The 144179-nt window shown below is 34.3% G+C and overlaps 8 protein-coding genes and 1 long non-coding RNA gene across 18 annotated transcripts in view; 4 read left to right on the top strand and 5 right to left on the bottom strand.

Annotated features, from left to right (window-relative positions):
• Positions 1 to 1832, bottom strand: part of LOC132750409 (solute carrier family 25 member 35-like) — a 3293-nt gene extending 1461 nt beyond the window's left edge. The window contains exons 1-4 of the mRNA XM_060740380.1: positions 1409 to 1832; positions 817 to 884; positions 387 to 630; positions 40 to 154 (exon numbers count right to left, since the gene is read on the bottom strand). Of these exons, the coding sequence (XP_060596363.1) occupies positions 40 to 154; positions 387 to 630; positions 817 to 884; positions 1409 to 1489 (508 nt within the window). The 5' untranslated portion in view covers positions 1490 to 1832. The remainder of the gene's footprint in view (positions 1 to 39; positions 155 to 386; positions 631 to 816; positions 885 to 1408) is intronic.
• An 8397-nt stretch (positions 1833 to 10229) lies between these two features.
• Positions 10230 to 32105, bottom strand: LOC132750420 (inverted formin-2-like). The gene is made up of 18 exons (XM_060740402.1): positions 31971 to 32105; positions 30953 to 31147; positions 30279 to 30471; positions 29544 to 29659; positions 28500 to 28659; positions 27302 to 27375; positions 21177 to 21278; positions 20745 to 20827; positions 19144 to 20198; positions 17955 to 18076; positions 17040 to 17204; positions 16382 to 16639; positions 15878 to 16056; positions 15186 to 15306; positions 14235 to 14399; positions 13712 to 13823; positions 12385 to 12621; positions 10230 to 11861 (listed from the first exon to the last, which is right to left on the bottom strand). The coding sequence occupies exons 2-18, from the start codon at positions 31139 to 31141 to the stop codon at positions 11002 to 11004; spliced, it is 4191 nt and encodes a 1396-aa protein (XP_060596385.1). The 5' UTR covers positions 31142 to 31147; positions 31971 to 32105; the 3' UTR covers positions 10230 to 11001.
• Positions 32106 to 37003: 4898 nt separating this feature from the next.
• LOC132750509 (tubulin beta-4B chain-like) lies at positions 37004 to 46925 on the top strand. 3 transcript variants are annotated; one of them, XM_060740509.1, is made up of 4 exons: positions 37004 to 37160; positions 38390 to 38498; positions 38982 to 39337; positions 39916 to 40870. In XM_060740509.1, the coding sequence occupies exons 1-4, from the start codon at positions 37104 to 37106 to the stop codon at positions 40741 to 40743; spliced, it is 1350 nt and encodes a 449-aa protein (XP_060596492.1). In that variant the 5' UTR covers positions 37004 to 37103; the 3' UTR covers positions 40744 to 40870. The 3 variants fall into 3 exon arrangements, with proteins under 3 accessions (XP_060596492.1, XP_060596502.1, XP_060596497.1); XM_060740519.1 differs by lacking the exons at positions 38390 to 38498; positions 38982 to 39337; positions 39916 to 40870 and adding exons at positions 45072 to 45180; positions 45387 to 45742; positions 45959 to 46925 and having other exon boundaries at positions 37010 to 37160; XM_060740514.1 differs by lacking the exons at positions 37004 to 37160; positions 38390 to 38498; positions 38982 to 39337; positions 39916 to 40870 and adding exons at positions 44313 to 44471; positions 45072 to 45180; positions 45387 to 45742; positions 45959 to 46925.
• Positions 46926 to 51533: 4608 nt separating this feature from the next.
• On the top strand, positions 51534 to 54292 carry LOC132750583 (tubulin beta-4B chain-like). Its single transcript, XM_060740593.1, has 4 exons — positions 51534 to 51684; positions 52595 to 52703; positions 53077 to 53432; positions 54215 to 54292. The coding sequence occupies exons 1-4, from the start codon at positions 51628 to 51630 to the stop codon at positions 54290 to 54292; spliced, it is 600 nt and encodes a 199-aa protein (XP_060596576.1). The 5' UTR covers positions 51534 to 51627.
• A 1818-nt stretch (positions 54293 to 56110) lies between these two features.
• On the top strand, positions 56111 to 97651 carry LOC132750530 (tubulin beta chain-like). Of its 3 annotated transcripts, none has more exons than XM_060740542.1 (4): positions 56111 to 56407; positions 94046 to 94154; positions 94459 to 94814; positions 96413 to 97650. In XM_060740542.1, the coding sequence occupies exons 1-4, from the start codon at positions 56351 to 56353 to the stop codon at positions 97232 to 97234; spliced, it is 1344 nt and encodes a 447-aa protein (XP_060596525.1). In that variant the 5' UTR covers positions 56111 to 56350; the 3' UTR covers positions 97235 to 97650. The 3 variants fall into 3 exon arrangements, with proteins under 3 accessions (XP_060596525.1, XP_060596512.1, XP_060596520.1); XM_060740529.1 differs by lacking the exons at positions 94046 to 94154; positions 94459 to 94814; positions 96413 to 97650 and adding exons at positions 58754 to 58862; positions 59144 to 59499; positions 60535 to 61497 and having other exon boundaries at positions 56191 to 56407; XM_060740537.1 differs by lacking the exon at positions 56111 to 56407 and adding an exon at positions 93408 to 93597 and having other exon boundaries at positions 96413 to 97651.
• Positions 70351 to 71890, top strand: LOC132750502 (uncharacterized). The gene is made up of 3 exons (XR_009628555.1): positions 70351 to 70434; positions 71037 to 71100; positions 71612 to 71890. It is a non-coding gene; the product is annotated as an uncharacterized LOC132750502 (long non-coding RNA).
• LOC132750486 (zinc finger protein 324A-like) lies at positions 72032 to 74216 on the bottom strand. 2 transcript variants are annotated; one of them, XM_060740484.1, is made up of 3 exons: positions 74136 to 74216; positions 73029 to 73174; positions 72032 to 72757 (listed from the first exon to the last, which is right to left on the bottom strand). In XM_060740484.1, exons 1-3 carry the CDS (start codon positions 74157 to 74159, stop codon positions 72481 to 72483), a joined length of 447 nt encoding a protein of 148 aa, XP_060596467.1. In that variant the 5' UTR covers positions 74160 to 74216; the 3' UTR covers positions 72032 to 72480. The 2 variants fall into 2 exon arrangements, with proteins under 2 accessions (XP_060596467.1, XP_060596475.1); XM_060740492.1 differs by having other exon boundaries at positions 73696 to 74210.
• LOC132750554 (tubulin beta-4B chain) lies at positions 81509 to 122083 on the bottom strand. Of its 5 annotated transcripts, none has more exons than XM_060740584.1 (5): positions 92444 to 92590; positions 90978 to 91201; positions 87918 to 88009; positions 84755 to 85110; positions 81509 to 82623 (listed from the first exon to the last, which is right to left on the bottom strand). In XM_060740584.1, the coding sequence occupies exons 4-5, from the start codon at positions 85058 to 85060 to the stop codon at positions 81805 to 81807; spliced, it is 1125 nt and encodes a 374-aa protein (XP_060596567.1). In that variant the 5' UTR covers positions 85061 to 85110; positions 87918 to 88009; positions 90978 to 91201; positions 92444 to 92590; the 3' UTR covers positions 81509 to 81804. The 5 variants fall into 5 exon arrangements, with proteins under 5 accessions (XP_060596567.1, XP_060596533.1, XP_060596541.1 ...); XM_060740550.1 differs by lacking the exon at positions 87918 to 88009 and adding an exon at positions 87751 to 87859; XM_060740558.1 differs by lacking the exons at positions 87918 to 88009; positions 90978 to 91201; positions 92444 to 92590 and adding exons at positions 87751 to 87859; positions 121913 to 122083.
• Positions 122084 to 129836: 7753 nt separating this feature from the next.
• On the bottom strand, positions 129837 to 142459 carry LOC132750476 (endonuclease 8-like 3). Its single transcript, XM_060740475.1, has 8 exons — positions 142252 to 142459; positions 138564 to 138682; positions 136906 to 137049; positions 136343 to 136520; positions 135527 to 135637; positions 134679 to 134845; positions 131620 to 132244; positions 129837 to 130235 (listed from the first exon to the last, which is right to left on the bottom strand). Exons 1-8 carry the CDS (start codon positions 142348 to 142350, stop codon positions 130074 to 130076), a joined length of 1605 nt encoding a protein of 534 aa, XP_060596458.1. The 5' UTR covers positions 142351 to 142459; the 3' UTR covers positions 129837 to 130073.
• Positions 142460 to 144179: the final 1720 nt, after the last annotated feature.

Genomic DNA, 144179 nt, shown 5'->3' with positions numbered 1-144179 from the left:
GGGTACACCATTCTTTAAATGCCCTTAAGTTCTATTTACCTTTTATTCCTTCTCGTTTAAGAATCTTTTTAAAACCTTTTGTCATAGAATCATGTTGATGTTGAGTACCAACTGCAATAGCACGATTTGCACGTGCTTGAAGATGAGTCTTGACCTAAGAAAAGGATAACAATACATAAAACCGCATATTAGTTTTATTATTATTATTATTATTATTATTTTTTTATTATTTTATTATTATTATTATTATTATTATGATGTATATAATCATTTTGAGACACGTGACTTAACTACATTGTTTATATTTATAAATGTGTGTATTATGCAATTTTTCGGAACTCTTCGGCATCAAAATGTACTTTATTATTATGGTATATCTAAGTCACCAGATAGAAGGGGCTTGCCACGGCTGCTCCGAACCCACCAGAGACAGCCCCGGCCAGCAAGTATCTTCCCCATTTCACGTTGCCTTCAGAATCTTTGGTGAACCCCGTATTGATGATGATTTGATATGACCCAAGCCGGGTACCATTATGTATGAGTTGGAACCAGAGCGCGGGAACTAGACCTTTCTGTAACGCAAGAAATCCGTCTGTGGTAACTATGGTGTAAAATGCATGGACGCAGTTTCTGTATAAGGAAATATAAAATTGTAAATTGTTAAGATTTCCCATTTCCTAAATTAAAACATAAACATATACAAATAGACTTAAATAACATTATTTTGCAGCATAGTTACTACATTTTTTGATTGTATAACAACTGAAATTTTTTTAAATAAAAAGTTTGATATTAAGAGACACAATAAGTATTTACCTATAATGTACAGTGTAGTGTCCTTTTCTAAGTAGTTCACCTTGAAGTTGCATTCGAATTTTTACAACCTACAAATCGTAGATGCATTAAGTGTAACTGCTTTAAAGATTTTCAACAAAACTATAACATATCAGTCGTATACTATTTGCGTATAAACCGGAAATTTGGAAATACATGTGTATTCTAACGGCAATTCGGAAATACGGAAAATGTGTATTTTAACGAGTTTGGAAAAAAAGGGTGTATTTCAACTGATGACTTAGAAAAAGGTCATAGCATTGTGTAACAAGTACAACTCAACAACTTACATTTTTTTCTCTCTATCATTTAAATCTGAAACTATGTCATATATTTTATTAGGTATAGATACTTTATCGTTGTTTAAATCAATGCAGAATGGTCCATATATAGGTACGAGACTGTTGCAATGTCGTATTTCACCAAGACATGAACATTGAATGCAGTTGCATGGACGCATACCACATTCATAAATTACTATTCATCACAGAGCGATAAATAAACTTGATTAAGACTTTCTGCAATAGTGTTTGCATATAATTACATATATTTATTGAATTGATTTCAAACTTACTTCTAACGGGGTCGTAAATATCCCGGCACCACACCCCGCCAAACCTGCACAAACAAACTCCATCATATGTGACGTCGTCATGCTGCTGCTGCTGAATTTATCTTCCAATATTCGTGATAAAGACGCGTTCTAAAGCTAGTTGCATCCTAATGATTCATGAGCTTTCAGAACACTATAGACGTCATATTGTGCTCAGTGGCAACACTGTCTTATTACAGATCCAAAGGCTGCAAGTTCGACCCAACACTTCTTAAAAACTACAATAACAGTGATCCTGTGTATTTGCACTATATGTGCACATCAATGCACGGTTACATTAGAAACAAATAAAGGATATGCTCTTACATTATTCCTTCAAAATTATAAAATGACTAACACTTTCCTGGAGGATGCATAGTGTTACAAGAGACAAATATGAATGTATGTAAAGGTATAGAAAAGGTTTATAAGTGGGTTAATTTACTCCATAACTTGTACAATATCATGACCGTGTATGATTATATGTAAATGATGAGTCTAGTAGGTCTATAGTTATCAAATTGTAAATACAGTTATCGCCGTGTAGTTACTATCTAACATTAAGTACAAAATAAGAGCTGTCACAGGAGACAGCGAAGCTCGACTAATAAAATACTGGTCGCAGTAAGGAGGACAAATAATAAGAAATATATATTTGAAGTTTGAAGTAGATACCTTAAAAAGTAAAGAAGTTATAATATTTCTTAAAGAAAATCCTAAGTTCAAAGAGTGATAAATCTGTAAATATTGCTTCAAAGTTATGAACATTGTCACATAAAATGTAATTGATGATAAGGAATAAGTATTTGAAGTTTGAGGTAGATACCTTTAAAACTAAAAAAGTTATAGTAAAAAATAACAGTTTTCTAATAGAAAAATCTAAGTTTATGGGGAGATATGGACCTTGTCACATAAGATGTGGATGATGATAAGGTACATATCTTTAGAGTATGAAGTTGATTAGAAATAAATAAAAGTAAAAAAAATAGTATTTTTGAGAAAAATTCTAAGTTCAAGGGGAGATAAATCTGTAAATGTTAAATGTAGAGCTATAAACCTTGTCACATAAGATGGGGATGATGATAAGGTACATATTCTTGAAGTATGAGGTTATTCCCTTAAGAAATAAAGAAGTAACAGTAAAAAATAGTATTTTTAAAGAAAATTCTAAGTTCAAGGGGAGATAAATCTGAAAATAGTTGTGCTAGAGGTATGAACCTTGTCACATAAGATGGGGATGATGATAAGGAACATATATTTGTAGTTTGAAATTGATACCTTAAGAAATGACAAAGTTATAGTGAAAAATAGTTTACTGGACCAATACTTTAAACTGAAATCAGGACGCGGACGCCGACGCGAGTAGGACACTCTCCATATACTTCGTATAGTCGAGCTAATAAGTTCATAACCTGGTACGTCTTAATATTGTCTTGAAATTATCTGGGTGACGTAAAGTTTATCTTACATCTAGTTTAATTGAACAAATCATACATAGTTGTATACAGATGTGGAGTTTGTATAAATATGTTGTATTTATCTAAAAAGTATTAATAGTTTGATAAGACTTTCCTTCAGCACCTGTTTTTGAATTTACAATTAAATTGCTTTGTTATTATTAACTCTTATCTTAACATTGTCTAACATTTTCATTTTTGCCTAGTGCTATTAGCAGTATGGGTTCTTTACTAAAAATGGCAAAATTATGAACTACAAAAGTCCAGCTCAACAATTGTTTACTGGTGGACCAAATGTGAGACTACCTTATAAAGTTAAGATGTTGTATTCTTTCCTCAAGCCCTGCTGATTGAAATTTAGTCACATCTCGCATTCTAGATTTCTTCTCTCAAAATATTGTCCAAGTCTTTTAGGCACATATGAAGGATTTAATGTCAGTCATCAAGACTAACCACTGATGTGATGAAATAATGCATGTTGCAGTTGCCAGATAAAATGATTACTCCATAGTAACGTCCCGGTCACTATTCAAGTTGTATACTCCTTGTACATGTATATTGTTCTACAGGTACGGAACGAGCTAAGATTCTCCTGGTATAGAAACCTTGACCTAAACAAGAATACCGGTAAAATCATTATAAATGTGTAAGCAAGGTTATCATTTTTCAAGAAAGACTACTCTGTCGCCCTTGTTTGATTTTAGTCTCAACGTTTTTTTGTATAATTATGTCCCTTTGAGCAGCCAGTCTCCATCTGAGGTCATTCTTGTGTTGATCATTTTGATAACTTATGTATTTTTACTAACTAAAAATATGTTAAGTAATAAATGATTGAGGAATTGTCATTTTAAGAGTACAGACAGCTTATATCAGAGTGTGAGTGACAGGGGTATTTACTGACCCATAATGGGCTTGATGTATTATGTTGAGATGTACTATATAGTTCTACTACAAATTAAATAAACGACGAAGCAGTAACCCTCAAGTTTTGTTCTTTATTATTAAAGGGAAAAAGACACTGGGGTCAGAAATGCACGAGTTAAACATTTCACGAAAACCAGTAGAACTCATCTCTTATCACCAGCAATGTAAAGAAAACATTCCCAAATAATCTTAATATCAAATATGTATAGGATATCGACCGAGTACGAGATCTTTCTGTTTAGGAAAGACCTGGTCACGAATTTCATGTGACACCGAGAGCGCGTAGCGCTCGAGGTGTTTCATGAAATTCGTGCCCAGGTCTTTCCTAAACAGAAAGATCGATGTACGAGGCCGATATCCAACTTACACACCGTTAAAACTATATTGGCTTGAGCAATGGCTGATCCGAAGCATTCAATGAATGGCACAAATATTATTTTAACACAATGCATATACAGGTAAGCTTTTATCAACGTTCTGCTTAAATACAATATATCCTTTGCTTACCCCTTTAAAATAAAAAAGCTAAATGTGCAATTTGTCAATAATAAAGTGAAAAGATCTGTAATAGAAGGTACGTTAAAGAATGAATAATTTTGTTCATAGTATGTCGTATCAGACAATGCAGATTCTAGGACATTTGCCCCCGGACAGTTGACCCCGGACGTATGTCCCCTTTTTGCCGTTGTGACTAGTGACTTGTCATCTCGTGTATAGATTTTATGTATGCCAATGGAAAAATTTTAGTTTTATTTATTTATGGATGCTATTTTCACTTTCACAAATTTGTGCGAGAGTTTTTGTGTATTTAAGTACAATGTAATTTCGACAATAGGCGATGAATTATGGTAGCAAACAATTCAACAATAAAATATTTTTTAAATCAGGGAGTGGGGGGACAAATGTTCGCCCCTTCCAAAGATATGAGGGGGCAAATGACCGCCATTGCAAAAAGGAGGCAAATTTCTGAGGGGGCAACTGTCCGAAGGGCAATATGTGGATACCAAGAAGACCAAGCATATTGTTGGCAAGTGTGAAATATATAAACCGAAACTATATTTTATATAGCAGATTATAAAGTGTTCTAGAATAAAATATGATCGTTCATCATAAAATGTTTTAAACTAAATCACTAATAACTTTATTTACATTTTAAAATCGTAACGAGTATGCTGTGATTTCTGCTATATAGTTTCATAGATATGAACTTAAAGCGTCCTTTTTGTTATATTATGAACTTAATGACAGAATTACTATTACTTTAAAAAATGACGCGATTAAATAAATGTTAAATGTGTCCTAACTTTGACATGCTATCCATTATTTTTACTGAAAGATTTAATATAGGGATGCTGGAATAATTGCTTAGTTAAAAAAGTTTTAATTTTTGATTGCATTTCATGTTTTCTTTGTCTGCGCATAGGCAGGTCTATTTTTTCACGTGTTTTTCATGACCGGGTCTTCTGACTAGAACAGACCTGTGCACGTGCAAAAGAAAGACCTCATAACGGACTTTCTTTTGTTTTAACAGGTCTATCCGAAAAATATAGACCTGACACAAACAATAGAGGTGTGTAATGTAGAGTAATTGCATTTTCAGCATTTTTTATTAATTATTGTGTAGATTTAAGTGGCACCAACAGTTCATAAAGGTCAGTCATAGTGGTTGTCTAGGAGACCAAAACTGCACAGTAAACATTAATGAAGGCACAAACCACCGACCATTTGTTAGAGAGGCTGAAATCTTCCTCGTATAAAACAATAAAATATCTCGGCCAGATTTTTTAAATATATTTTCATTTGAAAGGGATGTATAAATGACAACTAGAAATCAGCTACTAGCAAATTTATTTTCTAAAAAAAATAGCAAAAGACATGCCAGCAAGTAGCAGAGATCACACTTGTAAATGTTGTACATGTATATCATGTTATCATTATGGTACATACATGCTTAAAATCAGCGGGAAATTATCTATACCAAACATATCTGAGTCAATTAGTCAAAATACAATTTAAAGTTACATTAAATAAATATGTAAAAAAAATTTGCCGTCGGCCTAAAAAAACAAGCATTATACAGTTTCATTAATCTTTTTAATATTATTGTTGTAAATCTCATCAAATATTGTTCATAAATTAGGATTTTAAACGGAAAACCCCACGGTAACACTAAAGTTCGTATACGAATTTTAACATGCAAATGAAGACTATAATCAGCTTGTGTATGCGCTACGTCACATTGTTATAGTTGCTATCCGGAACACAGTAAATATGAGATTTTCTTGTGCAAACACACTTTAACCGTTTTAGCTTCACGGTGCACTAGGCCTGGGGTTCAGAAAAAAGTAATCATCTCATAAAAAGGATTAAATTTGTATGAAAACATCCGTTACAATGCGGACATAAACCGTTAAATTAGGACTGCTGCGTATAGTCATGTTTGTTGATTAAACATTGATGTACGGTAATATGAAGGCGGAGTTTCTCATGCAAACAGAAATTGTACTTTTGATTTCGCCACAATGAGGTTGCCCATTTTTATGCTTATAAAACTCATTTTGGTTGTCTTGACACCAAAATAAAATCTGGAGTCGATATGAAACCCAATTTATTAATGAAATGTCGCTATTTCTGTTTTTATGAAATTTATTTAATGTAGCTTTAATTAAAACTATCCAAAATCAAACAAAATATGTTTTTATCTCCCATAACAAAAAGCTTTATTTTTCATTCAACTGTCTGAATAATTCTTCAGATTTCCATTATGTAAAACTACATTGTAAAGTTTAATTACCGGTATTTGAAGCCTTCTATACGTGAATTTTGTTCCAACTGATTTATAAACAAATACGTAAACCACTTAATTTTTTTCAAAAAGTTATAATGATAGTTCACATAATGACGAATTATTGCTTATGATTATGAAAACAAATATAAAAACAATAATGAAGAAAATGCCCTAGTAAGCCAAAAAAAAGAACAGCTTGCAAATAACAATTTAAACCTTCACATCCATGTACATTAATTAATATTTCTTCTGATAATTACAGAACTTAATTGTTATATAAGTCGTACAAATCATCACATCATCAAAAGTTAATGATTTATTTAAATAATTATTTAAACGTTTTCAGACATTTCATTCAAATATAGTTCTAAGGTTTCCCGCTCATAAATCAGAACATTGGTGGCAAAAATAGTTGAAGATATTGCTGACAAATACAAAACTGTTTCAACAACTAAATACACCTAACATTTATAGTGACCCTTAATTAATGTTTACATTACAGCAGACGTCCCGAAATACGTCGGTCCGACGGACATGTCCGATAAATTTTGATCAGGTCCGACAATTTTTTATTCCGGATCGGTCCGACTGTCCGGCTTTTATCCAAGCCGCATGTATACAAAATGGCGTCGCTAAAGGTGCCAAACCTGGGAAAAAACGAAAATCTACGTCAGAAAAGTGCGCAGAACAGCAATAAAAGGATAAAAAGAATAGACCTGAGACAAAATTTAATGAAAAATGGAAGCAGAACCATGAATCATTGGTGTATGACAGGGAGGAGATGAAAATGCCCTGTACGGATTGTGCCGATTTTTACGGCAAAAAAATAAAAAACAAAAAGTGTCTTAGAAATACAAACGCAAGTTTTTCATTGATTTTGATCAATTTTATTTGGTCCGACAGATTTTGTTTCGGTCCGACAGATTTTCATGGTTTGTCAGACCGAATGTCTGACAGTTTTTTTCAACTTTCGGGAAGTCTGATTACAGAGAGCTGCCTCAACAAAAATGTATATAACTGTTAAATTAGATAAATATTTCACTGTAAACAGATTTGATTATAGAATATATGCACATAAAATATAGAATAGATGTCTAATAATTAGAGATAAATATACATACATGTTAAATATATCATATAGTCAACTGTTAACAATAAACTGCTTGATTTAAAACACAAAATAGTGATGACTATACACTTCAGGTAGATTATCAGGTGTATTTATATTGAACAATAATGAACTTAAACTATAATATTACAAAATGTAAATTTACATTAATAGTTTTATGATATAAATTAAAATACATTTACAATACAACACCAAAGATTGAATGACAATATAGTGACATAGTAAAAAGTTATATAACCTAACAAATCTGTATTTAATTTAGATAATTGTAAAATATTTTTACTACAAATTTCTGTATTAAAGTGTGGGTAATTGTAAACCAAAGCTATGTAGATGATTCCAGTTTATCTCCCCTTACATTTTAATTCTACTTCTTTCCGTTTACAGTTAAGCAATCAAAGAATTAAGTCAATTTCTAAACAAGCCAAACACATCTATGATAAAATATTTTAACCCTAATATTAATCAAGAGCTCAAAAAAACAAGAAAATTCCAAAAGCTGGTGAAGCATGAAAGATGAAACATAAAATGGTCAACTATCAATATTTTCATTAGAACCCCCGTTGTTACCTAAGCTAGCTTAATATCTTCATAACATGAAAAAATCCAAAGTCTCTGGCAGAATTTGAACCCAACAGTGGTAACAGGTTTAAAATAAACATCTTTTACATCTAGCAAAAATGCCCAAAATTAACAATATGGTTGATGGAAAAGTAAGCGGATACTTGTATTAAGAACATTATTGACAGAAAATCTAGAACAATTATTTATGAATAATAATTTATTTGTCTAACTCATGAGAGATTATCTACCCATTGTTACGACCAAATAAGGTTAATTTCTATTTGATCAAAGACAGCATTAATTCTTATTCACAGTAAATACTCACACAATGAAATAATCAAATTATCTGCTGAAAAACTGCAATAGACGAGTACATATTTATAGCTAATTCACACAAGGATAATCTATTTTTATCCAGATATATTTCCCCCAAACTTTCCCAGGTACTTTATTTCAAAAACAGGCAGAACAACTCGAGACAATCTTGCACAAAGACGCTGCATTTCTTTAAATATCAAACAAATGTGGCTCGCTATTCTGTCTTCTACCCTTAAAGGAATAACAGGCACATACATTTTGTCAAATTAAAACATTTACAGACAATTTGGTCAGAAATTTAGTAATATTGAACTTAATTTTGATTTTTACAAGGTAATGACACAAGTTGAAAATTTCTACATGACTTTATACAAAGAAATAAATAATATACATGTTCCTTATTTCATTCTAATCACATGATTCAACATTATACAACAAATAAATAGAGCAAAATGCACAATCAGTAAACTGTTTGTTTTTATTTGGTTTAAGGGCACACCTAAGTTGACCAACAAAATTTGGGCCAAAACAGGAAAGATGATTTTGGCTAACCTCACTGTTACAAACTTAAACAACACCAAAGGTCAAAACCACCACACCTGCTGGAGAGATACATAGACACCAGTAATTCTAACTAATTTTGTTGCCTGTAATGAACTAATGATCACACAGGAATAAACAGTGGCTGCAATTCTTATGCCTCAATCATTACCCCTCAGCCACAACTGCTACATCAACCAGAACAAAAATAAAAGTTGAAATCTTAAAACGGATGCTTTTATAATACAAATGGAATGCTGGGATATTTTGATGATATATATGTAAAAAAAGAAAAATATTGCAGATCAGCAAAAATAAAAGCCCTGTAAATCATAAATGACTAGCAATAAAAAAAAGTTGAGAAATATGACTTTGTTAAGGAATGCATTATTATACATATAGGAACTTACTTTTCAAAATGTACACTATAAAGTACCCTGTTATATCAAGCACATTACAGACAAGGAAATAAACAAATAAGACCTGTTCATACTAGTAATTATATAAACAAAAAAATGAACAAAATACATACATAGCTTTCCAGCCATAGAATAATTTATACGACTGTCAATCGTAAACAACCTTTATGGTATTGGAAAAAATAGGTACACTGTAAATTATTGTCAAATATTAAAACTATCAAATATTGAACACAAAATTGAACATTGAAACTTTCAAATAGCACAACTGACAAAAATCATCATGCAATCACAAACATCACGAACTATAAACATCATGAAATATAAACAATGATGGAATGCTAATAAAAATAGAAAAATGAAAAATATTTGTATAAAAATTCTCTATAAAACAAAACATGGTCATACACTGTAAAAATGTAACTTCATTAGCTCTGTGTAACTCAACTGTAGGCCCTAAAACTTGTTTACAACGAACATAAGCTTAGAAATGTACTTCAACTAAACGTACTGCCGAATTTATGATATTAATTCTGAATTAACCATGCCATAAGTTGATTCTGGCTAAATCAAGGGCAGTAACCCTACTTCAACTACATGAAACAACCAAATTTTAAAGAAAAACTGAATATTTATGCACAAGTATAATGTATCTATTGCAAAAAAAGGATGAACAATCATATAAATTTAAAATGAAAGGATATTGGACTCACTATTCTATACGAGCAAAGTAAAAGCAAAAGCTCTGACCCTTACCAATTTTTCTTGTTTGAAAGCAAAATCTAACAGGCTTTTTTATCAAAATATTTTATCAAAATGGAAAGAAAATCCAGCTATGAATTGACTGATTTCCTCAAAAGTTACAATATTTACTGTATTTGTAATAATTCTAAAGCAACATGCCTTCAGATGTATGCTATAATTTTATGAAATGTTTAAAATGTATTCAAAAGTAAAATATTGTCAAGTGAACCAAAAAATGTAATTTGCAAATGGCACTCAAAATTTACAAAAACTACCACCAATAGGTCAGAATATGTAAATATAGCCCTTACTCCTTTAATAACACTGTATAAATATGGTGATAGATACTGCAAAATCAGTCAATAATTGCACATAAGTTGAAAATTATTTCTTAAATTGTGGATATTTTTTCCTTCCTTAAATTCTTAGCGCATTTTTCTTAAGGTTGATTCTCCTGAAATATTTCTAAGCTCATCTGGAAACATGCAGCTTTAAAACTGATTTCTTTTTTTACTTAAATGACACATTTGTAAGAACTAATTTGCAAAAGGTTTATTTATAGAGGATACCCTATTATTCCATAAATTGCCAAAATAAAAATATATTCTATCAGAGACACTTAAAGTTCAATTCTTACAAGACATTTTCATAAACAGTAGTTTATAATACATAATCTTTGACACATGCAACCTTCACTGAAGTTGATTTTGATTTTTCTTTTTCATTTTTGATGATCTGTATAGACCACCACGCTGGAAGAATCTTGACACTTTATTACTGTTACCCTCAGCTTTATTCTTCTTTTCATTGGCTCCCTGCCTATCATCTGTTGCCATGGAAACAAGGTCAACATTTTCTTTATCTGAACTTACTGACTTCTTTCTTTCCTTTACTGGCTGAAAGCCGTACTCATCCCCATCTGAATAAACATTCCGTGGTTTAAGAACTGCCCGACCAATTTTACTGAAAAATCCCCCGACTCCGGATTTCTTCTCTCCTTTACGACCCTTAGCATCTGGCGCTCTCATGACTGGTCCATCTTCAACACTACATACATTTTTCACAGATTTCAGTGCAGCAACATCTCTATTGGTCACAAATTTTCCATGATTTTCTAGATTTAATATCGACAAATTGCACACACTTTCTGGCTCGGCTAGCGGGGCATTTCTGCCTCCCTGTTCTCGTGTTTTCTCGTACTCAATCCATTTATCGTTTCCACAAATAGAATCTATCATATCACTACGACTACGACGATGCATCGTCTTTCTGCTCGGCAGCTCTAATCTGGTTTTTCCGTCTGCTTTCTTATCAATTACCTCCCTTTCTTGATACTCTTCATTTCCATCAGTCAAGGGAAACAACTTCCTCTGAAGAGTTGCACTCTTTTTCCCAGCATGTTTTGGGTCTGCAGTGATTGGTGAAGGCATGTAGTTGGGTTTATTTGACTGGTTCACAGGTTTGACAGTCTGTGCTGTACATGTTGCGACTGGTCGTATTTTCTGAGTGCTACTTCTCATCAACAACTTTGGTTCAATTTCTGTGCCGTAACCTAGAAGAATAAAAATGTATTCATTATCATAATAGAAAAGCTACTTTTTACCTTTCTACCTTTTTAAATATCTTGGCTTCATTCATGTGTCTTTCAATGTACTGATTTACTTCTATTCTATAACACAAATTCACTTTACATCCTAGCTTATTTCAGATAATTGAGCATAGTTGATGCTAAGAATTGACAAGTGTATTGTAAGTCAAACAAAGTATTAATAAACTATGATCCATCTACAACAGAATATTTTTTTCCTTAAAACCTTTTGGTATCACATAATGTATACTTTTATAAAATGACAACTATCAATTAAATACAATTAAGGAATACAAGTGAGTGTTCCTTCACTCGAATCACTTATGCAATCTTATGTTCTATCTATGATGTAAGTTATCAAATACAAGCATATGATATTAGCCAATTTGTAGAATAAACTGTTGTTAATTTAGAAAATATATACTATAATTTTGATACTCTGGTATCATAACACAAGATATGACAAGATTATATACAGTAAACTTACTGGCACAGACAAGTTCTGGTGTATCAAGGAATACATTATCACTGGTGCCCTGTCCTCCTCTAGGCTGAGACGGGGAACCAACAAATGGTATACAACTCATCTCCAATGGATGTGCTTGTTCCCGGTCCGGTGTGGGCATTGTTGATTTAATGCAAGGGTTAAAGTTGCCTTGATGAAGCTGGGTAACAATCTTCTCTATAACTTTTGTTTTCTCCTCCATCATTGAAGAGCTGGCTCCTACAATAACAACATAAATGGTAGCTCAACTATTACTTTCTATGATTATGTTTCATGTCACACTAAGAGTATTATGTTTTTTTGTGACTTTACAATATTACAGGTATATGAAGAATCAGATGCCTGCCCATGCTTTATTTCAAGTACATGAGAAACCTGAGTAGAACCACTATAAGGTAGCTTGACAGCTTCTTCACGTGAAAGATTTCAGTCCCTATCAGGACTCAAACTTTTAAGGGGGAAGTTTTCCAAATCAGTAACCTTAGCCTCTCAGCCCAATACTGTAGCTTAATGCATGTTATACACATGTATTTTATAATTATATTTATATAATATATAGCAGGGTTAATAATGACATAAAAGAGTCTTGATCAAAGTAGTCTCCCTTTGACCATTTTACTAAATATTTATATTCAAAAGTTGTATAATCATACCAGACAAATTCATATGCAATACATATTTTTTTTCAAGTTACACTTTTTATGCTATACAATAGTACAGCAGATATATATATAATAAATATATTTAAAGATATACTATGCTCAAATATGATATTAGGAAATATTGATAATTCTTACACAGTCTCTGTAAATATAAAAAAAAACATGGTTTGACTTCATACAAAGTAAATATGATATGTTTATAGGTGGTCAAAATATGAATAAACATTCCTCATTAAAATAACTTGCAGTTTGGTTTTTTTTAACAAAAAATCAACTTTACTTGTCCTGTAATAGGGCTTCCAATTCAGAGTTGACATAGGAAGTTTATTCTTTTATTCAAATTAGACATAATTATTAAGTTAGAATTTCATAGATTTCAATAAATTTCTGTTATCACAATATTTTCCTCATGGATGAGCATAGTATATCTTATAATCCATCATTACAGATGTACCTATTAATTATATAAAAGATACCAATAAATTGCAAATGAAAAGATTTCATCAAAATTTGAAGCAGTCATTTACATTATATTCCTTTATAAAACTTACAAATAAAAGTATAAGTAAATTTTTCAAGACATGTTTTTACATTTATTATAGCATTTATAAAACAAGATCACTAGCTACAGAGATATCAGAAATTACCTGCATTCTGGCCAAACTCTAGTGACAACAATTTACTCTTGAGTTTCTTCTGCAGCAGATCTCCTGATCTTTTATTTTCTATTTGCTGACGACATTGTAAACTCATAGTCTCCTGAAATTTTATACAACCATTATACTTTCATCATAATTGTGTATGTTTGTTTCATGCTATAAATTGTGTAAGAAATACTGGAAATATATCCTTAAACATTTTTTTATGTATGTTATGTAAATTAACCAAGAACTGTTTGTTTACTTTTGATTTTGTAGAATTTTAAGTCTCATTTACACTGTAAAGATCATAAGACAACTTAATTGGTGCAGAAATACTTCAGGTGATCATTTGTGCATTAAGACTGGCACAAGCAGGTACTGGAGTAGAAACACTAACTTTCTGTATTCAAAAGTTCTTTACAAAACAACACCTAAGAGGGGCAAGTGATTTAAAAGCAACAACCTTAATCACTAAGCCACCAAGGCCCCTAATGCAGAATTCAGTTCACTAACTACTAGGTAAACTTACACTATGGCATTTCTGTATATCTTTACAGAAAGCTATGACACACTTAAAACAATCTTGTATATTAAATCTTGTTTCATCCTCACAAAAATACGCTGCCAGATCATCAGTCAGGGTCCGTAACTCTGTCGTAGCATTCTGTATGCTGCTAAACTCTTTCTTTAAATCCTGTACATGAAATAACAATATGCTGTTACAGTGGTACTATATGAATGCAAATCATTGGTTTTATTTTAAATCCTAACATTTTAAGTGGTTAATTGATGGCAATACATGTCTTAATCTTTGGCAGATAAAAATGATTTGATACAATGTAAACTATTAAAGTTTATCTTCAGAGAACTAATTTTAAAATGGCATTCAATCCAATCTATACACAGCACATATAGGCAGCTAAGTGGTACCTGCCATCTACATGTGCAACCAGGGATAGTACTAAAAAATAATGTCAAAATCTCGCCAGCAGTTTGACATGTTAAAGCTGGACAGATTTTTCTGTTTATAGCTCTGGTAGCCATTTTGTGCAGCAAAGCGGAACATGCCAGCGATATGCACAACTAGGGTTGGTACTGATTGATTCTGTGAAGTTTGGTTGAAATCCCCCAAGGAGTTTGACCTGTGAAAGCCGAACTAGCTTTAATAATGCGGACAGACATACAGGGAAGATAAAATCAATATGTAATTTTTGGGAGACATAATATCAGAAAATATACAAGTATGTGAAATTTAAGCTCTTACTCTGCAAGGGACCAGGTAGAAATATAAAGATATATATTAAGTCAAACTTTTGCACAAAACACATAAATCCTGAAACACAGATTAAATATACATTTAGACATGTTTTTATATCTGAAATACATTTATCTTTAAAGTTTAATTTTGTTCATTAGTTTTGACATACAGTTTACACAATTTTGTCATATAGTTTACATATTCACATACTTGACAACCTACCTCAATAAAGGGTTGGAACATTTTCTGTAGACTACCACTAGCCTGTGTTAGATTGTTCATGAAATATCTCAACTTGCCATTTAGTTTACTTATGTCAGCTTTCATTTCTTCCATACTGAAACTATAAAAAAGAAAACTCATTTTACCCTTACACTAGTAATATTCCAGAATGGCCTTGTCCTACTTTGAATTTGGAGCTCTTTTCACGGTGATTTCAGAATAAAATATAAAGCTAAATTGGGCTACCTGAAATTAGCAGAATATTTGAATCTTGATACCAATGTAACTAAATTGAAATGTTTGTAAATGTCAGGCGAGCTGCCAGTAGTGTACCATTAATCCCATTGATGGATAGTAAAAAGAAGAGCCTGTTTAATTAGGAAAAGGACGATTTCACTTAAAATACATGACAAATTTTGATTCTTGGAAAATGACAAACAATTATGATCCTAACCTAACCTAACCTCCAAAAGCTCATAAAGGACCATAAATCAGTCAAAATCCATGCAGGAGATGCAGGACCATGGATAGTAAACTCTCAAATACATGTGTGAAGTTCCATCTAAATACCTTAAGTCATTGAGTTCTGCATGTAGTAATGTGTAAAAACTTTAACTGAAGTGTTAAGCTAACGCATAGGTGAGTAGAAAAGTCTAGATTAAATGAGGACTATGTTGTACAGATGTTCATACCTAGCAGCTTTCTCTAGTGGCAGGAACTTCCGGACAAACGAGAAGTCAGCTTTACATCTCTCTACAACAGTCTGTACAATACAATGTACGAGTGTTTTGTTTGGGGAGGAAGTTTTTACCTCCTGTAGACGTTCTAGTGATGATAACTTGAATCCTGCAGCATTACCGTGAAACTGATTCTGTAAAAATAATATTCATAAAATATGACAAAGGAAAAATAATTTTATGATATTGGCTTTTTAACAAAACTAAGAAAACCATGTACATAAATATACTTGGCATTGATGTATGAAATTTACAAAAAATATGAAAGAAAACTACACACTTATGGTATCAAGCTTGACCGAAATGTTTGTATACTATATGTTATATATTAGTAGTTGAACATCACACAAAACGAAAAATGTGCATGCAATCTTTGTTTGTTTATTTTGTACTGAATTTCTTCTAAATAAACATTAACAATAACTACAGATAGTGATAACATAGTCTTAAGTAACTTACATAATTCAGGTAGTTTCCCACATTAAGGATAAGGTGCATCAGTTGTTTGAATTCCTCACTGTTCAAGATCAACTTAGCCAGGTCAATCATGGTATCTAACGATGTCCGGAACTGTTTGACCGTCGCCTCAAATTCCCGGTGCATTGTATGACCCTCCAACAGTATGCTATAGTCCGGCATGTCTGATAGTAGCAGGACAAACTGTTCTGCCATACCAAGTTCAAGTCTCGGACCTTTATACTGTCTCAACATTTCTATCTGGAAATATCATAGTTTACAATAGCTTGTATATGTATATTTTATATTGTTTTGTGTTATCAGTTTTATTAGCACGAGCAAAGAAATAGTTTCAGATACAATACACAATACTTAAACCTATATTTTATTATAATTGAGTAACATATACAGTTTGCAAGGTACAATCAGTTACCACTTATGGGCTAAAGGTAATGACGTCTTCTAAAGATAAAGGTGGTTAAATTAACCACTCACACTTCTACATCTATTATTCAATTATGTATTAATGTTTGTATCTTACTATGTATAGTACATATGAAGCTTTCCAAACAGTGAAACATGTCATATAATTTTTTTTTAATCAGCAACACAAAATCTGCAATACATATTTTCTATAATGATAAATGACTAGAAGATATACCTCCTCGAGACATGGCATAATTTTATTGAGATATTGCAACATAGGTAATGTAAGTCTGGTCTTGTCCCCTTCTTCTAAATGTTGCACCAGATCCTCCGCACCAGAATCCAGTCTACTCAGAAACAGGTTAATTCTCAGTCTGGTATTAGCATTTAATAAAACAACCTGAAATAAAGTGTTTCAAAACATTATTTGTTGATATAAAATACAAATTCATGTGACTTGAATGAAGGAAAATATACAAGTGCCTTTCAAACCCTCACAGATCTGCTAGGGTGATGACTAAACAACCAGTTCATTTAAACAGTCTACCAAATTTCATACTGTTTGTTATTCAATATAAAATCTGATAATGAAATTTCTAAAATTACCATAAGTAGTTAAAGTCAACACTAACAAATAAGTTACATAATTTTTTTTAGGCAGAATAAGACTCCCTTTATTACATCCTTTTTATTAGTTTATTTTTGGATTAATGCCAACTTTAAAACATTTTTGGTAATTTCTAGGCCATCGATCTACCTATTACCAACTGTTCCTGGATAACTAACCAGTAATTACTAGTTTTCTCTGCAAGTGAAAGATTACTTATCCCAGATGATTTCTAAATCTGCAGTGAGTGACAAATGACAATAAAAACTCAAATGTTCAAGATCAAATTATTCTCAATATATGTTGCTTGATGAAAATATCACATCTGGTGTTTAACTCAGTAAAATATACCTCTTTCTTGCATATCAGACAGGATTATCTACCGTTTACACAGGTGCTAGAAAACCCTGTCTTACACCCCAATGTAAGACAAGTCGCATGCTTTACATGACGAAGATTCTTATAATCTTACAATGGATCAAACAATTATCCTCTAAACATAAAACTATTTACTCTATTCCGTCAATTAATAAGTGTTTTTACCTCTTCAATAGCTTCAAGATGTTCAGGAAATTTTATCTGGAATGTAGAATCTAATCTCTGATAGTCAGGTGTTGTCTTGTCACTAATGATAGGTGGTAACCAAACACATGGTTCCCGGCCAACTGAAATAACATTATCATTATCTTACAATTTATAATTACAGGGCTAAAGTTCTTTTATAAACTGACATGCCTTAAAGCAAAGATATTGTTAAATCTATATTTGTAAATTTAATACGGAAAATATAAAATGCAAGCATTCTTTAAAATAAAATTGTTCAGTATTCACAAACAAATATATAAATGAATATCTGACACTATGGTAACGTTTGGCGACTTCTAAATCTATAATTGGCTACATCAGATAAAAGTAACATTATAAACTTATAAAATGTATTTAGATAATTAGTTATGTTGGCAGTTGGTCCAAAGTTCAGACAAACACAAGCATACTAAAGAAACTTCTGTGGAAACTATATCAAGCTAAACTTTCAACAGCACAATGAACAAGAATATGTATTCATGCAAGGCTTAAATTACTTTTTTCCAAACATTTATGTGAAAATGTATCAGAACAACTTATAAATGTCCTGTTATATTGATGAAATATAATACATAGAGGATATTTGTTTGTTTTGCATGTTAGATTGAAATATAATTTCACTGAGTGAACACCAGATGCAAATATTTTCACGAGTGGCGTAGCCACGAGTGAAAATATAATAGCTGGTGTTCACGAATGAAATATATTTCAATCTTATATGTAAAACAAATAAATTTTCTTTTTATTTCATGCTTTTTAAGTGATTTTAAGTATTTTTTACTGATTCTGCCGCGTAACGTCGGCGCATTCTCCTTTGTGACGTCATCACAATCATGGACGTCACATCATTAATTTTGAAAATATAGTTCTGTTAAATTTCTCTAATTTGTTCATTTTTAACATGTATGTATAGTGACATCGACTTTCTTTTCCTAAAAGAAGCAAAATTTACGCATGACAGCATTTATTTCTGCCTGTTATTCCATTTAGTTATGATTTTCTTTTCATCCGCATTCAGATATAGTCCGGCTACAGTGAAAATTATATTTTATAAATTTCACTAGTGGTTTATCAGAATATAATCATCTGATATATTACAATAAAACACTGGAAAGCATGAAATAAAATTACTTAACACCAGCAATACCTATCATATCATCAGTGAGACAAATCCATTTAAGATGGTTTAATTCTCTTGTAGGTTTAGGAACGTCTTGTCTAAATATACTGTTACTCGGCTTCTGATTCCCACGACACTTCTCTCCTGGTTCCCTGTGAACAGACTGCCCTGGTTCCCGCCATCCATCAGACTGCTTCAAGCTTGATGTCGAATATCTACCTGTTGTACAGACTGGTGTGCTGCTAGATTTTCTGTTATCTTGTAAACCGTAGCAAAAATCATCTAATTTATTTTTAATTTTATTTTGATCATACTGATAGGCCTTGCTCTCTGACATGTTTATATTCATTTCACACTTTTGTTTACTCTCATCTGTTTTATTGAACGTTTTATGTCCTTGACTTTCCTTTGAGAGTTTACTAGAAATACTACAGCTTAAGTCAGCATTGTATGGTGAACTAGAACTCTCTAAGCTTGACTTACTACAATTGTTAAATGGTGACGTCTGACTGTCATCCAGTTTATTACTGAAGAATGTAAGTTCTGTTGGGGAACAGTATTTATTTCTGACGACAACAGTTTTATCATTAACACCACTTCCTGAACTAACATCATTCTGATATGATGCTGCAGACGACATATTGTGTCTAAAAATAGTAACAGTTCTATTTTGAGATTCACTGTTATCACTATGATCAGATTGCCCACTAGAAGAGTTGTGTGACCCTGTGCTTCCTATAGAATTCTGATTGAAATTCTTCCTTGAATTTATGTTCTTACTTAATCCACTTCTCCTCTCAATATCAACAACATTATTATTGTTTGTATATTTGTGTGGGACACAGGGTTTTGAAGTCTGACCAAGTTCATTTGGTGCACCGCCATTATCACCACTTCCTGTTGGTTTGCTTGCAGCAGACGACATTTTGACGGTGTCTTGGTAGGCAAACACACATTGTAGACCAAGTGCAAACTGCTCCGGGAATTGTTGAAGTTCCGTCTGTATATTATCTAGGTCAGAAGAACTTATTGTATGTATTACATGGTGTATTAGATTGTCCACCGTCTGCCATAGTTTCCCACTGTTAAAATACATAAACAATAATCACAAAAATTATAGCCTGTTTGAAAAGTGCAAAAATCAAGTAATTCATGTATACAAGACTGAATTCATGTAAAGGATGACCAACTTTAAGACAGTCCATTGATAGTTTATACAGAATTTATTTTAGTCTGATTGTGTATGAAGCTATAAGCTTATAGACACAGTGTCTAATCTATTCCTGGAACCAACCAGAACTGAGCAATGAGTGCAAAGTTTCTTGCTCAAGGAAACAACTTGCCCCTTACATGGTTTAAACCCATGCGGCTTGAGATCATAAGATTACTTGTCTGATGTTTTAACCATTTGGCCATACTGCCACTTATATTATTATCCTGAGGGATTTCAGCACAAATGCTTAGAAACATCAGTATAGTCTGATAAGCCAGCATAGATAAGCAATTCTGGGTAAATCTATTCTAGTTTCTTAGCTTTGTTGTCATAGTTACTAACTCTCAAGAGTTAAATGGTAAAACTTTACTACAGATTAGAGAGTTCTTCTTGTAAATACATTGACAATCAGTACCTGTTATCTTTGTAAACAGTTTCTATAGACAACAAATCTTGTAAAATGTTGACAAAGTTAGCCATCTTGGGTGTTCCAAATACCTGTAAAAATAACATTACATTAATTATCATTACATTTGTCAATGATTTTTAATCAATTTCAGCATGTACTAGTACATTCTTTTCCCTATATACAATGTAGAAGGTGCTGATATAAGGTCCCTTTACAATTTGAAGAAAAGAGAAATGCCATGTTCACATTTTAATATTTCTGTGCCTACTGTTACTTAAAAAAAATTAAGTTTTATAATAGTACCTTTGTTTGAAAATCAAAGTTTCTATGCTTCTTTTAGAAATGTCACCTCTTATTGTATTAAAAATTTTAGTCTATAAAATATCAAAGTTAGTAAAACGTTGATGAGGACAGAGGTATTTGACATTTAATGTTTACCCTGGCTTGAATCTGGTCCTGAAGATCTTGAGGGCTGTTAAGGTCTATGCTGTTACTGGCAGAGACACTCTCCTCGTCTGACAACTTCCTCTCATGGAAAACCTGACAGATATCATAGTTATACAACATTTCATATATATTGTTACACAGATGATCAATTTATTTAGAGAAATATACATAAACACATACTATATTGTCACATATATTAACATGCTTATAAAAAAACACAAATGAAACAAAATTTTAAATTATACAATTAGGACGTATGTTTTATGTTACCCTAGGATTGCCCATTAAGTTAAAAACTTATTTCCAGTGGAGTTCAATTACTGTAACATTTACACACTAAATTATATAATAATAATTCTAACACTATCGGAAATTTTCCTATATAGACAAAGAAGGCCGGAAGTGTGCATTATTCTACAATAATGCACTCGCCGTTCTTATTATCTCCCTGTATATTTTCACTTTGAGGGCGCCATTTTGTTTAAAAATCTGATAAATTAAAACAATTATTTGTCGAATTTTGTTGTGAAAACTATCTAGAATGATAGAAAATGGTCTAACTAAGAAAATGAATCCGAACACCAATATCTTTAATTCAGTCGTTAACGCTGTACAGACGTTTAAAGTGTTGTTTACGTGACGTCACAATGTAGCGCCAAACAGCACGTGCAAAACAATCAAATCAAGTACGTTATTTTAAAGGGGCTACACTGAGGTCTGACGGGTAATTTGGTGTCCAAAAAAAATGTATACAAATTTCCCCACAAATCACAATATTATGACTAAAATAACAATAACTTACACTTTAACCAACCCTCTAACAACAATTATGCTAGAAAATGCATTTTCACATTAGCTTTTGATGCAAAAATGAAAGTTGGTTTTCCCAGACATGTACAGAAGTTACCCACAATTCATCGGGTATAACTAAAATACGCAACAGACATTTTTGGAACAACAGAGTAAACGGGGGTAAAAAAGTCTATTGATTTTTTTCTCAACTCTAACCTATCGTGTTTATATAACTTGAGTATAACGAAGGAAAACTGTATAAAAGATAATCAAAGTAGCAATTTCGTTGTCTTGAAAAATCAAACGCCAGCGAAGCGGTCATTTTCTAGACAAAACGGAAAGATATTATATACATGTACAATTATTTTCATTGACATTTCAGTTTCAATTTCAATATTCTAAGGCAAACATAATGCATCGGTGATATTTATACTAAAACGAGCACAGTGTAATCACACTAATAAAAGTATTTAACGCTATCTATAACGTATTTAAATCAAATACAGTTAATGGCATGTCTCATTTGATTTGATTGTTTGTTTTTGGGATGGAGAGGGGTTATGTCACACAAAACTGTAGGTCAGTTTGGCGACTCTTCAGTTTTACTGGTGGAGAACGAACTCGGGTTCCCCCTTTGCAAAATTGTTTCTGACACAAACGGGCATCTGTGTATGTATGAGTGACGTTTCGTAGGCTATCTTGATAGGATCGTACATACACGTTCCACACACAATTACATCATATTCATACCATAGGCAAAATTAAATGCACGTTTCCTATTGTAACAATATGAAACCCCAGAAAAAACCTATGAACCAGCTTCTGAATGTGGCAATTCTATCGTTATTCCATAAAAGCACCCCCCCCCCCCCCCAAAAAAAAAAAAGAATGAGTACATCAATGGGCATGCTCTGGAGTGTTGGTATTTATTACCTGCACTCCAGTTACGCACTGTGCATGTATATGAATTCGATTTAACTCTGACATGTTTTCAACAGAAAATTCTTCAAACTATGATACAATAAATGTTTATGATTCTATTAGAAACTTGTTTAGAATTTAATGATTTTGGTGAAAACGATATAGTTTACTTGTACTACAGATAAGATCAAAGTGCTGAAGGCACTGAAGAAAAAACCGGATAAACTATCACATTTTCACTCCAGTTTCACAGGTAAATTAATATTATATGTCGCGGTTTACATTTTAATATCAGCTAACCTTTGCTTTTTGAGACTTTTGTTTTTGAAAATAATCTAAACGAGTAAAATAAATCCTCTTTTATGGGCAAATAATTTAATAAGTAGCATCCCCGATTTCTCTCATAAACTGGCTTTAGCAAATTCTTTTCTATTCAAATATTAAGAACATTTTGTCAGTGACGTGTTCTCTACTTGAAATCTTCCTGGTGTGTGTTTTCCGGTAACAGGAAGAAAATGACAGTCTGTTCGTTTGATCTTGACTGTGAAAAATCATGTTGTGTGAACCAATTTATCCTGCCGATAAAGATTTTGCAAGCAATCTGGTGGTTTATGTTCTAGTGCTTACACTTAATTTTTAATTCCAAAGAAAATTTCTTAGGAGACCTTTAACGTTTGATTACGGTATAATCACTATAACCGAAATACTTAGGAATTAATTTTAATTCCTGTTACTGTGAAATTTTTGTTCACGTGTTTAAAATACTTAAGTAGCTCTAAAAATTTTAAAACGATATCCAGTATTTCCGAAACAATTTACAAAGCCTTTTCATACACAATCTTATAAATCTTAAAGTATAACGAGAACCACCCACATAATCTCCAGAAATACATACGAAAAACAAGATAAATCAAAAGGCTGCAAGCTCTGTGGTATTTTCTGATCTTTGCAATATAAATCGCACTGTATAACTGTATTATTTTCCTGTATAAGTTTATTTTTATGTACTATAATTCTTCTTGCTTGGTACCAGAGTTTGATACATATGGAATTTTGCATGACTAGAGTTGCATCAAAAAATCATTTATCATGTTCATTTTTATGACAGCCACACTTTATCCTTGCATATCGTGGCTATTTCCTTAACAAAGAAACTTTATAAAAAATAATTGCCTTGAATTGGATTTGAACCTCAGACACACTAAACGATCGAGCGCGTTACCCTTGCACCATGGAGAAGATATACGAACAATGCCTGAATAAAATCAAGTATTACTAAATTTAGATTTTTCACTGCATTTCGGGTTAATTTCGAGGTTTTTTGTTCAAGATAAACCTGTTCTTTAACATTGATGTAAATAATTTAACAAAAATCTTCTCGCCAAAACAGTCCGACATGTATATATTCCACAACTCGACAGTCAGATTTATTTGTGAAATAAGCTCTCGACATCGCTTAAAATAGCATTTTCATTGATTAAAATGATATTCATCCGCGTAATTTGTGAATGTGCATTCATTGACAATTCTATAAGCCAAAGCTACTTTTAAACACGACCAAGCAACACAGGACCACAGCTAAATTATCAATGAAAACATTAATTTCAGGCTTTCAAGTGGTAAATAAAAAGACTAAACAACAAAAATGAAAAACAGGAAGAAAGAAGAGAAAAGTAAAGGTTTTAGTGCTATAAATGCAATGAAATGCATCCGATCAATATTTAGCCATTGTAGTTTTTGAAACCAGTCACTCATGTTTTCAAAAATGGGAAATGAACCCGACTTTTTTATCAAAACATTTACAAAACTATTAACAATGAGTATGCCATGATAAACAGGCTATAAGGATTAAAATCAATGGTTTAGATATGCATTGCCCTTTACCGTCTAGGAGTTGGAAGTATTATAAAACATAGTTTAAGGGCAATGGTTTTTGTTGTATGAGGTGAAGGTTAATAATATCCTTACTGAAATTCTTTAAAAAGTTACCTTTTTACTTACCTGGCCCTTTACAACATTTGTCTTTGCTTGTAATCATGAATTTTTGTTTGTTTTCGTTAATTTGAAAGAAAGTTTAGGGTTAAAAGACACAACAACTATATAATCAGTTTTAAGTTTATTTCACTAGTCACGGCAATAACCCTGCTGTGGAAGCTTGACTATGTCGGGGGCTGCGTCATGTGAACGTTGCCGTCGCCTTGATTGTCTTTATTCCAGTTTCCTTTTTTACTCTTATAACGCTCTCATATTCTTTTCCACTGGGAAGCTTTCAATATATTGGTAACATTAAAGCACAGCTTCAATTGACCCATCACTAGTACGGAGGCCTTCCAATAAGAAAGAAAATTTATCAGGATATCTGCTAAAATCAATAATGATAATAATAATATTAATAGAGCCAGATTGTAACTCTTTTCCGACCTTCTTGATAATGTTACCCATGTGCATGAAACAGGTATCAATTTCCTATAGTTTTTGAATGTCTAGATCAAAACATATTAATTCGTCTCATCAACAAAGTTTACATCCAATGCGGATAAATATGCAAGTATGTATGTAAAATGATAAATATTAAATTCCAGATCTATCCAGCAAAGGAGATCGATTTTTTCTTAAAGAATTTTAATTATGTGCACTAGACATACATTAGAAATATTATCTAATAAAGTTGAAGCCTAAATGTCCTATAATGAGGCCGGATTCATTCTCTATTAAGCCAGTGCTTTTCAGTGCTTTGATCAGAGTTAAAGAGAAATCTCTGGAATAACATTCTGTGTGTGCGTGTGATTTTTTTATGCTTACAATACTCAAGTTCATGTTCTTTGTATAAAGGTATTACGAAGTTTTTTTTTTTCCTGAACGGGTGTCAGATAAACCAAAGTGACCTTTGAAATAGGACCCATTACACTGATTGACAAAGTAAAATTTTCTTAGCCTAGATATCATGATATTTTTAACCATTACAAAGTTAATACATAATATTTAATAATAACACGAAAGCTCTCAAATTAACATAGAATATTTGTAAATTTGTGTATGTCAGTTTCGAACTCCGCACGTTTAGCTAAATTCATCATTGTAATAGAGAAAAAAAACATGATTACAACAATGTAATACTTTAAATATATTGAAATTGCTTTTGAAAGATTTTTCTCACAAGAACATATGTGACCAAAACAAGAAATTTAACAAAACAAACCCATTATTTGCTTTAAAAATTTATGGATTGTTGGTATATTCCGGTTTCGCACTTTCGTTGCTGCCGATACACAAAAAATTCTCCGTTTCGCTTTTTAGTCATCCCGAGAAACATCACGTGACCGTTGTTTTTATTCAGATTTGCAAACTGAAAGGTGTTTAAACGCTTTTCCCACAAAATTGGAGAAAATATGTATTTCAAACGACTTGCCAATCCAAAGAACACATTTCAATGTATCACTGATTCTGTTAGAATGTCCTTAACTCGTAGGTAACAAAAAATTATCGGTTTGTGAAATTTTACTTTTTTTTGTGACATTCGGCCGTACCTCAGTGGAGTACCTTTAATATCGCAGACGAGTTAGGTTTTACATTTATTTCATTTTTAATAATTTGTATTTCGCTTGAAAAATTATAGAGTGAAATAAAATGAACAAACAAAGTTTTATCAACGTTTTCAAAATTTGTTATTTTCAAAATGTTTCTACACACAGTAGATTTAACGACAGTTTTTTTTTCAACCCACTGGAACAGCCTTTAAAGAACGTTTCTATTGGAAACTCTGAGGCGAAAACAAATTTAACCACGAAACATAAAGTCCAACTTTATAATAATAATTATACTTTTTCTTGACGTGTTAGAATGGAAATAGATATTAATTCTTCGTGCATTATTGTATAATAACGTACAATAATGCACGTTTTTCGTTCAAATGCGTTGTAATTAATCACTCAGGCCTATCGACCTTCGTGATTATATTACTACGCATTTGAACTCAAACCGTGCATTATTCTACAACAATGCACTCAGAATTGATATCTATTTCCTAAATGAATTATCATGAAGTTAAACAAAATAATTTTACCAACATTTTACTACAATCAGGGCACATTTATCAATATGATGAGTCAAAAACATTGTGCACAATAAAATTAAAATTTATTCTGTACAAACTAATACATTATCAAATACAACATCAATATGTAAAACATAATGTAAGTTACAAATCAATTTAGTAACATAAAACATATTATTTACTTTTTTTGTCACATCCATTTTTTAAGAAAAATTGATTTACGTTTAATTTCTTATAATTTGAATTTATCACATAGAACATACATTTCATATTTTTAACAAAGTCACAAAATAAAATGTTAAAATGTGATGAAACTTGAGTGATCATATTTTTAAAAAGATGAACCAACCTCAAGTTGTAGAAGTAAATCTTCATCTGGTTCCTCTCTTCTGATGTATGACAACATTTCTAGTAGGTTAAGACCTGTACAATATATCACAGTAAAGAAAACACGTGAATATTTCATGCATACAGAATGCATAGTTTATATCTATTAATTATCCGAGTTACATTTTTATTTCACACACAGACTGTTTCTCTGAAAACAGATAAAATCTTAATATAACAAAGACACTGTTTCTATTTCACTCAGATGCTATAAATTAATATTTTTCATTATTTCACACAAAGCAATGTTACTACATTGTATTTTACTCAAATTCTTCTTACATTATTTCACACACTAAGTTTTAATTTCACACACAGGCAATGTTACTAAAGTCACTCACAGAATTATTTATATTTTTTGACCAACATGTTTTTAAAATGAAATTTTAAAAGAGACACTTTTTACATTTTTTGACAAAACACACAGACACTGTCATTGTTTTTAAACTGTTATATTTTACCCCACAAAAAAGGGCCCCTGTTTATATTTTTTCACAAAGACCATTTTATAAACATTTCCAAAACTTTAAAACTTATTATTTCACTGACACAGTTACTATTTCACACAGACACTGTATCATATCATGATATGATATCCATTAAAACAGTGCTATTTGTTTTTGTTTGGGTATCATGACACACGAACACAGTGACAGTATAGGTCATATGGCAACATTCTGCTTAACTGGTGGAAGAAGACCACAGATGTCCCTCTGTACATTATTTCAAGCACAAATGGGCACCTGAGTAGAACCACCAAAGTTCTGTAAGCTAGCTGGATAGAATCCAACAACGCCTGCAGGGCTTGTAAGAGGCATGTGGTAAAAAGTCAACAACCGTAACCACCCGGCCATAGACACACCCATCAAATTTTTTAACCAGCAAGATGGCTCCAGGGCACAAAAAGAATATTAACTGTGTAGCATATCTGCCCCGATTACGATTCAATGTGATTCACTGTCACAGACTTAAACCTTTAGTAAATAAATAAACCTATGATTACAGAATGCACATTTACAGACTTCATATTTCAGAACTTCATGAAAAGAATTTATATTCAGATTAATGAGCCGCGTCATGACAAAAGCAACATAATGGGTTTGCGACCAGCATGGATCCAGACCAGCCTGCGGCAGATTTTATTGACAAGAAAAACTTACCGATAAATTCATTTCTGATCCTCATACGCTCCATTACTGTAGGTGTACAGTTAATCAATGTATTTATAAATGTCATGACAGCAGTTTTAAAGGCAACAGTTTCACATTTCTGTAAATCCCTCACCACCATACTGAATCTATGTAACTGGTCACATTCATTCTGTAAATATAATATAAATGTACTATATCAACTATGGTTTTTATTCATGTTTTGTGCATAGGGTCTGCAAAACTGTTAAATTTTTTGTCATGAAATAAGTTTTACTGGCGGAGTGGGAGAAAAAAACTATGGCTGTTAAAAATTACGACAACAGCTAAACTTGTTCTGAAATAATTTTGAGCAAAAAAGGAATTCCTAGTGACTGAAAATGGGTACATCAACTCTACCATTCAACATTTCTACATGACTGTATAAGACACTGTTTCACAACAGTTTCATCATGATTTAGTCAAAATACATAGATTTTTTAAAGTGGATACATGTTTTTAATAAAGAAGATATAATGATCGAGTATTCAGTCCTAAATGAACCATTGTTAATCTTTCATCTATAGGAGATACTGAGAAGACTTGCTTCATTATTTGGACCTAAAATGTGCTTTTATTCTAATTAACTATGTACCTAGCATAAATTCAGAATGAGAAATTCTCTAACTGGCCCTGTATTATATGAAATGAAGCATTTTTTTCTGGTTGGGTTTTACGTCACACTAACACAGAATAGGTCATACAAGAACTTTCCAGCTTTACTAGTGGAGGAAGACCTCAAGTCCCATTCTGTCCATTATTTCAGGCACAAAGCCACACCTGAGAAGAGCCAACAAAGTTCCGTAAGCTAACTGAATAGCTTCGTCACATGAAAGAATCCAATGTCTGGACTCACACCCACAGCAGTGAGGGGCAAGTGGTTTGAAGTCAACCACCTCAACCACTTACAACTCTAAAGAAGAATTTGTGAAGTGTGCAAAATCGTAGTAAAGACCAATAATGAACATCTGACGTTTTGTTTTGTTCTGGAAAAACAAACAATCTATCATAGCTTACCTTTATATAAGACAGGCCTTCCATCACCCTCAGGTAGCCTATATTACTGAATACACACACTGCTGATAACATCTCAAATGCTTGTTTCTTAGGTAATGTCTCATTGCAATTCAATGCTGAAATAAATATTTTATGATTTTTTTCTGTAGTTTTTAAAAACTGTATATGATCATCACCCAGATCCTTGAAATTGGAAACTTTATAAGTAAGCAACTTAATAGTTGGTTACAACTTTAAAAAAACAACTCACATATTTTCGAAAAATTAAAAACACTTCTAGTACATATGTTTCAATCAGAATATCTACACAAGAATTAAAGAACTGAGAAAAAAACATTCTATCTAAATTTCAAAATATGACCCAATATCAGCTATTAATTCAGCCATATTAAAACTAAATGTGAAAATATACTTAGCAACTTTTCTCAATTAAAAGGAAAAAACCCTTCCCCTCCCTGCAAAAAAGCTTAAGTTGGATTTTTAGTCCCGCCAATGTTGTAGAAATCATATAACAATTTCCAGCTTTACTGGTGAAGCAAGTCCTTTTAGAATGTAGCTTGTTTTGTATCAGTCTCAATCCAGCACATGAGTAGAGCCACCAACCTTCCATATCTAGTTTGAAAGCTTCCTTTTTCATTAGAAAATTCATAGTCACTAGAAGTGAATACCAGCCCATTGATAAGGGGCAAGTGATTCAACTCAACCACAGAGGTTTCAGAAAATTCAAATAATTACCCATTGTCAGTTTCTTTGTGCAAACATCACTATTGATGAAGAATTCCAGTCCCAATGTGTTGTTTAGTATACAACGAACGCAAGAGATACAGTCCATCTGTAATATAGCATCAGATATACATGTGAAGCTACGTGCCGACATCTGGTACAGGGAATCTAACAAGCTGTCTAGACCATCCAGAGACAGAAACTCCTGAAATAAATATTGCAATATGTTAACAAGTTGAATTGTATCAGAAAATGCTTCTCAAAATATGTAGCAACTTTTTGAATATCAAATAGTTTATATCACCTACAATGTTAAATTTTCTTAATGTTAATTACTCTCTTTAAATAAAAGAATATGAATAAAGACTGACTTAGTAAAATAAGTCCTGAGAAACTATTAAAGCACAAATTTTATATTCACAATTTCATATGGAGACTCAATCCAACCAAATAACTTATTCTCCTTACCAAAAAGTATATATTAATAACCATTATACCGAAAGAGAGGGTCAATTCTTTTTAGTATAAAATGATAATGGTGTAGTATCACAATTGAAAATGTAAAAATAAACTGTATCAGTAATTTCTCTGCTTCAATATTTTACCCTCTAAGGGTGCAAATCTGAGATCTCCCCCACTAGATAGGCCCTGCCACCAATTCCCCGAGAGTGAAAAACAGCACTGACCTGTAGCCATTTATCCGAGCAATTATCAAGCTTGGTTCTCAAAGCACAGTACATCTGCACGGAGGGAACGCTGTGTGTTAGGGTCACACATTGCTCGGGTGAACTTCGAGCCAGATCCTGCTGTAACTCCAATGTTGTGTTGTTGGCATTGTGCAGTGTACTGCGACTCGTAAACCTGCTAGCCATCATTTTTACCTAAACAAAAAAAATCTTAATACATTTCATAATTTTAACATCTAATGCTTTCATTCTTCATTCCATGCATGGATTTTTATTTTGACATAAAAGTTGTTCTTATTAAACAAACAAAAACATTTTGAGCTGGCATGAAAAATTTCACACTTGACTTCCGCTCTATCGAAATACTGCATATACGTATAGCGAAAGTTTGTAAGTGCAAAGCTAGCTTCACGGTAAAGCGAGTACCTGCTAAAAGCGATGGCTTTAAAAAATTTTGCCAGTAGTGCTGATTTGACACATCACAACTTTTCGAATTACAAGATAACGTCAAAAGCCGAAGAATTTTTATTGAAAACAGATGCGTAGACTGGTCTCCTGCAAACTTCTAAGGGAAACGTAATGGGACAGGGAACCAGAATAAACAGAAGCAGTGTATAAAATACCGCATGACAGAAAACTGTGATAAAAGTTTTAAAACAGAAAATGTAAAATGAACGATTATTTTATACTTTTGCATGGTAAAAGTAAATCGAGCTTACTGCACTGTACTATGAGGCTTTGACTTTTTATATTACATATATCAAGCTTAAATTAATGGTTCTCAGTAAAAACACTACATATTATAAAACCTATGGTTGACCCTTTACCCCTGGTGAAAATATGGTTATCAGAACATAGCGATTGGTATTGCCATCAAAAATGGTATTGCGATATATTGCAACAGATTTAACATATTGAAGTTTACAATGTTTTGGAGCGGTAGAAGTTAGCCAACAACTTAATTTTAACTTGCACGCGAAAACTAATGACAAATCAAAAATAGATTCTAATTTCCTACCTTTTCTTATTTCAAACACAAGAATGCTTAAATTTTAACAGAAATGTTATGATTATAATGCGTGATGATGATAACATTATTACATTTGCTTGCAAACAGGTGTTTAAATTACGTATGACTAATTTATTTGCTACTTCCGTCTTCAAATTTTGCGCGCAATTGGATATGTCTAAAACTCTTTCATAGTATCATTGTCGTCTTCAACATTGTTGGAGCCAAATCATTGCTTATTTGCTCATTCTACCATCCTAAAACATCAGATGAACACAGCCTACTTCAATTCCAAGAATCTGTTAGTCGTGCAACATCAATTAAAGACTCTGTTCTACTCATTGCGGGAGACTTTAACCTCCCAGGCTGGGACTGGAAATCAAAAACACTGAAAGCAGGCACAGCCCATGCACGCCTCCATTATCAGTTCTCAGACTGCCTAGATGACAATGGACTTACCCAAATTGTTGAAGATACAACTAGAAATAACAACACTCTTGACCTTGTAATAACAAATCTCCCTAGCAAAGTACAGCAAGTAACTACAATGCCCGGCATATCTGACCATGACACTGTCTTCGTTGAGCTTGACCTCAGCCCTGTCACCCACACTCAAACACCCCGGAAGATCCCACTATACAAGAAGGCTAGATGGGATAGCATGAAGGAAGATATGGCAACACTCCACCAAACAATCAAGTCAATGGCGGAAAACAACACCGACATCAACACTATCTGGGACAATTTTACAACTACACTGAAAACAAGTATACAACAACATATCCCCCACAAAACTGCTAGGCCAAGAGAAACATCACCATGGATTGACAAAAACATCAAAAGACTTATTCGAAAACGTGACCGTCTCCATAAGAAAATGAAAAAATCTCAAGACAAACAACATCAAAGAAATTACAAGAACTGCAAACACTTAGTGCAGAAGAAACTCCGACAAGCCTACTGGACATATGTTGACAATATTGTAACACCGCAGCCTTCAGATCCAAACATACACAGCAGTCAGAAACGTTTCTGGACCTTCATAAAACACAAGAAGAAAGACAATCAAACAATTACTGGACTAAAAGAACATGGACAACTCCACTCCGATCCTAAGTCCAAAGCTAACATTCTAAATCGGCAGTTCAAATCTGTATTCACAGACAACATCAAGATCACTGCTGATGACTTCAAGAAGGGGGACTACGTCAATCCACAATCAACACATCCTGTAGCCCCTGAAATATCGATAACCACAAACGGAATCACCAAATTCCTTCTCGCACTGAACCCACATAAAGCTGCAGGACCCGACACCATAAGTCCTCGCATCCTCAAGGAATTGGCATCTGACATCGCTCCAATGCTCAACACCATCTTCACGCTGTCACTTGAAAATAGCACCATCCCTAATGACTGGAAGAAAGCCAATGTATCCCCAGTCTACAAGAAAGGCAGCAGATATAAACCAGAAAACTATCGCCCTATCTCCCTAACGTGCATCTGCTGCAAGCTCCTAGAACACATTGTCACCAGCCACATCATGAACCATGCCGAAAAACAAAAGATTCTCTATCCTCTCCAACACGGCTTCAGAAAGGGCAGATCCTGTGAAACACAGCTTATTGAATTCACAGATGACATAACCCGGAACATGGAAAATGGCAAACAGACTGATGTTCTCATCATGGACTTCGCCAAGGCCTTCGACAAAGTTTGTCACAGCCTTTTATCCCACAAACTGGAGCACTACGGCATCAGAGGCAAGACCAACCTGTGGATTCAGGCTTTCTTAAGCAACCGATCCCAATCTGTAGTCTTGGAAGGGGTAACCTCAGATACAGTATCTGTAGAATCCGGCGTCCCACAGGGCTCAGTCCTTGGCCCGAGTCTATTCCTCTTCTACATAAATGACATCCCAGAGGGTCTCAACGCAGTCGTCCGACTATTTGCAGATGATACGCTGGCCTATCTTGCCATCACAAACAAGTCTGACTGTTCCATCCTACAAGCTGACCTCGACAAACTAGCTGTCTGGGAAGAGAAATGGAAAATGTCATTCCATCCAGACAAACGCCAAGTCCTTACCATCTCCAAGAAAAGAAGCCCCATCTGCCATAACTACACTCTTCATGGTCATACTTTAGAGCACGTTACATCAGCTAAATACCTTGGATGCACCCTGAATAACAACCTAGACTGGGGCCAACATATACACAACATTTGAAACAAAGCCAACCGCACCACCAGCTTCCTGCGAAGAAACCTCAACATCGCCTCTACTTCCACCAAAGAAACAGCCTACAAAGCTCTAGTCCGCCCCACAGAAGAGTATGCGAGCACTGTCTGGGACCCCCACGAAAAGGGAGACATACACCGTCTAGACATGGTCTAACGACGTGCTGCACGGTTTGTTAAAAACAAGTACCACAACAGGTCCAGCGTCACAGACATGCTTGCAGATCTTGAATGGAAACCATTACAAGAACGTCGAAAGGAGGCCAGACTGATCATGCTCTACAAAGTCATCAACAACAAGGTCGCTCTAGACAATTCACAACTCATACCCTCCAACTCCACATCTACAAGAAATTCACACAACCTAACCTACAAGATACCCTACTGCCGTACACAATACCGTCAACAATCCTTCTTCCCAAGTACCATCAAAGACTGGAACAGCCTACCTCCAGGCGCTACGTCAGCCGGTACAGTTGAGTCATTCCGTACTCATCTGTCCCAACTCTATATCTAAACCACACTCTTGTCCGTTTTTAACCTGCACTGTATATATTCCTCACTATTTTTTACTCTTTCTTTCCGTCTTGCGCATTAACCTGGCAGTAAACTTCAGTTAGTTGAAGGTGGCCAGTATATTGGAAGAAGAAGAAGAAGATATTCAATACTGTTTATAATAACAGATTATAGTTTTTGCTTTACAGATTTGATAAAGACAAAAAGGCAATACAATACAAACAAGTACAATCATCGCAAATTGTCGTTATTCTTTTGAAATGATCCGGGCTTTGCCGGGGCTCTACCGGGATCAACCGTAGCTCTACCTTTATCCTCCGGGGCTCTGCCTGTAGTTACCGGGGCTCTTCCGGCATATACCGGGGCTCTACCGTAGCTCTACCGGCTATATCATACCCCGGACCATCCCCGGTTTGTGCCGACAGAGCTACGGTGCTTTCCCGGTATAACCCCGGTCGTTCCCGGCAGAGCTAAGGATGAAGCCGGCAAAGCTATACCTTCCCGGATCATCCCGGACCACCCCGGTGATATTAAATATTTTATTCCATCCGGGGTCGAATGCCGGATGTTCCCGGATCATCCCGGATCATCCAGGACGTTGCCGGCAGAGTAACGGATGTACCCCGGTTAATCCCGGTCGTACCCCGGTCGTTCCCGGATCACCCCGGACGTCTACCGGGGCTCTGCCGGAGCTCTGCCGGGATGTAAGTGAGACTGTAGCTTAAGATAATGACGTTAATAACGTCGCTTGGTATATCTATATTAATTCGAAAGTTATTGCCGTTCAAAATGCCAAGTATCATTTTATCAAATGGAAAAAAATACGATTATTCCTGCTTAAAGAGATTTGTACCTGCATTGGGATTTTCATCTTATTTTCAGTCACAATTCAGTGCTAAAGCAATAATGTACTGACTGTGCAATATCGCAAATAAACATCGGTAACCAAGGGATATATATGTAAAAGATATTAATGTCTGCTAATATCAAAGGAAATGTATATCAAAATAAATTTAGTTAAGTTAACAGTGAAATGTTCGTACGTTAAATTAAATGTCTTTAAAAAGTAATTCATGTTTGACAGTTTATTTCAACCTTTTCAAAAGAATGAATTGATTTTATATACCAGGGGTACGATATTATGTGACATATAGCGGTCTGTATATAGTATAAGTCACCGAAAAGTAAGGTTCTACATTGACATTAAAAAAGACTGAATAACGGCTTATTCAATTAAAATGATTTTCAAACTTATTCTGATGTGAGAATATTATAATTTGCAAACCAGTGACTGTCATTAACAGTTTTAAATACTCTTTTGAAGTTATTTAACTATCTGTAAATTTATTTTCAAAAGGGAATATAAACCATTGATGAATATATATAAATGAATATATACGTATACTTTTGAATCGATTCGCATTAATACAGATGTTCGTCAATTAAGCCTCTATCAATCGAGATCTGCATGCTAATGATGAACTAATCTGAAGTTCATTTATAATAGACATCTTATAAAAATAGTTGATGCGTGAGTATCAAAGTAAATACCGAAGTTGTTTTTTTTTCAGTTGCTCTGTAGACTTTATCAAATAACTTTTTTTTCACTGAAATCTTTCCACCGTTTATGAATTAAATTAAGAATAATTTGACATGCACGGATCATCTGTTAAAAAGTTCTTGTTGATAGAATAGATCTAGGCAAATCTTAAGAAAATGCCTTAACCGTGCAAACATGTCCTTTAGATATAAATTAATAAAAGTTACACTTAAATGTAATGATTTTGTTCAGTTTTCACAGCAATTATCCAAATAAGTAAAGCAGATAATACCATTGTTTTTGTTGTTGTTGTTGTTGTTGTTTTTCTTCTTCTTTATTTTTAACAAAAATATTATTGCGCTTGCTTTTATCATTTATTTTCTTATGAAAATATATTACAATTTACTCAGAAGCGCTATATTTTTATAGTACATGTAATACTGTACTTATCATAAATTTGACGTATGTACATGTATAGGACTTGCCTTTTGATTATTATCGTTTGTTGTTGTTTTATTTATTGGTGTTTTTTGTTGTTTTTTGCAAGTTATATATATCAAGAGTTGACCAAAACTTGCTAACATTTTCTTTCTTTATCTGTGTCAATATACCCCTGCCATGGTATTACAAATTCTGGGTGGTATTGATGGATAGAAAAGAAAAAGATGATGTTTTGGCGCATTCATCCGCCAGACAACCAGTGAGGCGATATATTTACAAAGTTGCCTAGGTGAAATATCAACTCATATCATACTTAGTATATAAACAGATCATGATCACGCTTTTATCTGTTACATCGGCCTTTTTTACGTTATCGTCTTGGGGAAAGTAATTCGTAATAAGCAAACATGAGAGAAATTGTACATCTTCAGGCAGGACAATGTGGAAACCAGATTGGTGCCAGGGTAAGTTATTTGTCATGTACAGTCATAATGATATTTGAAATAAACGTTTTTTTCTAAACTTTTAACACTGCAACTTTGTAACACCAATTTTCATTGTATAATCGTGACGTTTAAGTTAAAGAAATGATATCGGTCTGAGCGGTGTTTATCGGCTATTTAACAGGTTTGGAGTTTTGATGCGTAAGAATTGACCACGATGGCCGTAGGCCCATCTGGTTATTTTTTTGTATCAAAACGACATAATGGAAAAACATTGTAAAAACGGAAAATATCAATAAAAATGCGTTATCATTGTTGTCTTAAAATTTGTGAACTATGTTATTGAGGGAGAAAAAATAACAGCCTCATATACGTATAGTCCCTAACCGGTGTTTATTGGCAGATTAACGCCGTTTATTTCTTCTTTGTGTAAAGGAGTTTTAGAAAAATCTATATACACTGCTGCATTAATTGAAATAATTCCTTAAAAAGAAATTTGCTGTATTATAAATTTGTGACAAAATTTTTGATGTGATAAACGTTGTTTGCGGTTCTGGTTATATAAGATTACCGCAGTTTGAACTTGGCAATATGGCATATCAAAATCTTTGTAACTAATAGTCTGTTTACTTGTCGGTTGAAAACAAATACCAAAAAATTTAGTAAAACTATTTCATGCACATTTAATATCAATGTAATGTGTAACATCTTCTTAAGTAGTTAAAATTGTGACTCGGCTTTTTTTATGATTTGTTCTCAACAAGATCATGTTTCCCGAGCAATAGCCTTTGTATGGTATATAAAGATATAATGTGACATGTTAATAATCTAAGCGTGTCCCAGTCTCGTCGAATGCTTCGTATATGTAAAAAAGCATATTTATCATACACTTATTGAGAGCTTTTTTCTTCTCCTTCTTTGTTTTTGTTTCGTGATCATATTTCGACGATTAATTTATCTCAATGGAATATTTTTGAATAACTTACAAGTAATTACTAAATTCTCTTCAAGTAGGCAACTACTAATCCCATATGATTTCTGAAACAGCGATTAGAGGCACAATGTCCGAGGAGAAATTACTTATCGCTCGAGGTTCGAAGCAGCGACCCCGATGCTCTCCCCACGAAGCTATGATTCGAGAAAAAAGTAAAACATCCATTTACTGGATTGACTTTTAAAACGTTTTCCGTTTCACATTTCATTAAACAAATGCAGATCTATACCAAAATGACTGAATATTATATTTTCAGTTCTGGGAAGTTATCTCAGACGAGCACGGAATTGACCCCACCGGTACATACCACGGGGATTCTGACCTTCAACTTGAGAGAATCAACGTCTACTATAATGAAGCTACCGGTATGTTTTATATATTCAACATTATCACATCTTATAAAGATACATGAAACATATTTAAAAGATCATCAGTGACGAAAATTGTGCATTTTATAAAGTGAGAGTAATACTTCACGTATATGCCAAACACTGTTCAGTCATGATGTTTTCATATTCATATGAGAGGTATAAAAGAAACTGTCTTTGTTATCAAACGTACAATAATTATATAAGTATTCAAATGCTATACATTAATATACACTACACAGGGGATTATTTCTAGCTTGTTTTAAAACTGAGGGCCAAATAATTGTCCAGTGTTCAAAACAGTTTCCCATGTATAACAAATTTGTTTTCTGCATGTATCTGTACTTTCAATTAAAACTTTGCCATTTTAGGCGTTCTTTAAGAAATCGTTTTTCTTCATCTGTATTATTTTGTCACTAATCAAATGAGCATGTTTAGAATAAAAGAGGTAACCATTCAGAATCATTTTGTTTGTTTCAGGTGGTAAATATGTCCCCCGTGCAGTTCTTGTAGATCTGGAGCCTGGAACCATGGACTCCGTAAGGTCCGGACCATTTGGTCAGATTTTCAGACCAGACAACTTTGTCTTCGGACAGAGTGGAGCTGGAAACAACTGGGCCAAAGGTCACTACACAGAGGGAGCTGAGCTTGTTGACTCAGTCCTTGATGTTGTACGAAAAGAATCTGAAAGTTGCGATTGCCTCCAGGGATTCCAACTCACACACTCCCTTGGTGGTGGTACAGGCTCTGGTATGGGAACACTGCTCATCAGCAAGATCCGTGAAGAGTACCCCGATAGGATCATGGAAACTTTCTCTGTTGTCCCCTCTCCTAAGGTATGTTGTCTAGCATTATGTTACCTTCTTATCAATCCCAGTAAATTTTCTTAAAAAGCTGTATACCAATTCCCTTGTTGGGCATTAAACTACACGTCTCTAGATGAGCCAATATATTTCAATAAAATCAAACTTGAGAAAAATGTACATGTACTTAGATTTTAGGAAAAGTAAAAATATTCCAGATTCAAGTAATCATTTACATGTTATGTTCAATTAATGACTAATTTTTCAGTATTTGTAACTATAATTCTACTGCGTTACTTACGCAATAAAGGCTATTTTAGCATATTTTAAATTCTTTTGGTAGTTTACATAGGTTGTAAGGTCCATTGATAATGTGTACATTGTTTCCCTTTGGCTTCTTGACAATATTATTCTTTTAAACACATTTTCAAATTTTTCCTGAACATTAGTGCACATGGGTCTGGAGGCGTAAAGCTTCATATGAACCGGAAGCTTGTTACAATCCTAATAGTAATAAGACGACTGCTATATGCCGCAGTTATTTTAGTCGATCCTTTAACTTCGAATGTCATTTAACCACGACAATTCTACAACTTCATCTATTATTTCAGGTCTCAGACACAGTTGTCGAACCATACAACGCCACATTGTCCGTCCATCAACTTGTAGAGAACACAGATGAGACATTCTGTATCGACAACGAGGCTCTGTATGACATCTGTTTCAGAACCTTGAAGTTGACCACACCCACATACGGTGACTTGAACCATCTCGTATCGGCTACTATGTCCGGTGTAACCACTTGTCTCCGATTCCCTGGTCAGTTGAATGCTGATCTTCGTAAATTGGCCGTCAACATGGTTCCCTTCCCACGTCTTCACTTCTTCATACCAGGTTTCTCACCACTTACCTCACGTGGTAGTCAACAATACAGGGCACTCACTGTACCTGAACTTACTCAGCAAATGTTTGATGCCAAGAACATGATGGCCGCCTGTGACCCACGTCACGGACGTTACCTTACCGTTGCCGCGATGTTCCGTGGTCGTATGTCCATGAAGGAGGTCGATGAACAAATGTTGAACGTCCAGAATAAGAACAGCAGCTACTTCGTTGAATGGATTCCCAACAACGTCAAGACAGCTGTTTGTGATATCCCACCACGTGGTCTCAAGATGGCCGCCACCTTCATTGGTAACAGTACCGCCATCCAAGAATTGTTCAAGCGTATCTCTGAACAGTTCACCGCTATGTTCCGTCGTAAGGCTTTCTTACATTGGTATACTGGTGAAGGTATGGACGAGATGGAGTTTACCGAGGCAGAATCTAACATGAACGACTTGGTCTCTGAATACCAGCAGTACCAAGATGCCACAGCGGAAGAAGAAGGCGAGTTTGAAGAGGAGGAAGACGAAGAAATGCAGACCCCTGCTAAATAATAAACATTTACGAACAAGTTAAATTATTACTTATTTTCGAATTTATGAAAGAAATCAAATTAATTTTTCAATCTATTTAAATCAGAGGATGATAAATATAATTCAACAATTAAAAGATGCAGAATTATATGTTGTTTGTTGATTTTTTTACAATTCAAAGACGTATAACATCACAATGAACTAAGTCATTGCCTGCAAAAACAACGACAAAAAACAAACCAGCCTAACAACATGTTTAAACTTTTAAAGTGCGTATCTGAACACTGCAGTACGATGATTTTAAACAGGTTAGTACGAAGACGACAACGATAAATGTAATTTGACAACCATTCGGTAAAACACGAAAAATGAAAAAAACACACTTAAAATAGACATAACATAACTTACATTGTAAATGACATACGAAAGGACATAATTATTTTAAAATTTTGTTACAATAAACACAAGCTCTATGAAAAAAATGCATGGAACGATACAAAATCGGCAGAATCTAACATGAACGATTTCGTCTCTGAATACCAGCAGTACCAAGATGTCACAGCGGAAGAAGAGGGCGAGTTTGACGAGGAGTAGGAAGATGACAATGGGCCACAGCAAGCAAAGTTAATTGTCTTTCAAAATAACAAACATTTACGAAATAAATAATCACTTACTTGCGAATTTATGAAAGAAATTAAATTAATTTTTAAACCTATTTTAACATGAGGAAAATAAATATCATTCAACGATAAAAGGATGCTGAATATGATGTAGTTTGTAGTATTTCTTAAAATTCAAAGGCGTATAATATCAAATTGAATTAAATTCATTGTCTACTAAAATAAAAATAAAAGCTTAAATATCCATACATTATTACGATGATAGCATACGAAAGGACATCTATATTCCAATAAACGCAAGCTCGATGAAAAAGATATATAACAAAGTTTGTAATACTTCTCTTGCAACATTAACAAAATACATTGATATAATTATAATGCAAAGAGCTATGGTGATTACAATTCTATAAAAACTTTATTGGTTCTTTTTCTTATTAATAGTTACAAATAATGGATAAGTATTGGACAAGTAGCAGCATTTCCAGAAATGCTAGGGATGGCAGCTCAGCAGGGTAATTTGAAAAATATGTATTTACCGAAAAAACAGATCTAAAGCTAATGTTTCTTTTTAAGGGAAATATTGCACCGAGGGAGACTACACATTGGTTAACGTTCGAACATGTAGAAAGTATTTCAATTCTACTATCAAGATAACCCGACAAACACATGGCGGATGGCGTGCCCCGTATAGGTGCCCCTTTTTGGGGTCTTTCTTCGTCCATTTTGTAATCATGTGGTATTTAATTCTCCATTTTAATTGGCTTGGGGCAGGCGATATACGGGTAGAAATGGTCAGACCTTGTTAATTGTATATGTTGCCGTTTAGCAACGGTTTCTATGTAAAAATGATAAACGGTAACGCCAGATAGATGTTTAGAACGTCTCTCCAAATGGTATATGTCCCAAATAATATTGTACATTTTGATACATCTTTTAAAATCTAAAACTAATGAAATATCAAATATCTCGTGTTCTTATTACTGACAAAAAGTCGATGAAAAGTACGATGCTTTCTACTAAGTTCATTTTAAATGATTTATTTTTTTAAGGCTATTAGAACATTATAAATTTTATAAATTATTGAAATACTCCTTTGTAGATATTGTATATAAGGCTTGACATTTAGACAACTTTCAATAGAGAGGGTATGAATACCGAACTATTTTTCATTGATGCCGACGTTCGTCACTGTATTGATAATTATAAATCATCGCCAGGTATGAATACTAATTATCTGAATTAGTGAAAATCAATAAAACAACGTAAATGAAAATACTTGATGCGTGCAGTACTAAAGCCGATCTTTTTACTGATCAATACTTTCATGTAGAGTTCACAAAAACTCTGTACATAGTTGTAATTCGATTTAAAGGTACGTGTACATGGATTTCACACAAAAAAAACAACAATAAAAACACTAACAAAAACAAACAATTTAATAAACAAATAAATAAATGCAACTAACAAAATAAATAAATAGATAAATAAAATAAGAAAGAAAGAGGGAAACAAACATACAAAAAACGTACCAGCAAACATACCAACAAACAAACAAATAATTGTAACTAATATAATAGCAATAAAGAAGAAGAAAAGAAAGAGACCTTTCCATGTTAGTATATACAATGTATATGGATTAAATCATTCAAACCGATCTGTCTATAAAATATATCATAAACGAATTAACATCAAATAGGCTTTCAAAAAAGCTTAAACACACAGACATCGTACTTTAACTTAAAAGTTTAGAAACATCCCTAGTTTTTTAAATCCCTATTTTTTTTTTAGTTTTTCCCTGTATCAGTTTCAACATTGAGATTTAATGATTTGATTATGACTCGGACAAAATATTAACCTGAGAAGGAATTCCACTGACATAAAAAATATGGGCGCTAAAAAGCGGGAAAATGAAACTCGTATTTCTAATTGATTCTGAGCCCAATCTGGATAAAAAAAACGTTTGAACGATTCTTAATATTGAGTCATTCTTCACAGTTACATTTATCACATTGATCAATTATCCACGTGACCAACTGAAATTTCTATAAATATTGTTCAGGCTCAATTCCTCAAAAGAGAGGGACAGTCTTTTATAATTTAGGTACCTTTTATTTTGTACCATAAACAATTTTCATGATCGATTGTGGCCAATCACCATAATAAACGACAAACATTTGAACATATTACTAATTCAACTCGATAGCAAAAAAAAAAGAATAGCATACTGTCACTTTAAAATCATTGTTTTGGAAAAACGAAGCAAGCGAATGTTCTGAAATTTTGCACACAAGTTATTGACTTAGACCTTCATGAAATGGTACATAAATCTCGAAAATATATTCCCAGTCCTTTTCTGTCAACAAAAATCTCAGTATAGGAGTCCCTTTAAAGGATTTTCGTTTCTACGATTTGAATTTTTCATTCATTATTTTGTAAATGTCCACTAGGCAGTCACAGAAACACCACTTTTCTCCTTATAAAGAATAAAATGGTGGTTTCCTAACTTAACTCACGTGGGTCAGGTTAGAGCATTCAGATTACATAATAGTTGTCACAGTTAACTCTGGAAACGGAAACGTTAAGAACATGTCAAATGAATGGCTAAGACTTGCTTCAATCATACTCTGTTATTGTAACTTTCAGGGTTTGTTCAAGTCACAAGACTTGTTTTAAAACTACTCGGTTATTCTGTCGGCGTCTAAATTTATACAGAAATTCAAGCTGTGACTTTAAAAAATGTCATTTTAGCGTTATTTGAGTGTATAAGATCATTGATATATTTTTGTCATTAATTTGTCTGAGTATCCCCTTAAGAAAACCAACAAAGCTACCAGTACCTATAAAGTTTCTATAGGTGATGACCTGGATGGAAAACATAGGGAAGACGAGTTACGGCACATTCTCCCGCTATATGGTCAGCTGAGCGTGAATGTTTATGAAGTTGTCAAGGAGCAGTGAACTCATCTTGTCCCCGCTATATAAACAGATCATTACCACGCCGAGTTCTTTGTGGGCTATAAAAAATTGAACTGGCGTTTCAAGTGCCGTCTTGGGAAAAGTAATTAAATAAAGATGAGAGAAATTGTACATATTCAGGCCGGGCAATGCGGCAACCAGATCGGTGCTAAGGTACGACTCTTTTATATTATTACAATAATATTATATTCCTAAAATTTAACATCAAAACTGCAACTTCGGAAGAATTAGTTCATTTACTAATAGGAAAATTAAAAAGCAGTATTTTACGTTACAACTTACAATAATGCTGTAAAGTTATACTTTAGATTATTGTATCATGCATATCTAATTTATTTATGTTAAGTTGTGTCTGTCTTCTCTGGTAAATAACCTACACAAAGTAATTGTTATAGGAAAACTGAATATTTTATAATACAATATCATCAAGATAAGGAAATTTTCTATAAATCTATATATACAGTTGAGTGACGAAGTTACTGTTATTTTAATTGTTTTGGTAGAATTTCATTAATCTTTCTTTATTCTTATGATATTATCCATATCCAAATAATATACCTAATTAACTCATGAACTCATTAAGTTATCGGTCCCATGTGCAAAATGAATAATATGTAATATACATATATATAAAATTGTTTTGCGTGATATCAAATAACAAATAAAGATAATTTAACGTCCACAAAAATGTTATAAAATGGTACAAATATAATTTGTCGCTTTATATTATTTAATCACTTGAATAACTTTCAGTTCTGGGAAGTGATCTCAGACGAGCATGGAATTGACCCCACCGGTACATACCACGGGGACTCTGACCTTCAACTTGAGAGAATCAACGTCTACTATAATGAAGCCACTGGTATGTTACAAAGTCATTTAAATCCACTTTTGTCTCATAATATATATGGTAAATTTTGAAACTTTAATATCGAGATTCATCCGTGTCAAAACTCTGCGTAGTTAAAGGATAAATAATACTGAAACTAACGTTACTCCGGATTGTATTGACGATAAGCAAAATGTCATAACTTATTACGTTACTATTCATAAAATGAATATTTTCAGGTGGTAAATATGTACCCCGTGCAATTCTTGTTGACCTTGAGCCCGGAACCATGGACTCAGTCAGGTCTGGACCATTTGGTCAAATCTTCAGACCAGACAACTTTGTCTTCGGACAGAGTGGAGCTGGAAACAACTGGGCCAAAGGTCACTACACCGAAGGTGCTGAGCTGGTCGACTCAGTCCTGGATGTTGTAAGAAAAGAATCAGAAAGCTGTGATTGCCTGCAGGGATTCCAACTCACACACTCTCTTGGTGGTGGTACAGGCTCTGGTATGGGAACACTCCTCATCAGCAAGATCCGTGAAGAGTACCCCGACAGGATCATGAACACTTTCTCAGTTGTCCCTTCTCCAAAGGTAAGTATTTTATAGGTTGTGTGTTCGATAAATTGCTTATGACCTTGTTCTCTAATACGTACGATATTCAGATGTACGTAGCAAAGTTATCTTAACTATCATAAATTTATTTAGGTAATTAAATTGAAACATATAATTCCATTAGCAGGAATATATATGAAAATGATAATATAACATGTTCAAGTACATCTTTCTGATACATTTTGTCATTTGCAGGTATCTGACACCGTTGTTGAACCTTACAACGCAACACTCTCAGTTCATCAACTTGTAGAGAACACAGATGAGACATTCTGTATCGACAACGAGGCCCTCTACGACATCTGTTTCAGAACCTTGAAATTGGTCACACCCACATACGGTGACTTGAACCATTTGGTATCGGCTACAATGTCCGGTGTTACCACTTGTCTCCGATTCCCTGGTCAGTTGAACGCAGATCTCCGCAAACTGGCCGTAAATATGGTACCCTTCCCGCGTCTACATTTCTTCATGCCAGGATTCGCACCTCTTACATCACGAGGTAGTCAACAGTACCGGGCACTTACTGTACCTGAACTTACTCAGCAAATGTTTGATGCCAAGAACATGATGGCCGCTTGTGACCCACGTCACGGACGTTACCTTACCGTTGCTGCGATGTTCCGTGGTCGTATGTCCATGAAGGAGGTCGATGAACAAATGTTGAATGTCCAAAATAAGAACAGCAGCTACTTCGTCGAATGGATTCCCAACAACGTCAAGACAGCAGTATGCGATATCCCACCACGTGGTCTCAAGATGGCTGCTACCTTTATTGGAAACAGTACTGCAATCCAGGAGTTGTTCAAGCGTATCTCTGAACAGTTCACCGCTATGTTCCGTCGTAAGGCTTTCTTACATTGGTATACTGGTGAAGGTATGGACGAGATGGAGTTTACCGAGGCAGAATCTAACATGAACGACTTGGTCTCTGAATACCAGCAGTACCAAGATGCCACAGCGGAAGAAGAGGGCGAGTTTGATGAGGAGGAAGACGAAGAAGGGCAGACGCCTAATTAATTGCCTTTCTAAATAACAAACATTTACGAACTAAATTATCACTTTTTTTCGAATTTATGAAAAAAATTAAATTAATATTTCAACGTATTTTAACCAGAGGGAAATAATTATTGTTCAACATTAATAAAAGGATGCAGAATTAGATGTAGTTTGTTGTATTTCTTAAAATTCAAAGACATATAATATCATAATGAAATAAACTCATTGTCTATGAAAATAAACAAAAGTTTAAACAGCTATAAATTATTACGATAATGGCATACGAAAGGATATCTATAGTCCAATAAACGAAAGGTCGATGAAAAAGATAAATAACAAAGTTTGAAATACTTCTTTTGCAACATTAACAAAATACATTGATATAATTATAAAGCAAAGAGCTATAGTGATTACAATTCTATAAAAACTTTATTGGTTCTATTTCTTATTAATAGTTACAAATAATGGATAAGTATTTGACAAGTAGCAGCATTTCCAGATATGCTAGGGATGGCAGCTCACCAGGGTATTTGAAAAATATTTGAGCCGCGTCACGACAAAACCAACGTAATGGGTTTGCGACCAGCATTGATCCAGACCAGCCTGCGCAACCGCGCAGTCTGATCATGATCCACGCTGTTCGCTATCAGTTTTTTTACTTGTTATAGGGTTTGTAAGCGAACAGCATGGATCCTGAACAGACTGCGCGAATAATAATAATAATAATAATAATGAAGACTTTATTTAACGAGAGAACTCATTTGAACAAATATCAATCTCCCATGAGGCCCTCAATAAGGAAAAATGTAAATTTAACATATTCAAACTATTAAGAGGGCGAGTTTGACGAGGAGGAGGAGGACGATGATCTACCACAGAAAACAAATTAATTGTCTTTCAAAATAACAAACATTTACTAAAATACTTATTTATCACTTATTTTCAAATTTATGAAAGAAATCAAATTAATTTTTCAACCTAATTAAATCAGAGTCAAATAAATATAGTTCAACAATTAAATGATGCAGAATTAGACGTAGTTTGTTGTATTTCTTACAATTCAAAGACGTATAATATCATAATGAGCTAACTTAAAAATAAAAAAAGCTTAACAGCATTTTTAAACTGTTGAAGTGCGTATTTTAAACAGCTAAGTAACTAACAATAACGACAGCCATTCGGAAGAACATGAAAAATGAAAAACCTTTGAATTGACAAAACATAATTTGCATTGTCAATTTATGACATACGAAAGGACATCTTTATTTTAAGATTCTTTTACAAAAAACGCAAGCTCTATGAAATAAATTGCATGGAACGATACAAAAACGTGACTTCAGTCTTATCAAATATGACAAAGGATGAGATAATACGCTTATAACATTAACAAAATACACTAATATCACAATAAATCAAGAGGCTATAGTGATTTCAATTCTATAAAACCTTAATGATTCTTTTTCTTATCAAAATGTAGTTACATTACAAATATTGACAAGTATAAGCATTTCCAAACAATGTTAGGAATCACCGCTAAGCCGGGTATTTGAAATGTATTTATTCGTGAAATAGACTATTTCCTGAAAAACAGATCTAAAGCTAATGTTTATTTTTAATACGAAATGTTGTATATACTGTTAACCCCGAGGGAGACTTCACACTTGGTATGGTTCGAACATAAAGACAGTATTTCAATACTATATATAGAATATATGGGTGCCCCTTTTTGAGGTCTTTTTTCGTCCCTTTTGTTATCATGAAGTATTTAACTCTCCATTTTGATTAGATTAGGGCAGGCGGTATTTGATATTTCGACGTTCAGACACAGTTTCTATGTAAATTAAGAAAGAGAAAAAAGATGAATTAAAAGGTAACGCCGAATAGATATTTGGAACACATATTTTTCAACTGATATTGTACATTTCGATACAGCTTTTAAAATCTAAAACTAATGAATTATTAATTATTTCATGTTCTTATAACGATAAAAATACGATGCTTTCTACCAAGATCATTTTACTTGATTTTAATTTTTTAAGGCTATTAACACAATATAATTTTTTCCATATCAAAACACTACTGTCATTATTAATCTGGTTCTGTCGAAGCACAGTTGCGCTTTTCTACTTTTGATACGGTAAGAAAAAAAACGGCGGAGTATATCTAGGTATTTCAACCGTTAGTCTAGAAGAACCTAGGACACTTGATGCGATGCTTTAAAAGCCACTGTTATCTTCTCGTATTCGCAGACGATTTGTTACAATGCATAATTTCACAGAATTATAGAAACAATTATCTCCGTGAAGTGAAATAACACAGTCATGCTCCACACTCCTCATATATGTATCATGTTGAATTGTTGTAGTCTTTTGTAATCATTTTGATTCTCCGTACATTTTGAACAGAACAGAACAAAATATTTTATTGGCATTAAATACAAACAATATTTATAGCCATATAAATATAAACATATATAGTGGTGCATACAAACTTAACGTCAAGAAGAACAAAAATTTAACAATTTAGATTAAACAAATATTTTCAATTTGTCTATATACAAATAATTTAGCCATTGAAACTGGACGATATAACAATACTGAACAACAACGATACTGTACTCAATGTAATATGAATATGTTTGAAGATCCTTATCATTTTTTACTTGTTTGTCCTAAATACAGACAGTTCAAAACTTTCACCCGTATTTGTGCAGATGGCCATCTATTCAAAAGTTCACTACTTTAATATCAACAGATTCTATAAAATTTATCTACAAATTAGGTTGATTTTTATATTTGATATCATTCCCATTAAGGAATTAATGTCTAATTCCATTGTTTGCGTCATTTTTCAACATTTCATAATTATATATTTATAATCAATGGGTTGTTTGATTTTAAAACTTTTATCCAATATTTGATAATTATCAATTGCCGTGCTGTTTTCATGGGATATCGCCCAATTTCACCATACAAGCCGTATAAGATTTGTCCATCGTTTTACACATAACAATTTTCGAAGGAATTTACAATGTATTCGTTCAATGTGGTTGCCATCATGATACCCCCAGACTGATTCATTGTAATTTAATATAGAACCTACTAAACTGTCAAAGAGACGAAATTTTTCTTTCACGGGTTATTCAATTTGATAAAAAACTATAAAAGGTTATGGAGCGTAAATGATGAATGTTTTGATATTCTAATTTGTGTTCTGTACCACGATCCCTTTCTGAAGAGATGCGTTCCTTAATACTTAAATGATGGGACTACTTCTACACAAAGTGATTATTTGCTCAAACCGGTCGGTGCTTTAGGGAACATGATAGATATTGCAATTTATTATCTCACATGAACAGACTCAATCATACGGAGACAGAAATTTTAATGCTATCTTGTTGTTTGCATAATTTACGAGGTATCTTCAATTTCTCATTTTCTTATCAGACTTGAAGGTGTGCACAAACGACGTCCTTGTGTTTAATACTAAAATATTCTGAAATATTCCGAAACTCGTTCAGTAATGCTCATATTTATTAACTGACAATTCATAAATAATATCTACATGTATATAAATATCGAATAAAGGTCTCTCTGATACAAGAATGTAATCTTAAGCATTTCATATTGATTTTCTGATTCCAATAAGATTCTGAATTTCAGAGTAAATCAATTACACTGTTCAGACGTACAGACACTATTGATTAGTCTTTATCTTTTGCATGATGTGATCGATATAACGGTAATTTAAGATTTTATGCAACCCTGTACATAATAACGGCTTGTTCAGAAGTATTGGCAGTTTGACAGTTTAATATTCAACGAGAATATAATCATGGCAAAACGATAGATCCATCTTAGAACAAAGTTGTCTCGTTTTATTAAAGGGGCTCCATTAAGGTTCGAAATTCGAAAAAAAAATATCATCAACAGAGGCACTCACATTGGAAAATATGCAAACGATAACAAATAAATAAACTCAGAATAAAATTTAAAATCGATTTCTGTGAGATTCCTTGTCCAATTTGTTTCAAAATCGTTAAAACGCTTTTTGTAGTCATTTTACACAATTGAAATGATTATTATGGAAAAAATAGTAAGGGAATGATTTGAAATATGTACACAAGTTATTAGTATAGACCTACAACAAATGCTGTTAAATTTTTACAAAATTATTTTCAGCCCATTAGTGACGTTGAGAATTCGCGTAAGTGACGTTGTAAATTCGTATTAGTGACGTTGTGAACTCGTATTAGTGACGTTTGAATTCGTGTAAGTGACGTTGTGAATTCGTGTAAGTGACGTTGTGAATTCGTATAAGCGACGTTGTGAATTTGTATTAGTGACACATTTTTTAAGCTGCTTCGCTATTTCTTGTGATGATTAGATGCATGGCAAGATAGAATCAAAAATATGCGTTGATATCTCTTTTGTAGCATTAATATTAATAAGGTAACATTTACATAAATAAATGTTATATTTGTTTTGTAGTCAAAAGGCACTGTAAACATTACATGAAAAATTATAATACTTACGTCACACAAAGTCAGTAATTGTCGGATTCAAATACAAATGTATTCTGTTTTAAGTCTGTTAAAGTGATATGGGTACGATTACTAATTGCCTATGATTTTTTTTTAAATCTCGAGGGGTGTCGATGGTTGGTGATAGAAAGATGGGATGCCAACATTCACCTCGTTAGACAGTCACTGAGTCGTGTGTATTATGAAGTTGTCATGGAGAAAAGCCGGCTCATCCATGATAAAGTATAAATAAGCAACGCATTGTCACATTTATTGTTTTGCGCGTAAAATATTCTTTGACTAACACACGTTCCATATTAAGGGTATCAAAACGAGAATAAGGATGAGAGAAATTTTACATCTTCAGGCTGGACAATGTGGCAACCAGATCGGTGCTAAGGTTAGATGTTTTATAAAATCATTCAATTGTAAACAGTTATCAAACTTCAAATATGCATTTTTAAATGAGACAATGGAAGGACATGATAAATTATTCATCAAGTAATCATAAACCGTCTGTATAGAAAAGTTTAATCTTGACGTACATTTCAATTTGTTGCCATGCTGCCTTTTATACACTTCAAAGTAGCCTCGTCGGACAAGTGGTTACAGGAGAAACATGCCGACTAAATAGCTCCAGTCTAAAAAAATCTTAATTGAATTTTTTGAACAATATGAAGAAATTACTCAATAAGTAATCAGGAGTGTTCAATGAATATTTACGCATTGAATTAAAATGTATGCAACAAAATAAAAAAAAAATTGAATCACATTTTAATTAAATTAAGAAAAGTCTTAAACAACGATACAATATCTATAAAAGTTATGAGGTAAAAATCAGATAGACATTATACCTGATTTAAAAATTCAACATATTTTAGATTGATTGAAACATGTAACGATGCTCATTTCAAATAAGAAATGTGTATTGTCATATTTTTTATATTTAGAAGTCTTTCCATACACTGCAAACACTTGTTTATACATATATGTAATGAAATTATAATACATGTACAAATACTGATTATACTGGCAGACGCATACAAATTGATACGTCCGTTTTAGAGATTCACACTACGCCCACTGGTGGCAACATAATCTACCCATTGGGCTGTGCTGACTGATCATAGTCTGCAATGTTCACTTCACAGGCAGTATGGCTTATACAATATAAATTGTTAAAATTTTCCCTAAATTGACGAATGGTTAAGTCTAGTTTTAAAGACGGCAAAGTCCATTTAAGACACATAGCGGAATAAGGGTTAATAATGCTTAATTGCTTCTATCAGTTGATATCTGTTTACTTCCAGTTCTGGGAGGTCCTCTCAGACGAGCATGGAATTGACCCCGTCGGTTCATACCAAGGAGACTCTGACCTTCAACTTGAGAGAATCAATGTCTACTATAACGAAGGCACTGGTATGTAAATCCTTAAAATGAATAATAACACTTCTAAATAGAAACTACATATCAGTAGATAACATTCCCATGACAATATAATCTGATAATCAAATACACACAAATGTAACATGGCTTGAATAATTAAAACATTCATTAGTAACAGATGAACACATGCTCTGGCGTCTTTTAACGTTTTAAGGCTGTAACCACCCTGCCATAACTCTAAGATAGGTATGATAAAATAGAAATTAAAAACTTTTATGAAAATATTATTTTATATATGAAAAGTTTCTTGTATTCTTTTTTGATACAACATAAAATAGTACAGAAGTACATCTGCTGAATGGAACACGAAATGTATTGTGATTATGTAAACATTGATACTTTTCAGGGGGCAAATATGTTCCGCGCGCTGTCCTTGTTGATCTTGAGCCTGGAACCATGGACTCTGTGAGGTCTGGACCATTTGGCGGGCTCTTCAGACCAGATAACTTTGTCTTCGGACAGAGTGGAGCTGGAAACAACTGGGCCAAAGGTCACTACACCGAGGGAGCCGAGCTGGTCGACACTGTTCTTGATGTAGTCAGGAAAGAAGCCGAAAGCTGTGATTGCCTTCAGGGATTTCAACTCACACACTCCCTTGGTGGTGGTACCGGCTCTGGTATGGGAACACTGCTCATCAGCAAGATCCGTGAAGAGTATCCTGACAGAGTCATGACCATTTTCTCTTTTGTTCTTCCCCAAAAGGTGTGGGGGGTGTGTGTTTTTCACAATTTTTAATTTAAATTTTATCTGTACAAAACCAAGTTTATTTCCCTGATCAATTTTCATAATCAATGAAAATAAGGAAACATTTTTTAAGTTTTTTTAAAAATTTTTTTTTGCTTATTTTATGCGTAATTTTTAAAGGGGGCAATTTAACATTATATTGGTTTCCGTAATAGGTATCGACCAGCGTGGAACATAAACCACGCTGTCATTCAAAAACTTGTAGAAAACACAGAGAACTTTCTGTACGACAAGACCCCCTCTACGACATCTTTTCAGCCCTTTAAAATTGGCCCCAAACCCCACATAGGGTGCTTAAAACCTTTTGGGTATCGGCTAAAATTCCCGGGTGTTCCACTTGTCTCCGTTTCCCGGTCATTGAACGCAATCTCCGCAAACTGGCCGAATAGGTACCTCCCGCCCTACATTCTTCATCCAATTCGCACCTTTACATCAAGGTATAAACAGACCGGCCTTACTGTACCTGAACTTACTCCAAATTTAGGAAAAATGATGGCCGTTGTGACCCGTCATGGCGTTCCCTTTACTGCCGGGGGTTTCCTGCCGAAGCCCCAGAAGGAGGTCGATAACAAATTTTAAACGCCAAACAAGAACACAGCTACTTCGTTGAAGGGTTTCCCAAACAACTTTAAGACAGCTGCTGCGATTCCCCCCCACGGGGTCTTAAAATTCTGGAACTTCATCGGAAAACAAAATGAAACCAAAATTATTAAGCGATTCGAAAGTTAAGCTATTTTCAGGCGAAGGTTTTTCTTACTTTGGTTACGGTGAAGGAGGGAGAAGGGATTTACGAGGCAGAATCTAACATGAACGATTGATATCAAGTATCAAAAATATGGGACGCTACCGAGGGGAATGCACTGGATATGAAGAAAAAAAAATAGAAGAAAACGGCGAGTATTGACTTTTTCGTCATAAGTAGCTTAGTTCTATATATTTTTTTATTTAAATTAAAAGAATGTTTTGCATACACCACTATTAATCAGTTTTAAAATGTAAAATTTGCTTAAATTTTTTAAAAATTCTTAAAAAGAAATTTTTCTTTTCAGAAAATTTTTCAAAAAAACAAATTTTAAAAACAAATTTTGACTTAAAAAATTTCTGACTTGGCGTTTTTTTAAAGATGCTAGATCCACAGTAATAAGAAAATTACTTCAATATTCGTTAATATATTGTCATTTACTGTGTTCACCATAGAAGTCTCTTAAATGATAGTTAATTGAAACATTACAGATAGATAATACTTTATCGTATTGCATACACTTTGTTTCCTAAATCACTGTACTTGACTTTATATAACAAAATCTTAATACCTTATAAGTATATGTATGATTTGTATTACAAAGATGTGTGATTACCCAAAATAAGTGAAATTTATAGGTTAAATAATAGAAGAAAAAAACACCAAACAAAAAACAAGCAAAATAAACAAAACAAAACGACAAAGGTAAAAAACAATAAAATATTGAATATTTACGTCAAAGAGACATTTTTGGTTTTGTTATGGATAAATATTTAATTCCAGCTTTAAAGTCAAATACCATGTGGAATACTTGAACATATATTATGAAATATTAATTTGTTTCAACTCTGAAAAACCTTCAGCACAATGAGCCGGAACGCTGATAAATTTTGTAATTTTGAATAAACAATGCTGTCTGTAAAGAGGTGTACTTTTCAAAACCAACATTGTATTTAAGCGGTGCCCATTATTCATGAGACAGGCGACAATTCACTTGGAAACAAGCCACAATAGAAATGCAATGTATATACGGATGTTGGTTTATACAGAATCGATTTCAGTTCCATTGTGTAGGAAGCTATAAGCTTATAGACATACTTTCGAAACCTTTCCTGGAACCAACCAGTACTGAACAATGAGTGTAAATTAAGTTTCTTGCCGAAGGAAACTAAGGCTAGCATCTGACCGGTTTAAACCAATGCGACCTACTAAACCGACGCTTAATTAATAACCACTCAGCCATGCCACCACTATACGGATGTTGTTGGAAAGTAATAAAGAATTCTAGAACAAAATATTATAATTCATCATATAAATGTTTATAATAAATCACTATAGAACCTTATCAACATTCTGTTTTCCAGAAATATTTCATAAACATATCCAAATGATATACTGTCTTTATCATATTTGAAATACTTATGAAATATATCCCCAGTGTAGGCCGATCCACTTTAAGTTTCCAATTAAACATGTAACCTTTCGTCTGTAAAAATAGTTTTAGCATAATACATTTATTAAATCAAAAGAAATAGTAAAAAATGACAACATTTGAGGATGTTAAAAGAAAAAGCAAACGCGTTTGTTTAAAACGTTTTACTGTACACGCTTACTATAATTAAACTACACTGTAATAGATATCATTTATAGCTTGTTGTTGAAGACAGCTATTCCTTGTTTATTTTTGTTCTCATACCGTATAATATTATATAATTATTGATACATAATTTTCTATGTTGTTTACATATGATATCCTAATAAATATGAATACTTACAACCATATTTATTGCAACATTTATGAATTAAGAACAGGCCACAATTTGTGCTCAACCTAACGAGATCGGTTACTTCAGTACTTTGATTATTTGAGTCTCGATTTAATATTAATTAGATGGCATACCTTTAAAACATCAGGCGATCTGGATGGATGAATATTGAACATCGGGATGCTGAACATATTTCCCCCGAGACAACCAGTCACGCGTAAATGTTTACGAAGTTGTCAAGGTGTTAAGTCAACTAATATCGAATACAGTATATAATACACCAGTCGTTTTCACGCCTGTTGTTTTGTGCGAGTGAAAGTATCGGGGTGTGGAATATTGAGTTGGTGAAATATTGAAAATATAACAAAATGAGAGAAATTGTACATCTTCAGGCCGGACAATGTGGCAACCAGATTGGTGCAAAGGTAAACTTTTGTTTTCCTTTTTACGCATATTTAAGTCTAAAATTTTATATCCGTTTCCCGGATAAATTGGTTGTTACATATTTACTAATTCACATTGTTCTAAATTTATGATAAGTGAATTATCAATCCAATTATATAAACTCTATATTTAAAAAACTGAAATAAACAACAACATTTAAAGTGTAAAAATCACTTGCTGTGATTCCTGAATATACAGATATATTCATATATCTATATACATGTATATATAGTTTATTTTAATATAATTAAAGTTAATTATTGCAAAGACCATTTTACTATATATTTTATAACCATTGTTGCTATAGTAACTTTGTTGTTCGATACTAGCAAATGATTACCAGTAGCGGTTGATTGAAAACAATGTGGTGACGTGAGCCTCCGTTAAACCTAGTCCAAATAATTATTGTTCACATAACTTATGTGCCATTTTTCTACAGATTAAACCAAATCTCCCGGTATTTACATATAAATATTTTGCATGGTCATTTAATAAAGAATGACATAATATCTCACATTTCTAAATTACTGAAATAGGTTTATATAATGCTTCAAATTTAACCTAAAACCAACATCTTTGTATTTTTGAAAGTATGCTCGGAAAGGTTTTAAAATGAAGGTTAAAATGTGGGGAAACACTTTAAAGATCGTTCAAAACTGCAACATTGAAACTGTTGCATCCGACACTTGTAAAATAAAACGATGACATCAAATAAAATAAATTAATAATATTAATTAAATAATGTTTGTGCCCTATATGGGAAAACAAAGGGTTTTGAAGAAAATTAAATGAAAGGTTTAAGGGATGAGACGTTATGAATATAAAAAATCCCCTTTGTAACGTATTCTGAGGAAGACTTGGCTATAATAATGATTGCATGTATCATCAGCATTTTACTACCTTCATAAAATTTTCATGGTTAAATTGACATCAATTTCACGTGATTAAATTGATCAGACTGTACCGCCAGCTTCATTGATTAAAGGCAATCTATGTGATAAAACAATCATCAAAAGATACCGAACATATTTCTATGTTTTTTATTCTACGCCGGGAGTGGCTATAATATTATATATACATGTATGTTTAGGAAATCGAATGTTGTTATTCACGTAGTGAAACTGAATTACGTCAATACAAAATCAAAGCACAGAAGGCGCTGAATTTGTTTGGGTCCCAGAATGTCAGAAAGGTGAAGGTTGTGAGATTATAAACCAATTTGTTTGTAAAGTGTCAGAAAATTCTGTTTCCATTGTTATAACTATAGTAAATTGGCTATAAGACTAATTGCAACACTGATATTCAATTCAATGTTTATTTGGCTTAAACAATTAAAAAACAAAAACACATGAGTTGCCTGAACTGGGATTTGAACTCTGGACGTCTCGTTTCTGAAGCGAGCGTGTAAACCCCTCGATAAGATAACAGCCTGAAGAATACCATATTATTCTTAATTAGAGTTTGTAACCCATAATAATTTCGATATATTTTGTTCACGGTAAACCTATTGTAATTAATCATAGAGCTGAATATAAACATGTATATCTATATAAGGATAACACAATATTAGAAATCTTCCACCAATCGGGAACTATTTTTTCGTTACGAAAATTGTCATTTGACAATCTTTACGCAGTGAGCTCCCCTTAATTTTTCAGCGTTAATGTACATATGAAGGGAAATAACCGCTTCGAGGAGTTTGGACTACTTTCGGTATAATTTGCAAATAAGAACATCAGGGTCTGAAATTTCGATACCATTATTTGTTTGGTCTGACGACCCAAATAAATAAAAACTGTTTTACTTAAAGCAACTCCACTAAGGTCCGAAGGGCTAAAAACATAAAATTTAAATTTCTTACATAGATCAGCTGGGACACTTAAAACAGGAAGATATGCAACAGATCATCAAGAAATATTCACCTAAATAAATTGGAAATCGTATGTTTGTGCTATTCTTAGTCCGATTTGAGTGAAAAGCTTTGCAGTACTTTCCTGTTTTGGCCCTTCTTCACAATTAGAACAAATATTCCGGAAAACGGAATGAGCGAATTATCTAAACTTAAGCACACAGTGTATTGATCTATAACTATCGAATGGAACATTAATCTCAGAAAATATTTCCAGTCCCGCCATGTATAAAACCTCAGTGGTGGAGTCCCTTTTATAAAATTTGATATTGTTCTGAGTTGAGAACAATTTTATTCTTTCACGAGAGTTTAACAGGAAATCATTTTGACAAACAATTGTTGTTTACTCGACTGACTGTGGCAGTTTGTGTTTTTTTAGTTTTATCATTATTTCATTTGTTTTTTTTTAAATTTTCAGTTCTGGGAAGTGATCTCAGACGAGCATGGAATTGACCCCACCGGTACATACCACGGGGATTCTGACCTTCAACTTGAGAGAATCAATGTCTACTATAATGAAGCTACTGGTATGTATATAGTCGAGAATATAATATCTGATATTAGTACAATTTGTTTTGTAATGTATAGGATCATCGCAACTTTAAGTGAAACAATAACCCTTACTTTTCGGTACATTTGAACTTCATCAATTAACAATCAAAACAATTCAGTACTTTAGTGATAGAAAAAAATAATGAAATAATATAACGAAACAAAATATGCCAATTTCTAAAACGTTGCATTTAAGAGAACATACAACAAATTAAACGTGAATTTTCTGAATTTAACTTTTTTTAATTTCTTTTAGGTGGTAAATATGTCCCCCGTGCAGTTCTTGTTGACCTTGAGCCCGGAACCATGGACTCGGTCAGGTCCGGACCATTTGGTCAGATCTTTAGACCAGACAACTTTGTTTTCGGACAGAGTGGAGCTGGAAACAACTGGGCCAAAGGTCACTACACAGAGGGAGCTGAGCTGGTTGACTCAGTCCTTGATGTTGTACGAAAGGAAGCGGAAAGTTGTGATTGTCTACAGGGATTTCAACAAACTCATTCTTTGGGTGGTGGTACAGGCTCTGGCATGGGAACACTGCTAATCAGCAAGATCCGTGAGGAATACCCCGACAGAATCATGACCACATTCTCAGTTGTTCCCTCCCCTAAGGTTTGTATGCTCAATATTAATAATATCTGTCATATTTTGCGGTTCGGATCGGAATTTCTTGCATATCAGACTGGCGTTTCCGTTAGTTTTACCCATGCCGGAAATTTCATCTGGCATGGGGGGTTCCAGATGAGTCGCGTGCTGTACAATGGCACGATAAAGATGACGTCATTTTACCGTTATGAATGATTTTGTAATTCATACGCTGTTGAATGAAAGTAGTTACGGTTGTAATGATATAAATTTTCATTGAAAATGAAGATAAAGAATTTAAAATATAATGGAATATGGTAGAATATGCAAGAAAAAATATCTGACATATGTTTGCGGTTCGGATCGGAATATCCGTCCCTCGGTCACCCGCCCATGGGCGGTAACTCGGCAAGCCTCGTTACCGCCCAATGGGCGGGTCACCTCGGGACGGATATTCCATCCGAACCGCAAAATATGACAGATATTATTAATCTGTCATATTTTGCGATTCGGATCGCATGGGCGGGTGACTGAGGGACGGATATTCCGATCCGAACCGCAAACATATGTCAGATATTTTTTCTTGCATATTCTACCATATTCCATTATATTTTAAATTCTTTATCTTTATTTTCAATGAAAATTTATATCATTACAACCGTAACTACTTTCATTCAACAGCGTATGAATTACAAAATCATTCATAACGGTAAAATGACGTCATCAAATATCGTGCCATTGTACAGCACGCGACTCATCTGGAACCCCCCATGCCAGATGAAATTTCCGGCATGGGTAAAACTAACGGAAACGCCAGTCTGTTATGCAAGAAACATGTAGTTTCATTATTTTGTATATCATTTAAACAGTATACATTAACACTAGTTAACACCATCTACTCATACAAGTCAATTTTCAAATACTGTTTTATAGATAGGTTATACGAAAACCTTCTGACGATTTTATGCTGCAAATACCGTTAATATCCTAAATGTTTGTCTGAGTAGCTCTGGTCCTTTAAGTGAGCTTAAGCATATAAATTACGATATTGTTCTCAATCAGGTATCTGACACAGTCGTGGAACCATACAACGCAACACTTTCAGTTCACCAACTTGTCGAGAACACCGATGAGACATTTTGTATCGACAACGAGGCTCTGTATGACATCTGTTTCAGAACTTTGAAATTGACCACTCCCACATACGGTGACTTGAACCATCTGGTATCGGCCACAATGTCCGGTGTTACCACTTGTCTTCGATTCCCTGGTCAGTTGAACGCTGATCTCCGCAAATTGGCTGTCAACATGGTTCCCTTCCCACGTCTCCACTTCTTCATGCCAGGTTTCGCACCTCTTACATCACGTGGTAGTCAACAGTACCGGGCACTCACTGTACCTGAACTTACTCAGCAAATGTTTGATGCCAAGAACATGATGGCCGCTTGTGACCCACGTCACGGACGTTACCTTACCGTTGCTGCGATGTTCCGTGGCCGTATGTCCATGAAGGAGGTCGATGAACAAATGTTGAACGTCCAGAACAAGAACAGCAGCTACTTCGTCGAATGGATTCCCAACAATGTCAAGACAGCTGTGTGTGATATCCCACCACGTGGTCTCAAGATGGCCGCCACCTTCGTTGGTAATAGTACCGCCATCCAAGAATTGTTCAAGCGTATCTCTGAACAGTTCACCGCTATGTTCCGTCGTAAGGCTTTCTTACATTGGTATACTGGTGAGGGTATGGACGAGATGGAGTTTACCGAGGCAGAATCTAACATGAACGACTTGGTCTCTGAATACCAGCAGTACCAAGATGCCACAGCGGAAGAAGAGGGCGAGTTTGACGAGGAGGAGGATGCTGAAGAAGAAGAAGGTTAAATTGTTAAACTGACATTTCTTGTGTCAAGTCATTGTTATAAAAAAAACAAAAACATTTTGAAAACTTTGTATAACTTTACTTTAGGCCTGTTTAAGACCGTAAATTCAAATCAAAATAGTTAAATAGAAATGTAAAAGCAGCGATATTGTTTGTTTTGCTTTGAATACAGCTATTAAAGAGATAAAGAGATTGGTAATCCTGCGCTTGAGAAAACTTTAAATCAGTTGACATTATTTTAGGAAAACGTTACACATTTTAGATCCAAACGTCGTGAAAGATATAAAAAAAGAAAATTTTTCAGACCTCATACTTAAATTAAGTATACTAGTGTGTATTTTAAAATATGATCCAAATTTGTGATGGAATCAAGAAATTCAAATACCCTTCTTACTTGTTTAAAAGTCGAAACAAAGTTTAAAAAACATACCAAAAAAAAAACAAAAAAAAAACAAACAAAAAACACATTCCTATCTATAACACTAATCTTTAACGGGATTACATTTTCATTGACACCAAAACTGCGAGGAAAGCAGGTACACTTACACCAAAATTTCTAGGAATGAGAAATTTACACTGTTACTTATACATTTTAATTGAAACTGAAACTTCCATTATAATATACATACTGACAGCAAGACTTCCCCTTCCTGGATATATTGACACCAATACTACCAGGGAAACATATACACTGACACTAACACTACCAGGAAAACATATATACTGACACCACACAACCAGGGAAACATACACACTGACACCAATACTACAAGGGGAAGATATACACTGACACTAACACTACCAGGAAAACATATACACTGACACTAACACTACCAGGAAAACATATATACTGACACCACACAACCAGGGAAACATACACATTGACACCAATACTACAAGGGGAAGATATACACTGACACTAACACTACCAGGAAAACATATACACTGACACCAACACTACCAGGGAAACATATACACTGACACCAACACTAGCAGGGAAACATATACACTAACACCAACACTACCAGGAAAACATATACACTGACAACAACACTACCAGTAAACATACACACTGACACCAATACTAGCAGGGGAAGATATACACTTACACCAATACTATCAGGAAAAAAAATATATACTGACACCAATACTATCAGGAAAAAAAAATAAATACTAACACCAACACTACCAGGAAGACAAATATATTGACATCAACATTACCAGGAAAACATATACACTGACACCAACACTACCAGGGAAACATATATACTGACACCAACACTACCATGGAAACATTTACACTGACACCAACACTACCAGGGAAACATATACACTGACAACAACACTACCAGGGAAACATATACACTGACACCAACACTACAAGGAAAACATATACACTGACACCAACACTACCAGGGAGACAAATATATTGACACCAACACTAGCAGGGAAACATATACACTGACACTAATACTACCAGGGAGACAAATATATTGACACCAACACTACCAGGAAAACATATACACTGACACCAACACTACCAGGAAAACATATACACTGACACCAACACTACCAGGAAAACATATACACTAACACCAACACTTCCAGGAAAACATATACACTAACACCAACACTACCAGGAAAACATATACACTAACACCAACACTACCAGGAAACATATACACTAACACCAACACTACAAGGAAAACATATACACTGACACCAACACTACCAGGAAAACATATACACTGACACCAACATTACCAGGGAAACATATACACTGACACCAACACTACCAGGAAGACATATATTTTGACACCAGGAAAACATATACACTGACACCAACACTACCAGGGAAACATATATACTGACACCAACACTTCCAGTAAACATATACACTGACACTAACACTATCAGTTAACATATACACTGACACCAACACTTCCAGGGAAACATATACACTGACACTAACACTACCAGAAAAACATATATACTGACACCAACACTACCAGAAAAACATATATACTGACACCAACACTACCAGTTAACATAAATACTGACACTAACACTATCAGGTAACATATACACTGACACCAACACTTCCAATGAAACATATACACTGACACTAACACTACCAGGGAAACAAATACACTGACACCAACACAACCAGGGAAACATATACACTGACACCAAAACTACAAGGGAACATTTACACGGACAACAACACTACCAGAGAAACATATTCACTGACACCAACACAACACGGAAAACATATATACTGACACCAACACTACCAGGAAAACATATACACTGTCACCAACACTGCCAGGAAAACATATACACTGACACCAATACTACCAGGTAAATATATATACTGACACCAACACAACCAAAAACCATATATAAATATATATGACACAAACACTAGTAGGGAAACATATAAACTGACACCAACACTAGCAGGAAAACATATAAACTGACACCAACACTAGCAGGAAAACATATACACTGACACCAACACTATCAGGAAAATATATATATTGACACCAACACTAGCAGGGAAACATATATACTGACACCAACACTAGCAGGGAAACGTATACACTAAAACCAACACTAGTAGTAAACATATACACTGACACCAACACAACCAGTAAACATATACACTGACACGAACACTACCAGGAAAACATATACACTGACACCAACACAACCAGTAAACATATACACTGACACCAACACTACCAGGACCAGTAAACATATATACTTACACCAACATTACCAGTTAACATATACACTGAGACCAACACTTCCAGGAAAACATATACACTGACACCAACACTACCAGGAAAACATATACACTGACACCAACACTATCAGGAAAAACATATACACTGACACCAACACTATCAGGAAAACATATACACTGACACCAACACTACCAGGAAAACGTATACACTGACACCAACACTACCAGGAAAACATATACACTGACACTAACACTACCAGGAAAACATATACACTGACACCAACACTACCAGGAAAATATATACATTGACACCAACATTTCAAGGAAAACATACATACTGACACAAAACACTAGTAGGGAAACATATAAACTGACACCAACACTAGCAGGACAACATATAAACTGACACCAATACTATCAGGAAAATATATATATTGACACTAACACTACCAGGGAAACATATACACTGACACCAATACTACCAGGGAAACATATATACTGACACCAATACTACAAGTAAACATATAAACTGACACCAACACTACCAGGGAAACATATACACTGACACCAACACTACCAGGAAAACATATACACTGACATCAACACTACCAGGAAAACATATACACTGACACCAATACTACCAGGAAAACGTATACATTGACACCAACACTACCAGGAAAACATATACACTGACACCAATACTAAAAGGGGAAGATATACAATGACTCCAATACTACCAGGAAAACATATACACTAAAACCAACACTTCCAGGAAATCATATACACTGACACTAACACTAGCAGGAAAACATATTCACTGACACCAACACTACAAGGGAGACAAAAATATTGACACCAACACTAGCAGGGAAACATATACACAGACACCAACACTACCAGGGAGACATATAAACTGACACCAACATTACAAGGACAACATATATACTGACACCAACACTACAAGGGAAACATATACACTGACACCAACACTACCAGGGAAACATATACACTGACACCAACACTAGCAGGGAAAAATAAATATTGACACCAAATACTACAAGGGAAACATATACACTGACACCAACACTACCAGGGAAACATATACACTGACACCAACACTAGCAGGGAAACATATACACTGACACCAATACTACAAGGGAAACATATACACTGATACTAACACTACTAGGGAAACATATACACTGACACCAACACTAGCAGGGAAACATATACACTAACACCAACACTAGCGGCAAACATATACACTGACACTAACACTACCAGGGAAACATATACACTGACACCAACACTACCAGGGAAACATATACACTGACACCAACACTAGCAGGGAAAAATAAATATTGACACCAATACTACAAGGGAAACATATACACTGACACCAACACTACCAGGACAACATAAACACTGACACCAACACTAGCAAGGAAACACATACACTGACACCAATACTACAAGGGAAACATATACACTGATACTAACACTACTAGGGAAACATATACACTGACACCAACACTAGCAGGGAAACATATACACTAACACCAACACTAGCGGCAAACATATACACTGACACTAACACTACCAGGGAAACATATACACTGACACCAACACTAGCATGGAAACATATACACTGACATCAACACTACCAGGAAAACATATACACTGACACCAATACTAAAAGGGGAAGATATACAATGACTCCAATACTACCAGGAAAACATATACACTAAAACCAACACTTTCAGGAAATCATATACACTGACACTAACACTAGCAGGAAAAGATATTCACTGACACCAACACTACAAGGGAGACAAAAATATTGACACCAACACTAGCAGGGAAACATATACACAGACACCAACACTACCAGGGAGACATATAAACTGACACCAACATTACAAGGACAACATATATACTGACACCAACACTACAAGGGGAAGATATACAATGACTCCAATACTACCAGGAAAACATATACACTAAAACCAACACTTCCAGGAAATCATATACACTGACACTAACACTAGCAGGAAAACATATTCACTGACACCAACACTACAAGGGAGACAAAAATATTGACACCAACACTAGCAGGGAAACATATAAACTGACACCAACATTACAAGGACAACATATATACTGACACCAACACTACAAGGGAAACATATACACTGACACCAACACTACCAGGGAAACATATACACTGACACCAACACTAGCAGGGAAAAATAAATATTGACACCAATACTACAAGGGAAACATATACACTGACACCAACACTACCAGGGAAACATATAGACTGACACCAACACTAGCAGGGAAACATATACACTGACACCAATACTACAAGGGAAACATATACACTGACACCAATACTAAAAGGGAAACATATACACTGATACTAACACTACTAGGGAAACATATACACTGACACCAACACTAGCAGGGAAACATATACACTAACACCAACACTAGCGGCAAACATATACACTGACACTAACACTACCAGGGAAACATATACACTGACACCAACACTACCAGGGAAACATATACACTGACACCAACACTAGCAGGGAAAAAATAAATATTGACACCAATACTACAAGGGAAACATATACACTGACACCAACACTACCAGGGAAACATATACACTGACACCAACACTAGCAGGGAAACATATACACTGACACCAATACTACAAGGGAAACATATACACTGATACTAACACTACTAGGGAAACATATACACTGACACCAACACTAGCAGGGAAACATATACACTAACACCAACACTAGCGGCAAACATATACACTGACACTAACACTACCAGGGAAACATATACACTGACACCCAACACTAGCATGGAAACATATACACTAACACCAACATTAGCGGGAAACATATACACTGACACCAACACTAGCAGGAAAACATATACACTGACACTAACACTACCAGGAAAACATATACACAGACACCAACACTACCAGATAAATATATACACTGACACCAACACTAGCAGGAAAACATATACACTGACACCAACACTAGCAGGGAAACATATACACTGACACCAACACTAGCAGGGAAACATATACACTAACACCAACACTAGCGGCAAACATATACACTGACACTTACACTACCAGGAAAACATATACACTGACACAAACACTAGAACGGAAACATATACACTAACACCAACATTAGCGGAAAACATATACACTGACACCAACACTAGCAGGAAAACATATACACTGACACTAACACTACCAGGAAAACATATACACTGACACCAACACTACCAGATAAATATATACACTGACACCAACACTAGCAGGAAAACATATACACTGACACTAATACTATCAGGAAAATATATATATTGACACCAACACTATCAGGAAAACATATACACTGACACCAACACTACAAGGGAAACATATATACTGACACCAAAACTACCAGGTAAACATAATACACTGACACCAACACTACCAGGAATACATATACACTGACAACAACACTACCAGGAATACATATACACTGACACCAACACCACCAGGAAAACATATACACTGACAACAAAACACTACCAGGAATACATATACACTGACACCAACACTAGCAGGAAATCATATACACTGACACAAATACTAGCAGGCAACAATATACACTGACACCAACACTACCAGGAAACATATACACTGACACCAACACTAGCAGGGAAACATATATACTGATACCAACACTACCAGGAAAACGTATACACTGACACCAACACTACCAGGAAAACATATACACTGACACCAATACTACAAGGGGAAGATATACACTGACACCAATACTACCAGAAAAACATTAACACTAACACCAACACTACCTGGAAAACATATACACTGACACCAATACTACAAGGGGATGATAAACACTGACACCAATACTACCAGAAAAACATATACACTAAAACCAACACTACCAGGAAATCATATACACTGACACCAACACTAGCAGGAAAACATATACACTGACACCGACACTACAAGGGAGACAAAAATATTGACACCAACACTAGCAGGGAAACATATACACAGACACCAACACTACCAGGGAAACATATATATACACTGACACTTTCAGGAAAACATATTCACTGACACCAATACTACCAAGGAAACATAAAGACTGACACCAACACTACCAGGGAAACCTATATACTGACACCAACACTAGCAGGGAAACATATACACTGACACCAACACTAACAGGGAAAACATATACACTAACATCAACACTAGCGGGAAACATATACACTGACACCAACATTAGCAGGAAAACATATACACTGACACCAACACTACCAGGGAAACATATACACTGACACCAACATTAGCAGGAAAACATATACACTGACACCAACACTACCAGGGAAACATATACACTGACACCAACACTACAAGGGAGACAAAAATATTGACACCAACACTAGCAGGGAAACATATACACAGACACCAACACTACCAGGGAAACATATACACTGACACTTTCAGGAAAACATATTCACTGACACCAATACTACCAAGGAAACATAAAAACTGACACCAACATTACCAGGGAAACCTATATACTGACACCAACACTACCAGGGAAACCTATACACTGACACCAACACTACCAGGGAAACATATACACTGACACCAACACTAGCAGGAAAAAATAAATATTGACACCAACACCACAAGGACAACATATACACTGACACCAACACTAGCAGGAAAAAATAAACATTGACACAAATACTACAAGGGAAACATATACACTGACACTAACACTACCAGGGAAACATATACACTGACACCAACACTAGCAGGGAAACATATACACTAACACCAACACTAGCGGGAAACATATACATTGACACCAACACTAGCAGGAAAACAGATACACTGACACAAACACTAGCAGGAAAACATATACACTGACACCCACACTAGCATGAAAACATATACACTGACACCCACACTACCAGGAAGAAATATTCTCTGACACCAACCCTACCAGGGAAACATATACCCTGACACCAACACTAGCAGGAAAACATATACACAGACAACAACACTAGCAGGAAAACATATACACTGACACCAACACTAGCAGGAAAATATATATATTGACACCAATACTAAAAGGGGAAGATATACACTGATACTAACATTACCAGGGAAACATATACACTGACACCAACACTACCAGGAAAACATATACACTGACACCAACACTAACAGGAAGACATATTCACTGACACCAACACTAGCAGGGAAACATATACACTGACACCAATACTACAAGGGGAAGATATACACTGACTCCAATACTACCAAGAAAACATATACACTAACACCAACACTACCAGGAAAACATATACACTGACACCAACACTACCAGGAAAACATATACACTGACACCAACACTACCAGGAAAACATATACACTGACACCAACACTACCAGCAAAACATATACACTGACACCAACACTTACAGGAAAACATATACACTGACACCAACACTAGCCTGGAAACATATACACTGACACCAACACTGGCAGGGAAACATTTACACTGACACCAACACTTCCAGAAAAACATATACACTGACACCAACACTACCAGGAAAACATATACACTAACACCAACACTGCCAGGAAAACATATACACTGACACCAACACTGCCAGGAAAACATATATACTTACACCAACATTACCAGGTAGACAAATATATTGACACCATCACTTTCAGTTAAGTCGAGAATTAACAGGCGCGGAGCGAAAAGTCGCTAATTAGCGTGGGCGCGGGCGAAGTTTAATAAATAAAACTTAATAATTACATCATAGTACGTTGCCAGTGTAACGACGTTGGTAGAACAATGACAATGAGCATGATAATATGCAAATACTCAAGTTGTTGAATTAACATAAGGGAATGTTTCCCGTATATAAGGAGACAGACCACTCTCGGCGGTGAGCTAGCTTTTCACCGACAGGGTTTGTGTGCCTTAAAAAACGTTACAAATGGTGGCCGGTGTGGGGGATGTAGACAACTGCCGGACTGGAGTTGCCGTACCCAAAGATTTCCCAGGTCAAGTCTCGGGACGAGACTTCTCGGAGGAGAAAGTAATGTAACGACGTTGGTAGAACAATGACAATGAGCATGATAATATGCAAATACTAAACACCGTGGGTAAGCAATTTTGGTCACGTGACCCCAAAAGTCAACGTACACGGCCACAATGAGCCAAAATAGCTCGGCTAAGGTAAGTTTTTTTGTAATTATTTTTCTATCGAGTCATTTTAAATAATGCAACATAGCCTACCGACCGCGGCATTTCCGATGCTTTCTAAATATGCATTTGGTGTCGTGTAACGTTTTGTATTTTCTGAGAACATTCAAACATTATTCACAAATTTGTCGATGACAACGTGCACACTTTTGTGTAAAAATGTTGATAATAACATTATAAACGATACGCATGTCAGTGCTAAGTAAAATTTTACGTTTTGAAATGTATAAGAGAATGTTTGAATGTAAAAAGAATAGATTTCCTGCTGTCGTTTTTTCGTATTGATCTAAAAATGTTCAACTTACAGAAATGTCAACGTACACATTCAGTCAAGAAAATGTCAACGTACACACTCAAAATTTATTTTAATATTGATCCAAACATTAGATTGAATCTTTGGTGTAGGTGGCTTTTTACAAACAAAAGTTGGCCTTTTATGTAGACTGCCCTCTCGTACTGTATACCAGTACTGGTTTATACAAAAGAAACAGTTTCGAGTGCATTTATTTCATCGCAGATACGCTTAAACAAGTTTTAACTTTTTAATGTTATTTATTTGTTATTTTCTTTTTCAGACAAAAATATTTGGAGATACTCACACTAATAAATGATTTGCTGAACAACCACATTCTGAACAAGGTTTGTATATTTTTTAGACTGTATTAAAATAGATAATATTACAGTCATTTAATAACGTAAAAGCGAGGATTAGCGACTAGCGGCTTCCGTAGCATCAAAAGGGTCGAAAGATTGACGATGAAACCGGGTTACAATTTACTGACTTTTAAATTGAATATGTTTGGGTTTTTTATTAAAGAATTTGTTTGCAAATTTAAAACACATGACGTATTCATTTGATGTCATTTAGTGTATAATTATTTCATAAATTGTTTACAATCAGCTTCAGAATCTGCCTCTTGTGTAAAACATCAAACTAAAGTTCTAATAATTATCGAGGTTTCTTTCGTTTATCATTGTCTTATGAGCATTTATACAGTGAACAAAACATAAAGACATTATCACTAACTAAAAGCACATAACCACTCAATACTGAGAACATGCACATAATCTTAAAGAGTGTACATGTATATCCTCTAATACTTTATTTTTGACATATCTACTTTTACTAGTGAATTTAATGCTTTTGCAGGGATCATCCATTTGATAGCGAAGAACGGGCATGCACCGATAAAAGGGCAATATACGGAACAGTGTCCACAAACAGAAATGCAGTACAGGGTGCGATGGGAGGGAGCTCGTAGAAATGAGTCTAAAATACTTTTAAGTGACAAAATGGGACTTACTTGAATAACTTCAAATTGCATTGTAGCCCAATAATATGTTATTTCTTTGGGATTTATTTGCGGTTATTTAGCTACAAAAATGTCTTGTCTAAAGTAATATATTATTGTAAAGAAAATAAAATCTTGTTCTTTTAACTTTTTATTGAAACCAGTTCTTACTGCATAAATAACTATAATTATGTAAATAAAATAAATTTTATCATCATAACCATCAGCGCTGACGTTTACATTTAAAACTTTTAGACACACACACGCACGCACGTACGCACACATATATATCATATTGACATAGACTATGAACACACACATATATATATTGACATAGACTATGAACATTTGAAATTCAAGCAAAATTATTTGTTATATAAAATCATACTTAAAATATAATATATAACAAATAATTTTGCTTGAAGTTCAAATGTTCAATGCAGACGCTGATACATAATCACAGACAATTTGATAAAGGTGTAAAAATAACATAAAAATGTAAATAAAATGAAATAGAAAACAGATCGGTGAAATAATACTGGATTTCGAGATACGCATGCTAATTAGCATAAATAATAACGTTCATTAGTCGCTTAACAAAATAAACAAAAGAATTATAAACACATTTAAATTATCAAATACATTGCCTATACGTTGTTTTAATCGCTAGCTAGCCTAAAAGTGTATGCTAAACACAATCAAAATAGTCCTTGAAGATACTTTAATCTTAAGCATCATGCTTTTTCTTAAGATGCCTAGATAAACTAGACCTATGTCGATACACCCTTTTGCAATATTTGCAGCTGATGTTTGCAACGGCTTCATGCGAATGAAGATGTTCTTGCAAGTTTGATTTTTCCGACAACTTTAATCTACATATATCGCATTCAAACTGCTTAGCTTTTGTCTCGGTGCGCAAGTGGCGTGCCAGGTCGGCGTTTGTGGCAAACTTCTTCTCACAATTGGGACAGGAGTGCAACCTTTCCTCGCCGTGTTTGCTGCATCTAAATAAAAAGTGTCGTAATTGAACTAGATTGTTGTCGATGCACGTTGTTTTGCGTTATATATCAGTAATCGAATTTGTACAAAGTAAATAAATCATTAAGACGGTATTTGTCGTCAACAATCACCTAACAGCAAGTGAATTACGTATGCTGATAAGTCATTCATTCAAGTTGAAATTAATAAAAATACAAAGTAATAAAAAGAAATAGAACAGTTCAGTGTAACAGTTTTATTTGGACGAAGATTCCATAAAATCAAAAAAGTTTTTACCTGTGGCGCGTAAGATTTGCCTTGCTAAAGAACAGTTTGCCACAGCAAGAAGTACCCGAACCAGATTTATTGTGCCGACGTTCATGTTGGCGGGCACTTGCTTTGCACGAGAACGTCCTCCCGCACACTCCACAAAGCCATTGAGTCTGAAATTGACAAACATATGTAATGCAACTTACCACTTCAAGAAAATGAAGTAAAGTTTGATTTGTACATGTATTTCAGAAACAAAGTTTTGAAACTGCTAGGCGTTGTTCAAATTATAAGATCCCGTTTTGAATATTGACTGGTTTTCTGTGCATTATCATGTGGTTCGGAACTGAAAATCAAGATATTGAAAGAGGCACTTTCTTCGCGGGTTCAATGTCATAGTTTTCCTAATCCGTATCACATGGTATTGCACAGAAAATCCGTTTTGTTTGCTTACTATGGTATCCATAAAACAAATGAAATAAATTTACGACCATTAATTTAGTTTAAGATAAACGCATTTTGGACAGAAATGATCAATCCTATTGATCGCTTAATTTCTGGAAAACTGCAATAAAACGATTTTTACTGTACACTTTTCTAGAAAGTGTTTAAAATCATCTGAATCAGTGCAGTGGACATGCGCCAATCAGCTATTTAAAGATCACATTTAATAATGTCGAAAAAGCTCCCTTACACAGCCATGCCGTTTGTTTTCGAATAGATCTTTTTAACTAAAAAGTTTGAGTTGACTTGGATGTGTACGTTGACATTTTCTTGACTGAATGTGTACGTTGACATTTCTGTAAGTTGAACATTTTTAGATCAATACGAAAAAACGACAGCAGGAAATCTATTCTTTTTACATTCAAACATTCTCTTATACATTTTAAAACGTGAAATTTTACTTAGCACTGACATGCGTATCGTTTATAATGTTATTATCAACATTTTTACACAAAAGTGTGCACGTTGTCATCGACAAATTTGTGAATAATGTTTGAATGTTCTCAGAAAATACAAAACGTTACACGACACCAAATGCATATTTAGAAAGCATCGGAAATGCCGCGGTCGGTAGGCTATGTAGCATTATTTAAAATGACTCGATAGAAAAATAATTACAAAAAAACTTACCTTAGCCGAGCTATTTTGGCTCATTTTGGCCGTGTACGTTGACTTTTGGGGTCACGTGACCAAAATTGCTTACCCACGGTGCTAAAGTTGTTGAATTAACATAAGGGAATGTTTCCCGTATAAAAGGATACAAACCACTCTCGGTGGTGAGCTAGCTTTTCACCGACATGGTTTGTGTGCCTTAAGAAACGTTACACCAGTTACTGGTGGACTTCTTCAATATATAGAAGATATTGATCGAGTGTAGGTTCAATACTGAATTTACTGAACGAGTTGAATGAAATTATAATATGCGAGCCTCTTTCCAAAATAAGAACTGTTTACATTAAAAAATAATCACTTTTTCATTGACGCTTAAAGTGTAACGATATCATTTAACGCGTCCTAACCTTATGTTTGTATAACGTAAATGACGTCACATGCAATACCATTTTCACGGAGTCGCAAAATCATCATGTGTGTGTGATAAAAATTGTTATAAGCCAGCCAGTATTTATTGAAGATCATTTCGTAGTCTGGACCAAGTTTTAGTTTAAAAGGCCTTTACTGTTTAAACTCAACTGGAAGAGCGTTGAACTGTGAATCGGTCGACCCGGGTTCGAAGGTCACTTCCGTTGCAACTGATTAAATCCTTTCTACAGTCATTTGGTAAGCTGCTTGACATCCCAACAAATAACGATGCAAGGGCTGACATGTGCTCTGGTGAATTTATAGCGGCCTACGGCGTAACCTACCAGAGCCACCGCCGGGTGGGTACAACACTCGACATTTTTTACTTTTTCTACTAGCAAACAAACGGTTTAAACATATCTTTAAAAAAAGAAGTTATCCCCTTTTTTAGTCTAGATACATTTGTTGTTTTGTCCAAGTATGAATCCTTTCCATAAATAAATGACAAAGAAAAATATATTAATCAAAATTCAATACTAGTAATTTGACGGTCAATGTCATTTAAAGGTCAAGGTCAGTTCAACCTTTAAAAAATGTCTTGTCCAAAAGTTTGTTTTGTCAGAGTATGAAACAAAAAAATCAATTGATTAATTACAAAGTTACAGCCAATTATGGCGATATCAGTCAAAACAAGAGATGTTTGCACAGAATGTATGCCCCCTATCGGCAGCCAATTAGTCATGTGGTCTGGTTATTGTGACTGACTTTTGACCTAGTGATCAAAAAATCAATAGGGGTTATCTACCGGCCATGACTAGTCACAAGGAATCGTGATCGTAAAGGTTGTGTGCAGCAATTTTATGACAAAGTTATTAAAATCTTACCAAATAATATATGTACATGTATAAATATTATGAATCATGTAGGCCTCCTTAACGACAGCCAATTTGTTATATTACATTAGACCTTGAAATGTGTATACCAAAAGCATTTTTAGTTTAATAAATAAAATCAACCAAGGCAACTTGAGTTCGGAAACCTTTTAAGGTACAGTAAATGTGACTTTGACCTTTGATCCTTAAATCAATAGGGGTTATCTACTGGCCAAAACCAATGCACCTGTCAAGTTTGAAGGCAAATGGCTTATGAGTTGTTGAGATATTGATCAGAAAGAGTTTTACCTTTAAGGTCAATATTATCTTGACCTCTGACCTCTTGACATCTGACCTATTCGACCCAAAAATCCATTGAGGTCATCTTCTGTCCAAAAGCAATGCATTTATAAAGTTTGTAGGTCAAGGGTCCATGGGTTGTCCAGTTATCAATAGGGCAAGACCAATCCATCTATGCAGTTTGAGGGCCAAGGGCCCATGGGTCAAGTTATTGATCGGAAACGAATTTTACCTACAAGGTCAATATGACCTTGACCTTTGACGCCAAAATCGATAGGGATCATCTACCTGCCAAGACCAATCGACCTTCGAAATTTGAGGGCAAACAGCCCGTGCATTGTCAAGTTATTGAACGGAAACTGTTTTTACCTACAAGGTCAATGTGACCTTGACATTTGACCCCAAACTCAATAGGGGTCATACTACCAAGACAAATGCACTTACGAAGTTTGAGGGCCATATGCTCATGGCTTGTCAAGTAATTGATTGGAAACCGTTTTTACCTACAAGGTTAACGTGACATTAATCTCTTTACCCCAAAATCATTAGGGATCATCTACTGGTCATGAGCAATCCTCATTTCAAATTTGAAGGTCCAAGACATAAGCGTTCTTAAGTTATTGATCGGCAACTGTTGTTACCTTCAAGGTCAATGTGACCTTGTTCCGGAGAGTTTCTAAAAAATCTTTTCAAGCTCCCTACTCAATACGTACAATTTATTATTTGTCGCTTAATAAAATCACTGGAGTTCGGATGTGAGGAATTTTATCACGAGGGCGTAGCCCCGGTGATATAATGATGCGCATCCGAACAACAGTGACTTTATCAAGCGATAAAATCACCGATTTGGATATATTATTTCCATTCAAACACGTAATCAACAATTGATTGTTGTCTTTCTTGATATTACGCGTACTTATTTACAGCGCGTCGCATTTTAAGTGGTTATCTATAAAGATTTGAAAAATCCTCGTCGGTGATTGGCTTAAAAAAATTGGCGAGCACTAGTTATAATTCTAACATGACCCGCATTTTTCCCGAACCGAAAATGTGTGTTATTATGCAATAAAATCACAGTTGACATATTTATTTAGATATGTGACGTAATCATTAAACATGTGACGTAACCACTAAAAATGCGACGCGCTGTAAATAAGTACGCGTAATATCAAGAAAGACAACAATCATTGATTACGTGTTAGAATCGAAATAATATATCCAAATCGGTTGGAGTGCATATTGGATGTTCTTCGTAAATAAGAAAGCTACAGTCGCTTCGCAAGCTCCGCTCCTTTTTAGCTTTCTTATTTACGAAGAACACCCAATATGCACTCTAACCTATACATAAAATTTGTTTAAACTAATGCGACCTTGACCTCTGACCAGTCATCTACTTGCCAAGACAAATGCACCTTTGAAGTTCCTAGGCCTAAGCGACTGCTTTAACCTACAAGGTCAATGTGACCTTGGCCCCTTAACCCCAAAATCATTAGGGGTTATCTCCTGTCCTGGTCATGAACAATCCTCATACCAAGTTTGAAGTTCCTAGGCCGAAGCCAACTATAGTTATTGATCGGAAACCATTAAGTCCAGACAAAAGCAAATCAATATACCCACACTTCTTTGAAGGGGGCATATCAAAATAATTCGACCTTCAAGGTCAAACATGAGTCAACGTCAATAGATGTTATCTGGCTCTTGGCAAATCCCCCGGTGCAAACAATCTTTTACAATTATTACTACCGGTCACAAAAGATTAGTCAAGCTGTTGCGCTTATTTTTGAAGCTTTAACTAAGTTTGTTTGTACACGCAGATTAGCTGGGAAAAACCCACCATTTTCTCTATTCCAGAGTAAGTCTTTTTAAAGAAGAAAAAAAAACAAAGAGAATTTCATTAATTTGACATTGACAGTCAAGGTCAATTTGATGTCAAGATCACATCTAAATTATTCAATATGTTTATTTGGTAGTAAGTCTTATTTTGTCCAAGTTTAAATCAAATAAATAACAAAATCCTGACAATTTAACCAAAATTCAATAACTGACTTTGAGGGTGAAGTTCAACCTTTTAGGACTTGTCCAAATATTGTTTTGACAAAGTATGAAGATAATTCATTTATTAATTACCAAGTTACAGAAAACGGTGAAAATTCAATAATTTAACTGTCAAGGTCAAGGTAAAAAAAGCAATGGTCAAATTGAGTTTAATATACATAAAGATCTCATCATAAAGAATGTTCCGATATCATTTAAAGTCAATTCAATAATAACTTTAGATCTACATTGTATATAGCAAGTTACAGCAAAAAAATTAACAAAGTTATAGCCACTTTCAGCAAAAAAAAACAAGAACTGTCGGAGGACAGTAACGCTAGACTATTCAAAAAGTTGTCACAAGGGTGTTTCATTGAGTATAATAATGCTTACCTATATGAATACATAAAATTGTCCAAAAAGGTACAAACCCTTCAAGTTTCAATACATTCCCTTCAGTAGTTATGGAGATACCAGCTTACACGAAAAAACTTAACCAAGAATTTCTAAGTCGAAAAAGGGGCATAATTATGTAAAAAAGCAAATCAGAGTTATGGGGCTTGTGCAAATCATCTTAGATAATCACAGAGAACAAGTGTGTGAAGTTTCAATCCATTCCCTTCAGTAGTTATGGAGATACCAGCTTACATACAAAAACTTAACCAAGAATTTCTAAGTCGAAAAAGGGGCATAATTATGAAAAAAAGCAAATCAGAGTTATGGGACTTGTGCCAATCATCTTAGATAATCACAGAGAACAAGTGTGTGAAGTTTCAATCCATTCCCTTCAGTAGTTATGGAGATACCAGCTTACATACAAAAACTTAACCACAGGGACACCGACAAATGGGCGACTGCATTAGCTCGATTATTCTGTGAATAGTCCAGCTAAAAATGAGCAAAATTTAGACATTGGAGGTCAAGGTCATTTATGAATGAAGGTCTAGGTCTGTCTGGTTGTCTTGAATGTCTATCCTAAAGATTATTATGCTCAAGTTTGAAGACAATCCATTAAAAAACAAGCATTTGATAGTATTGCGGGCAATACAGTAGTCCCCTACCGGTCCCTCAAAAAGTTCTTTAATTGTCATACACTCCTGTGTATTGCCATTTATAATGAATTTGAGGATGAAGTCTGTATTTGAAAATATCAACCACAAAACATAATAAAATAAGTTTGTCTATATCACAGTAATGTGTTAAGTTTCCATGCTTAGTAAGGAAATTATGTTTATAAAACCTTGTCATATTATTACGATATGGGATTTTAAAGTAAATCCTATAAGGAATGAAGAAGTTGGAGTGAAAATACCAGTTTCTCAAAAAAAAATCTAAGTTAAAGGGGACATAATTCTGGAAATAGTCTTGCTAGAGTATTTAACCTTCTCAAAAATGTTGACGAGTGATAATAAGAAACATATATATGAAGTTTGAAGTAGATACATTAGGAAATAAAGAAGTTATTTAAAAAAAGACAACATTTTTTCCCCTAAAAATCTAAGTTCAAGGGAGGTAATACTGAATATTTTTTGTGCTAGAGTTATAAAACCTTGTCACATATGATGTGGTTGATGACCAGAAACTTATATTTAAAGTTTGAAGTAAACACCTTAAGAAATAAAGAACATATAGTGAAAAAGCTGAAAATTTTTAAATCAGAAATCTTGAAATTCAGGCTATTTGTTTGCCATAGCAACCAGAATTTTCAACATAGGAAGAAAAGAAAAAGATGTGCATAATCTTCCAGACTGCCATCTACCCATATTTCAAGTTTCATAAAAATATTTTTCAGTACTTTTTTGAGTTATCACTGGATCCAGTTTATGTGTTAAATTTGCCATATTTTTCAGACTATTTGTTAATATTTAAAAAATCTAAGTTTAAAGGGGACATAATTCTGGAAATAGTCTTGCTAGAGTATTTAACCTTCTCAAAAATGTCGAGTGATTTATATAAGAAACATATATATGAAGTTTGAAAGTAGATACATTAGGAAATAAAGAAGTTATTTAAAAAAGACAACATTTTTTCCCCTAAAAAATCTAAGTTCAAGGGAGGTAATACTGATATTTTTTGTGCTAGAGTTATAAACCTTTGTCACATATGATGTGGTTGATGACCAGAAACTTATATTTAAAGTTTTGAAGTAAACACCTTAAAAAATAATAAAGAACATATAGTGAAAAAGCTGAAAAATTTAAATCAGAAATCTTGAAATTCAGGCTATTTGTTGCATAGCAACCAGAAATTTTCAACATAGGAAGAAAAGAAAAAAGATGTGCATAATCTCCAGACTGCCATCTACCCATATTTTCAAGTTTTCATAAAAATTTTTTTCAGTACTTTTTGAGTTATCACTGGATCCAGTTTATGTGTTAAATTTGCCATATTTTCAGACTATTTGTTGCCATAGCAACCAGAATTTTCAACATAGGAAGAAAAAAAAAAAAAAAAGACGTGCATAATCTCCATACTGCCATCTATCCATTATATCAAGTTTCATAAAAATATTTTTCAGTACTTTTTTGCGTTATTGCGGGATCCAGTTTTTGTGGACGGACGGACTGACAGACAGACAGACAGACGGTACGGACGGTAAACCTAAAGTCCCCTCCGGTTAAAACCGGTAGGGACTAATAAAGCTTTAGCCACTAATAGCAAAATTTAAAAAAATTTGACCCTTTGAATGTCAAGTTCATTAATGAATGATGGTCAAGGTTAGTCTGGTCTAATAAAAGTTCTTTTGTGACCAAGTATGAAGACAATACACCAAGAACTTAAAATGATCAGAACTGCAATACTCCCCCCCCCCCCCCCCCCCCCCCCCCCCCCCCCCCCAAAAAAAGTTTGACCTAAATCAACTACCATTTTGTTCACTTAAGTTAACACATTACCAGTTCAACATTTATCAATCAACTGGTTGAGTGAATTTTTCTCTTGAAAATTTTGCTCTGTCTGTTCGAATTATATTTTTAACAATTTCAATCAATGAAATATCAACTAATAAGCCAACGATACAGTACAAATCCTTCTGTCATTTATATCATATATGTATAATGTTCTATCATTTTATCAACTTCTGTCTTAAAATGTACCAAGTGGAGGCACTGGTAGCTATATTGGGAAAGAGCTTAACTATCCTCCACAGCAGAATTAAGGTAACTGACTCAACAAATTGTCCTCATCCAAAGACTTTGGGTTCGAATCCCGCCAGTCAAACTGTGTGCATGATACCAAGCTTTCTCTAAGTCATTGGTTCTGCTAAAGGTCCTGCTTGTGCCTGAAAAAATGCAGAGCGGCACCTGGGGTCTTCCTCCAACAATAAAACTGGTTAAGCCGTCATTACCTTATATTTTGTGAATGATTCTCAACCTATTGGACATTATTCGCTCTATGTTCTACTTAAGATAATTTCATCATAATTGTCAATCTCGTCACTTTTCCTGACATTTTCTTAAAATGAACTATCTCGGCATTTTAGCAATGTAACAAATGTATGCAGACAATTCAGTGTTCTTGAACCAATCATATTTCGCCCAGATGAAATGTTTAAGCCATCATGAGTAGGGCGGGTGATAACGTTACGATTGGTCACCGCGAATGGTTTCTACAAATTTTTCATTATATCTTTCAATATTTAAAATTTGGATCTTTACGTGTACTTGTACTTAAAGAGGCTGTTCCTCTAGCTAATATAGTACCTGGAAAAATTTAAAACCGGTATATCACCATCAGTAATTTTATATGCAAAAGAGAGTGACGCAAATAAGCAAAACGTTTCATGTTCATATTGTTCTTTATTAATCGGTATGAGACGTAACCTTCCAACAATGAATGTCAATGATTATGAAATATTAGGTAAAAAGTATTACATTAATATTGCACATGTATTCAGTTTCTTTCACTACAACTGGTTAAAAAATTAATATCATATCAAAGTAACAATAGTTGTTTTAAAACTGAACAGTTTTACCTCAGAGATGCTAATACATTTGTTTTAGAGGCTTATTATTATTTGACGAAATGTATTAGAATATTATGGCTGCTAAAAAGTCATTTGAAAGTTAGTACATTTAGGCTTCTTCACCCTCGTCTTCCTCCTCGTCAAACTCGCCCTCTTCTTCCGCTGTGGCATCTTGGTACTGCTGGTATTCAGAGACCAAGTCGTTCATGTTAGATTCTGCCTCGGTAAACTCCATCTCGTCCATACCTTCACCAGTATACCAATGTAAGAAAGCCTTACGACGGAACATAGCGGTGAACTGTTCAGAGATACGCTTGAACAATTCTTGGATGGCGGTACTGTTACCAATGAAGGTGGCAGACATCTTAAGACCACGTGGTGGGATATCACAAACAGCTGTCTTGACATTGTTAGGAATCCATTCAACGAAGTAACTGCTGTTCTTGTTCTGGACGTTCATCATCTGTTCATCGACTTCTTTCATGGACATACGTCCTCTGAAAATGGCAGCGACTGTCAAGTAACGTCCATGACGTGGGTCACAGGCGGCCATCATGTTCTTGGAGTCGAACATCTGCTGAGTGAGTTCTGGGACAGTGACTGATCTGTATTGTTGACTACCACGTGATGTAAGAGGTGCGAAACCTGGCATGAAAAAGTGAAGACGTGGGAAGGGAACCATGTTGACGGCCAATTTACGGAGATCTGCGTTCAACTGACCAGGGAATCGAAGACAAGTGGTAACACCGGACATTGTAGCCGATACAAGATGGTTCAAGTCACCATATGTGGGAGTGGTCAATTTCAAAGTTCTGAAACAGATGTCGTAGAGAGCCTCGTTGTCAATACAGTAGGTCTCGTCTGTGTTCTCGACTAGTTGATGGACTGACAATGTGGCGTTATATGGTTCTACAACTGTGTCTGAGACCTGAAATAATAACAATCCATCATGTACATAATTCTGTAGAGGAAATCAAAAACATATACAGACACAATAAAAAAATCCTACAAGAGATTTATTGCTTAAAAACAGAAAGTAGGTAAATGAGTTAAGTTTAAGGTTATCCCACGCCAAAATCTATTCTATACACATGACTGTACACTCGGTCTTTACCTGAAGGCTACAGAACCATTCAAGGTCCAAGTTTATCCAGAAATTTTAACTCTTAGGGTCACTTATTACATAATATTTTAACTATCTTATCCAAATTTTTACTATCCTGTAGGTTCCGAGAAAGAGGTCTTTTTAAAAGTTTTTTTTTTTTTTCCATATAAAACTCGTCTGACCTAAAGGATATTATTTGGAAATTTTTTAGAAGATGTCTACTTTAAATGCTAAACATAATATTAAAGCTCAAGGCTTTGTGTTTTCTCAGAAAAAGACTTATAGATTTCATTTTTTCTGTGACTCATATATTCAAGAAACCACCAATAGACTATGATGCAACCAAATGATTATTTATCTGATTGAGGTTAGCAATTTTACTTCGATTAGAAAAGTCCTATTTCAGTAATGTATTCAATAGAAGAACTGGTTGAACCGGGTGATTCTACCCAAAAAGGGTTTGGACACAGAAAAATATACATCGTGTAGGTTCAGAGTTATGTCCCAGACAAAGTTCAAAGTGCAATAATTCCAAACTCAGGCAAGACAGAGTTACTGTATTTGCACTGCTTATCTACCCAATAATATCCATCTGCCTACAAAGTTTCTTGTTCATATCTCTTATAGTGTCAAGAGTTTTTATGTCCCAGACAAAGTCCAAAATGTAAATATGAACAAAGAGCAATATATCCAAAATTAGGAAAGGCAGAATTATGGTTCATGTGCACTGATCTACCAATGAGATCTCAACTCCTCAGAGATTACCCCCCTTGGCAGAATTGTAATCACTGCCTTCACAGACGTCACATGATGATGAGTCACATGACGTAGCGTCTAAATTCAAATGTAAATATTGACCATTACATAGAAAATCTAACGTCATTTTTCTCTTTCTGTTTTATTTTTAACATTTTGTACCTTCGTCCGTTATATTTTATCATAAAATTATCAAAAGTATACAAATTAATAAAAAATCATTTAAAAAGCTAATAAAAAGTATAAATATCAAAATATTGATATTTAAATGTTTGTGATGGCAGAAATCTTTGTACTAATAAGGGGAGATCACTACGTAGGAGATTGATGAGATCTAACTACCTACAAAGTTTTATGTTGATATCTCTTCTAGATTTTGAGTTATGTCCCGGTAAATGTTCAAAGTATAAAAAAGAACAAAGGGCAATAACTCGAAAATTAGGCAAGGCAGAGTTACAGTTCTTGTGCAATGCACATCTACCCAATGAGATCTATTCTACCTACAAAGTTTCATGTTGATACCTCTTGTTGTTACAGAGTAATGTCCCAGACAAGAAAAGCGGACAGACGACCAAAGTGTAGACTATATGCTCACCCTACAGGGCAAACTCCTCACAGTGATAACCTCCCTTGGCAGAATTGTAATCACTGCCTTCAAAGACGTCACATGATGATGAAAGTCACATGACGTAACGTCGAAATTCAAATGTAAATATCGACCGTTACAAAGAAAATCTAACGTTATTTTTCTCTTGCTGTTTTATTTTTAACTTTTGGTGCCTACGTTCGATATAGTTTATCAAAAAAAGTATCGAAAGTATACAAAATAACGAAAATTAAATTCAAAAGCTAAAATATATAAAATATCAAAATATCGTCTCGCTAGAAAATAATCTCATAATTTTTTTAAATTATTTCTAAATATTCATATTATTTATTTATTTATTCATAAACATTGTTAAATAAATGAGAGAAAACTTATCTGATACATAAAAGCAGTAGATAAAACAATTTTTGAAAAAATATAGTATATCAGAAATTCTGATATATCGGGACCTTGGTGGCAGAGATCTACGCAGAAGAATTAAGGGGAGATCACTGTGTGGAGATTGCCTTCAGGGAGCATGAAAATGAACAATTTCCCAGTGCAACATTATCTCATCAAGTTACTAAAAAATCTAAAACATTAATAACTTACCTTAGGAGAGGGAACAACTGAGAAAGAGAGCATGATTCTGTCGGGGTATTCTTCACGGATCTTGCTGATGAGAAGAGTTCCCATACCGGAGCCGGTACCACCACCAAGAGAGTGTGTGAGTTGGAAACCCTGGAGGCAATCACAGTTTTCTGATTCTTTCCGTACTACATCCATGACCGAGTCAACCAGCTCAGCTCCCTCTGTGTAGTGACCCTTGGCCCAGTTGTTTCCAGCACCACTCTGACCAAAAACAAAGTTGTCGGGTCTGAAGACCTGACCAAATGGTCCAGACCTCACAGAGTCCATGGTTCCGGGCTCCAGATCGACCAGAACTGCACGGGGTACATATTTACCACCTATAAAATATTTACATAAATGCATTGTAATATTTAAATTGATAAGACAGTTTTTATGAACAATGTAAGACATGAATGAAGAAGTCATGAGGGAATAAAAAGAAAATGACATTCAATTTATTCAGGTAAATTGGAATGTTGCAGGCCTTATCACCATTTAAGGCTCCACTTCACAATAAATCACTGCATCTGTGATAAAAGTTGTGTACTTAATTGTTGAATTAGTGCAATACAAATTTGACCTAGGTTCAAGGTATTTCAAAATAAAAATACAATGTACAATATTGAGCTGACAACACTGCAGAGCCAGGACAAATGGCACAGAATGATGTTTAGACTGGCCTACCGTTCCTTACTGGTGACAAAACTATGTAATTCCTTTCTATTTAAGCAAATTAAGTGTAAATAACTGAATCACATAAGTACATGTATATTATATACTGCTTTCCTAAACAATGTGGAGAGATTTACCTCCCTTTGATATCAATAAAGTATAAGAATAACCCCAGGAATCAAGTTCATATACATTAAGGTGCAACATATTTTCTATGAGTCAATGTAAACACTTATGTTATATGTGTGTAACATACTGCAGACTTGTGAGTCATAACCAGCTAGGTACAGATCATAGCTCTATCGATTAATCTATGGATACATGAATAGTAAACTTGTTTACTGACACTGCCCTGGCTAAGAGACCCCCTGCTAGCAGATATAATTTAACAGGGTTTAAACAGGGTATGATGAAGTTAAATGTTCATATATCTTATTAACTGAAAAGTTTTCTTGTAGCCAAAAAAACAACAAAAAACAATGTATGAATAAAATAAATACAATGGACAATTACGAATAACTCAAAAAAACTTTAAAAAAAAATAATATACTTCAGCAAAACATTTCCTCTCTATGTAGTCGAACCATCAATGAAGTTTCAAAATACCCAGTCTAATTATTGAGCTTTGCTCGGTGAATAAGTACAAAAGGCAATATATCAAATATTACGCAGAAGATTGATACAATTCACAAAGACACAGACATTGCATTAGTGATTTCCTGCTTATATAAAAGGCCTCTTCCCAATTGAAATTTTCTTCAAAATCATGCAGTTTTCCCAAAAATCTGAACTAAAACCTGCTTTTTTACTTCCAAAATTAGCAATATTTGCGATAATTTTTCCCAAACTCAAGAGGCTAAGGCCTTTTCCCAATTAAGGGAGAAAAATCACTGTCTTAACAATAAGATCTTCAACATTTCAAGTTGATACTTCCTTTACTTGTTGAGTTATACATGTACTCCAGAAAAAAATTATGTATGAAAAAGACAAAAAAAAGAACGGGAATTAAAAAATTTCGCGAAAGAAAGTCAAGATTTATCAACATCGCACATCTTCATTATAAGATCAATCCATCTCAAAGTGAAGTGTCAAACTTCTTATACTTGTGTTATGTCCTGGACATAATTTGATAACGTAGATTCCTTTGTTCACAAGAAATTTTTTAAATGTTGTTATGTCCTGGACATAATTTGATAACGTAGATTCCTTTGTTCACAAGAAATTTTTTAAATGTATCTATTTATTTGTTTTTACCTCTGCAATCAGGGGGTATTTGGTATTACAATTCATATGAAAATATTTCCATGAGAATGTCAGCAATTTTGAAGTAATTAATGACTGTTCTTTGTTTTGCTGGACAAACCAAATGCTAGAGAATCATCACTCAATATTTTACTTTTAAATACATTTCCAAAATTTTCATGAAAATTAACATGAATCTGGAGAGGTGCTGCTTTAACCTACTGGCGATGAATGAATCTACCCGTGCAGACCAGTCTTATCATTGTACGCAGTTTGCTTGGTTATTAAGTCATTACATATTTTACTTCCCAAATTTGTCCCAATTAAGGGATGAACAAGTCCATTCAAGATATTTTGCATGGTAAGGGTTTGTTTGTTTGTTTGTATCATTTTACGCCTTTTCCCAAAAGTATTTCAGTCATATAGGCGGGTAGTTTCGTAACCATCGTTCCTGGAGAGTTACACCAGTACTAGACTACCTTCCTCCGTGCTAAACTACCAAAGCATCTCCCGGGGATCGAACCCACGCCAGAGAGGTTACTGGATTAGAAGTCATCGACTCTAACCCCTTGACCATGGTGGGGGTTTGCATGTTAAGGGTAAAAAGTGGTAAATCATGCGGAACTAGGGCTGTCATTGATGGAAAATTTTGTATCGATTTATCGAGAGACAAATATTGACGATATATCGACTGACAGTAGATACACTGAAAAGCATTTATGTATGTGTTATAAATTGGGATCAAGGTGTTATGCATGCTTGTATTGCACATTACAAATACTACAATACTAACAGAAAGTTTTTTTCTTCTTCTGTTATTCTTGCCACTGACATTTGAAAACAGAGTTAAAAGTTCATTTAGCCAAGAAAACTAGAAAAAAGAGACTTCTCTTATAATAAGCCAAAATAGAGAGTTGTATCAACAAAGAGAAATAAATTTTTTTAGCTTGTATCGATATGTGAAAGTGTGTATCGATATTGTATCGGATAATGAATATTGATGATATATCAATATCGCGATATTCAATGACAGCCCTATGCGAAACTAAATTAAACTGACTAACCAGAAGCTTCATTATAGTAGACGTTGATTCTCTCAAGTTGAAGGTCAGAATCCCCGTGGTATGTACCGGTGGGGTCAATTCCATGCTCATCTGAGATCACTTCCCAGAACTAGTTAGATAATTAATAAATAGAACAATGAATGTTATTGCAAATAGTGTTTCATTACCTGTCACTTCACAACATTAAACCTCGATTGGTTCAAGACTGAAGTATATGACCAATACATGTACCGTACTCCCCCGAAATCACTCTCCTGAACTGAAACATAAAGTAGTGATTAGTCGGCCGGTGCTCCAGACTCTAATAAGAGAAAGTGTTGGTGTTGATTTAGGATCAAAGACTTGGATAATGCATCTGTAGACTTGAAGAACTAAAATAAATCATGATATATAACAGTGATTTTTCTCACTTAATTGGGAAGAGGCCTTAGCCTAAAAATGTCGCCAAAATTGCTAGTTTGGGAAATAAAATTGCAGGTTTAAGTTCAGATTTTTGGGAAAATTGCACAAATTTAACGAAAATTTCAATTGGGAAGAGGATCTTTATCCAAGTCTGTTATGTAAGCAGAAAAATCACTGTTTATACACTGTTCATGACATATATTGACCACTAATTAAATGTATGGTTCCAAGGTTCAAAAACAGTAGTCTTTTATACTAAGACATACTGTTTGCCCTTGATTAAACAATACTCATTGTCTAAAAATAACCTAGCAACACACATGATATTTGCGGTGACCAACTAATGTGTAGTCACTTCTTAATTTAGCTATTACTTCATTCAAAGATATGACACATTCAAAGATATGACACATTGATGCCCTGTAAAAATATTAACCTTGAACTATTCATAAGTCAATACCGTAAAACCTCTAAAATTTTATTTTTGTGCCGTCTGAATTTTACATTCGTATAACTTGCTTGCAGATTTATATATTTTCGACAATTTTCATATTATATGTATACACATTATTTATTTTTTTTACCCATGAGACTGTCTGGTTTGGTTTAAACATATTTATTTAAGCTCGATTGCGAAACAAGTTCTTGCAACTTATATTAATAACTTCTGAGTCCGCTTCCTGGAACTAACCAGTCCTGCTGCTATATTAAGAAACATGGTCAAGACCTAATAGGACTTTAACCCATGATCCCTGGGTTGAGAGGCAGACACCTTAACCACTAGGCCACCGCTCCCGCTCTACACTTATATCCTAAAAGTATCTCTTCAAACTGTTAACTTTTAAGTAGTTTTTGATAATTAAGTGAAGATAAAAGTGTTGTTTCTCCTTAATTTAACACATTGATTAAATAAAGATCAACATATATCAAACACTGTCAAGAATTTTTTTTTTATTGTCCGACTTAAATGTCATCGATTTCATATTTTAATAACGAAGAGATCAAATTTTTTTACTGTAGAATGGAGATAATTTATCTTTAATGAATTATTTGGTTAAATCAGCAGCGATACCAATTGACAGCCTTGGAACTAAATTTAAACACTAACCAGAAAGCTTCATTAAGTAGGTGATTCAATCTCAAAGTTGAAGTAGATTCCCGGTAGTAGGTGGGCAATTCTTTGCTTCATCGAGATCACTCCCAGCAGGAAATTAAAAAAAGAAAAATTGTTTTCCAAAAGTTTCACCGCATCTAACAGTTAAACCCGATTGTTGGAAAATGACCAAACATTCACGCACTCATTCCTAAATCATTTTGAATGAAATCATTAAAAGTAGTGATGTTTGCAATAAAAGAAATGTGTTGGTGTTATTTATAAATTGATAATTTGTATAAAATAAAATAAATCATATAATTACATGATTTTTTATAATTTTTATTAATACTTACCGAGTATTCTAACAAAGACTTTTATAAAAAAGATTGTGATAAAAGGGCTTGAAAAATTTTGGCAGACATTAACCTGAGGCATTTCCCGTCAACTTAAACCCTAAAAGATTTTTGAATTAAACTTTTAGTGTTTTTGTATAATCATGGTAAAATGTGTTTTCCTTAATTTAAACTTTGATTAAATAAATAAATAAAAACATGTCATAATTTTAATTATTGTCCGACTTTTCTATTTCTTTTTAATAATAAATTTTATCAATTTCATGAGGGGTAATTGTCATAAACTATTAATTGGTCAATTCAGAGCTAGTTATAATTGCACGGTTTTTGGGCTTAATACAGCCGGAGGCCCATGTAGTTGTGCTTGGTTATCCCAAAATTTTTTAGTCCGAGTCAAGAGGGAAAATTAAAACTAGCGCAAAAAATTTTCTAGAACTTCCTGACTGAAAGGAATTGATGAAAAAAAAAATTGGGGACCACCATCCTACTTTTAGAGTTATGTTATTATAAAGCGACTTAAAAGAATAAAAAAAACACACTTTCTGTGGCAGACAATAATTATTCAACAAATAGTTTTGGTAAGTGGTAACTTCCACATTTAATAGTCAATTTTTTTTTAATTCAGTTATGATTTTCTAAAATCATTCTGTAAGAAAATTAGTGCTAGTTCAAATTTTTCTTCTCTGCCCAATTGCATAAATGCACTACTCCTGGAAAAGTCTGCAAGTGCTACCATCTGCTATATTATGTGAGAATGTTTCTCTCTACAGACAGATCATTGATCGTGCTCCAGAACATCTGCCAGTCACAGACATGTTTTACAGTTTTTAACAAAATCAGCAAAAATGCTACTGTAATCATTTGACATTTTGAATAAATTGACTCAGTTAATTATTAATAGATTTGTGTATGATATACTGATATAAACCAACTGTTGGTAAACAATATTATATTAAGCCTACAGTACATTATGCAATATAATAATAAGAGGTAATATTCATGGGGCTATACATTATAATATATTAAAATAAAGGAAAATAATTGAAAGACCCTCAGGTTATATCTATAACATTTTGTACAGAAAATAAAGATTTTTTTTTTCAATTTTATTTATTTATTTTTTTCATTTCTAATTTTACTTTTTTTGAATAGATGGATATTATATTGCATAAATAATACGATTAAACATACTTTAAGACTACCACCGTACAGTGAACTCGTTTCACCAGAGATTTAAATTCACCACGCAGACAATGGCGGGTACCACGCCTTAAAGAACGCTGAACAGCTGAAATACATAGGTTCATTTAAAAATCATCTTAACGAAATAAGAAGAAAAATCTATTAAATATCCTCTACGTAATAATAATACTGACCTTAGCTCCGATTTGATTTCCGCATTGTCCAGCTTGAAGATGTACGATTTCTCTCATAGTTGTTGTTTATCGTTGATATACTACGTCTTTATTCTTTAAAACCCTTCGTCCTTGTTGAGAGAGAGAGAGCGCAACCGTTATAATGAGTAATGCCTCGTCGGAAAGTGTAATCCTTCACCCATTGGCTGCAGCATTTTACATCAACAACTTCTTCCCAGTTTTCACTGTGTAGTTAAATGAGAGCCTCTTATTATTCGCGGAACCACGAATTGAATAGCGCGATTACCATAGTTGTTCAGTTGAAAATTCAAGTATTTTGTAATGGCGGGATTTTTTGTTTGTTTAGTTTCGTCATGGAGCTTGTGTTTTGTGTTTTCGTTTTGATTTTTGTTTTGTTTTTTTATGTTAAAAAAAACTAAAACGTGAATAATGCTCTATTACAAGTTATAAAAACTTCCATTTATGAAACATACTGCACGTTTGTAACGTCACTTTTCATTGGATAGTGACGTTTATATAGATCTCTCTAAAAGATCTCATTTTTTCTCGAAAAAAAAAGAAGTTTGCTGTATTATAAATTCGTTATAAATATTCCTGAAAGCGTCAACTGTTACCTTAATCTTAAAATTTATCTCGGTTCCAAGAGGCACATAGGACATGAAAGGCGTCAACTGTTCACATACTTAAAAAGGCATATTTAACCCATATAACCAAAGTCGCTAAAAGTCCTAGGACAATGGTTATATAGCAAACTGCCGCTTATTATGTTGCCATATAGGCATGACCTGTCTGAAGTTTTGAAGCTGCACCAAGCTGGTCTCCAAATGAGCGAAACTATTTCAAGAAAATCAAACTTGAGAAAAATGTAGAACTACTAATTAATATTTTAAGAAAAGTGAAAAGATTTAAGTAATAATTAACAAATTACAAGCGAGTGATGATTTTACAGTATTTATTACAATAAATTACTACTGCGTGACTAACGCAGTTAAGGTTTTTGTTTGCACATTTTGACATATTTCTTGAAATTTACGTGGATTGTAATGTGCCGCTTGTAATGTATAAATTATTTTCTTTGTTCACTTCACAATATTTTATTTTTTAAGAGTTTTAAAAATTTTCATTAAAATTAGCATGAATCTGCTGCCTTAATAGCAAGTTTATGCACAAATGTAATGCAAAATAATTCTGCAGCAGCCGTGTTTATAGATTATAAAAAGTTCGCAATGCGCCTAGATAATTCCAGACTGACTATAGACATTTTGCAGCAAGACTAGTGCCCTATGACACAACGATCAATACCAATAAATCTATTCTTGAATATTCCAAGGTTGAACAAATTAATCATAGATTCATGACAACGAACGGGTCCTGTATAATGACAGTATTTAATGACTTTTAATTTATGTATATTTAAATATTAATTACCCGTGTTACATTTTACAAAATTTAATGTTTCAACTTACCTTTTCTTGCCTTATTTCAGTAACTACTATATAGTAATTAGATTTCTATATAATTCAAACGTTTCTGTCAGATGCCTTTGTCAAGGCATAACATAACAAAAATTACCGGAAGCGACGTCATCACGGAACACGCGTTAAACGCGCGAAACACGTTGTGGCGTTTAGCGGCAAAAATGTTAGTAAATTATATAAATTTATGTTATGATGCTGGTAAACTAAAAAAAAAATGGACCAATAGTGAATCAAATGCCTCACAATACTTAAGGACATTTGGAGTCCTTATATTTAATTGATGGTTAACATAACTGTCCATGTTGTTACGGATAAATGGGAAAAGCTGACATTGAACAACTATTGATCTAAAATGCATGGATTGCAACATGTGGAATTATTTTTTATACCAAACCTATTTTTATTCATTTGTTACAGTATTAATCGGTTTACTAATTAGAAAAAAATGTTTAAACGACCAAATAGCTCAGTCGGTAAAGCCGTGGTATGGTATTCCAAGGGTCCAGGGTTCAAGTCACGCCAGTTTGTCTGTCCTGTAAGTGTTATATATATTCGAGTGTTTACGGTTTCTGTGATCACTAAATATTATTTTAAGACATCTTTTGATAGAAATTTTAAAGATTTTTTTTATTCAAATTATTCATAAACAAACTTTACATACATAACAAGAAACGTTAGCAAATATTTACTGAATAAGATAAAATTGAATCTACATAATTATATATTAAAAGTTCACTATTTATAAACCCGTAAATTAAAATAATAAACGTAATAAAAAAAGTGTATGCACGAGTTCTTGATTTTAAAATATACGTGCAGTAACCAATGCAAACTGCGCTCAATCAATCAATCAATCAATTCATAATTACAGTGAGTAGATTTCTCAATGCCTTAATCTCATCATTTTTTTATCTTATGATTGATAGATGGATAAACAAATCATTCAATAAATATTTATTATTTGTAGCTATGGAGTTCACCTATATTAATTTTGGATGTCTATAGTTCTAAAGTATATATTTTGCATTTGCTGTAGGGCGAAATAAAATATTATTTCAGAAAAAGATTAAGAAATATAGCCCAATATGAGGGAAATTGTTCACATGCAGATTGGTCAATGTGGTAACCAAATTGGAGCAAAGGTTAGTTTTCTTTCTTTCTTTCTTTCTTTCTTTCTTTCTTTCTTTCTTTCTTTCTTCTTGACACAAAATATGTAGAATAATATTAAAACAAATTCTTTACATAGTCCTAGAGGCTTATGGGTAACATATTATAAAGATCTGTTCATAGTTGGCGCCAGGTTGGTATATTCTTCAAGACAAAATAAATAATTTTATAATGCAGATATTTAGATATTTCATTATTCTAAATATTTGTAAGAGAGAATGGAAAAATATGTGAAAAAAAAAAATAAACAATTTAGGACTCAGATGATGGAGAGTGTTAATGTTTAATGACAAGTGTTTTATTTCCCCCGCACCCCGACCCCCCCCCGACCCCCCCAACACCGTCCCAACTGGTACTCAATTTTTCAACAACCTCGTAGATTTATTGGGGAGAAATATGCAATATTTGTTTTATGTATTTCAGTTCTGGGAAGTTATCTCAGATGAGCATGGAATTGACCCCACGGGTACATACCACGGGGATTCTGACCTTCAACTTGAGAGAATCAATGTCTACTATAACGAAGCTACCGGTGAGAAATTATTTAAAGTAAATGTAATATATGTATTATACATGCATTTCTACATTTTATTTAGTACTAGTACATGTAGTAACTTGGAACAGCATTTTACTGATATATATAGATACTAAGAATGATAATAACTTGATAATTATGGAAAATAGCTATAATGAATCTTTTGACTAAGATGGGATTATATAAACTCATTTTATTATTTTACTTAAGCACTTGTATTAAGCATGGATCAAATATGAGCAAAAATTTATAAATGTATATAGGGAAGTATTTTGAATTTAGTTTATATTAATTTTTGTAGGTGGTAAATATGTACCACGTGCAATTCTTGTTGACCTTGAGCCCGGAACCATGGACTCCGTGAGGTCTGGACCATTTGGTCAGATCTTCAGACCAGACAACTTTGTCTTCGGACAGAGTGGAGCTGGAAACAACTGGGCCAAAGGTCACTACACAGAGGGAGCTGAGCTGGTTGACTCAGTCATGGATGTTGTAAGAAAAGAATCAGAAAGCTGTGATTGCCTCCAGGGATTCCAACTCACACACTCCCTTGGTGGTGGGACCGGATCCGGACTTGGTACTCTGACCATCAGTAAAATCCGGGAGGAATACCCTGACAGAATCATGAACACTTTTTCTGTTGTTCCATCACCTAAGGTAACTTCTAAGCTCTGAAGTTCTGTTCTTTATATTTGGCTGAGATAAAAAAAAGAACATCAGTGCAGAATCAATATTTAAGATATTCTTACATTGCAAAGAAAGTACAAGCATATAGATTATATGTTACCATAGCTCCATCAACTAGACTGCTAGTAAATACCAATTATGGTCGACTAGAATAATATTTCTTTAATTGATTTCTTGCCCATGACAGTATCTCTTCTATATTTAACTGGAAATTAGCATTAGAAGTATTTTCAAACTATAGGTTGTTTACGGTGTTCCGTTAGGGCCAGCGCGTTTTCCCTGAGAACGGAAAGCGCGAAACATTCTGGCAGTACGACAGTACGATGGTGACAATACAACAGTACGATGGTGACAATACGACAGTACGGTGGAGAAACACGACAGTGCGATGGTGACAGTCCATTGTACTGTCGTACTCTCACCATCGTACTGTCGTACTGTCACCATTATTCTGTCGTATTGCCACCATCGTACTGTCGTACTGTTACCATCGTACTGTCGTATTGCCACCATCGTACTGTCGTATTACCACCATTGTACTGTCGTATTGTCACCATCGTACTGTCGTATTGTCACCATCGTACTGTCGTACTGTCACCATCGTACTGTCGTATCGTCACCATCGTACTGTCACCATCGTACTGTCGTATTGTCACCATCATACTGTCACCACCGTACTGTCGTATTGTCACTATCATACTGTCACCTTCCTGTCTAGCATGCGCAAACATTTCACTCAACATGGCTTGCGAAACCTAAAATTTTTACCAGCGTTTAACAAAAAAAATCTTTATCAAAGATCAACTATCAAGAAAATCGAAAGTTAACAGAATCAAAATCTATCTACATAATAAGAAACTTTATGACAAAAATATGTATGTACACCTGTGTCTTCATAATTTGTATTTCAACAGATATGTCTAATCAAGAACTTTTGTATTTGACTTATTTGTACAATATAGTTTTTTCTTATAAGACCTGGATTACTTTTATCAACTTAACCAATACGTACAAGAATTTACCTGTATGTTAGGCCATTGTTAAAATGAGACTTTATGATACGGTCAACGTTTTCTTACATGTTTTCATTTAATTATGCGCATGCCTAACAGGAAGACGACAGTACGATGGTGACAATACGACAGTATGATTTTGAATGTACGACAGTACGATGGTGCCAGTACGATGTTAAGAATTCGACAGTACGATAGTGACTGTAAGACGGTACGCTGGTGACTATATATACGACGGACTGTCACCATCGTGCTGTCGTGCTTCGCCATCGTACTGTCGTATTGTCACTATCGTACAGTCGCACTGTCACCATCGTACTGTCGTGTTTCGCGCTTTTCGTCGCGCTGGCCCTAACGGAACACCGTAGTTGTTTGAACGATTATTGATAATCGGTGAGATGTTCTGAATAAAACATGCGGTACATGAACATTGCAATTAACATCCAGCAACCTATTTTGATCATTATATCACTTTCTTTGACTTTAGTGACATTTTCTTTTTTGGGCGTTTATTCTCCTATGCCATCAGGTCAGAAATCATGAAACTTTCTTTAGGTTTCAGATACAGTTGTAGAACCTTACAATGCCACGCTATCAGTCCACCAACTTGTTGAAAACGCTGATGAATGTTACTGTATTGATAACGAGGCTCTGTATGATATCTGCTTTAGGACACTCAAGTTGACCACTCCTACATACGGTGACTTGAACCACCTTGTGTCTGCTACAATGTCTGGAATCACCACGTGTCTCCGATTTCCAGGTCAGTTGAATGCTGACCTTCGTAAATTGGCCGTCAACATGGTTCCCTTTCCGCGTCTTCACTTCTTTATGCCAGGTTTCTCACCACTTACATCACGTGGTAGTCAACAATACAGGGCACTCACTGTACCTGAACTTACTCAACAAATGTTTGATGCCAAGAACATGATGGCCGCTTGTGACCCACGTCATGGACGTTACTTGACAGTTGCTGCCATTTTCAGGGGGCGTATGTCCATGAAGGAGGTCGATGAACAGATGCTAAACGTCCAAAATAAGAACAGTAGCTACTTTGTGGAATGGATTCCTAATAACGTTAAGGTAGCTGTGTGCGATATCCCACCACGTGGTCTCAAAATGGCCGCCACCTTCATTGGCAACAGCACTGCCATCCAAGAATTGTTCAAGCGTATCTCTGAACAGTTCACTGCTATGTTCCGTCGTAAGGCTTTCTTACATTGGTATACCGGTGAGGGTATGGACGAGATGGAGTTTACCGAGGCAGAATCTAACATGAACGACTTGGTCTCTGAATACCAGCAGTACCAAGATGCCACAGCGGAAGAAGAGGGCGAGTTTGATGAGGAGGAGGAAGACGAAGAAGAAGAAGCTTAAATTTTATTACAGATAATAGATATTCTACTAGAAAATTCATATAACTATATGTACTTCTTAATTTTGAAAGGTTTAAAAAATTGACTAAAGACATGTCTATACTAATTGAATGACTGTTATCTTAGTATTTTTTGTATTCTTAACATATATTATTTCTCCATTTGATTTTTTCGTAGCAAAATACATGCATAAATAACAAACATTCGAAATGATAGCCTAACTCCAGAGAGAAGGGTTAAATTTATAGCAGTGTAGTTTGTAGAGAAACTTTGGCAACACATATCGACAATAAGTTGTTTTCTTTAAATCGCCACCAATAATTAGAGTTCTTCAGGTAGCCTAGTTTCCGCGTCATTCTGTCTTAGTTTCCGTGCCAATCTGTCTTAGTTTCCGTGCCAATCTGTCTTAGTTTCCGTGCCATTCTGTTTTAGTTTCCGTGCCAATCTGTCTTAGTTTCTGTGCCAATCTGTCTTAGTTTCCGTGCCATTCTGTTTTAGTTTCCGTGTTTATCTGTCTTAGTTTCCGTGCCATTCTGTTTTAGTTTCTGTGCCAATCTGTCTTAGTTTCTGTGCCAATCTGTTTTAGTTTCTGTGCCAATCTGTTTTAGTTTCCGTGCCAATCTGTCTTAGTTTCCGTGCCATTCTGTTTTAGTTTCCGTGTTTATCTGTCTTAGTTTCCGTGCCAATCTGTCTTAGTTTCTGTGCCAATCTGTCTTAGTTTCCGTGCCATTCTGTTTTAGTTTCCGTGTTTATCTGTCTTAGTTTCCGTGCCAATCTGTCTTAGTTTCTGTGCCAATCTGTCTTAGTTTCTGTGCCAATCTGTCTTAGTTTCTGTGCCAATCTGTCTTAGTTTCCGTGCCATTCTGTTTTAGTTTCCGTGTTTATCTGTCTTAGTTTCCGTGCCAATCTGTCTTAGTTTTTTGTGCCAATTTGTCTTAGCTTCCATGCCATTCTGTCTTAGTTTCCGCGCCATTCTGTTTTAGTTTCCGTGCCATTCTGTTTTAGTTTCCGTGTTTATCTGTCTTAGTTTCCGTGCCAATCTGTCTTAGTTTCTGTGCCAATCTGTCTTAGTTTCCGTGCCATTCTGTTTTAGTTTCCGTGTTTATCTGTCTTAGTTTCCGTGCCAATCTGTCTTAGTTTCTGTGCCAATCTGTCTTAGTTTCCGTGCCATTCTGTTTTAGTTTCCGTGTTTATCTGTCTTAGTTTCCGTGCCATTCTGTTTTAGTTTCTGTGCCAATCTGTCTTAGTTTCTGTGCCAATCTGTTTTAGTTTCTGTGCCAATCTGTTTTAGTTTTCGTGCCAATCTGTCTTAGTTTCCGTGCCATTCTGTTTTAGTTTCCGTGTTTATCTGTCTTAGTTTCCGTGCCAATCTGTCTTAGTTTCTGTGCCAATCTGTCTTAGTTTCAGTGCCATTCTGTTTTAGTTTCCGTGTTTATCTGTCTTAGTTTCCGTGCCAATCTGTCTTAGTTTCTGTGCCAATCTGTCTTAGTTTCCGTGCCATTCTGTTTTAGTTTCCGTGTTTATCTGTCTTAGTTTCCGTGCCAATCTGTCTTAGTTTCTGTGCCAATCTGTCTTAGTTTCTGTGCCAATCTGTCTTAGTTTCTGTGCCAATCTGTCTTAGTTTCCGTGCCATTCTGTTTTAGTTTCCGTGTTTATCTGTCTTAGTTTCCGTGCCAATCTGTCTTAGTTTCTGTGCCAATCTGTCTTAGTTTCTGTGCCAATCTGTCTTAGTTTCTGTGCCAATCTGTCTTAGTTTCTGTGCCAATCTGTCTTAGTTTCTGTGCCAATCTGTCTTAGTTTCCGTGCCATTCTGTTTTAGTTTCCGTGTTTATCTGTCTTAGTTTCCGTGCCAATCTGTCTTAGTTTTTTGTGCCAATTTGTCTTAGCTTCCATGCCATTCTGTCTTAGGTTCCGCGCCATTCTGTTTTAGTTTCCGCGCCATTCTGTTTTAGTTTCCGTGCCGTTCTGTCATAGTTTCAGTGTCATTCTGTTTTAGTTTCCGTGCCATTCTGTCTTAGTTTCCGTGGTATTCTGTCTTAGTTTCCGTGGCATTTTGTCTAAGGATATTTAGTCTTCGTACAATGGTTAATTTGTAGCTTTTGTATTTTTCATTGTTTAAAAGTACATGTATATATATAGTGTTATAGTTATATAAAGGGTGTATGTAGCTAGTGTAGCTAGTGCGTGTTCTTAATTTAGTGATTTAGGTATTTCATATATATAATGTTTACACCCGTCCTTCATGTGTGTGTGTTTGTGTGTGGGGGGGGGGGCAAATATTTTGGCTGTTGATTATGGGTGTTGCTCTAGAAAGGTTAAATTCAGTGATAAATATTAATTTGGGAACATTTGATTATGTCGTTGTTTAAAAGTTATTGCTCTACAGGAAACCGCTCTGCAGGGGTTTCACTGTAGTTATTTTAGTCTTATACATGTATATTACTTTCGTTATGTACAGTTTGTAGTAATTATAAAATCTTACCAGGTAAACATCTTATTCGCAATAAACAAGCAAATATTATTTGAAGTTAATGCACATCGTATTTGTTAATATAAAACATTTACTTTATAAAATCTATATAGTGTTAATCATTATGAATGATTACTTTTGTATCCAGGGGAAAAAACTCAAAAGGGCATAAATATGTACATTTCTCTTCAGAAATTAATATATTTTTTCTTTCGTTTGGATGGGATAAAAATGAGTTTTATAATATTCAAATGAAAGTTTTAGAGCATGTTAGATGTTTATCATCTGAAGACAGTATAGTGCTGAATGAGAAATTATTTGACTTCCATACTAAATCAATATAAGTGCACTTATTGCCAATATGCAAGAAGCAATAAATGACCAATGAGTTTTTTTTTTGAAAACTATATTACAGTATATCAAATATAAAAAAAGGATTTTGAGAAATAAAAATAGCAGTATTACTGGGGTATAAAAGGCATTGAAATAAACATCTAAAATCGAGTATAGACTAATGAACTCCCGGAATTAAAGACCCCCGCCTTGCGGTGAGAGGCAAAATGGTCATGCATAAGCATGACAATTGCCCACGTGATTGAAGACGTACGTATCCCCCGCTATTTGTTTGCGCCAAAATATAACTGCTGCATTGAATTAAAATGTCAGGACTCTCACGTAAAAGATCCAGAGTTCGAGCCTATTGGGGTCACGATCCTGTTTCCTCTGATGATACCGGAAGTTCAAGGAAGGAAACTTGAGAGCGGTCAAATAAGTAAAGCGGTTTTCTTCACTTATTTAACTAGCTTAATAACATTGAAACAAAATTTATTGACCGTATCATTTGACTTCCAGGGTCCGTTGATTTAATCTCAAATAACATAAATTTATTAAGTTCTTTCCTTTTTTACTCTTTTTGTTTCAAGCAAAGCATAAATGAGTTTGCAGATATAGTGATTCAGTATCATAAATAATTTCATTTATTAAAAAAGAAAATGTTTGATATTTAATATCTGACCTTAACAAATCTTTAAAATTATAGAGGGAAATGTTTTTTGCCTGCGTATTATTCTTGTTAAAGCAAGTTAATTACACCTACTAAACGGTAGCTCTCATCATGCACATTTTAAAGATCAGTTTAAACTAGAACTGCCACTATCATGGCGTGAATACCCCCGCATACTACTTTGTCAGAATCAACAGTGGCCATTTAAAGCTCAAGGACAACCTCCCTGTCAAATCTGAGGATACTAAGCCAGTGCATTGCTAAGTTATGTATTCTACATGCTTCAAATGTGAAAATGTCAAAAACAATACACTGCAGACAGGCATTCTTAAGCAATTGAGGGGAAAAGCTTTTTTTTGTCAAGGTCCCTGTGACCTTGACCTTTGACCCAGTGACCTCAAAATCAATAGGGGTCATCTACTAATCATGACTAACCTCCATGCCAAATATGAAGACTGTAGGTCAAAGGCATCTTAAGTTATTGGGCGGACAAGCTTTTTGAAGTCAAGGCTCCTGTGACCTTGACCTTTGACCTGGTGACCTCAAAGTCAATAGGGGTCATCTACTAATCATGACTAACCTCAATGTCAAATATGAAGACTATGGGTCAAAGCAATCTTAAGTTATTGGGCGGACAAGCTTTTTGAAGTCAAGGCCCCTGTGACCTTGACCTTTGACCTGGTGACCTCAAAATCAATAGGGGTCATCTACTAATCATGACTAACCTCCATGCCAAATATGAAGACTGTAGGTTAAAGGCATCTTAAGTTATTGGGCGGACAAGCTTTTTTAAGTCAAGGCCCCTGTGACCTTGACCTTTGACCTGATGACCTCAAAATCAATAGGGGTCATCTACTAATCATGACTAACCTCCATGCCAAATATGAAGACTGTAGGTCAAAGGCATCTTAAGTTATTGGGCGGACAAGCTTTTTGAAGTCAAGGTCCCTGTGACCTTTGACCTCAAAATCAATAGGGGTCATCTACTAATCATGACTAATCTCCATGCTAAATATGAAGACTGTGGGTCAAAGGCATCTTGACCGCCTCCGTGGTCGAGGGGTTAGAGTCGATGACTTCTAATCCAGTTACCTCTCTGGCGTGGGTTCGATCCCCGGGAGATGCTTTGGTAGTTTAGCGCGGAGGAAGGTAGTCTAGTACTGGTGTAACTCTCCAGGAACGATGGTTAGGAAACTACCCGCCTATATGACTGAAATACTGTTGAAAAAAGGCGTAAAATGAAGCAAACAAACAAACAAACAAACAAACAAAGGCATCTTAAGTTATTGGTCGGACAAGAAAACACCGACGGACGGCCGGACAGCCGGACGTCCGGACGGCCAAGCTGATTCCAGTATACCCCCTTACAACTTTGTTGTGCGGGGGTATAAATAGAGCCCTTGATACTTATTTTATGCCATATTTTCTAGAAACGTCATCATTTACTATTTAGTATCGAAATTACATCCGACATGAGAGTATAGATGTTCTACGTGGCGTAGCATTCTTCGATTTTTGCATATTCTTTCAAATCGGATATTTTAATAAAATGTCTTTTTTCAGCTTTGTTTTAGCTGAGAGTTCTACAACTGAAAACTTATTGTCGATGGCTCTAATTTAAGCGGATCACTAAAATGTTGAGCCACCGTAAGTTGAACTAGTGAACATACTCTTCATTAGATTGATGTTTAGGAATATGCAAAATCTCTCACTGGTCTTCATCACTATGTGATTTTTTAAAAATCAGTTTCCTTCAATTTATTCTCCGAACAAGTAGACGGACAAGACGTAGGCTTTACATGCTTCCACCCTATGGAGAACATGTACATTAGTATGTATTCATGTATAACAGACCGCAGAAGACTAGCTAAATTATGAGTTTTCAGTTTTGCTTTGTTCTTTGAGTCATATTTTACGCAACACACATTACTTTCAGTATATTTTTTACAATCCAGACGTTTCATTGATTTTCACACAGACAAAATCTTAAGTCAATCTAATGAACGAATGCTCTAGGGTTTCTATTAGGTGTGATATGTTAATTCTTTCAACTGACTCGCAGTGAGAAAGTTGCAGAATCTCTAAGTGTGACAGACAATATAAGATTGTAGCATTCTCGAGTCTTTAGGGTTACAGTTCTTCTCTGGTCACACTTAGTTTTGTTCCCGGAAGTGACTCGAGTGGTTAAAATATATTTCAACTATCATCATCTATGTAAAACAAAGAGTTTGCAACAGAGTAACCAATAATATGTCCCCGCCTAAGGTTAGTTTTACATGAAGCACAAAATTGTGCTATTTCAAAGATTTAAGTAGGGATCTGGACTTTCAGTGCAAAATTTTGATTAATGCTAGATCTACACATGCAAGTAACAATAAATTCATTAAAGAAATGTTATGAAATAACTCCTGTGTATGTGTCAACACAAATACATTTATATCGTTGTTATTGTTATTTCAAAGCCACAAATACAAAATCAATACAGGGTATGGTTTGTTACAGGGTATATGTTATGTCCAGTCATCAATCAAGGTGTGTGGGCAATTCACTAATGACATTTTATTTGCATGGGCCTGACTTGGCATCATACCCCGTAACAGACTCTTTTAGGCTTTGACCTCAAAGTGTGACCTTCACCTTTGAGGTAAAGGTCTGGGTGTTACGCATGACATGGCGTAATATTATAGTAAACATTTGTGCCAAGTCATTTCAAAATCCTTTGATTGATGAAAACGTTAGTTACCAGACATAAAATATACCCTAGCACAGTCAATATTAAGCTTTGGCACCCAAGTGGGACCTTGACATTGAAGGTAGGAGTTTGGCTGTTGTGTTCGACACATGGTCCCATTATTGTGAACATATGTGCCAAGTTATTTCAAATCCCTTTAGCAATAAAAAAAACTAGTGATTTTTTAATCTGAACTTTGACCCATATGTGTGACATTGACCACCTAAATTTTGCATGCGACACTCCGCCTCACAATAGTGAACATTTGTGCCAAGTTATATTGAAATTCCTCTATGCATGTAGAAGTTTTGCTCCGGACAATCATTTTTCTATGACCTTTAAGTGTGACCTTAACCTTTGACCTAGTTCATGCGTGCGACACGGCTTCTCATAGTGGTGAACATTTGTGTGAAGGTTCATTTGAATCCCTCAATATGTGTAGGAGATATGTTTTGAACAAAATCTCTATATTTTATCATCTTTAGTGACCTTGTCAATCATCTTTAGTGACCTTGACCATGCATATATTAATCTAAATTACATGTTTCACACAAGTAGTCATGATAATGACCATTTGTGTTTCAATCCCTCAATAAATGACTAAATGGTCCCCCAATACACATTTTCATCTGAACTTTGACCCCTGTGTGACCTTGATCGCAGGAATATAAATTTTGCACGCGACACTTCACCTCACAAAAGTGAACATTTGCGCCAAGTTATATTGAAATTCCTCTATTCATGTAGAAGTTTTGTTTCGGACAAACGTTTTTCAATGACCTTGACCAAGTGTGACCTTGAGGCCTGGTTCATGCGCGCACAAGGCTTCTCATAGTGGTGAACATTTGCATGAAGTTTCATTAAAGTTCCTCCATGGGTGTAAAAGATATGCTACGGATAAATATTGGACGCAGCCCGCCCGCCAGGGGGAAACTATAATACGACCCGTTTTTCAAACGGGTGTATCATTATGAACTGGACACAAAATATACCCTATAAAAGATCATGTTTTGCTTTGAGATCTAAGTGCAGCCTTGACCTTGGACATAAGGGCCCAGTGTTGTGCAGCTCACATCGTTTTATTATTGTCAACATTTGTGCCATGTAATTTCAAAATCCCTTCATATATGAAAATATTTTAGACCACTGTTGACCTTTTTATCACAATGTAATTAATGGTAGGCATCTGGGCGTTACAAACGATACATCATCTTATTGTGAACAGTTTCAAAATCCCTTGACAGATGAGAGGTTTAATATGAACTGTTAACAAAATATACAACAAACCATATTTAGCTTTGACCTTCAGGTGACCTTGACAGTACAGGTCTGGGTGTTGCACATGACAGACTTATTGTGAACATTTGTGCAAAGTATTTTCGAAATCCCTTCATTGATAAGAAATTAATGGACTGGACACAACCTCAAATAGACAATGTTGAGATTTAAACCACAGTGACCTCGACAATAAGGGTCATGCTGTGCATGACACAGTCGTATCGTTACAAACATTTGGGCCTCCTTTGACCAGACACAAGTGTGATTGACAGACAGATAGACTATTTCTATATCCCCCTTTCCTTTGAAAAGGCAGGGAACAACTTGTCGTAATAAGAAATTTCCAAACCAATTGTCAAGCAGCACTCTTCATTTTGATACTGAAATCTGTTGACCAGTCAATATTTTGTCATGTTGCTTATTCTACAACTGATATCCTGACGCAAATCATCCTGTCAGAATATAAATTGGGACTGGGACAAAAATGCATTCTTTGTCCCACACTGCAAGAAACAAAATCGTGTCATATTTTTTATATTTTATTATGAGTATCAAGATGTAACTATTGGACAATCAATGTCACAAGTTTATTGTAAGAACGATAGTGAGAGATGAGGGAAAGATTTGTGACTTCAATATTGCACTTTGTTAAACATACATGTAGTTTAGGCTTAACAATAGTTTGAACAACAGATACAGTATCTATAGTAACAATATATCAATATAGCACTGGAAAGATTTAATCTCAAAGAGAGGCTAGTCACTCTATTGTAGAAATGTTTTTTTTTTCTAGTAAGATTTTGATAAAGGATGTTATGGCCTCTTAAAAAGTCATTTGAAAGTTAGTACATTTAGGCTTCATCCTCTTCCTCCTCTTCAAACTCGCCCTCTTCTTCCGCTGTGGCATCTTGGTACTGCTGGTATTCAGAGACCAAGTCGTTCATGTTAGATTCTGCCTCGGTAAACTCCATCTCGTCCATACCCTCACCAGTATACCAATGTAAGAAAGCCTTACGCCTGAACATAGCAGTGAACTGTTCAGAGATACGCTTGAACAATTCTTGGATGGCGGTACTGTTACCAATGAAAGTGGCAGACATCTTAAGACCACGTGGTGGGATATCACAAACAGCTGTCTTGACGTTGTTGGGAATCCATTCTACGAAGTAGCTGCTGTTCTTATTTTGGACATTCAACATTTGTTCATCGACCTCCTTCATGGACATACGGCCTCTGAAAATGGCAGCAACTGTCAAGTAACGTCCGTGACGTGGGTCACAGGCGGCCATCATGTTCTTGGCATCAAACATTTGCTGAGTAAGCTCAGGAACAGTGAGTGCCCTGTATTGTTGACTACCACGTGAGGTAAGTGGTGCGAAACCTGGCATGAAGAAGTGAAGACGTGGGAAGGGAACCATGTTGACAGCCAATTTACGGAGGTCGGCATTCAACTGACCAGGGAATCGAAGACAAGTGGTAACACCTGACATTGTAGCAGATACTAAATGGTTCAAGTCACCGTAAGTGGGAGTGGTCAATTTCAAAGTTCTGAAACAGATGTCGTAGAGAGCCTCGTTGTCAATACAGTAGGTCTCGTCTGTGTTCTCGACTAGTTGATGGACTGACAATGTGGCGTTATATGGTTCTACAACTGTGTCTGAGACCTGAAATATTAACAATCCACCATTATCTACATGAATTTAACGAATCATGGATAATCTATGTATTGATGATTCTCAATGCTTGATCTAATATAGAATAACAGGTTTGAATATCAATTAAACTAATAGTGTTATAAAGCAATCAATTAACAAATCATAAATGGTTACTCTAAATTTTTTGCATTCTTTCAGAAATGATTTGACCGAGTACAAACCAAGCAGTTTGTCATTACATTAAATTTAAAATCTTTTCCGTAGTAGTTTATTCAAAAATTTGGCTAGATATATTATTTTATTGATACAAAATTTTCTATTCATATCACATACATGGCATAAAGTGTATCAAGTACATTGATTTCTATTTGTATCAACAATGAAAACATACAGACAAAAATAACATAAGTATTTAACAAGGACCATAAATAATTTCCAGATTGAAGTGTAACCACTTGATTTGTTCACACATTACATGATATATAATATGAAGATATCATATAAGATAAATCAAGTACTTGTGTCTCCTTAAACATTTAAAATGTTAGCTCATATAAGAAAAGTTTTAATTTCAACCTCTTACATATTTTCCTGTCTTTAATATGAATAATTCAACAGACAGCTAGCTTTATTACACAGTCACTGGCATTTTGCCAATTTAGTAGAACTTGGAAAATTGCCAGCAGTTTTTATATAAAGAAATAATTTTTTTACAAGTACTCATGTAACAAGACATGCATGATATAATGGATAATATTGGTTGACTTTGTTGCTTAGAAGCTGAAAGGATAGCCAAAATATTCTTTGAAAAGTCAAGACTTGAGGACAAGTATATAGTCAAGACTTGAGGACAAGTATATAGTCAAGACTTGAGGACAAGTATATAGTCAAGACTTGAGGAAAAGTATATAGTCGAAACTTGAGGACAAGTATATAGTCAAGACTTGAGGACAAGTATATAGTCAAGACTTGAGGACAAGTATATAGTCAAGACTTGAGGACAAGTATATAGTCAAGACTTGAGGACAAGTATATAGTCGAGACTTGAGGACAAGTATATAGTCAAGACTTGAGGACAAGTATATAGTCAAGACTTGAGGACAAGTATATCATTATGAAACATGTATCTAACAGTCTTACATCAACATTTGTACATACTGTTTTGGTAACAGCACGCAATTTAACATTAGAAAGCAATGATAGCTATTGATCACTCACATGAGATCAACTGCTATGAAGATATTAATTATTCAATGAACAAGTAAGTCATCAAGTAACATTGGGGTGGGGCCATCTTGTCAAAGCAATAACGGTTCTTGCTCGCTCACATGAGATCAACTGCTATGAAGATATTAATTATTCAACAAGAATTTGTAACAGAGTTACCAACGTCCCCCGCCCCGGGAGTTTTATATGAAGCATAAAATTGTGCTATTTCAAAAAATTGAGGTATGGATCTCAGGACATTCAGTCCAAAATTATGATCAATGCTAGATCTGCAAATGTAACAATAAATTTGTTAAAAAAATAAAATGAAACAAGGAATTTAAAAATCTATCATGTTAAGCTTTGACCTCTAAGTGTGACCTTGACCTTGGAGGTAGGGGAGCAGGTGTTGTGCATGACATAACGTCTTATTATTGAGACTATTTGTGCCAAGTATTTTCAAAATCCCTTGAACTATGAAGAAGTTATAGATTGGACACAAAATATACCCTATAACAGACTACGTAAATATTTGAACTCTAGGTGTGACCTTGACCTTGGAGGTAGGGACACAGATGTTACGCATGACATATCATCTAATTCATTTTGACTATTTGTGCCAAGTACTTTCAAAAATCCCTTAATCTATGAAGAAGTAATGGACGGGACAAAAAAATATACCAAATTAAACAGACTCTTTTCACCTTTGACCTCTAAGTGTGACCTTGACCTTAACAGGTAGGGGTGCAGGTGTTGTACCTGACATATCGGCTTATTATTGTTACTATTTGTGCCAAGTTATTCCAAAATCCCTTGAACTATGAAGAAGTTCTAGATTTGACAAAAAATATACCCTATAACAGACTATGTTAATTTTTAACCTCTAAGTGTGACCTTGACCTTGGAGGTAGGGATGCAGGTGTTGCGCATGACACATCCTCTTATTATAGTGACTATTTGTGCGAAGTATTTTCAAAATCCTTTGATCTATGAAAAAGTTATAGACCTGACACAAAATATACCCTGTAACAGACTATGTAAGTATTTGACCTCCAAGTGTGACCTTGACTTTGGAGGTAGGTGACCGGTTTTTGCCCATGACACATCGTCTGGTTATTGTGAACAATTATGGCAAGTATTTACAAAATCCCTTTATAGATAAGAAAGTTATGGACCGGACACGACATAAACCCTCAAATAGACAATGTTGACCTTGAATGTGCAAGTACGAACTTGACTCGAAGGTACGGGTCTGGTTGTTGCGCATGACACATCGTCTTATTATAACAAACATTTGTGCCAAGTAATTTCAAATTCCTTTGATAAATGACAAAGTTATGGACCGGACACAAAATATACCCTGTAACAGACTATGTTAATATTTGACCTCCAAGTGTGACCTTGACCTTGAAGGTATTGTTTGATTTTATTAACCTGTCAATTCCATACTGATTATACGGTCAATGCACAGAATATATTAATATTCGATAAATGTTCGGTAAATTCCGTGAGATGTGCGCAGTAAGATGTGATTAAATTCATCTTGTTATTTTGAATTAGTTACACTGACCGTTATAGTGCAATAGGGTAAACCACTGGTATATTTTATCTGAATGTTCAACGTGTTGTAGGATCGAGACAGAGTATGTCCAGTATTTTTTTTCATAACTATTTTCTACATGTTTTTTAAGATATGGTTGTTCCATTTTTAATATGTTTTGCACCATTTTGTAAACACTATACATTTGTATATAACAAGAATTAATACTGAAAATTCATTCCGATTAAAATCAATAAATGTAATTATACAATATAAAATGTGACAATTCAGTGTTTCTTAGTTGGTTCATATCCGTGTAGACAAATTGCAAGCGCTTGACCATTTTCATTAAAATATACTTAAAAATAAAGAAAGAATAAGTCTAAAAACAATATCAAAAAAGGGGATCGAACCTCGGACCCCTCATGCATTAGGTAATCACTTAACTGACTGTGCTATTGCGGATGTTACAAGAACCTACATTAATCTAGTGAGAGTTTTCCAAACGTAAGTGATACACTCCATATTAATTCTCGTAAAATAAACGGAAAAAACCGAAGTGGGATCGAATATGTAAATGAGTGCTATAATGTATTCATAATTGACAGGTCAATAAAATCAGACTATAGGTGACTGGTTTTTGCGCATGACACATCGTCTGATTATTGTGAACAATTATGGCAAGTATTTACAAAATCCCTTCATAGATAAGAAAGTTATGGACCGGACACGACATATACCCTCAAATAGACAATGTTAACCTTGAATGAGCAAGTACGACCTTGACCCTGAAGGTACGGGTCTGGTTGTTGCGCATGACACATCGTCTTATTAAAACAAACATTTGTGCCAAGTAATTTTAAATTCCTTTCATAAATGACAAAGTTATGGACCGGACACAAAATATACCCTGTAACAGACTATGTTAATATTTACCTCCAAGTGTGACCTTGACCTTGAAGGTAGGTGACTGGTTTTTGCGCATGACACATCGTCTGATTATTGTGAACAATTATGACAAGTATTTACAAAATCCCTTCATAGATAAGAAAGTTATGGACCGGACACGACATATACCCTCAAATAGGCAATGTTGACCTTGAATGAGCAAGTGTGACCTTGACCCTGGAGGTAGGGGTCTGGTTGTTGCGCATGACACATCGTCTTATTATAACAAACATTTGTGCCAAGTTATTTCAAATTCCTTTCATAAATGACAAAGTTATGGACCGGACACAAAATATACCCTGTAACAGACTATGTTAATATTTGACCTCCAAGTGTGACCTTGACCTTGAAGGTAGGTGACTGGTTTTTGCGCATGACACATTGTCTGATTATTGTGAACAATTATGGCAAGTATTTACAAAATCCCTTCATAGATAAGAAAGTTATGGACCGGACACCACATATACCCTCAAATAGGCAATGTTGACCTTGAATGAGCAAGTGTGACCTTGACCCTGGAGGTAAGGGTCTGGTTGTTGCGCATGACACATCGTCTTATTATAATAAACATTTGTGCCAAGTTATTTCAAATTCCTTTCATAAATGACAAAGTTATGGACCGGACACGAAAGTGTGACGGACGGACGGAGGGACAGACGGACGGAGCCTATTTCTATATCCCCCTTTTTTCTTCGAAAAGGCGGGGGACAATTAACAAGTCGGTCGATGAGTAACAGTGCAGTGGGGCCATTATTAATATGTCAATACTGATATAAATAATATGGGCCATATATTTTCATGCAAGATTTTAAATATGATTGCATTTAAACTATGTGACCTATACAAGTAGTGGTGGGCCAATTTTGGCACCAGGGTAGGATTTTTAAGAAACTGAAGGACACAAAATAATGCTACATGCCAAATATTTTAAGCTCTCTGCATTGTTTGAGTCTTTTTTGTTTGCTTCCAGTACAATTCGATGATACAAAATTGGCCTGCATGCAAGGCCATTTTTACCCAAAGGGCATAATCTATATTACTTCTGAAGAAGTTCACTACAAATATGCAAACCATCTAAACTGCAGATATTGTAGTTTCACACAAGAAGATTTAAACCTTAAGCTCTGGGCATTGTAGTTTTTAAGGAAAAGACAACTAGAACTATCACTAAATGTGATTAATACCCCCACAAGACTGCTTCGGAAATGAGGATGTTACTAGTAACAGAATACCTTGTAAAAGAATTGAAATATAGAGTTATGGTTGTGAGCAATTAAAGATAGTTGTGGTTCTTGTATATTGCATTTCCTTTCAATGTGGTTGACCATTGAAGAAGTTTTATTGAATTACTCTGTAATAAGTCCAGAAATACAAAGAAAAGGAACAAAGGGCAATAACTCTATAAATACTGAAGATGGAGTTATAGTTCTTGTGCACTGCACTTCCTCCCTCTTTTTGTGCTTGACCATTGTATGAAGTTGTTTTGAATTTCAACCAGTACGTTTTAAGTTATGCTCCAGACAAGGAAAAGTATCAAAGGGCAGTAGCTCTGTATTTTGTCAAAATGGAGTTATGGCTCTTATGCACTGCACTTCCTTTTAATGTCCTTGACAACTGTATGAAGTTGTATTGAATTCCAAACAGTAGTTTTCAAGTTATGCTCTGGACAAGGAAAAGTAACAAAGGGCAATAACTCTGTAATTTGTCAAGATGGAGTTATGGTTCTTGTGCACTGCACTTCCTCTCAATGTGCTTGACCAATGTATGAAGTTATATGGAATTCCAACCATTAGTCTTCAAGTTATGCTCCGGACAAAAAAAAGCAATGGAAAAGTAACAAAGGGCAGTAACTCTGTAATTAGTCAAGATGGAGTTATGGTTCTTGTGCACTGCACTTCCTCTCAATATGCTTGACCATTGTATGAAGTTCATATAATGAATTCCAACAATTAGTCTTCAAGTTATACTCCGGACAAAAGATAGCAATGGAAAAGTAACAAAGGGCAATAACTCTGTAATTACTTTAGATAGAGTTATGGTTCTTATGCACTGCACTTCCCCTTACTGTGTTTGACAATTGTATGAAGTTGTTTTGAATTCCAACCAGTAATTTTCAAGTTATGCCCCAGACAAGGAAAAGTAACAAAGGGCAATAACTCTGTAATTAGTCAAGACAGAGTTATGGTTCTTGTGCACTGCACTTCCTCTCAATGTGCTTGACCATTGTATATAGTTATATTGAATTCCAACCATTAGTCTTCAAGTTATGGTCCGGACAAAAGAAAGCAATGGAAAAGTAACAAAGGGCAATAACTCTGTAATTACTTTAGGTAGAGTTATGGTTCTTGTGCACTGCACTTCCCCTTATTGTGTTTGACAATTGTATGAAGTTGTTTTGAATTCCAACCAGTAGTGTTCAAGTTATGCCCCGGACAAGGAAAAGTAACAAAGGGCAATAACTCTGTAATTAGTCAAGATAGAGTTATGGTTCTTGTGCACTGCACTTCCTCTCAATGTGCTTGACCATTGTATGTAGTTATATTGAATTCCAACCATTAGTCTTCAAGTTATGGTCCGGACAAAAGAAAGCAATGGAAAAGTAACAAAGGGCAATAACTCTGTAATTACTTTAGATAGAGTTATGGTTCTTGTGCACTGCACTTCCCCTTATTGTGTTTGACAATTGTATGAAGTTGTTTTGAATTCCAACCAGTAGTTTTCAAGTTATACCCCGGACAAGGAAAAGTAACTAAGGGCAATAACTCTGTAATTAGTCAAGATAGAGTTATGGTTCTTGTGCACTGCACTTCCTCTCAATGTGCTTGACCATTGTATGTAGTTATATTGAATTCCAACCATTAGTCTTCAAGTTATGGTCCGGACAAGGAAAATGCAACGGACGTCTGGACCGACCGCCCGACCGACCGACCGCCCGACCGACCACCGGGTGACTCCTATATACCCCCCCAAACTTCGTTTTTGGGGGTATAATAATTTCTTCTATGTGCATCTATTTAAACAGTGTCCCCTAGCCATTTTTGACCCAAAGGACACATTTAATATAACATTTTTAAAGGCTCACAAGGCAATACTACATGACAAATATCTCAACTGTGGGCATTTTAGTTTCACACAATAAGACTTAAATGAGCAGTCCTATATATCAAGTCTATATTAATTAAGTAATTCTAGGGCAGGACCAATTTTGACCAATATAGAGGACAACATGCCAAATATCTAAGCACTGGGCAATTGCTGTCACAGAAGAGATTTTTAATATAAATTTGGTTCTTGACATATGTGTGCATTATCAGACTGTAGACATTTTGTAAAGGGCCATTAAGGACCATTCCTGTGAAGTTTGGTAAAAATCAAACATATGGTTACTAATGAGGAGAAATTGTTTCAAGAAAATATGGTTAACAATGCACCATGGACAACAGACATCATGTTGTCATAAAAGTTCCCCTCTGAGTGTCAAACAAGCAAATAATGATACATTATAATCAAACAAACCTTTGGGGATGGGACAACAGAGAATGTGTTCATGATTCGGTCGGGGTACTCTTCACGGATCTTGCTGATGAGCAGTGTTCCCATACCAGAGCCTGTACCACCACCAAGGGAGTGTGTGAGTTGGAATCCCTGGAGGCAATCACAGCTTTCTGATTCTTTTCGTACAACATCAAGGACTGAGTCAACCAGCTCAGCTCCCTCTGTGTAGTGACCTTTGGCCCAGTTGTTTCCAGCTCCACTCTGTCCGAAGACAAAGTTGTCTGGTCTAAAAATTTGACCAAATGGTCCGGACCTCACAGAATCCATGGTTCCAGGCTCCAGATCGACCAGGACTGCACGGGGGACATATTTTCCTCCTGAAAGACATATCAAAACATAAATTATGACTAGTCAGTAGTAAAAGTTTAACTTTAGCTAAGTATTGTTGGCTTGATACAATAGTGGATAGCTAAACAAGCGATATAGTTAGACCAAAATAAAGAGGTACAGTTCAAGAACCTTCTTATAAAAGAGAAAAGGATAGAAAATAAAGGGACAGCCATGAAAAATGAAATGTAACTAGACACATTGCCATGCATCATACTAATTTCGACTTGGGTAATTGCTGACGTACAATTTAATTCACTTATGTATTTCATCAGAAAGAAATAATACTGCAGTCAAGGGAAATTTATCTTGTAACAATACACATCTATAAATATATCTGCTCAAGAGAAGTGTATTGATTGAAACAAGATGTGCACTTAACCGGGCCTTAATTTAATTAAGTTTGTCGCTTAAAACATGCCATATTAAAGCACATGCTTCGTTGAAATAGTTAAAGGAAGTTGTTGGGTTTGTTATTTTTTTCACCAAGAGGGAAACATAATTTTCTACAAAGTTCAATGTAATGAAAGTTATTATACTGTTAGCCCTAAATATTGGCAAGTATCAAACTGTGGAGACATAAAGCATGTGACTGGTACCGGTAAATCAATACAGCTGCAGTACAGGAGAGAAAATCTGTCATCGTTAAAACACAGGGAGAACATTCCTTCCTTCATGAGTAACAATAAATCTCATTGTATTTTTTTCTCTTCAGACAGTACCGATTGAGATAAATATGTTGATGCATCTGTTGCTAGAACTTTCTTTAACTGACATCTGTTACACACATTAAATGTCTAAACTTATATTGTAGAATAGCTGGAGAAATTGTGGTCCAATTTTCAGAAAAGAAAATGTTTCATCTTCTGTGAATTACATTTGTATGAAAGATTGAGGCTATTTTGTCTGGCAGGCCTATTTTATTGATGGCAAATTGCCCATGATTTAGTCATGAAAACTAGAGCAAGACGGTTAATAATCTATCATAAATAATAAATATGTTTTCCATCCTAAGGGCCTATTTGAAAGATATGGTCAGTTGTTACAAAATATCAATATCATCGCCATTATACATTGTAGCAGCATCATCTGCAGATTCGTAACGATTTTCATGGTGAAAAAAATTGTTTGATTTTGTACAAACTATTTGTAAAACAATTTAAAGTATTTAAAACTGCTGCCAAAAGTACCTGCCATCAACAAATGAGATAAAGTATGCATATTTGTTAGAAATATGCTGACAAATACAGCACTAGAATAACTTTCCTTAAACTTAATTTAGATCATTAATTTTATCTTGTTTTAAAGAGCTTGTCATAGTACCCTAAAATCACTTTGATGTGTTAATTTAGCAGACTGCAATGAATGAAAGAAGCCAATTATGTACCTAAGTGATGGACAAGACTGACCAATTTGTCTCATATAAAGATATGATCATTTCAATATGTACCATTATACATAATGTATAATATGGCATATACCCTCAGGTACAACATTACCTATGAGTCAATATAAATGCTGTATAGTATGTGTCACATGTTACAGACTTATGAGTCATCATAGGACGTGTATAGACTAGTTTATATTAAATTAGGACGTGTATAGACTAGTTTATATTAAAGCCTAGATTTTATATAAAGCTCTATTGATTTATCTGTCACAAACACTCCCATATAAGAAGTCATCAACATCACTCACAAAACACTTCCCAGCCTTTAATTTTCTAAAATGCTGTTTTATTTGCTTACATGTATTACCCATCTTGTACCTTTAAGAATTTCATACTTTTTTCATTATTCTTATAACGTCATGCCAAACATATAAATTATATGTATGAGGGATATTGTGCTTAAACTCCCGAACATGAAAGAAAATAAATGTTACAATGTAAAAAGTCTTTAGAGAAATACAATAATCACTGAACATATGCCGCAACTATTGATCTAGCCAAACTAATGATAACATAATATTTCAATTCCAGACATTTCTGAGAGAAATAAAATCATGAACATTTAGATGGAATATATGGTAATAAACTTTTAAGAAATAGATCTGTCTTATAAATTTATAATCTATTGTGTCAACATGGAGCTCTATACTTAGCTTATGCCAACATGGGCATTATAAACAAACACACTTGAAATTTTTACCATTAGTTACCATAAAAAGTAAACTCGTTAAAATTTAAAAGAACAGGGACGGGCATGTTCAATTCATTTTTTGATTTATATTATTACGACAAGTTCTTTCGTGTTTTATGTATGTGCGGAATATAATAAATTGATGGAGGCAATGATACATCAAGATATAAAATGAATTTTTGTTCTGTTTATATATATAAAATATCACACCCAGTTTTTCGTAACAAATAACAAACTGCTTAAGGCCTATCCAAAAAAATTTGGGGAATAATAAATTATTTATTCTCCTTTTAAAATGAAATAATAAAAATTAACCCCCGCTAGTCATCCAAATTTATGGTTTTCAAGTATTGGAAAAACCCTTGGGGGGGGAAAGTTTTGTAAAAATAGAAAAAAAGGGTTTTTATTTTAAAAATTTAAAATTTCAAGGGGTTCTTTAAAAGTGAAAGAACTTAAAATGGTCACATCAATAGTGAACAATGTTTCCCCTTGTTATACTAACCCAGTTTTTTTTTTTTAAATTTGGGACATGGGCGCAATTGAAATAAAAATTTTTGTTTTTTTTAAATTGAAAAACCTGTATAAAAGCCTATCTGTATTTAAATAAACCAAGTAAAAAACGACTTTGGAAAAAAAACTTGGGCTTTTTTAAACTGACAACTGAAATACTCCCCTTTCTAGGGACATAGTTTTCACAAAAACACCGTTGTTATGGTCAAAGGTTTTAAATGTTTAAGTCTAAAAACCCATAAATTTACGGCCTAAAAGATTTTAATTTTTCATCATTTTTCCCCTTGTAAAAATTTTCTAAAAAATTTTCCCCCCAAAGAACTAAAAATAATTAGTTTTGTTTTTTGCTAACATAAAATCTGGCCTCAAAATTAAAAAGGGCAGACAAAAAAGGGAAAAGATTTGTGAAAGGGCAGAATTGGAATTAAGGTAAATGTAACATGAAAATACAGACGTACAACCACTCACATTTAGCGAAAACCAACAATAAAAATTCATTTAAATTTTGAAGTACCTAAAAAACTTTTTGGGGTTTGTTTAAATTTACTGAAAAAAAAATTTTTTTTTTGGTTTTTGTTTTAAAATTTTTGGGGCCCACCAAACAGTTAGGCCAAAATGGCCCCCTTTTTAGTTTTAAACTGTTGGAGGAGAGCTCGGGTCCCTTCTGTCATTATTTCGGGAAAAAACTGGAAACCCCGGGGAGTAGAACCACCGACATTTCCTTTTAAGTTGGTTAACCTTAAAGAACCCAAAAACCCCCCACCCAGGATTAAAAACCCAACAGAGGGGGGGGGGTGGGGGGTTTGGGGTCGAAACCCGGTTTTAAAACCAAAACTAAATGACAGACCCCCCCAGAAAAAAACTTGGCTTTTTTTAAAAAAATTTAAAATATGAATAGACAATTTTTAATTAAATTTGTATCAACTCTGAATTTTTCTTTGGGTAGCATGCCAAATCGATTATAAAAAATACATGCAAAAATTTAAAACTTTTTTTTAAAGAAGTTCAAATCAATCAGAAAACATCACCCCTTTCAGATCTTTTTTCCCCCTTCTGCTGCCTTTTCACACTTTGATATCTAGACCCAAAACTGCGCAGAAACTGCCATAATACAAAAGCAGGACAAAGTCCAAATACATAATTAAGCCAGACAAAAAGTCTGAAATTTAATTTCTTCCAAAAAAATTAGATGTAAAATTAAATAATATATCATGCAGAGGTATGGAGTATTCAAGCAGATCTGGATTTATTATATTACTGAATTAAAAATTATGCATGCATAAGTCTAAGGATGATCTAAGGAACCAGAAGTCTATGAGAAAATCAATTCTAAGATCAGATAGAGGAATTTAACAGAAAGAAATGTTACAAAACAGAATTTGTCTAGTTAATTCAGTATAGGAACAGATATAAAAGTATGTTTGATATGCCTTTATCAGCAATGGAGGAAAAAAGAAGAATATTAGTTTGAATGATAAATTGAAACGTTTCCAAACAATTTTCAGAAGTTCCTGGTTATAATTAATCCAGGAATAGAAGGATCTCGTGTAGAAGCACGGGGAATAAACAAGCGTTAGCAAAAAATAAAATGCGAAACTAAATAAACTGACTAACCAGTAGCTTCATTATAGTAGACATTGATTCTCTCAAGTTGGAGGTCTGAATCCCCGTGGTATGTACCGGTGGGGTCAATTCCATGCTCATCTGAGATAACTTCCCAGAACTATTAAAATAATGGATAAATAAAACAAGGTTAATGCACAATGGTTACAACATTCTGAAGCGTGCCTAATTACCTGTAGCTTCACAATAATAAACGTTGATACGCTCAAGTTGGAGGTCCGAATCTCCGTGGTATGTACCGGTGGGGTCAATACCGTGCTCGTCCGAGATCACTTCCCAGAACTGAAACACAAAGTAGCTTTTAGTTTAAATAAATGGCGGGAAACTAAAGTCAGCTAAAAAGGGTGCTTTTTTAAATCTTTTTAAAAAACCCTGCCAAAAACAGCTGAAAGACTGGTAAACTAAAAAAAAAACTATGATAAAACCAATAAAGGGAAATGGGTGCCCCCCCAAAAAAATTTATTTTTGGGGCAAATAAACACAAGGATGGTTAAACAAAAAATTTGGGATTTTTCCTCCCTTGACTGACCCTGATAAAAAATTTATATTTCTTTAGTTCCCATTGAAAAACAATTTTTAAATTTGGGAAATTTTTAAAACTTGGGAACCCCCTTCCCAAAATTGCTAATGCTTTGGGGATCTTACAAAGTATATAAGACATGATGTATGTTTTTTTCCCTTAGATACAAGTGCATGACCAGGGGAACTACACTTATTCCCCACATACTGTAAATTTTTTCTCTAAATGTTTTGTTTTCTATCTGTATTTTTTTTAAAGGGGTATCGTTTTTAAATACTTGGGTTTTTAAAAAAATAAAAAAATTATAAAAGGGGTTTTTAAATAAAAAATTTAATGACACAAGTTTTAAATAAATCAAAAAAATGGCCAATTTTGAAAAACAAATTATGGGCCAAAAGGCCAAAACGTAATTTTTGAAAAAACAGGGGGTTTGGGTTTTTTGGGTTAAGAAAAAAAATTTCCCATGGGGTTAAAACAAGGGCCCAAATTTAACGGGTTGTAAATGAAATAAAAAATTACACAATGAAAACTTTCTACTCCCATCACCAGGGTGATCCTCCTTACTGTATACGGGAAATTTCCCAGGGTTCATGAATTTAAAAAACATTTAATTTCAAAAAACCCGAAAATTCCCTTTGTCGTAAACCACGGGTTTTAAAGGGGAAACGGGTACACAAAAAAACTAACATGATGTATATATTATAGAACACTTGCCATGTACTTCCTATTATAGCTGTTGCAATAAACAAGGAAATAATAGATAAAGTAACTAATCTACACATAGGCATGTAATTTACTTTAAACCGACAACTCTGAACAGTCACATGTAGATTTTTTCCACTTGCCCACGAAAGATGGACAGAAATTTTTCATTTGTCTAACTAGCTTAACTTTACTTGCTCATACAGGGGCGTAGCAAGCTTTTTTCAACTTGTAGGCACATAAAAGGGGGTCAGGGGGCTTAGCCCCCAGAAGCCAAAAAACAAGTTCAGACTTAAAAGAGCAAAATGCAGGTTCAAAAGTATGTTCAAGGCAAATTATCAAATCAATGATTTTAAACTATGAATTAGATTTCATGCTAATATACGGAGGATGGTAAATCATGCACACACACTTGATTATACTAAATGGCTTGAACACACTACCAACCCTACCCTCGCATGTTTTTATTGTATTTTTGGGACTTCTAAAAAAGTCAATTTCTTGACCAACTTGTAGGCCTGTGCCTACATGGCCTAATAGTAGCTACGCTACTGTCATATATAAGATTTCACACTTAATTTCAATGAAAGTTAATGACATGTAACTTAGAACAGTGTTCTTTCTTAGTTATAAGTGTGAACAGACATTGTAATGTATAGTTTGAAGAAACATTCTGCAAATTTTACACAACATAAGATTATCATGTCTGAGTTAGCATCCTTAGGGAGCAAGTAAAATGTCTTCTTGATACCTGTGTAATTTACATTAAATATTTTCCAATTGGAAACTTTCTGATTCTTTTTGCTATGTTTCAAATGGCTAAAAAACTCCTGAACTAAAAACAGATGTGGGTAACTTTTACTGATTTGAGCCAAAACAACTTTACAATCAACTTTTTATATTTTGTAACACACAGTGAATGGTTAATACCATAAATAAGAACTGGCATTTCTAATGTGAGACTTTGGGTTTCCACCCCCCTGGAAAATAGCTAGGGAATAAGATATAAATCAATCCTGTATATCAAAAGCATTGAACATGAAAGAAGTCAAAGCAAGTTTGCCTGAAACCTTTTGCTGTTTTTGTAAACAATCCTTTAAATTGAAGGGACTGCCTATTTTGCCAAAGGGGGATAACCATTGAAATATTTAGGATCTATCACAATGTAAAGTTGTGCTGAACTGAGTTACCTACCCTTTATTAATCAGCAGTAGACCAAGTGACAACTTGAACAGAATTACTGCCGATAAAAATACAAAAAAATCTTCGAAATAATGTCAAATATATTGAGCTTTCCTCATAAAAAACAATATTTATCTTCTTTTTAATTTACCTTATAACTTGCTTGTTATCTAAATAGTAGTAATACATTTGACATTTACTTCCTGAATTTAAGGCTATTCTTCATGTAGATCTATAAGAAATAACCTAAACACAAGTTGAAGTGGAAGATATAGTTTCTTCCAAGAGTTTTCCTTAAAATAATTACAGCATATCATATGCTAAACAATATAGTCTTCTGTTGTAACATTAAATGCATTAACATTTTCACTTTAAATAACCTGTGATTTAAAAATAAGGTATACATAATTAAGGCAGGCAATTATTACAAAAAAATCTGATTTTTTTCTTCTCTTTTTTAATTAAATTTGTCTAATGTATGGATATTATAAAGCATGAATAATGAATAACCAGCTTAAATATATTTAGGTCAAATCAATGTGACTACCACCTTTAGAGCAGACTGATAATGGCTGGGTCATTCAAATTTATCCTAGATAATGTAGCCTCATTCTTTAACTTTAAAATAAAGATGTGTATGCTTAAAATAGTTGAATTTTAAAATAACAGAAAGTCTACCTTTAATAGTGATATAAGTAAACGTTCAACTATTTAAGAATTAGTGGAAAAAAAATAATGAAATATTAAATTTTCGACTTTAACAAAATGCCATCCAGGTGTGACGATCAATGGTATTAAATTTCCCATACAACCCTGTCTTAAGCTATGCAATCATTTTCAAACTGCTTTAAGTGCGATTTTCCGCCATGTCAGAAAAATTCTCGTCTTCCCCAGTCAAATCATTGATCCCGCTCTGGCAAAGGAATTCTGATTAGAGATCGATTCCCGCCAATACAAACATCTGCCAATAACTTAGTAAATGCGTGTTACAGACGGCAAACGGGCATATAATCAAAGAAAACTATATTGTCACGTCCGCTTACTAAAATTTTTGGTAAAAAACCAGCCTTTTTTTTAATAAACCGGTATCACCTGGATTTTAAATTTGAAAACAAGGTACCAGCTTTGAATCTTTGTATACTAACCGCCGCAACAAATGGCGGGCACCACGCCTTTCACATGCCTGTACACAATACATATTTCATCAGTTTAAATCACCATTTTTGTTCTAGTTTAACGACATGAAAACGAAATATCGAAAATCTACATGAATGATAAACCAATTTACCTTTGCCCCAATTTGATTTCCGCACTGTCCGGCCTGAAGATGTACAATTTCTCTCATTTTTGTAGTTTATAACGCACACACGTCTTCTCTCTTTTTCAAATCCTTGTCGAAAGACCCCAGCCGTTACGATGAGTAATGCCGACTCACTTGAATATAAATTATCTGTATCCCTTCGCCCATTGGCTGCATCCTTTTCATAAACGCCTGGTCTCCGGTTATTTCATCTACTCACATATCTGTCCCTCAATACACGCGAGAACCATGCAGTTAACAGTGCGAAGCGACGTTACCATAGTTTTCCTGTATGTGTGCGCTAAACAAAGGAGCGTACCGTTGATATTTAAATATCTGAGCAACGGCGACCAGTTGTTTATGAATTATTAAGCGGGTCATTGTTTCACGTAGACACCCAATAAAATGGTGGTTAAATGGTAAATTAAATATTAATGAATAACATATACATCAAAGGAATTGTACTCAATTAACAACAACAATAATTGTCTTCATATTATCTTTGTACAGTAAAACCCCGAAGAAGTTTAAATTTGACTATGTTAAAGTGTGGTTGCGTTTGCTTTCTTGTGTGGATAAGGCATGCACGGGTTCCTTAATATCTTGCAGTGTAATAATTCAGACAATTGCAACACTGTCGCCATTCCCGGGCAAATGTCATGGATAGCAGGGAAATGAGCGGAGTTTTTACTCGCACTGCCGGATCAATGTAATGATCTCACAAGGTTAGCTTTTAAAAAAGCTAGTAGCGACTCGCTTCGTAATTTTTTTCAAGGGGTGTGTTTAAATGTAAAAATGACAGTTCTGTTAGCTGAAGAGACTTCAGCGAACATCAAAATAAAAGTGAAGTCAACACTGGCCCGGTGCCCGATGGCCAGTGTATATAAGTTCAGGCCAGTGTAAATTTAAGAAAATTTTGTTAATTATTTAGTAGAATAAATTCAAAACTCGAATTCGGGCCAGTAAATTCAAAATCTTAAACTCATTGACTGAAAGTGACATATAAAGTTCTCTCAGTTTAACCAAGATGAGTATAAGTATATATGAAGGTGCATGTAAACAGATTGAATGAAGAACCTATGTCTATGCACATTTACTATATGGCCTGTTGACCTTGACCATTAAATGTTAGATAGGTAGATTTCATAAAGATGTCTCTTTATACAAAATTAAGTTGTAATACATGTATGTTATGTAGTATTGGAATGAGAGGCACAAGTCCTAAAGTAAACACAAGTTGTCAATCAATTCAGCCAGAAAAGCCGGGATCCTATTAAAAAATATAGGGATCCCGGAAATTGACCAGTCTAAGAAGATGTTTTTCAGATAAGCCGGGATCCTATTAAAACATATAGGGATCCCGGGAATAGACCAGTTCAAGAATATAGTTTTCAGAAAAGCCGGGATCGTATTAAAATGTAAATAGATCTCACGGATTGGCCAGTTCAAGTATATAGTTTTCAGAAAAGCTGGGATCGTTTTAAAACATATAGGGATCCCGGGATTTGACCAATTCAAGAAAATAGTCTTTGATTTTTCCAATTAATTAGGCATATAATTATAAGTATTGTGATTTCCGCATTTTAAGTTTGTTAATAAATAGCTCTAAATATATCTATATTATAAGTTAAATTAATTTAACGTTCATTATATACAATAAAAAATTAACGTTTAATGGCCTTTCATTACGACAACAATCAACACAAATATAGTTCATTAGGTTTTTCCTCCATATCTTATACGATCCCGGATCCCGGGCGTCCCGGATCCCGGCCAGTAAATACATACACTAAATACCGGAAAGGATAAAATGACCGGAAAAAAGGAAAAATAAAAAATGCACAGAACCAGATGTACACTTATGTTAATTAACCAAACGAAAACTTACTGCAGAGAAAACAGGTGAAATCGCTAAATCAGAAGTCAGTGTAAATATGATTTATTGAAAAGAATTCATAAAGACAAACATTTTAATCATCATTATATCTTTGCGCTCAAAACAATACTTGCTGATTTTTAAAAATGGCGTGAAAATTGAAGGTTTTTTGACGCTATGTAAGATTAAATTTGATTGGCTAAATAATTTTGGATCCTAGCCCTGATAAATAAATTTTGTAGAAAGCTGGAAGCCAAGCTTCGATTAAATTTTTGGATAGCTTCAGAGTTTTAGGTTGTTTCTCAGTAAAATCCTACCGTAATACCGGCTCGCCGTGGCGAGCCGGCAAAATAGATGGGATACACAGCGCGGGTCATTTAGCCAGGCCTTTTTCAAATGTGTTTTCCCCCTTGAGTATATCCGTAGAATTTTCAATCGGGGCCTTATATTTGCTCCATAGGCTATGAATCCCCACCAGTAAGGCTCTGTCATGGACCTCAAAGTTGGCCTGTAAAGCTAAACCTTCTGCATTTGTGTGCCTACACTTAATGTTGCCCTAGCTATATGTCCCTGATCGGACTGATTTTTTTGCCTTTTTTTTCTACATATTACGCCCCTGTCACATCCCCAGGGTTGGATGGTCTGTGATCTGGTTACAAACTCAACTTTTCTACTGCTGATGACGACGATTTAGTCAATACTTTATGTTCGGGTAGCACAACTTCTTCGTATGAATCTGCGGGAGACATAAAGCGTAAATCGTACTTTTTTCCGCTGAAACGAAAGAAATCTTTTAAAATGCCTATATTACCTTTTGATTATCGTTGTAGTATATGGAGTACTTGTAACTAAACTGAATTTGAAAAAATGAATAAACTATGGTGGCTGTTTTGGAACACCTTTGTGCGTCAAACGGCGCGTTATCGGACTTTCGTCTTGTCGTCCTGTCGCTAACGATGCCAAACGACATACAGGGCGACGTTGCGACAACGCGCCGTTTGGCGTGCTTCGCTAGCGACAAGACGACATTGCGACAACACGCCGTTTGGCGCGTTTCGCTAGCGACAAGACGACAGGATGGGTATAGGTTGTGTTGCCGCTATCGACTACGCAACGCGCAAGCCACCATAATAAACTGCAGAAATGCGCAGCAAATTTAAGATTTTATTGGGTAGATCAGTTAAAATGCCATCTTTACAACCTTTCCTTAAATCAAACTGGTAAACTTTTGAAAATAGATGCACGTATCATACTATTTCTTACATAGATCATCTTGGGGCACTTAAAATGGAAAGATATACAACGGATTATATACAGAAATATTCTCAAAATAAGATAATAAACGATTCTTGGCCCCGAGTTAACTGTCCAGATACATGTATGATCTGAAATCATAAATTATGGGTCCAGACCTACATCAAATGAAACAATATTTCCAGCCCCGTTATGTCATAGAAACCAAAGTGGAGTATGTTTTATAGTCTGCGGAGGCAGTTTGAATATAAATATATGTTTTTTGTGCAATAACTTTTGTCTTGTGTCCTTGCGGTGGTAAAAAGATATATTACTCAATGTGCCAAGGTTATTTGCTCTATATTATTATATACATGTATTGTCTAATAAAAATGCACTTTTAAACCTTAGTATGATTAAATCCCCTCTAAAAATTCCCTCTATAACGAATGTTCTAGGATGTCGTTCATACCAAGGTTTTACAGTACCTCTAGCTAAAATTGTCTGCAAAAAATGACAAACATTTGAATAACCGATACATACATCGTCTCACCGTAAATTCAGTTACAAAAAATTACCATTGAACTGTGTATTAAAAGAAATTTATCATAGATACAAGGCGAGTATGTTCTTGACTTTTTGTTATATAAAAGGTAATATATATTACCAGATGACATAAACTACATTAATGTTTGCTCAAAACACTTTAAACTATAAACGAGTGTCAAGTATAATCCTATAATCCATGCATGCAGGGGAGAAGGGAGGCCTAGGCGTATTTTAGCAGTTAAAATTTGTTAAAGCAGCATGTCCCCAGATTCATACTAATTTTTAATGAAAATTTTGAAATGTATTTACAAATAAAATAATATTAAGTAAAAAAAGTAAGTAATTTACACAGTGCAAATGCCACTTTCAAACCACGTAAATAACAAAAAAGAGGTCTCATCATGCAAAAATAGCTTAAATATGGTGATATATACTACAGAATCAGTAATTAATCGCACATGATATGTAAATTATTACTGAAATCTTTTTACTAGGCGCATTTTGCTCAAGAAATATTCACGCTCATATATGGAGGCGTGCAGCTTAAAAGGTGTGGGGACATCTTTAATTTTAATTGAGACATGCAAGAATTTGTCATACATTACATATTAACACCGATTTACTGGTGGTAAATGATCGGACAATGTTCTGATTCTTGTGCTATAACAAATATCTCGATGTATCCAATCAACAAAAACAAACACCGTGGTAACTATGAGCGGATTTTTTACGCAGCAAAATTTTACAATAAATATACTGAATAAGTTTTTAGTAACCAGAAGACATGATTGGTACATGTACTAGATAGTATGTTGACGAAACGAACGAAGTATACGGAACAGTTACTTTATTCTGTCTGTTTGTGTCATAAATTACGCAACGTTACTAAAAGTACTTTGTAAATATTGTAAATAAATAAAATGGAACTGTTTTGGGTTTTAATGTTATTTTTTAACATTTTAAATGTATTTAACTTTCTAATATTACAGTTTGTGTAAACAGTTTTGAACGTTTTATGATGTAGTACATGTATTATATAAAGGACTTTATTTATAGTGGGGGCGACAATCATAGGTCAGGAGTCGCTCCCGACTTTAACTGCTGGGGGTATTTCACAAGTACCCAGGGGTAAATTATTTCAGAAACTTACAAGTAGAAACCAGGGCAATTCAACACACGATACTTGGCATAATACGTTATAGAACTCCGAGTGAACTCTTATTTTGCTGCATCCCGTTGAGAATTAGTAGATGATATCCAATACTGGAGCGGGAAGTGTACGGGACCCAGAAGATCAATTGAAATGACATCAGGGAAACGATAAAACGTGTACTCGGGTTCGACTCCGACCACAAAGCACGTGTTTTCCGAGCGATATTTTGCTACTAGCTCGCTAGAAAAGCACGTAGCGTGCAGTTTTCGTAATATTTGTTACAGAAACAACTTATTGATTCACAAACATTATACCATCTAACTGACTAGCATACTCGGCTAATATATTTGCTTAGCTGTGTTTTAGTGCGATCGTTGCTATAGATTTTTGATAATCATCAGCTAGTTATATTAATGTGAATTTGTCATCAGGAGCTCGCATGATGTCGGAAATGTCCTGATATGATTAATTGAAAGAATATCACACAAACTAGTCAATTATGTAATTGATGCACTTTTCTCGAGCACTTTTATAGATAATTATAGTAACAAAAAGTATTCTGAAGAATACAATTTACAATACAAAATTAACTGACAGTGCTTAATAAGAATGTTAAATTAATTGTCTGCAATATTAGAATGATCTACAGAAGCTATAGAAAAGGGTTTAATACAAGTTCTTGTTTTTTTACAGTCGCCATGGAGTAACCCGCCACTGGAAACCAGCAGATACTTTCACAAAAAATAGTACGACAATTTTTATCTTAAAATCTTAAGTGCAAAGCTTGTGGTATCTTTACGATAGGTGTTCCAAAACCCGTAAGTGAAACATTTTGTGAAAATGTCTGCAGGTCCCAAATTTACTAAGAAATTGTCAGGATCAAAATCTAATGATCCTATTCGTACGAATCTTGCTTTGATATTAACTTTAAAAATGGTTTATATACAAAAATGTAAATAACGTACAAATGCTTGGATATTTGGACAACATATCTAAGATACACGATCTCATCTTGTAAATTACCTTTCACCACTAAAATTTCATGAATTTCAATGCCACTTTAATTTTCCCTTGATTTTTATATCTATGCGAATATACAATTGAGAAACTTTTAAATGTGTATTTTGATCGTGATTAAGTTTTATGTATCTATCATCATTGGTTCGGTGGCCTAGTGGTTGCCTGCCTCTCAACCCAGGAACCATAGGTCCGAGCCCTACTGGGGTCACATCATTCCTCATACAACACAGTTACTCGTTAGTTCCAGGAAGCAGACTCGAAAGTGATTAATATAAGTTGCAAGAATTAACTTGTTTCGGAATAGAGCTTAAATGCACCAATTCAGGTCACCAAATCCCGTCAGCCAGACAATTGTACATACCATAGAAGAATGTTCAGCTTTTCACCTAGTTGCTTGTAATGATGCCGTTACTATGGATATTGATATAATTATATTGATTCATTCTAATCATGTGAAATTGTGATTAGCTGACAATAAAACAGTTACTTACACGTTAATCAGGGCATTTCAAATTCTATTTATAAGACCCTGATGTATTAACTTTCTACTAAAATGATTATCTCAGATGCGCATGAAAGTAAAAATAAAAAGGATTGTAACATAAAATTAAAACATGCCAAAATATAATATAATAATATTGTAAATTTGTTTTTTTTACATTGTTTTTCGCATGTGCAGATCAGTCCATTCAAACCAGTGGGCGTCTCACTAAATTTTCTTGCTCATTATTCTACATGTTCTATATGGGCATGTTTAACCAAGAAAAGCAATTATTATTACATTGTGGCACAGTCAGATGGAAACGAATCCCTTCAGCTCTGCATTCAATTTTACATCCCCATCTTTAAAAAGGCTAAAAATACAAGAGCACCGCAAAGGCGAGGCAACATACGTACATGTATAAACGTGAGATGACAGTATTATTTTTGAATGCGTAGCCGAGTGTTTAACGCGTTAGCAACCTTAAAAATACTATTACAATCATGTAGTTATTTCACAATTGCCGGCCGAGTTGGTTCACACCGTCAAGGGCAATGCAAGATGTTGTTTCTTCACTTATTTCTTAGTACTGGTTGGCGAAAGAGCAAGTCTGTAAGCTTTTAGACTACGACACAAACAATCTAAATCCTAAATCAACCAACAATATTATTTTATTCAGTATTAGGTCATGTCTGCTACGCCCTGTTCATTTGAAGATTATCCAAGCGACTATCTGAGGCTGAAATTGATTACATCTTCATGCAATAACAATCCACTTTATATTGTATAGTACATGTAGCCAGATATTTATATTTACTTTAATCATACCATGAACTTTATTTCAATAAGCATTGTTGTTTTTAATAAATACAGAGTAGATATATTGACCCAGTGACATGTTGATGACACTAAGTGCTTAAAGATGGTTAAGTATTTTCAACAGGTCATGTTTGGAGTGTTGTAAATACTTATTGTTCTTTTTTTTTAAATGACATGTCCTATTCATTTACTTTAAAAACTTTCAATTTGTGATGAGAGCATTTAAGCTTGTAGGATATTCAGATCATTCTTGACTCCCTCCTAAAGGTGTAACCAGTACGAGTGTCCTGTGTCACATGTAGTCATGGACACCCTAGGACTCCAACCCATGAATCTGGGAGTAGAGCAAGACACTTCAACAACCAGGCCACCACTAAACCTTTATTTTAGTTTGAGTCTTTAAATTTTAAGGGTTATCAGCAATTGCATCTGAAACATTGACCCTAACTTAATACTGGAATTATAGATCTGTTTTTAATCAAGGGAGAAAGATTAAAGGCCATTCAAAATATTTTTGGATGAGTAGACATTTGATAGGAAAACTGACTTTAACAAAATTTGAAGCTGTCTTATATGAAGGAATGCTTCCCTACTTTCCCTACAAAAAATATATCATCAACATGTACCTTGCTCGTGAAAATAAGTCTAGAATCAGTGGCAAGTGGCTGAAACTTAAATACTGGAACCACTGAACCAAGGAACCTCAGGTCATGTGACAAAAGAACCAGAGTAATTCCACACTGATCTCCAAAATACCAGCAGAAAACAAGACAACAATATTATATAAGGAACACGTTTGTAATAACATTTATAAGGCATGCCTGACTATATTAAACTAAAATATAAAACTGTTGCTTTTACTGTTATTATCCGTATCAAAATAGTAAATCACAGTTAATCTCTATGTCTTTTAACTCAGTTTTAATATCAATATAAAATATTAGCACCTAGTCACTAACATCACACAGTCTAGAATAAACTTTCCAAAAACCAGAATGATTTCTTCAAAATGTCCGTGTTAATCAAAACCTTCAGCCCATTCAAAGAACTTGCACTGTTTGTTTTTTGGCATCTTGCAAGCGAAGAATTTTCTGCCATTATTTGGTCCTATCTTCATCACAATACGTATTGTACAGGGTTTACCATGGCCAGGACACAACGGGAACTTCTCATCTGCCCACTGTAATACAGACAAAAATATTTAAAATGTTATACACTTAAAGGTCCATTATACCTCAGAAATGAATATATTTTTTCTTTCATTTGTAAGGGATAAACATGAGTTTTATAACATTTAAATGATAGTTAAAGAGCATGTTAGATGCTCATCACCTGAAGAAAGTAGTGCTGAATGAGAAATTATTTGTTATACAAGTAGTGAAACGTAAACAAAATAGTATTTCGACCTCCATAAAAAATACTAAGTCATTATAACTGTACTTATTGCCAATAGGCAACTGAAGTAAAAGGTGGTTCAGGTACATGTAATTAACCAATGAGTATAACTTTTTGGAAAATATAACAGGTCAAGAAATATACAAAGCTTTTGAGAAATGAAAATAAAAGCATTTCTTGGGCAAGATGGGCCTTTAATATTTAACAATTTCTTTTTAACAGTTTAGATTTTCACATGTGAATTTTAACAATTTACAAGTCAAGTTAACTTCCACAACCCCAGTCTAACCTGGCTCTAGATTGTCGACTTTACAACTGTATAATTATTATACTGAAATGCTAAATAGCTTTATGAGAAGTGTAGGACCACTTCACAAGTACACAAATTCAGCATGGCAAGGGTTGAACAAATATTTCATGTTTGCTTGAGAATAACACTTAAATCACATTCAATTATAAAATCACTTTTTAGAATCACGAATGCTTTATTGATTTTATAGTAAAATATTTTGCATGAAGTTTCATGTACTGTACAGATAAAGGGAAGTAACCTCTGCAAATTGACATTCATTTGAATACCTTGGCAATCATTAAAAGGCCAAAGGTATTGCAATTGTGTTTTTGGATTTTATACTTTCAGTACCTTAAATGACAGATGCACCTTTTAATAAACTTTGAACAAACACAATTGTTTTAATGACAGGTATCTTCAGCTAATGAAATTGCTTAGCAAATGAAACATCAATAGTTTAATCATGTAAATGAACTCTGTGTGGATGAAAACTAAATATCTTGTTAGTTTTACACTGAAACTGATTTGCCAACAAAATTGTTATAATTAATACACATGCTTTCAAAATCATCAGAACACTACTATATTTACAAAGCTGCCATGTAAACCTGTGGTACTTATTTTTCAATATGACTGTATCAATAATAGACGGTCATAATCATTCTTGTGAAAATAACTACAAAATCTTGTTTGCAGCTTTAGATAGTTATATTTGAAAAAAGCGAACCCAAAAGAATACATTCTAAAACTGACACTATAAGGGGAGTTGTAATATATGACATATATGTAAGAAACAAATAAAATTTAACCAAAGATATTATACTGCAATAATATACATAAACTCTTTAATAAAAGTACCTCATCTTAACATAATTACCTCAAAGTAATTGCATGTTCTAACTGGACACGAGAAGAACCATCTTCCCAAGTTGTCTCCCTTTTTCCTCACTTCTTTCATACTACACTTTCTTTTATGAGTTTTACATGAGGAAATCCTATCACTGTTACTCTTATGAGACACTGGCTGTGATTGGCTGTTTGACTCTGATTTAACTTGTCCGGTACCATTTGATTGGTTAAGTTTATCCCTCAGTCCAATATGTGTTTTGGCATGTAAACTTGATTTTGATTGGTCCTTTGTCACTTTGGACCTAGAGTTATTCTCATCAACACTATTTTGTTCCAGTTTTCTGGTTTTAAATGGCTGTTCTACATCCAAATTCCCAGTTGACAATCTTTTCTTTCTATTGGCATTAACACTAGTAACAGGCTCACAGTTTTCTTCTAATATCATACAATCATCAGACTCTTCAATATGAGCAACAGATAATGATGGTGGTTTATGTTTCGGAGTGAGGCATATACTACATGCTGTAGACGTGGATTTGTTGATAAATGTACAACTGTCACATGACCAGTCTGCTATAACTGTTGTTGTTGTTGTAGTAGCCTCATTTCCTGTCTTAACCCAACCTAGAAGACTGCCTTTCATAGGTAACTTTCTGAAACAAGCAAAATATATCACATTTAAGTATAGGTTAAAGTTTATTAGTACATATTTACAAAATTAAATTAGTCAGGCGCAGCACAGATGTAAGACCAATTTAATTAATACATATTAAAATTTTTAACCAGCTTAGTGTTTTAAATTATCTTTATAAACAGTCAATTTACTAGACTGATTAACAGTTTGCCAATTTACCAAAGTAAATGTGTTACAATTCATTTGAAATGCTGCAATCCTATTGGACAAAAAATAATTTAAAACACTAATTGAAAATAATATCTAAGCATATACAGAACAAGAGGGCCATGATGGCCCTGAGGTCGCTCACCTGTATATAGGCCCCCCATCCCCGGGCCAATTTTTACCCAAGGGCTTTTATTTGTTTATTTGAACAGACTTGGTAGACACCCATAAGAAGATGTTTCATGCTAAACATCTAAGTTCTAGCTCATTGGCTTTTTTAAAAGAAGATTTTTAAAGTTTTTACTATACACATATAGTTAAAAACAATGTCACCCCTGGGGCAGGGCCAGTTTTGACCCCCGGGCATTTATTTTAACAAACTTTGTAGATATTTACTTAAAGATGTTTCATGCTTAATATCTAAACTCTAGCTATTTGGGTTTTTCCAAAGAAGATTTTTAAGTTTTTGCTATACACATATAAGGAAAATCAATGACCCCCCCCGGGCGGGGCCAGTTTTGACCCCAGGGCTTTTATTTGAACATACTTGGTAGACACCCATTAGAACATGTTTCATGCTAAATATCTTAGCTCTAGCTCTTTGAGTTCTTTAAAAGAAGATTTTTTAAGTTTTTACTATATGCATATAGGGAAAATCAATGACCCCCTGGGGCGGGCCAATTTTGACCCCAAAGCTTTTATTTGAACAAACTTGGTAGACACTCATTAGAAGATGTTTCATGCTAAATATCTTAGCTCTAGCTCTTTGGGTTCTTTAAAAGAAGATTTTTTAAGTTTTTACCATATGCATATAGGGAAAATCAATGACCCCCGGGGCGGGGCCAATTTTGAGCCAGGGCTTTAATTTGAACAAACTTGGTAGACACTCACTAGAAGATGTTTCATGCTTAATATCTTAGCTCTAGCTCTTTGGGTTCTTTAAAAGAAAATTTTTTAAGTTTTTACTATATGCATATAGGGAAAATCTATGACCCCCTGGGGCGGGGTCAATTTTGACCCCAGGGCTTTAATTTGAACAAACTTGGTAGACATTCACTAGAAGATGTTTCATGCCAAATATCTAAGCTCTAGCTCTTATGGTTCTTTAAAAGAAGATTTTTTAAGTTTTTACTATATGCATATAGGGAAAATCAATGACCCCCGGGGCGGGGCCAATTTTGACCCCAGGGCTTTAATTTGAACAAACTTGGTAGACACTCACTAGAAGATGTTTCATGCTTAATATCTTAGCTCTAGCTCTTTGGGTTTTTCAAAAGAAGATTTTTTAAGTTTTTACTATATGCATATAGGGAAAATCAATGACCCCCTGGGTCGGGGCCAATTTTGACCCCAGGGCTTTTATTTGAACAAACTTGGTAGACATTCACTAGAAGATGTTTCATGCCAAATATCTAAGCTCTAGCTCTTACGGTTCTTTAAAAGAAGATTTTTTAAGTTTTTACTATATGCATATAGGGAAAATAAATGACCCCCAGGGGCGGGGCCAATTTTGGCCCCAGGGCTTTTATTTGAACAAACTTGGTAGACACTCACAAGAAGATGTTTCATGCCAAATATCTAAGCTCTAGCTCTTATGGTTTTTTAAAAGAAGATATTTAAAGTTTTTTCTTTTGGTTGCCATGGCAACCAGAGTTCTGCATGGAATTAAATTCTTTGAACAATTTTTAAAGGTGACCACCAAAGGAACATTCCTGTGAAGTTTGGATGAAATTGGCTCAGTGGTTTATGAGGAGATGTCATTTAAAGCAAAAGTTTACGGACGGACGCCGGACGGACGGACGCCGGACGAAAAGCGATCACAAAAGCTCACCCTGTCACTTTGTGACAGGTGAGCTAAAAATAATGTTACTCCTCTTATTTTACATAATAATCAAATGATCACTATTAAATGTTAGATCTTGTTTTATCTAATATTAAGTCTTATCAAATAGCAAAGGTTTTGCATTGCCTTTATTTAGTGATCTAAGGGTAACCATAGTGATATAGGTTGCACATGTTCAAGCCCTACTATGGTAAGACCAAGACTTCTCACATGATACCAGTACTGGTTAGTTCCAGAGTTCGAGGAAGCAAACTAGCACAATCAAGCTTGAATAAATATGTTTCAACTAAACGTAAACTAAACTATGTCAACTCAAGCTTTATCCCAGTCTGAATTTGTATATGATATTGTTTGAAGAGTCTGTCTGAGAAATTTTTGTTGTTTTATGAATTCTAGTACTCACCTTGTTTTATTTTTGAGATCATTTGTCTGACAACCCTCACAGAAGTAGGTGACCCTGTCATTGTCGTTACCTAGACGACATATAGTAACCTTGCCCTCACATTGCTTACATCTCTTCTTGCCATAGATCTTATAATGTACATGTAGTGGTTTACCATCTCTTCTACACTGAAATATTACACTAGTGTTTATATAGAGGATATCAAATGAGTGTAGATTTAATACTTAATTTTGGTGAGCATAATATTGTTTATTTAATGAGTTCAATAAATTTAGTAAGGAATCTACATGAATATAATAGTCCGTTTATCACATAATATAAATAAGAACGCTAAACTATTAAAAAGAGCCATTTTTAATTGACGCGCCTATAGTGTAACGCTAACATTAGCACACTTTAACGTTATGTTTGTATGTAACACAAATGACGTCATGCCAAAGTGTTATTACACTAGTGTAATATAGTTTTTATTAAATAGCTTTATTACACTCCCAAGCCGTGGTTTATTTCATAATACCAAATAAACCTCTATGTCATAATTTTGTGTTTGCTAGTTTTGCTCGATTTTAACTCACACACACACTGTTAAGGTTACACAGCAACTTTCCAGCTTTACTGGTGGTAGAAGAGCTCAGGTGCTCCTTTGTTCATTACTTGAACAAGTTGAAGTCCAAACGTGAACAGTAGTAGAACTTCAAATGTTTTGTAAGCTAGGCTTTAGTTCATGAGAAACATATAAATTTCGCATTGCTAGCACCAGCTTTACTGATATTTGAACCTCAAAACCAATTGATCCTGAAGGTGCAGGAAATATAATACAACATTGTGATGATGTTAAAGTCACTGACCTGGTAAAATATATTTGTAAAGTCTCTGGTCATCTTGATAAGATGAGAGACATGTTCATCCTTCAACTCTGATATCTTTGAACTAGGTTTTATTCCACTGTCAAATAGAGCCTATAAATAGAGCATAGAATTCATAAACAAAACCTACATTTGTTGTTGTCACTTAGTTAAAGTCACATAATTTCTTCAAATTTGAGAAAGTAATTTTTATTATTTAATCTTTCTCTGTTTATAAAACTTGTTTATCCGGACGTGACATCCTAATGCAGTAAGTTAAGAAGATGCACACTTTTTCATTTTATACAATATTATAAATTTATAATGGTATTTCACTTCAGAGTTCTTATGCATTAATCTAATTAATTTCTTTAACAAAAATTAACACAGCCGCCATCAAAAAATGTAAATTTCTATAAAAACTACTGCAGTTAGCAGAAAATGTTTTTTGTTTGTTTATTAGGTGAATTCGTGTTACTAAGACACTTTTCCTCCTAGCAATTATTTCAGGCACAAAAAGGCATAGTAAATGAACCACTGGCGTTCTGTAAACAAAGTAGATGGCCCTTTACATAACAAATTAATCATCCTAAGTGGGGTTGCAGTCATCCATCCAAAGTTTCAATTGCTAATGATTGAAGCCATAATCTATAACAACTGGATCAAACAGGTCTGTAGTCCATAGCCCATGCAAAGGGTTAGGATTATCCTTCCAGGGGTTGCAGTCCCCAAAGCCCCAGCTTTAAGAGGCAAGTGACAAATATATAAAGGCCTATATTCCATGTTGAGGTACAAGGAAGTTGTAAATGTTGGCAATACCTCATTTTTTATGATGTTGCCGACACCTGGTAGAATTAATTGATCCAGCAGAACATCACAGACAAGTCTATCTTGTTGTTCCTTCACCAGTGCTACTGCACGAGGAAAGTTAAATACAGGTGAACATATATCAAGGTCATTCAACTCATCATACTTCTGTTTGCATGCCTCTGAAGACCTAGAAAAAAATATATACCACAGTATCAAAGATACAGTCCTTTTTGGTCAGAATCTAAAATTGCTTAAATTACAACCTAAGTATAAGTTATATAATCATATAACAGCTCATTTATTAGTAACTTCTGAAAAATAACACAAAAAACTTACAAAATAACACCAAAAAACTTACTATTCATTATATTATTTCAGGTGGTTTTTTTTGGTTCATTTTTACATATATAAAGTATTTGTGGTTACTTTCTAAATTCTATAGCATATTGAGCCAGGAGGAAGAAGACATGTCAGTTTTGCATAAGAATTAATACTTTTAAAGTATTTGTGTTGACTTCCTGTTGCAGAGGAAGAAGAAGAAATTATCTTGTCATTTAAAATGTAAAACCAACCTGATATCTACAGAGGATTTTTTGAACAACACAAGATCTTTTGACATCTGTAGCTCAAGACTGGCCGTGTCCGCATTCCCCCCTAGGTCATTATCCACTTTCTCATTATTGATAAATGACTGACCAGCCATCAGAAAATGTACTCTACAATATTCATACAAAATTAAATTATTTAATCACATATGGTAAAATTGTAACAATACATGGGAGGTAAATCTTGCAATTTTATGCAATTTGAACAGAAAAGAGTTGTCTTTCTTTTCAATTTTAAGCTTCTATAGAAAAAAATCATTTCATTTTATAGTATCTTTAAGAAGTAATTATCAATGTACATGTAAATTAAAAATGCCTACATTAAAATCATATTGAACCCTTTTTGTGTAAAGACAAGAGCGATCAGTGATCACATGTGTCGCCTCATGATGGCCAATTTCATGCTGGGACAAGTTTTGTGACAGATGGACAGTGCACAACTAGACTTGGTACTGATCATTCCTGTAAAGTTTGGATAAAATTGCACCAGTAGTTTATGAGGAGTAGTCCGGACAAGCTTTTGTGTATCTGGCAACACACTGAAAAAAAAACACCTTTTATCAAAGGGCCATAACTCGGCCAAAAATCATTCAACCGGAAAACCCGTGCAATATGCGCAAGGAATTGAGCTACAGATCAATCCTGTAAAGTTTCATTGAAATTGCATTAGTGGTATACGAGAAGTAGACCGGACAAACTTTAAAAGTAAAAATTATTAAAGGGCCATAACTCTGACAAAAATCATTGAACCAGAAAATGCTGACAATATGCACAACTACACTTGGTACTGATCATTCCTGTAAAGTTTGGATGAAATTGCACCAGTAGTTTATGAGGAGTAGTCCGGACAAGTTTTTGACGGACGGACAGACAGACAACGGAGAAGTGATCCCTATATGTCGCCACTACTCTGTAGAGGCGACACAAAAAATGGTTATTATTACAATTTTATACAAACTTCTCTTGTGTTTTCAAATGACAGCTTGCGATTGAAATCAAACTGTTAAAGTTAGCATTCAAAATAAAATAAACTGTAAAATATTTTAAAATCATACAAGATATGCATTAATGCCAAACATCTAGGCTACTTTACAAACTACCTATGTAAGATATAAGCTCAACTACCATTCTATTACAATATGACCAGTCACCCTCATAGAAATTCCTGGCTAGAACCCTGTTTTACACGAGACATACTTGTTTAAATACACTCTTATCAAAACTTTGTATGTGAAATATTCAAATTTTAAAGAAGCATGCTTCAAGATTCATGCTAATTTTCATGAAAATTTAGAAAATGTATTTAAAATAAAATATTGTGAAGTAAGCAAAGAAAGTAACTTTCACATTGCAAACAGCACTTTCAATTCATGTTCAGTACTAAGAGGTCAAAATATACATAAATACCTCTTACTGTGTTAGTAACGCAGTAGAATAATAGTGATTGAAACTGCAAAATCAGTAATTAATCGCACATAACGTGTAAATAATTAATTAACTATTGAATCTTTTAAACTTTTCTTAAGATCTTGATACATTTTTTAAAAGATTAAATTTCTTGAAATATTTGGGCTCATCTTGAGGTGTGCAGCTTTAAACAAAAAGTATCAATTATTTATCATTACCGGAGACATAGATCACCAAAGTACATGAAGAGTTCTTTTCCGAGAGTTTGAACACCATCAAGTGATCTGCCGATAAGTTGGTGAAATGGTGATAACCCATCTGTTCCCTTCTTCTTATACTGTAATATATAAACATTAAAATATGCTATTTGAAATCAAAGTAATTTTCTTAGTTTACACAAAATTTCATAAGAAATACTGTCAAAATGTATTTTCTGTAGCCATATTATTTAAATTTATAGGAAAGCCTAAAGTCAAAATATATTTTCTGTAGCCATATTATTTAAATTTAAACAAATGGTTATTAATGACAGGATAGACCATGGTAACATTCATCCCCACTTTAGTAAAACAATTTTCACAGAAGATGGTGTGGTGCATGAGCCCCTAGCTCAGATAAGACTGCTTGAAAGGCTGGACCTTCGCTTGTCACCAGCAGCCCTTATAAATTATTGTCTCGGGTTACTGTACATTTAGGTTCTCATTGACAACCGTACAGTGACTTGCTTTTGGCTCAAAATTCTTATCTTTGGCTAATACTCCATGGAAATTGCATGGAGGTAATTTATCACCACTTTGTGCTTCAAAATTAACTCTTTAAGGGCAGGCTTCGCGAAAGTTGCCGGACCGTCGGTCATATGTCCGGCAAAAATCAGGCCGGTCCGATATTTTTTTCCGGAGTTCCGGACCTTATGTCCGGTACGAATACCGGGATATATCCAAGACCAATCAAGACCGAGTTTTCTCCCTTGAATAAAAAAATGTAAAACGAGTTTTGATTCGCCGTTTCATTATAAGTGTCCGATACATACGACTGTCAACTATTTCCTGTCACAACATTTTAATGGTCTGGATCTACTATCAAACATTGTAAATGATACCCTGAGTGATTCTGATGTTGAAATGTATTTTAAATTGTATATTCTTTTATATGCTGATGACACTGTCATATTTGCTGAATCTGCTGAAGAACTGCAAAAAGCACTAGATGCAATGTCAAATTATTGTCAATTATGGCATTTACAAGTTAATCCTAGTAAAACTAAAATTGTTGTTTTTTGTAAAAGTAAAAGAGGTTTATGTAATATTCCAGCCTTTAGTTTTGAAGGTAATTTGCTAGAAATTGTTGATGATTTTTCATATCTGGGTGTTAAGTTCTCTTATAATGGTAAATTTGCTAAAACAAAGAATCATTTATTAGAACAGGCAAGGAAGGCTATGTTTTCAATTATAGTTAAGGCTAGAAAATTGGATTTGCCTATCAGTATGCAAATTCATTTATTTGATAGCATGGTAGCACCTATATTGTTATATGGTAGCGAAGTCAAGTGTGGGGAATTGAAAATGTGAATATCATTGATAGATTTCAATTAAAATTTTATAAACTCATATTAAATTTGAAAACAAAGTACTCCAAATTGTATGCTTTATGGCGATTTAGGGATATTACCTTTATCTATTCATATAAAAAGTAGAGTTTTGTGCTTTTGGAATAAGATTTTAAGTAGCAAACAGGAATCAATAAGCCATATATTGTATGATATGTCACACTCTTTGTATTGTAGAAATGTGTTGAAACTCCCATGGATGAATAGTGTTTGTAAATTACTAGATTCACTGGGTTTATCAAATTTTTGGATTAATAATGTTGCCACTTCTCTTCCATTGTTTAAGAAAATTGTTAAAAATAGACTGAAAGATCAGTTCATTCAAAATTGGCATAGTGAAATGTCACAATCGAGTAAATGTCTGAATTATAGAATGTACAAAAGTGAATTCAGATTTGAAAAGTTTTTAGATATTTTACCATCTCATTTAGCTTTGGTACTATTGCGCTTTAGATGTATGAACCATAAAATGCCTATTGAGTCTGGTAGATTTTGTAATATACCAAGAGAATTAAGAGTGTGTAATTTATGCAATAATAGCTCACTTGGTGATGAATATCATTATTTATTTAATTGTCAATTCTTTAATACTGATAGAAAAAAATATATTACTAGAGAGTATAGTACAAATGTTAATTCAATCAAGTTTTCTATGTTAATGAATAGCACAGATAGGAGTATATTGTTAAAACTTGCAGTATTCTGTAAAAAAATTATTTCAGCATTTAAGTAACTGATAACTAAGCTTATTTTCATAATGTAACACTTTCATTTTTGATTTATATTTGCCATGTAATACATCAGCATATTTCGTGGATATCTCTTTATATGTCATACTATATGTATATATTATTGTATATGTGACTGATGCCTCTATGAGGCCCAGCATTTTCAAATAAACTGTTCTGTTCAATAACCATAATGTCGGTGTTACTACATTATTACGCTGGCGCTAGGCCCGGCAAAAATCGTAAACTATCCAATGAAGAAAAAAAAGCGAAACAAAAGGAATACGAGTCCAGGCGCCCGCCGAGAAAATTTGTGGGTAAATGGAAAAATGGCTGCTTTGATCATGAATGTTTTGATTTCCAAACAGAGTCCATCCACAGGTGCTTGAAACAAACTTTTTAAAGTTTTATATGGGCTATATACTATATATCTTTATATACATATATAGACTGGTTATGTAAAATATTTGAATATATGTGACTAGCGCCTGTGAGTCCATCAATCTGGATAAACTAATGTTTTATTTAAGGGAATAAAATTGTGTTGCAAATCTTTAAAAGTTGTTATGTCTTTAAAAAAAAACACCAAGGTATTACCATATACATATATTTGGGGGAAAAAATTCGGTCAGACAAAAGTTCTTTCGGTCAGACAAGAATTGAAAGTTTGTCTGACCGAATGTCAGGCAAATTTTTCAGCAGTTTCGCGAAGCCTGTAAGGGCATGACTGGTGACATGTCCAGGGTCTGTACTCAACAGCAAAAGCTGCTTTTTGTGCCTTAACGGGCAGATGGACCCTCATAACACACTGCATACGTACGTACATTCAAGGCAGTGTTTAAACTGAGACATACAATAACATATTAATTATTATGTCCGAGGTTTTCATTACATAAAGTATGTTTCTAATATTTTAAGCCAACAGTGTTGCATCTAGGCCACGAGATTGCACAATTCGCGCATATTTTTTGCAGATCGCGCAATTTAATGAAGTCAATGTGCGCCAAACGATCTTTTCAACTTAGTTAATCTTAATTGTATTTTGAACGCTTCTGCCATGTTTGTTTTCACTCCTAATAATGACTAAAATACAAACAAAATAGCTAGTAGCAGCCGGTCGGATCATCTCATGTGTGCATTGACAGTTGACCTGTGCACTTAACTAGTATTCGCCAATATCTTATTTTTTATTTATATTTCTGTTCTTGAGCAGACGATTGCAAAAATGACTAAATGTTAAATTAATGAATTTTTTTAGTAAGTCAGTCGTTGTTTTCTGTTTGTTTTACAACAAAATACAATTTTAAAATGATCATATTGTTGGTAAATGCTTGTCCCCCACATTTTTTTCAAATTCCCCACATTATTCAGTTGAGTGGGGGACAATTCCCCATCATTTTGAAATTCTAGACGCAACACTGTGCCAATAATTGTGCTACATTTTGATACTATCAACGATTTATATATGAACTGCTGCATCAACCTTCTACTTGACACAGAGTGCACTAAAATACTAAATGTGAAGATGTAATGAACTGATGAAGGAAAACGTTGAATCAATTCGGGCTTCACCTTCTCCGTCGCATTTCCTTTCACATTCACCACTGTTTGTCCCTTCAGTCTGCCTTTTATCTTCAACCCCTTTAATTTGCATCCAGGTCCTTCTACCATAATTTACTACTTGTGTATCAGACCTATATGAGCAGTTTATTTGCAGCTTTCTTTGCCTGTTTACATAATTATTTTCCCGCGCGAAGTTAGCACTAGAAAAATCCGCACGTCATAACAAATGAGCACAGAAAGGTTGAATACCACTAAATAGTATAAACTTGAATAAAATAAAATAAATTTACAAACCAATTTCATGAATTTTCAGTGCATGATACAAAATTATTTCATAAACTAATACTTAAACAGAGAAAAATGATAATAACATTCATTCTTGACCTACATGTTGGTAATGACTTTTTTTATGGCGACGAGTAGATATTATTGATGGTTTCATCTGGTTGTGATAATCAGTTTTTTTTAACGATTTTCATGAAATAGTAAAATCTGAAATATTTAAAACTGAAAATGAATATATACAATCCTATATATATATATATATCCTGGTCATAAAATTCAACCGGTATCAAAAGATGAACTTTTGAAAGCAGCGAACTCTATAAACAAAGGTAAATCAGCTGATATCTATGATATAACTATTGAACATATAGACAATGCTAGTAGTGAAAATATGCTTAATCTTCTATATAGTATTGAAATAAACTCAATCTTTCAAAAAGGGAAGGTTCCAGATACACTGAAAATCGGGATATTAACACCTATTTTTAAGAATAAAGGTTAAAAAATGACTCAAAGCAATACAGAGGGATCACCGTACTGCCAGTAATATGTAAACTGATTGAATCTATACTCAAATCTAGAATACAAGCAATTATAGATGACAATCAAAGTGTTTTACAAAGAGGGTTCACTGCCGGAGCATCTCCACTAAATGCAGCCTTAGTACTTGAAGAATGTTACAGTCAAGCTAAAGACACTAAAACCCCTATGTGCATAATCAAGTTGTGAATCATGAACATTCAATAAGAAGATTGTATCATATTGGCATTAAGGATGAACAATATAATGGTCTCTAATAAATAGTTTACACTCAAACGCTACAGCATCCATCAAATGGAATAACTACATATTTGACACATTTTCTATACAACAAGGTATTAAGCAAGGCGATGTGTTAAGTGCCGATTTATATAAGATATATATATATTGATTCTCTATGGTACGTAGCATGTCCCGCTACTGCCTGTGCTGATGACGTTACATTTGATAGTGCAATTCCTGAAGATGCACAACCTGCAAAGAGTGCTATTTTAGAAATAGGCAAACACAAAAACACAATTTCTTTTCGTATGGGTGAAATGGTAATGCCAATTGAAAATAAAGCAACACATCTTTGAATTCAACGAGCCACATCGACAAAAGAAACAATCACACTTAATGTCAATGAGAATCTCAAAAAAGCAAGAATCTACTTTCTGCTGGATTACATGTTGAAAATCGTCTTGATCCTGAAACATCGTTACATCTGATAAGAACTTATGTATCTCCAGTCTTATTACATGTATATGGATTAGAGGTTATAATCCCACCACAAAAGTATATATTACAATTGGAATGGAACTTTTTCAAAAGAAACTATTTAAACAAATATTATCGCTCCGCAAACTGTTGCAGATCCTGCTCCATATTTACTCTGAGGCTTTCTACCAGTCGAGGAACAATTACGCATAAAAATCTTGAACTTCTTCAATAATATATGTCATCAGAATGAAAACAGTATCGAGAAAAAACTTGCTAGAAGACAATTAATAGTTAAAAGTATGAATAGTTCCATTTGGTTCATTGAAGTTAATTAAGAAGCTATTTTGGAAATACGAACTTGGTGACAGTAACCACAACCTTGGTCATCCTCTAAAACAAAGCGTATGGAA

The sequence above is a fragment of the Ruditapes philippinarum genome, unplaced genomic scaffold (assembly GCF_026571515.1).
Source record: "Ruditapes philippinarum isolate M1 unplaced genomic scaffold, ASM2657151v2 ctg3512_1_1_1_1, whole genome shotgun sequence".
NCBI classification, from domain to species: Eukaryota; Metazoa; Mollusca; class Bivalvia; order Venerida; family Veneridae; genus Ruditapes; species Ruditapes philippinarum.
The sequence above is the reverse complement of the archived record's forward strand: the minus strand, read 5'-3'. Positions and strand labels throughout refer to the sequence as shown.

Coding starts and splice junctions, on each gene's coding strand:
- LOC132750509 (XM_060740509.1), top strand. CDS start 37,104: ATGAGAGAAATTGTACATCTTCAGGCAGGACAATGTGGAAACCAGATT. Junction 37,161..38,389: donor GAAACCAGATTGGTGCCAGG/GTAAGTTATTTG, acceptor TTATATTTTCAG/TTCTGGGAAGTTATCTCAGA. Junction 39,338..39,915: donor CTGTTGTCCCCTCTCCTAAG/GTATGTTGTCTA, acceptor CTATTATTTCAG/GTCTCAGACACAGTTGTCGA.
- LOC132750554 (XM_060740558.1), bottom strand. CDS start 121,969: ATGAGAGAAATTGTACATCTTCAGGCCGGACAGTGCGGAAATCAAATT. Junction 87,860..121,912: donor GAAATCAAATTGGGGCAAAG/GTAAATTGGTTT, acceptor TTATCTAACTAG/TTCTGGGAAGTGATCTCAGA. Junction 82,624..84,754: donor CAGTTGTTCCCTCTCCTAAG/GTAAGTTATTAA, acceptor TTATTATTTCAG/GTCTCAGACACAGTTGTAGA.
- LOC132750420 (XM_060740402.1), bottom strand. CDS start 31,141: ATGATGGCTAGCAGGTTTACGAGTCGCAGTACACTGCACAATGCCAAC. Junction 30,472..30,952: donor GCTCGGATAAATGGCTACAG/GTCAGTGCTGTT, acceptor TATTTATTTCAG/GAGTTTCTGTCTCTGGATGG. Junction 20,199..20,744: donor ACTGTTTACAAAGATAACAG/GTACTGATTGTC, acceptor GTATTTTAACAG/TGGGAAACTATGGCAGACGG.
- LOC132750583 (XM_060740593.1), top strand. CDS start 51,628: ATGAGAGAAATTTTACATCTTCAGGCTGGACAATGTGGCAACCAGATC. Junction 52,704..53,076: donor CTACTATAACGAAGGCACTG/GTATGTAAATCC, acceptor GATACTTTTCAG/GGGGCAAATATGTTCCGCGC. Junction 53,433..54,214: donor CTTTTGTTCTTCCCCAAAAG/GTGTGGGGGGTG, acceptor AGCTATTTTCAG/GCGAAGGTTTTTCTTACTTT.
- LOC132750486 (XM_060740484.1), bottom strand. CDS start 74,159: ATGAGCCAAAATAGCTCGGCTAAG. Junction 73,175..74,135: donor GCCAAAATAGCTCGGCTAAG/GTAAGTTTTTTT, acceptor TGTCAATTTCAG/ACTCAATGGCTTTGTGGAGT. Junction 72,758..73,028: donor GCAAATCTTACGCGCCACAG/GTAAAAACTTTT, acceptor CTTTTTATTTAG/ATGCAGCAAACACGGCGAGG.
- LOC132750530 (XM_060740537.1), top strand. CDS start 93,541: ATGAGGGAAATTGTTCACATGCAGATTGGTCAATGTGGTAACCAAATT. Junction 94,155..94,458: donor CTACTATAACGAAGCTACCG/GTGAGAAATTAT, acceptor TAATTTTTGTAG/GTGGTAAATATGTACCACGT. Junction 94,815..96,412: donor CTGTTGTTCCATCACCTAAG/GTAACTTCTAAG, acceptor AACTTTCTTTAG/GTTTCAGATACAGTTGTAGA.
- LOC132750476 (XM_060740475.1), bottom strand. CDS start 142,350: ATGGTAGAAGGACCTGGATGCAAATTAAAGGGGTTGAAGATAAAAGGC. Junction 138,683..142,251: donor AAGGAAATGCGACGGAGAAG/GTGAAGCCCGAA, acceptor TATATATTACAG/TATAAGAAGAAGGGAACAGA. Junction 137,050..138,563: donor TTTGGTGATCTATGTCTCCG/GTAATGATAAAT, acceptor TGAATATTGTAG/AGTACATTTTCTGATGGCTG.